The sequence below is a fragment of the Capra hircus genome, chromosome 1 (genome assembly GCF_001704415.2).
Source record: "Capra hircus breed San Clemente chromosome 1, ASM170441v1, whole genome shotgun sequence".
In the NCBI taxonomy this organism is placed as follows: domain Eukaryota; kingdom Metazoa; phylum Chordata; class Mammalia; order Artiodactyla; family Bovidae; genus Capra; species Capra hircus.
The window spans coordinates 66197372-66341550 of NC_030808.1; the positions used below are offsets into that span (position 1 = coordinate 66197372).

General features: G+C 40.8%; 1 protein-coding gene across 7 annotated transcripts; it reads left to right on the forward strand.

Annotated features, from left to right (window-relative positions):
• CD86 (CD86 molecule) lies at positions 2997 to 66682 on the forward strand. Of its 7 annotated transcripts, XM_018045277.1 has the most exons (8): positions 22627 to 22777; positions 38191 to 38240; positions 49290 to 49646; positions 51431 to 51736; positions 54664 to 54810; positions 62544 to 62589; positions 63725 to 63811; positions 64815 to 66682. In XM_018045277.1, exons 1-7 carry the CDS (start codon positions 22761 to 22763, stop codon positions 63780 to 63782), a joined length of 981 nt encoding a protein of 326 aa, XP_017900766.1. In that variant the 5' UTR covers positions 22627 to 22760; the 3' UTR covers positions 63783 to 63811; positions 64815 to 66682. The 7 variants fall into 7 exon arrangements, with proteins under 7 accessions (XP_005675074.1, XP_005675076.1, XP_017900766.1 ...); XM_005675017.2 differs by lacking the exons at positions 22627 to 22777; positions 63725 to 63811 and adding an exon at positions 2997 to 3132; XM_005675019.3 differs by lacking the exons at positions 22627 to 22777; positions 63725 to 63811 and adding an exon at positions 2997 to 3132 and having other exon boundaries at positions 49311 to 49646.

Below are 144179 nucleotides of genomic sequence, written 5' to 3' on the forward strand. Positions count from 1 at the left end.
CGATCCCTGATTTGGGATCCCACATGCCTGGGAGCAACTAAGCCCATGAGCCACAAATATTGAGCCTGTGCTCTTGAGCCTGAAGACACTTGAATGCCTAGAGCCCATGCTCAGTAGCAAGAGAGTCACTGCTATGAGAAGCCTGCACATCACGCCTAGCCAGCAGTCCTGCTCTCCACAACCAGAGAAAAGCCCTCGCAGCAACGAGACCAAGCATGGCCAAAAATAAATGAACAAATTCTCTCTTTGTATTTTGCTTTCCAGAAATTTCATCATATGTCTCAGTATAGGATTCTTTGAGTTCATCTTACTTGGAGTTTGTTGAAATGCTTGAATATTTATATTTAAGTCTTTCATGAAATTTGTGAAGTGTTCTTCCCCTTTCTCCCTCTCTTTTCCTAGACTCCCACAGTGAATATGTTGATTAATGTCAGGGTGTTCCACGGGTAACCTAGCCTCTAATAATTTTCCTTCATCTTTATTTTTTTCTGTTTCTCAATCTTGATAATTTTTTTTTGTCTCATCTTTAAGTTCATTGACTCTTCTACCTACTCAAATTTTGGTTTGACTCCTAGTGAATTTTAAAATACCAGTTATTGTACTTTTCAGCTCTGTAATTTTTTTTTGTTTCTCTTTAGATTTTGTAACTCTTTTACCAACACTTCCATTGTGTTCATACATCATTTTGTTGACTTTCTCTGCATCCTGTTTTAGTTCTTTGAGCATCTTTAAGACAGTTGCTTTAAAGTCTTTGTCTAGTAGGTGTGCCATGAAGTTTCTGTTGATTTATTTTTTTTCTTTTAATACTTTGTATTTCTTTATATACATTGGATATGATTTTTTTTACTGAAAACTGGACATTTGAATCTTAATAATGTACTAACCCTGGAGATCAGATTAGTTACCTTTCACATTGTTTCCTTTTTGTCTCTGTGCTAAGGATCAGACTGAGGTATAAAGTTAAGGTTCTCACAGGTCTTTTGTGAATCTTTGCCTTTCACAATTTCCCCATATATGCAGTTGCTTTTGAATTTCTTAGTCTTTAACATCTGGCTCCAAAAAGGGGAAAAAGAGAAAAATGAAGGAAGAGAAAGGGGACCAGTCCTTTAAATCCTCTGTAGGCCATTTCAGCTAGAGGGAAGTGCAACAAAATGGCTTCTCATCTCTTTTCTGTGCTTGTGTATCAGAAGCAGCCATCAGGGATCAGAACATAAACCCCAGATATTTGGAGTATGGGGCCTTGTTTTTGTCCATTCTGACTCATGCAAGCTATGTGCAAGCAGCTCCAGGAACTGTGCCCAGTTGCCTGCAGTGGAGCTGGGAGTGGCAGATGAGTATCTGCTTCTGTGCCAACAGCTGAAATTTATCGAAATTAACCACAGTTTACAGTCCAAACCTTCCCTTGCAAATTGAGAGCCTGCAATAGACTGCAGAGTTCCAGAATAGTTACATCAGACAAAGTCTGCCTTTGCAATTGTCTCAGTAATGAGAGAGATTCCTGGTGCTTCTTACTCTGCCATCTTCCCCAAATCCTATCACCTGTTACTTTCAAATTTCTATAAAAACACAGGTAATCTATCCCTTATGATTTTTTCTAAACATTCTAATCTTCTAAACTAATTTACACTTATTTTTAGTGTTATCTCCATATGTTTTACTGACTTTAAAGCTCACCTAAGCTTTCTTTCTTTAACCACAGCTTTTCCATTCTTAGACTTTCAATTTTAATTCATTTTTAACTATTCTGGAATACATATTTAAATAATTTATTTGGGAAGGTTATCTTAGTGGTAGTGTTTTATTGCTTCAGTTTTTCTGTTTGGTAATATGTTCCTATTGATCTCACATTTAACAGCCATCTTATCTGGGTAGAGAACACTACCTCAAAATTTTTGTCTATTATTCCGTGGTTTTCTGACATTTAGTATTAATTAAGAGGCCAAACTGGTTTAACTTTCTCTGCATTCATCCCACTTGAATTTCTTTCCTTTTTTTAGTTTTCCTTGTTTTGGGAATTCAAAATGTTCATGGTGATTTCTTGAAATGAAAATCATTTTCTTAAAAATATTTTTGACAGTTTGAACCCTTTGAGTTCCTTAATTGTGTCTTGTGTGTGCTAAGTTGCTTCAAGTTGTGTCCAACTCTTTGTGACCATATGGACTGTAGCCTGGCAGGCTCCACTGTCCATGGGATTCTTCTGGCAAGAATACTAGAGTGAATTGCCATGCCCTCCTCCAGAGAATCTTCCTGACCTAGGGACTGAACCCACTTCTCTTATGTTTCCTGCATTGGCAGGCAGGCTCTTTATCACCAATATCAACTGGGAAGCCCAAATCAGCTATATGAATTTATATATTCCGTCGCTCCTTCCCCTTCCCCCAACCCACCCATCTAGTCATCACAGAGCACATCTTTTAATTTTAGGATACTGCTTTTTTTTCAGATCTCTATTTCAGGATCCTTTCTTTGACCAATTTAATCCTTGGCTATAATAGGAGTGACATAATAAAAGTGGTGGTTTTTGTTTGCCCTCCTTGGTTGTGCAGATCTTACGTGAGAACTTCCCCTTGTCCCTGAAATCCAGTGAAATCTTCTGTCATCTTGGTGGTAGAAATCACAAGGGGAGGCTACCCACTTCCAGTATGCATCCATATTAAATCATACTTTTTATTGTCTTAGCATTATCTATAGGATATTCTTTTATTCCATCTTATAAATGCAAAGGCCTTTTCCCCCCCTCTTGTTAATTATGTTAATTTTTAGGCTTTTTGAGGGAGTTTCAAGAGGGGAGATTTTTAGTCTCATCTTGATGCCATGTTTGGAACTCAAGCCACTGAATTATTATTTTTTAAATACATTTAGACCTAGGTGAAAACACTCAAATGCAAGAAAAGGGTTAAATTTCTTCCACAAGTGTTGGCAAAATCTGTAGAAAAAAAGAGGAACAGCCTTTAATACAGAAAGTTACAGATTATACAGTCATTGAGGAGGAAGGCTTTCACGAGTGTAGGAGGGGCTGCTCCTCCTGCCACTGTAAAGCGGACTAGCACAGACAGACAGACGGACAGACAAGCGCAGCCCATTCCCAGAAGTAACCCCAACAGCAGAAATAGCGAAAATGCGTTTCAAATGGTGAGTGATCATTCTTATTCTTTGAAAGGCAGTTATGAATTAGGTAACCTCAGTGTCAGGCTGAGGTTGAGGATAGTGCTGTTTTCTGTCCTTCCTGCCCAAGAATGCTAATTATGTGTTAAGGGCATATTTATGTGGCAGGAAAACTTGGGAGAAAGCTCCATCTATGCTACGGAAGGTTCGCTAAAGTCTTGAAGGCATTCTTCCCTTCTTGCTCTACCACTCTAAGTTGATCCCATACCTCCAAGGCAGGGGAGATTTTAAAAAATTCCTACCAAAGACATTTGACTACTAATTAAAGATGTGAATTACTGGACATATCAAAATGTTTATTGGTTGTTAGGGGCTTTTTACATAATTTAATTTTTTAGATTTGCTTTTTAAATATTTAAGTGTTGTAGTTATTGATTTCACAAATCAGGAAACTTTAAAATGTCTGTACAGGTATAACAAATATCAGGGAATAAATTCAGTGGACACCAAGTTCAGTTTGGCCTGGGGGTGGGGAATGAGGTAGAAACAGTAGAAGAAAGGCCAAGAAAAAGGAAGAGGAATAAGAAGAGGTGTAAGAAGAAAATACAGAATCCAGATAGTGAGTCACAAACAGGCCATGGGAGATTCTGAGCAGGGCGAAGTAGCAGAAGGAGGTGGAATAATTCAGTTTGCTACCGGGTATTAAATATGCATGATATACTCTAAGTTTACTGTGATTTCACTATATTTTAATCTTTGTAATGACTCTCAGACAGATGATATCATCATTGTGTTTTATAGACGAGAAAACTGTGGCTTAAAGAAGCTAAATAATTAACTAAAGATCACGATGGTCAGAAGGAGTAAAGCTGAGATCTTTCTTTCCGTTTTGCCCTGCACCACAGGGTTTCTCCAAGCCCTGGCAGGCCCCCATAGCAGTGACTTACTGGAAGAAGTCACACATACCCTTCTCTTGGATGGTGGCAGCTGGGGTTACTGGTTATTATTGTTCTTTGAAAATCTACATAACCCTCATCTACCCAGTGCTTACTGGTTTGGTAGATAGCTTTTCTGCTTTTATTTCAGAAGATTAGAATTTAATTCCCAAGTAAAGACTTCTTTTGCCTCCAGTGAAATTATTGCCCATGTAAGAAGTAAGCAATTTCAGAATTTACAGATTGTGTGGAACCGTGGAAGTGATACCCCTTAATTATGCTACAGATGTGTATAGAACCAAAGGCCACTGTGTACGTTGCTGTTGTTAGGATTCTTTTTGTTTCACCGTGCTTAAAAATTGATCATGAGCAGGAAATTTTAAAATATAAATGGCCAATATCGTTTAGTCCCATCTGAATAAAAGAAATGCAAATTAAGAGTGAAATGGCATTTTTCTTTTAGCAAAGTGACAAATATTTTGAAAAGCAAGTGAGAATCCTATGCATTTCTAAGGAGGGAGGAACATTTATACCCTTGTTACTTGTTGATGATAATACAATCTTTCTAGATGACAATCTAGAAATACATACCAAAAGCTCTGAAAATATATGTGCCTATTAACCAAGTAGTTCATCTTTTAGGAATTTATTGTAAGGATTCAAGCATATTTTTCTTGCCATTGTTTCTTATAGGGAAAATCTTAGAAATAAATGTCTAAACATAAGTAGTTGGTTAATTATGGAACATCCATAATGAAATACCATGCAATTATTAAAAACTTCCAGTGTAGAACAATTCTTCATGTGTTTCGCTTACAGAATAATAAAAACAAAAAACCCAGAATGTACACTGCTACTACTTTTATACATAATACCTATATACACACAATGTTAGTCAGAAATACAGACAATTTCTATTTTCTACTTTGTGCTTTTGAATTTGGTTCACATCTGCAGGCAGAAAAATAAAGCTAGAAAAATAAGAAAACATACCAAGAGCCGGCTTCTTTCAGAAAAGCAGCCAGCTGTCCAGTGGTACATAATCACTCATAATTTGTGGAGTTTCATTGTTAGGGCTAGGGTCATTTTTGATTAACTTTTTTGTTTCTTGACTGTCTCTTGACCCCTCAAAAACATACTCTCTCTACCTATAAATCACTAGATCCTGATAAACCTGTTTTCATAAAATATTCTATGTGGAAGAGATCAGAATGCTCATTTCCTTATTTTGCAAATGGATAGTATGGCTCTAGAGAGAGCTGCATGGTAAAAGGAAGAACAGTGCAGGGGTTAATTGGCCACATTTAGGAACCAGAGTGCTGGGTTTCTGTGCTGGACTCTTTCACTTTCTAGGTGTGTGACTTTGGACAAGTTGCTTAACAATCGAAATTTTTTAGTGTTTTACTGTTTAATGGGGATAATTGTGTAAGTGTGAGATTTTAATGAGATGATCCGTGTAAGGTTCTAAGTTGCTTTGAAAAATACTCAGTGATTATTAATACTGTTTATTACTATTACAGTTAGAATTAAGATATAGAAGGGAGGTCATTTGTCCAAGATGATACAGCTACTTGATGTCAATGCTAGGACTAGAACTCAGGAAGATTTTTGTCCAGCATAAGTGTTCAATCTGCTCTGAGCCTCTCAGGGCAACCCTAGGCTGGGCTCCCAGGGGAGCTGACATGAAACAGGCAGAGTCCAGGGACAAGTCCAACCACCTCCAGAGAATGACTCTGATCACAGCAGGAAGTCAAACACTGGAAAGGAGGATGAGGGTAAAGCAGCTGAGACCTGAGTTAGATGCAGAGATGAAGCCAGGAGCAAAGAGCTATTGCAGGAGAGAAAAGATGGCTCAGAGACCCTCCTGAGGCTTTTATAGACCACAAGCTGTGGGCTTCATGGGGAGTCTACATAACTTAAACAAACCCCACCCCCACCCCAAGGTTGGGGTGATCAAACAGACAGAAGGGGTGTGTAGAACTGCAGAAATACTACAAGAAGATGCCTGACAGATAGTTCTCATAGAGGATGAGATGGACCCTGGGAGGAGCCAGAACAAAGACAACCCCCTGCCCCCACCCCCACAAGCCCAGGCATGCCTTGTGATTATCCCAAAATCACAGCCTACATTTGAAGAATCATAAACAAGCAAAAATACCATAACATTTTTTTTTAATTCCACAGGCAGCAGAATGCATAACTGATTTGAGGTAACAAAGAAATCATTTAGGAAATTATTAGACTAATAAGACTATAGGAAACTGATTCAAGGAGAGGTGTTGAGAACATGAGGCCAGGGCAGTTACGGTGGGATCAGGGAGGAGAGGACACATTTGGGAGATATTTACAAACTAGAATTGGCAGAATTTGCTTTTTGAGATATTGAGCTTGAAAGGAGAGATCTGAGTATATAGTGGCATACCCTTCCCAAAATGTGGATGGGTTTGGGCCACGGGGAAAGAGGACAGAATTTGAATTCATTTTTTAACATACTGAATTTGAGATCTCTTGGAGCAGCTAAATGGTGATGTCCAAGCAGAGAAGCAGATATACAGGTGTAAAGTTCAGGAAAGAGGTATGGGCTGCAGAAAACATTAAAGGTCTTCAGCCTCAGTATAGGTTATAGTTGAAATTCTCTTTGTGGGTGAGATTGCTAGGGAGAGGGGATGGTGGAGTAAGAAGAAGCCAAGGATAGAACCTGGAAAACTTCAAGATCGAGGGAGGTATATGAGGATAAAGAGTCCACATTAGACATCAAGGGGGGACTCGAGAGAGAGTGGAACAAGGTAGGAAAAGAAATGGTGTCACTGGATCCCAAAGAGGAGAGAGATAGGAAGAGGACAGCCATACACCTGAAACTAACACAATATTGTAAATCAACTATACTTCAGTTGGGCTTCCCTGGTGGCTCAGAGGTTAAAGCATCTGCCTGGAATGCTGGAGACCGGGGTTCGATCCCTGGGTCAGGAAGATCCCCTGGAGAAGGAAATGGCAACCCACTCCAGTACTCTTGCCTGGAGAATCCCATGGAGGGAGGAACCTGGTAGGCTACAGTCCATGGGTCGCAAAGATTCGGACACGACTGAGCGACTTCACACTTTTATACTTCAGTTAAAAAAAAAAAAAAGAGGAGGACATGGCCACAGAAAGACAAAGTATATTTACTGAATTTCTACATGAGCACCTGAGATACAGAAAAAGTGATTCTAGGGACTAAGGGTTAAGGGTTGATTGTGTCCCCTCAAAATCTGTAGTCTTAAATTGCTTTCCAGAAAAATTATAGCCATTCACAATCCCACAATCAGTAGTATATGAAAGTACCATCCTTCTTAATGGGACCTCAGGATGTAACTGTGTTTAGAGATAGAGTCTCTGTATAGATAATCAAGCTAAAATGAGATTGTTAGGGTGGGCCCTAATCCAAGATGACTGATATGTTTTAAAATAAGAGGAAATTTAGACACAGAAACAAGCATAGAGGGAAGACAATGTAAAGAAACCTGGAGAAGATAGCTGTGTACCAAGAAGAGAGGCCTTGTAACAGATCCCTCCCTTATAACCCTCAGAAGGAATCAGCACTGCTGATAACTTCATTTTGGACTTCCAGCTTCCAAAACTGAGACAATAAATTTCCATTTAAGCCACTCAGTACTTTGTTACCACATTCCTAACAATCTAAACCATTTGGTGGGTGTAAATAATCCTTTGGTGAGAGGGCAGATGAGAAAGAAACCATGAGTAAGTATTTCAGAGAGGTGAGGGAGGAACCAAAAAAAGGATTAGGTCACCTAAGCTAAGAGGAGAAAAATATTCCACAATGTAGAGGGTAGTCACAGTGTTAATTCTGCAGAAAGGTGAAGTAGGAGAATGACTGGGAATATCAGTCCAGAGGTCTGTGGCGACCTTTGCGGAGCACTCAGCTAATAGAGGGGTAGGGCTTAGAGAGCTGAGAAGAGAGACAGCAGATAGACCACTCCCACAAAACACTGAGTGATGAAAGGCGACCTCTTCACTGAACCGAACTCATCTATGCTGCCCGGAAAGAGCCACAAGGAGACACCTTAGAGTCAGCCAAACAGATCTGGTGTCTCCTCTGCTTTTTCCAGCTGTCATTTTACATGTTGGATTTTTGGTACTAACACAGATTACATTCTCTTTTGTTAAGCCCTAAGAAATGTGTTGTTTAAAGCTTTCCAGAGACGAAATCTATGATGAATCTGATGTTGTAAAGGGGATGTTGTAAGCCTGTGGTGAATCTTATGATGTAAAGGAAAAGACAAGCCTGAGTGGAATTTGGGGGCTCATTCATAATGTATGTCAATAAGCAGGAAAAAAGCATAGTAGAATTGGAATAGGGAAGTACTGAAGCATTTCCTTAGAAAGCTATAAATTCAGAATGAGCCTAAAATTTGCTTTCTGTAGCCTCAGGATATTTTTTGCCAAGCAACCCAAATATCACACTTCTTTATTATTGAGGATCAAATTTATCAGGTTTGGCTTTACTAAAGATCTAATAAAAATTTGTTAAATGAGCATTTAGTGAAATAAATAAATTAGTCAGTACCAGACAGGAAATAATCATGGGATAAAACCTGAAATAATAAGTATCCAAAAGGAAAACCTAGATCATCCCCTCCATCTTATGACTATTTTCAACCAGCTAAACAATATAACTATCAGCAAGAACCTGATAGTTTTAAGGCACCATGGAGAGTATAGAACAAAAACCTGACATATAATTTTTATAGTGTAACTGGGAATAGAAAACAAAATTATGAAGTGACAAAAGCAATCCAATGTAGTTAATAATTAAGTGATTTAAAAATATATAAATAACAAAAAATGTTCATTTTTAGTAGAAACTGAAGAAATGCCAATTCAAACATCAATGAGGTATTTTCATTTATCAGATTAAACAGTAAACAAATAATCCAATTAGAAAATGGGCAAAAGATATAAAGACATTTCCCCAAAGAAGATATACAGATGACAAATAAGCACATGAAAAGACATTCAAAATCATTATCCATTATGGGAATGAAAATTAAAACCTCATTGAGATATTACCACACACCTATTAGAATGGATAACGTAAAAAATAATGGTAACACCAAATACTGGCAGGATGTAGAGAAACTAGATCACTCAGATATTGCTACTGGGACTGTAAAATAGTACAGCCCCTATGGAAAGCAGTTTGGCAATTTCTTACAAAACTAAGTATACATTTATCATATACCACAGCGATTGCATTGTTGGGCATTTATCCTGGAGAAATGAAAACCTACGTTCACACAAAAAACAGTACATGAATATTCATACCAGCTTTATTCCTAATAGTCAAAAACTGGGGGGGAAATGTCCTTCCGTGGATGAATGATTAAGCAAACTGAAGCACACATGTGCCATGGAATACTACCCTGCAATAAAAGGAATCAACTACTGATACACAAACTTGAATAACTCTCCAGGGAATAATGCTAAGTGAAAATGCTGATCCCAAAATGCTACCAGGTGATTCCATTTATGTGACATTCTTGAAATAACAGAATCACAGACAGGAGAACAGTTGGTGGTTGCCATGGCTAGGGGTGGTGGGGAAAGGAAGAGGCATGTGTGGCTGCAGAGGGGTAACACCAGGGAGTCTTGTGGTGATGGATCAGTTCAGTATCCTGATAATGGCAATTGTTGCATGAATCTATGTGTGTGAGAAAATGGCAGAGAACTACTACATACACACACATAAGGAATACACGTGAAACCTAAAACTGGTGAAAGCTGAACAGGCTCTGTGGATTAAACCGATGTCAGTCTCCTGATTTTGCCATTGTACTAGCATTATGTAAAACAATACCACTGGGGGAAAGACACAAGGGCCTCCCTGTACTCTTTTGTCCAACCACCTTTGAAGCTTTGTTTCAAAATAAAGAGTTCAAAATGTAATTTTAAAAGACACAAAATACTCATCTTCACTAAGTATTAAGGAAAATGACAGTGAACCACCAATGAGATATTTTCATTTGTCAAATTAACAATTTATGTTTTATTAGGGGGTCAGGGTAAAAATGCTCAGTGAAGAATGGTATTGTCATATACCACTGATGGTGGGATTGTGAAAGGCTATAACTTTTCTGGAATTTAAGACTATATCCAAAGCCTTAAAAAAGCATATAAGGCAAACTTGACCACTGCCTATTTCTCTGTCCTTAGTAATTTTTTTCAGTTCATTCAGTACCTTTATGCTAGACATAGTGCCACACATTAGAAGTATATCAAAGATGAGTATACATGATTTCTGCCCTCAAAGAGTTCGGTGGTGTAAAGGAAACCCCAGGAGCACAAAAGTGGCTGTTTTCCCTTTGTCTTTAGTTCTGTGTCTTGGATAAATGCTTGAGTTTTGAGTCGGTTGGGCTGGTGTCAAATAATAAGTTAATACGTAATTTTGTACTTATTAGCAGTGTCACCTTGGGGAAGCCATCCAGCTTCCTGAACTTTAGCACCTTCATCTGTAAATTAAGGTAAAATTGGTACTTACCAATACTATAAGGGTTATAAGCATTTATAAAGGATGCAAAGTCTTGTGAAAATGAAATATTTGAGGCTTCACATTCTTTTCTTTAAAATTTATTATTTCCGATATTTGAAATGAAGTCTTTAATTTCTTTGGCTCTGCCTTTTCTCACTGAATTCTAGCAAATGAATTCTTACTTATAACTCAGAAGTTGCTATAATAGACCTCTTAATTACAGATGAGAGAAGGCCAGGCTCAAGGCAAGTGAATAAAGTGAAAGCTAAACAACAACAAAAAAGCCACCTAAAATATATAAATGTAAGTTAGGCTTAACAGATGTTCGTAGTTGTAAGAAAATAAAGTTAAAAAAAGAAAAACAAGCTGAAACTCAGTTAGCAGAATTTTCACACATTCAGGCAGAATTATCCCTTTACACACTACTTAGGTATCGATCTGAGGGGCTCATTCAGTTGTGAGGGGCTTTAGGAAAAACATTTGCTTAGCTTAAAGGAACTTTGGGGCAGGTTACTTACTTCTCTAAGTCTCAGTTACTTCATCAGTTAGAAGGTTTAACAGTTTCTGTTTTTAGAGGAAAAGGATGAAGTGAGCTAATGCAGGAATATGAAATGTGTGGCTCAGAACAGGGACAGTGATAGCTGTGATGGCTGGGACAGGGCTAGGAACATACGTAAGCTGTTGTCCCTGGATCCTTACGACAACCGTGTGAGCTGAGTATTATTTTCCCCCATTGAAAACAAAATGAGGAAATTGAGGTTTAGAGAGGTTTAGTAAGTCACTCAACATCACAAAATTAGTAAGGGGCAGAGTAGAGAGACTTACTCAAAAAGTGCCAAACCACACAAAAAAGTACGCTGACACCTGACATTCTAACGATGGTCACATAGCATTATCAGCTAGAAATTACGAAAGATTCAATTCTATATCTCACCAGCATCTTGAGATCACCAGCTGTGTGTCCCTGGGCAAGTGGCCTAACTTTTCTGAAACGGTTTCCTCTTGTAAACTTTGTATGTTTGCTGTGCGGATTAAATGAAGTGATAGATTTGAAATACTTAGCAGAGCACCTAGCTCATAAGCAATCGGCTAACAGATGTTAGCTTTAAGGACATTTATTGGACCTGTTCCTTTGCTAAGCAGCGGGAATGCAAAGGGGAATAAGACATGCCCCCTGCACTTGTGGAGCACAGGACAGGAGAGCCGTATGAACAGTGAGACTGTAGCACAATGAGGAAATTGTTATAATGGAAGAATACATCATGTGATTTTGGAGCAAGGATGAATAGAGATATTGTGAAAAGAGGAGGGAAGGATGGCCAAAAAAAATAAAAAAGGTTTCAACTGTGAACTGTGGAATGATCGAATCTTAAAGGAAAATAAGTATTTTCCAAACAGAGAAGGCAGGAAAGGCATTCTAGACAGAAGGAACAGTTTGTGCAAAGGTGAAGAAGGCAAAGAGTCATGAAAGGGTTTGTGAGGGTCCAAAACTAGAGAACAGTTCGTGTGACTAGAGGGTGAGTTATATGAGCTGATCAATAAAAGCAGAAGAGAAAACTCGGATTCAGGCTGTGAAGGGCCTCATGGGTCTTGCTAAGTAAGAAGTGTGATAACTATCCATGAGGAACAGGGAGTAAGTCTTTAAAGCAAGGACGTTCCATAAATCAGATTGTTCTTGATGAAAGATAATGGTAGGGTAAAGCAGAGGACCCCGACCTCTGGGATCTAATAATGCCTGATGATCTGAGGTGGAGCTAATATAATAATAATAGAAACAGAGCACATAAGAAATGCAATGTGCTTGAATCATCCTGAAACCATCCCCCAACCCTGGTCCGTGGAAAAACTGTCTTCCACAAAATCAGTCCTTGGTGCCAAAAAGGTTGGGACCACTGGAGTAAAGCATAGTGAGAAGGAATCAGCTTGGAGTCTGTTGCAATAGTCCTGATGAGTGGTGACCGAGATCCTAACATGGGCCGCCAATGAATTGGAAGTGGGTGGTGAGGGAGGGGAAGTGAGGGGGTCACCTAAACTTACGTGTGAAATCCAAGTTATGAAAATGGCTTGGTCCTGTCTTACCACAGTCATCCCAAAGGACCAAAACAAAAACACAGAAAACCTCTTTTAAAAATAATCTCTTTTGTTTGTATGCAAATAAGCCATGCACAGTGAAAATGCAACTCAAGTGTGATGACAAATACAATATTTTGTCTTCAATCCACGAGACATGAAGATGAAACTGGTTTATAAGTGCTATCCTTCTTAAAAATTCCAACTCCTCACATTAAAACTGTAGCTAACCAGCGCAAGTCTTATTTGAAATTGTTTTTAGTCTTAAACCAGATGTGTGGGAATCTATTTAGGGCACTTTTCAAAAAAAACTTTACTCACATTGCTGAAGAGTAGGAAGGGCAACATCACGTTTTACTGGAAAATTCCTTTTCGGCACCAACACATCTGTTTGGTGGTGGACCTTTAGAATTTTCCAGATAAAGGTGCATAAAGGGAACTGCAAAAATTACACATCTATGGTTCTGCACTACCAACTTGAAAATTGCAAATCCAAGTTGACAAATGCATATTTTAAAGGTTCGCAGAAGTCTTCTGTGCTTTGCTTTTGGTTACAGAGACGACACAGGGAAGTGAGCCTTTGGGTAATGCAGTGCACCCTCCCTCAACCCTGTTGTGAAATGGAAGCTTTGAAAAATCCAGCGGTTTTTTTTTTTTTTTTTAACAAGCTTAGTCATATTAGCTGTGCTCTGTATGCCCCAGTCTAGTTTATTTTACTTTGTAGTGTACATTTTATTTATACTCGTATATAAATATTTTGCATAAAGAGGTGCTTTCACAGATCTTTGTGCTTCCCTAAAGTTGAAATCTGCTACCATTTGTTAAAATGTGTTAGTTTTGTTATGTTTATATTCTCTCCTCTGCACACATAGGAAAAAATATATGGAAGTAACTCTTCTAGCAACTTTTACATTTTAGAATATTACCTCATTTTATTTCTTCCAACTGAGGTTATAAAGGAAATGACAAATGTCAAATGCTTTGTCATTTCACAAACTGTTGAGAAAGAAACAACAGTTTCTCAGAATGTGTAAGCACCTATTCTTAAGCAAGGGGCCACTTTAAATTCAGAGATCACAATCTTCTGAGTTGATGTTCAATAATGCTAAGACTGAAAGGATATCACTTTGGAATCAGATATTTATTTCATTAGATCCCGAAAAGTGCCATCACCAATACTGGCAGTTTATTGTATCAATCTTTTAACTTGCCACTGTATAGATTTTATTCCTTTTGGAAAGATTTTATGTAGTTTTGTTATTTGTTAACTAATAGGCCATCTTTTGTGTAAGCTATCAGAGGAAGCCCTGAGATTGTAAGATTGTATTATAATAAATCTGAATAGCTAGAGTACAGAATTACTAAATTAGTTAAGGATCACTGAGTCTACCCCTCCTTCAAGTGAGCTCTCTCAATTGGGGCCACCCATGATTAATAGACATGCAGACACTGTAACTACTTAAAATATGAAGTATCTCTCAGATAGCCTATCCTTGAGATGGAGGGCCTGGGGAAATTTTTCCTAATTGTGGCCTACCTAATCTAGTTAGAATCTATTTCATGCTCTTAAGATGGGATCTGATCATTAGGGCATCATATGTAACTGAAGTTGTTTATGTTGAAAATCAGCTGCTGGTGAGTACCCTAACAATACTGGGGCTTCCCAGGTGGCGCTAGTGGTAAAGAAACTGCCTGCCAATGCAGGAGACGTAAGAGACGTGGGTTCAATACCTGGGTCGGGAAGATCCCCTGGAGGAGGGCTTTACAACCCACTTCCAGTATTCCTGCTTGGAGAATCCCAGGGACAGAGGAACCTGGGGGGATATAGTCCATAGTGCCACAAGGAGTTGGACACGACTGAAGCGACTTAGCATGCGTGTGCCTTGACATTATAAACTGTGCAAATCTCCTGCAGGATACAGGAGGGCAGGGACCCTTGGCTTTGGCTCACCTTGGACCCCAGGGCTAGCCCAAGGCCTGCACTCAATCAAGGCTGGTTAAGCATTTGTTGATGAATGAAGGCAAATTAAAAAGTAGGAATTCTAAATCCATCTGTGGATTTTTAAGAATTATTGGGATATGGGAAATGTTAACTGAGATACAAAGATGGGTGGGAACACAGGTGAAGCATAAAATGCACCTATTTGGCTGCCGGTAGAGTCTACAGTCACTGCCAGTCCCCATGGATGCTCTGGCAGCAGCCCTGATGCTCTGCCCAGTCCTTCTAGGAGGTGTGTGTACACACGGCAGGCAGGTGGGAAGGGGTGTTCTCGGTGTTATCTTGCTGCTTCTAATCCTGGTCTCTGTCCTGCAGTCCAGTTCCCAGCTAGTCACTAGGACCTGTCCCCGAGTGAAGGGCCACAGAGACAAACATCGCCATTCCTCACACTGCAGACATCACACTTCTCAGAAACTCCTAATTTCTGGATGTGTTGAAGCCTATCCCCATTCCATTCTGCCCTGTCTCCACCAGACCACGGATCGTTCTCAGATCCTGAATATGGGATGGCTGGTTCCTCATATGCCGGGGTTGTTGTATCCAACTCCATCTTCCTCCCCTTCCTCACTCACCCCAGACCAACAAAGAACAGCCCATCTGAAGCTCACCCCCATCTCTGGTACAACAGAACTTCTTTCTCTAAAATGGATGTATCCTGACACCCTTTTGACAATTTTTTCCCTTAACCTGCTTTTCAGTACATGCTAATGTAATCTTCAATACAAAGAAGCATATTTTGCTGCTGAAGTTAGGGTACGTTTTGTTAAGCCACCACGTGATTTTGAGAGAAAGTGCCCACAAGAATCTTTTGCATTCACTTGATAGAATCTTGCAAATAACCACTGGTGCCCCTTGCCTTTCTGACTTCTTAGACGACATCTAGGCAAAAGTGTATTATGCATCCTAGTTTTGGTGTTCAGAAGTTGATCAAACACAAGTTAAGAAAATAGACACACGGCCTCTTTCTTAGCATGCATGAATGATAGGTATGAATTTGCATCGTGAGAAAGTGAATAAAGGAAGGGCATCTAGAGAGACCAAACAAGCCAGCCTAAGATGGGAGGGGAGCCGTGTTAGAGGGTTAGAGGGTCTCACCTACCTTGTCAACCTACTTGCAGGATATTAATACTGAGGCTGCAGAATTTTGGTTCAGAGAAAAATACCCAGCAATACTTAACTATGTAAAATTTATTTCAATTATAAGTCAAGATTGCATCCCCTCCAAAGAAAAAAAGAAACTTATTTTATTTCTAAGAATGTTCCTCCAGAAACATGGAACTGAAAGCTATTTTTAATTGATCTGGCCCTTAGAAAACAATGGGGGCTTTTCCTTTGATTTACCTAAGGAACTGACATAAAAAATCTACAGTTTCACACCAGAAAGATGGGGAAAAAATGTCAAAATGGAAGGCAGAAATACAAAACTGGAGATTTTCCACTGCAGCATTTTATGTGTGGCATCTGATTACAAGTGTGCAACACGGAGAAGTGAACCTTTGGACTGTGAAATTGATGCTAATTTCTTACCCACTAGTCTAGAAGCCCTCTAAAATGTCACAACATTCATTTGGTTGCTTTACCAGGAATCAATGTATGTGGTTAGTACGTCTGTGTGTTTAATTAATAGATTTTATTTTTTAAATAGTTTTAGATTTACAGAAAAATTAAGCAGATAATACAGAGAATTCCCATATGACCCCTGTTTTGTAGACCATTTCCCCTATTATTATCATCTTGCATTAGTGTGGTATATCTATTACAATTAATGAACCAATATTGATATATTATTATCTAAAGTCCATACCTTAAGTCTCCCCCTTTGTGTTCTATGAATTTTGATGAATTTCTAATAGGGGTTTCCCTGGTAGCTCAGATGGTAAAGAATCTTCCTGCAATGCAGAAGACTTGGGTTCAATGCCAAGGTCAGGAAGTCCCTGGAGAAGGGAATGGCTACCCATTCCAGTATTCTTACCTGGGAAATCCCATGGACAGAGGAGCCTGGCAGACAACATCATGTCCACAAAGAATTGAACATAACTGAGCAACTAATACTTTCTATCATCATTCTTTTCTATACTTTGTCTCGCTCTTGGTGTTGTATGAATTTTGACAAATTTATAATAACCTGTATCTACCACTATAGTATCACACAGAGCAGTTTCTCTGCCCTCAAAATCCCCCGTGTTCCACGTGTTCACCCCTCCTCACGGACACTGGCAACCACTGATCTTCATACTGTCTCTCGTGGTTTCGTGTTTTCTAGGTCATCTAGTCAGAATCATACAGTACAGAGTCTCTTCAAACTGTCTTCTTTCATCAAAAAATACAAATTTAAGGTTCTTCCATGTCTTTTTGTGGCTTGATAGCTCATGCTTTAATCACCGAATAATATCTCACTGTATGGATGTATCACAGTTTGCTTATCCATACACTTTTTAAAGGGCATTTTAGTTGCTTCTGGTTTAGGGGAATAATGAGTAAAGCTGCTGTAAATATTTGTGTGTTGGTTTTTGTGGGGACCTAAGTTTTCAGTTCATCAGGTAAACACCTAGGAGCATGACTGCTGGGTCATATGGGAGGCTTATGTTAAGTTTTATAAGAAACTGTTCCAAAGCACCTTTCATTCCTACCAGCCATGAATGAGAGTTCCTGTTGCCCCACATTCTCATTAGCACTGAGCACTGTCAGTTTGGTCAATTTTAACCATTCTAACAGGTGTGTTGTTAGTAGCTCCTTGTTGTTTTAATCAGCAATTCCCTAAGGATATATGAAACTGAGCATCCTTTCATATGGTTATTTGCCATCAGTATATCCTTGGTGACTTTTGTATGATCTGATCTTTTGCCATTTTTAAACTGAGTTGATTTCTTATATTTGAGGTTTAGGAGTTCTTGGTACACTTTAGATACCAGTTCCTTATCAGATTTGTGTTTTACAAATGCTTTCTTCCAGTCTGTGACTTGTCTTTTCTTTCTCTTGTGGTCAGAGTGTTTATGCCTCAAGTAGGGAGGGTTCCAAAAAGACAATTTTACAACAGCAGTAAGAGGTAAATTTCATAGCAGATGTTTTATGCTCTCTCTCCCAGGTGGGGTTAGGGAACTTGTCTGTGAATCCACCAGAATTTCATTAAAAGTAGACTCAGATGTTGGGATGGCTAACTCTTCTGCATCATTAGAGGTTGTGCAGCAAGGCTGGCAATAAGAATAGGACCCAACCTTGGGCTGCAGCTGTTCTAAATAAAGAACAATTCAGAAACTGTGTTTACAGTTCAATCCTGGGCCCCCATGCTTGGATTACATTACACATAGGGTGTGAAGTTCTGTCCATGAGTCCAAGTGTGTAAGACATCATCACTTTTCTTATTTCTTAATCCCACCTGTGAGCCCCCACTGTGACAGTTAGACAAGTTAGTCAGTCAGTTCAGTCACTCAGTTGTGTCCGACTCTTTGCAACACTATGGACTGTAGCACACCACGCTTCCCTGTCCATCACCAACTCCCAGAGCTTACTCAAACTCATGTCCATTGAGTCGGTGATGGCATCCAACCAGCTCATCCTCTGTCATCCCCTTGTCCCTCCTGCCTTCAATCTTTCCAAGTATTAGGGTGTTTTCAAATGAGTCAGTTCTTTGCATCAGGTGGCCAAAGTATTGGAGTTTCAGCTTCAGCATCAGTCCTTCCAATGAATATTCAGGACTAATTGCCTTCCAGATTGATCATACAGGGGTGCCCTCCCCTGCTTGTGGCCCAGTCAGAATTCAGAAGCTTACCTGGTGCCTAAGGTTGCTATCAGCCTCCTTATTCTCCAGCCCACAGTGGTCTGTGAAGTCTGGCAGCTCTCTGCCCCCACGCCACAGTGGGGAATGAGGTCATTCACTGAGGGTGGGTCTCCTGCATGAACCATCTCCCCTGAGGTTGTTGTGCCCTTGGGAGCAGGGTGTGGGTTGCTTGGATCCCACTATGCGCAGGCCCCCCACACCTCTGCCCTTCTCTCCCTCCCTTCTGCATCTCAAAAGCACTCTCTGTCTCGCCTCTCACCTTCTAGGGCACCTACATTGTCTTTTCCAGGGGCTTTCACAAAAGTCCAAAAGTGTCTTTGACTTTAGGTCTCTTCTGCTTTCTCCTCTGTAAAAAACCTCTGTATCAAGGAAGCCCAGAAAACAAACACTAATTAACATTTCAATAAATTATGCCTCTACAATTATTTGTGGAAACTATTTGGCTAGTATCAGAACCACCACCACCACCACCACCTGGAATGCTTTTAGAGTGCCTCCTGATCCCTGGCCACAGAAGCCATATATATAAAACAACGAATACAACTGGAACTGGAAAATTCAGCTAAGTGGATGTTTCCAAATGCCACAGGTTTCTAGCTTTGCCTCCCAGAGCAGACCCTAACTACATGGTCCCAGAGGAACATCTTTTGAGCAAAGCTGGGCAAGGACATAGGGAAGGAGTCCATTTCCTCCACTCAGCCACTGTCTATAAGCCACTCCCCTCCTGCTGCTTTCCCGGCAGCCATGGCTTCCTCAGACGTAAGAACATCTGGGATGGAGGCAGTAGAGGAAGCAGCCCCACACAGAAGGCAGATTTCTGAGGTTACCAGCAACTTCCTCCTCATTAACGCAAGGAACTGATTTTCATTTTGCTTGACCTCTTCTCAGCATTTGAAACTGCTGACCACCATCACTGTTGAACCCTCTGTATCCTTGGCTCTGATGAGCCTTGGTGAGCCTTCTTATAAGATTTTCAAGTGGCACGGGCTTGGAAGGATGGCTAATTTACAATGGATGAAATATGTGGGATTCAAAGTAATTTTGATTGGCTGAACACTGGCCCCAAATACTGATACACAAGATGGGGCCAGAGGGTGGTGATCTGACTTGACATGTGAAAAAAAAGTCATGGTCAGCCAACCTCCCAGTGGAAAAGTATATAGGCTAATTTGATCTCTGACCCATTTACAAGAGTGATCTTGTCACTGCCTGTTTCATTCTGTGAGCAAAAAGATAGTTGACAAACTCAGGGAGATGGGTGCCAGTGTGAGAGCCACTGAGTTGATTAGGGTGCACGTGTGGGTGTGTGTGCTAAGTCACTTCAGCTCTGTCTAACTCTTTATGATCCTGTGGACTGTAGCCCACCAGGCTCCACTGTCCACGGGATTCTTTAGGCAAGAATACTGGAATGGGTTGCTGTGCCCTCCTCCTGGGGATCTTCCCGACCCAGGGATCCAACCTGCATCTTTCCTGTCTCCTGCATTGGCAGGCAGGTTCTTTACCACTAGTCCCACCTAGGAAGCCCCAGCTGATTATGGTTCTGGAGAACAAATCATACGGGGAACAGCTGATTATATTTAGTTGCAAGAAGAGACTATTAAGGAAATTTATAATATTTGCTTTCAACTATTTGGAGGATTTTATATCTAGATATAGATACATATATTCTGGTAGTTTTAGAAAATATGGCAGGGACAAGTAGATTGTATTTCTGGGAGTGAGGAGTGAAAGGCGGATGACAGGATTATTATAAAGAAGGCTTTTCTCTTAGAACTGTCTCATCAGATAGTGAGTTTTCCAACATTAGTGAAAAAGCAAAGACTGGACCTCCATCTATCAGAGATGATATTAGGGGGATTCCTTGCTTGAATAAGAGACTGGAATGACTCCTGTGGTCCCTTAAACAGCCCTGCATCTCTAGGTCATGGAGTAGGAGAATTCCATGACACTGGATTGTCCTTTATTTCTGCTGCCTGCCTCATCTCCCTGCACTTTTATGTTATAGCTTTGGAGGAGGCTGCTCTAAGCAAAAACTAAAGGAAGCAGATGAAAGAAGGGATATGGAAAACAGAAGGAAACAGTAGTTTTAAAGGAAACTACTACCTTCCACAATCTGTGCGAGGTACTATGTATATGATTATGTCATCCTATCTGACCCTCAATGAGATTAGAAGATATTTAGCATTACTTCTGTGAGGAAACTAAGACTCGCAGAAGTTAAGCCACTTCCCTAAGAACACACAGCTAGTAACTATAGGAGGTGGCATTTGAACACACATATCTTTGATTCTGAAGTCTAGTGTGACTTGTTATTTTTACTTATCCTTTATTTATGGCAAATGATACTGCTCTAAAAATTTTTTAATATTGACATAAGGATTCCTTTTTAAACAAATTTACTTAAAGTAAGTTAAGAGAAAAATATTGTACAAAAAATAGTACAGATTTTGCATGGACATGAAATGAGACTACTAGCCAGAATGACTGAAATTTGGGAAATATTATTCCAAATGTTTTGATAGTAGGACTTTCCAATTTAGTCAGTCTTATATTTTGATTGCTGAGTACAAGGAAGAAAAGAAAAATTGAAAACTACATGGAATATGAATTAATTTGCTGTGCTCTGATAGGTGGGGTAATTTCATGTGTTACAATAAGGAAACCAAATAGACCCTTTCAAATTAAAAACCATACGATTGTAAAATCCAGAGGAAAACCCCAGGTGAGGCCTATTCGAATAAAGGATGAAGTTTCCAAGGTATGCGCATGAAGTGGCTGAGGGGAAGTAACGTGAGTGAGGGCCCAGGACCCACACAGGTTTTGAGAGGTCACAGTGGAAGGTGAAGGGGTTTACAAACCTGTTTAGGGGAAGAATGATCATCCTCCCAGTGACGGAAGGAAGATCTTTGTGGAAAGGTCAAAGTGAGGATTGGAAAGTCCAAAAAGAAGATGGGAAAGCAGTGATGAGGACTAGATAGCAGCAGAGCATGCTATGTCCCAGGTTATTTACATGCAAGACCTCGTTTGTTTTTCACAACAATATAGCAAGGAAGCTATTACTAGTCACAATTCATAGATAAGAAGACTGAGCTGGGAGATATTCTATAATTTGCCCAGGGTCCGGTGGATCAAGCCAAGATTTGACCTTGGACTGACCACCACTTCCAAAATCAGTGCTACTTCCCCTGGACCTCTTCCACCCAGACAACATCAAGCAGTTTTCACTTGGTCACTTTCAATGTCTCCAGCCTCATGGGGCACCACCAGTCTCTAAGAGAAGGGGGAGCCCTGCTCAGAGGCAGGCTGTCTCTCCTCTGGACTCTAATGCTGCAGATGAAGAGGCACATGATTGTCCCCAAATTGAGCAGAGGGTGTTGTAAGGCCTGAGAAGGTCAGAAAAAAGAAGCCATGTGCTGGGCAGGATTATATATGTGAAGCCTGTTTCTGCCTAAGCACTGAGTTTAGAAAGATCCACATGGAATTCGCATACCTTTCATACTTCTTGTTGTGACTCTTCCCCGGACTCAATAGTACCATCCACTAGGACTTCCCTGGCGGTCCAATGGTTAAGACTCTGGGCTCCCAACGCAGGGGGCATGGGTTCGATCCCTGGGTGGGGAACTAAGATCCCACCTGCCACCTGCTGTGGCCAAAACAAAGAGTACCATCCACTTCCAGGAATAGTGGACCAAGGTAATAGCGACATTCTAGGCAAGGACAACTAGGATTAGATTAAGATAATCTGAAAATAGGGGGTGTGTGTGTTCATTGACTGCTAGCAGGATTCACGGAGTGGTACTCAGTGAGTGATTTGGGGCAAGGTGACAGGTGAAGCGCTGGGTGTCTCTGCTCTCTCTGGTTGAGGGTTCTCTCCTGCAGCCCTGCTCAGCCAGACACAGTGTCTGGCATGTGGCTGCCCAGTAAAGCATTTGCTGAACTGAGCTGATTCTTTTTACCTATGGGCCTCTATAATCTGTCAGGGAAGGTGTCTGTCATGTTTGTGGCTGGGCTGTCTTCGGGGGGTTTCCTCAGGGCTTTACAGTCACTAGCTCTCAGGAGTGTGTTTGTAGTCATTCTCATCAGTGGAAATGCCCACCTGCCAGCAGAAGTTATCTGGAACCAGAGAGAACACTGCCCCTCTCTGTGGTGTTATTTCTCTCTAGTCAGTTCCCCTTTCTGCATTTGAGATCTAGCCTCAGCCCTGATATTATTTCTCTCTCTACAAGGAGTGTTAGGAGGTATGGGGCGCTCACAAAGGCTCCTCTTCAGTTATTCTTGATCCGTTGCTTCTGTGTTCCTTGGGAATGCCCCTGGGCTTATGCCTCTGGTCTCTTGGAGCTGCAGTGGATGGGCATCTGTGACAGGTATGTTCTCATGAGGCTCGTGAGCCTGGGGGAGTGTGGTGTGGGGTCAGGCTGCATCTGGGGCAGATGTTCAAAGTTGGGGCTGACAGCCAGCAAGGGAGTGGGTAAGAAGGGGTGAGGGGTATGTGATTAAATCCTTTGACCATCAGGCTCGGTTCCTGGACTGTCTGTGTTGGAGGTGGGACATGACAAAAATGTGTCTCTTCTAGTCGGCTCCCTTTGTCTGCTTTGACGAGCTGAGAGACGTAACAGTCAGGAAATAGAAGGCACCATTTACCAAACAACTGACAGCCACTCCTGGCCTTGCAGTGCTGGGGGCTCCAAGCAGCTATGCTCCAGGAGAAGCTATCCAAGTGTGCTGGCCCTGCCCAAGCCCCTTGTGCCAGTGGAAAGTCCAGAGGACGGGAACCAGACTTACACACTCTGAAACAGCCTCTGCTTTCTTGTTTGGTCTTTCCCTCCTCCTGTCCAGAAACCTTTGCCCATTTCTTCTTCCCATCCAAGGGCCCCATCCCAATATCAGCCCCTCCTGGCACCAGAGACTAATAGCTTATTTGGAAATAAATAGTCCTGGGTCAAAAAGAGCCCAGGCAGTGGTTTATCGTGTTCTGTATACCATGAACTTATTTGCATTTGCAAATAGCCTTAAAATAGTGCCTCCACTAATAGTTATTGAAGGTTCTGGAGAGACAGGTTAAAATAATTTTTGACCAAGGGAACTTCCCACTCCTCAAATTGTAAGAACTGAGGAGTCAACCTGTTCCTCCCAACCTCAGTCTTGGGACTCAGGCTCTGGATTAAAATGTCTATTTAATTATGTGCACAAATTCAGAGCGTGATATTTTCTGTTTGCTGTTATAGATATTACTATTTACATGAGCTATCCTGTATATAATGAAAGCTTTTATAAATCTCTGCTCATTCATGTGCCCTAAATATATTTTTTGAATGCTTACTCTGTCCCAGGTCCTGGGTTTCTAACAAGGAGAAGTAAAGACATGGCCCCTGTTCTCTTGAAGCTTCTAGCCTAACAGGAAAACAGTATTAATTAAATAGTCACACTAAAACTGACTGTGTAGCAACAATGCTCTGAAGAGAAGAAATGGTTTTGTGCTCACTGTTCAAGAACTATGTCTTTGAGCTTGGTATTTTGGTTACTACAATATTCCCAGATAACAGATGTCCCCTCATAATGGAGGTGAGGATTGGATTTCATGGAATTGAGGCTGGAGCGGGGAGTGGAGAGAACATGAAAGGTGAAAAGACAGGCTAAGCTAGATTCCTTAGGAGAAATTCAAGGTTCAAATACCATGTTTTAAAAATCAGATAGAGGTAGGAGGTGAGTTTAGGGGTCTCTGGGCCAGAAGATGGAAGCTATAAGGACATAGAACAAGAATAAGTATATCTGAAACAAATGAGGAGGTGGTGGGGAAATTTCTGGAGTCATTCAGAGTCCAGGCAAGTATGGATACTTCACCTTCCATGGTCAGGCAAGAAGGAAGGATAGGGCCCTAGGCTGAGCACATAACCCTTTATTAGACCCTTGTCTTCATCTCTAATCAATGCAGAGACTTTCTGAGCTTCCCATCATAGTTTACTTAGGCTGGGTTTGGGAGAGAGATGCCATTTTGAATATACATAGACAAAGAAAATTGTATCCAGCACTTTCCATCTCCCAGTCAAGATGGGAGAGGTTCCATTTCCTGTTCTTCTCCTTCCTTTCATGAGTATGATTTCTTTCCAAGTTCCATTTCCTGGAGAAATTAAACTTAACTCTTAATAGCTAAAAACAAAAGACATTTCTCCTTTCCAGCTAGCATTTGCATTTTAATAGGGGCTTTCAAAAATGCCTTTACCCAAGGAATGAGTAATTTGGGAATTCCAAGCACCAGGGTAGGGCTGGCGTGTGGAATGGGGAGAAGGGGATGTCCCTCAGATTGTGCCCTTGAAACACTGGTTTTCTCTTTTTGACCATGATTCTGGTTCTGAGAGAGCAGGAAGGGGCTTCCTTAGGGGGCCAGAATTGGCATGGCTGCCTTTTGGTAAGTTCTGTGGGTCTTATTCATGGCAGGCAGAGCCCTTGACTGGATGTGCACAGACTCAGAGAGAGGAACTTGTGAAAATTTTGCATGGTGCTTACCCATAAGAACTTTTTTGGCAAAAGGGGAAAATGGTTTCCAAAACCATTGATAAATCAAAAAAACAGTATTTCTTGACTCAGAAAGGTCCGATTCTAGATATGACTAGAAAAACTGGGTATCTGTCTTATACATAGACTTGGGGGATGGGAAAGGTTAATTACTATTGCCATCTTACGCTCCTTCTTCTGGGCAAGTGAGGGGAATGGACTCTTAGTTTTAATGCTTTAGTTACGTACAATATTGGGAAATGAAGAAAAGCATCCCCTGCTCCTTATGAACCTACTTAGACCTTTCTTCTTTGTACCTATGCCTCTTTGATGCTACTCCCCTTGTATCTGTATGGAAACACTCTGCTCCCAAATGGGTGAGGAAGATGACAGCTAATGAATGAAAGCAGTGTTAGGTAAGGAAATTCTCCATCAATGAGGACCCAAAGGGATTTGCTCCAAGACGAGACTGGAAACCAAGTCAGACATATGATCCAGCCTCAGCGAGGAGATGTAGCTGGTAGGGGGGAGCTCAAGGAAAGCAGAGGTGAGGATGGGTGATGTGTATCAGTACTAGTCACCTCCCGTGTCCACCGGACACCAGGAAATGTTCACATTTTCATCAAGGTATCACTCAGGCCCATCTCTTTCCTGTCATGCCTGCTTCCGCTAAGTTGGTTCAGCATCTTCATCTCAAGTCTATAAGCTTTTTTAAAAATTTTATTTTTACTTTATTTTACTTTACAATTCTGTATTGGTTTTGCCATACATTGACATGAATCCACCACGGGTGTACATGCGTTCCCAAACATGAATCGCCCTCCCACCTCCCTCCCCATAACATCTCTCTGGGTCATCCCCATGTACCAGCCCCCAGCATGCTGTATCCTGCATCGGACATAGACTGGCGATTCGATTCTTACATGATATTATACATGTTTCAATGCCATTCTCCCAAATCATCTCACCCTCTCCCTCTCCCTCTGAGTCCAAAAGTCCGCTATACACATCTGTGTCTTTTTTGCTGTATAAGCTGTTAATATTGGCTTTCTTGATCGCCCTCATACCAGCCTTCACTGCCTCCTTCAGGCCACTGACAGGCTTATTTTCTTTAAACTTTCATTATATAACTTTTTTGCTCCCACACTATTAATCCCAAACTCTCAATTTTCTATCAAAACAAATATAAATTCCTTATCTGACTTTCTAGGCCATGTTCAGCTATCCTGTTCTTATACATGTATGTGTACCTCAAGAATATGGCTGAAATATGTATCCAGTTACACGCAATCAAACATTTGAAAGTAGTTCACCAGGAGGCAGTAGTTCCCTGAGCCACATTAACTGAATGCCTGGATAGTACTTCTGCAGGAATCTATTTGAAGGGCTGTCCAGGGAAGAATTGTCGGAGGCTTGCAGAGCCTTTCAAGGACAGAGGCAGATGGCCACCACATCAAGTTCTGGACTTTCAATAATTGCTAATATGAAAGGAAGATGGAAATTCTCTGAGAAAGATCCTCTTATGCAATGGCCTAGGCTGACAGCTCTCTGGAGTGGGAGGATCAGACTGAGCAGGCTGGGAGCACGGAGTAGAAGCCTCATCTGCTCTAACTGAACTTGACTTTCTCCAGCAAGCACTAACATTCCTAGCTCACTTTGTTTCTGTCACCAGGGTACAGTTCTGAGACAAAAAACTGACCTACTTTTAAGTACCAGGTTAGATATCACCATCTTTACCCCACCTTCTGGACCATAGGATTACTTGCTGTTCGCTATCTCTTTTGAAACCTTGGACCACTTGTCAACTCAGGTCCTCCACAGACCTGGGATCCTTTAAACATACCATACTTTGTGTGTGTGTGTGTGTGTGTGTGTGTGTGTGTGTGTGTGTGTGTTAAGTTGCTTCAGTCATGTCTGACTCTCTGCAATCCTATGGACTGTAGTCTGCCAGGCTTCTCTGTCCATGAGATTCTCCAGGCAAGAATACTGGAGTGGGTTGCCATGCCCGGGGGAACTTCCCAGCCCAGGGATTGAACCTGAGTCTCTTATGTCTCCTGTGCTGGCAAATGGATTCTTTACCACAAGTGCTACCTGGGAAGACCACCATACTATGTGTGCTGTGCTAAATCACTTCAGTTGTGTCTGACTCTTTGCGACTATATACCGTGCTAAAACTTGGAGGAATGAAATTCGGTGGGGTTAGGGAAAAGTGGTGTGTCCAGATTTTCTCCCTGGAAAGATGGGTGTATCCAGGTTTTCTCCCTTATTTTTCCTCCTTTCTGGGAATGTAATGAGCAGCTTCAAGGAAAGCTTAAGAAAAGTTATACAGTTCAACCACCCCCTCAATTCAAGAATCTCTTTTAAAATGTCTCCTCTGCATTATTACTCTACTTTTGCCTGAGCAGTTCTGGTGATGAGGAGCTCACTATCTCACAAGAAAATCCAGTCCTTGGTTGCAGCACTCTATTCAACGTTCTTCATCACCTGAAGCTGAGATCCGGCTCCCTGCATCTTGCAGTATTGGAACTACTGTCCCTTTAACAGCAGTGCAAGTGTCTTCCTGTGGGAGGGCCCTTAAACATTTGCAGACAGCTTTGGGCACTTGCAGGTTTCTCTGCTTCAAGTTAGTTACCCCCAGGCCTTTCGATTGTTCCTCATTTGACATACTTTCATTATTCCCTGGTGAATCCCTTGATCAACTCTAATTTGCCATGGTCATTCAAGTATAACCGACCTCACTGAATGTGATACCACAAATGATGTGGTCTGATTAGCACAGAGAACAGTGACCACCTTCTACACTAAGAACAGATTAACTTTTGGTTAGCCTTGCCACGCTAACATTTGTATGACTTGTATATTTACTGCAGATAAGCTCTTCTCTATTTTCTACTTATACTACTTCACTTAAGTGTAGATCTTTCTGTGTACCCTGAGATGTAGCATGCTAGTATCAGACTCTCTTTTCAGCTGACCAACTGACCAATAGCTATCTGGCTTATTCTTGTGCACATTTGTATGTACATCTGCACATTTGAAAGCAGAAGTATGACTTCTGTGCTTTCATTCATAGTTTTACTAAACATGTAAAAATGAGAAAGTAAAAAACAGAGAGCCCCACAGTACCCACCTAGTATCAACCTATTAAACAAGAATGATTCCTGATACTCAGTTGTTGAGTGAATGAATCAATCAACACCTTGTTCTCATCCCCCATATTTAATCCATCACTATATCCTGTTGGTTTTAGTCCTAAATTCTGCTTGGACCTATCCATTTCTATCTACTTTTGCCACCACCACCTACAACAAAAAGCCATCTTCCTTCACTTATATGACTACAATAGCCAACTGATTGGTCTGGGGGCCTCTCCCCTGGCTTCTCTACTATCCATCTGCTACACAGTGGCCAGTCATCTTCAAAATGCAACCCTGCTTATGTCACTCCTCTGCTGTTCATGTTGCTCTCAGAATAAAGAACAAAACTTTAACTGACCCATAAGAGAAGCATGGTCTGGCCCTTGCTGGCCTCTTCCGTCTTGTCCTCCACCCCTCTATCCACATCAACCTTCTCTCATGTGCCCTCAGTGCCTTGGCACATGCTGGTCCCATTGCTTAGCGTTTTCCAAGTCACTCCACCAACCTTCACTTACTTAGCACCTATTCAATCTGTTCTGCTTACCTGTTGATGCATCAGAAACTGCCCCCAAACTTCGCAGCTTAGAACAATGAATATTTCACTCTTTCTCATAACACGTGAGTCAGAAGTTTTGGCAGCCTTCTGAGCGATTTTTCTGGTCCTCATGGCATCAACTTGGTCTCTTAGCTGATGAATGGGCTAGTCTAGATGTATACTATCTAAATCAGTAGCCCCTAGCCACATGTACCTACTGATTACTTGAAATGTAGCTCACCTTAAATGAGATGTGTTGTAAATATAAAATATCCATGTGATTCTGAAGATTTAGTACAGGAAAGATAATGTAAAATAGTCATTAATTTTTATATTGATCACATATTGAAATAATATTTTAGACATTAGATTAGATAAAATATCTTATTGAAATTAATTTCACCTATTTCTTTTAAAATGTTTTAATGTGGCTACCAGACATTTTAAAATTACATATTTGGCTTGCATTGTATTTCTACTGGACAGTGCTGATCTAGAGCAAGGGTCAGCATTTTTTTTTCCTATAAAAGGCCAGATAGAAAATATTTTCAGCTTTGCAAGCCATATGATCTCCGTCACAGTTTCTCGACTCTATCACTGCAGTACAAAAAACAGTCAAGGACAATAATTAAAGTAGTGGTTATAGCTGCATTTCAACAAAACTTTATTTGTAAAAATAGGTGGCGGTCTGATTTGGTCTTCAGGCTGCAGTTTGCTGACCTCTGATTTAAAGGATTCTGGATTTTATTCACATGTTTGGTGGTTTGGCAGAAATGGCTGGAAGGCTGGTTTCAGCTGGGACTGTCGACCCAAACACCTACACATGGCATTTCCATGATGGTGGTCTCAGCAGGGGAACATCTTGCATAGTGGCTCTGAGCCCCACATTCCAAGAAAGACAGACGCTGCAAGGCTTCTTTTGACCTGGCCTCAGAAGTCCTAAACATCCCTTCTAGTGCACTCTGTTGGTCAAACAAATCTCTAAGGCCAGCCCAGACTCAAGGGGAGGAAATTAGAGGTCACAAAGGGGTAGGAGGGAGGAGTAGCAAAGAATATGTGTCCATCTTTAATTTATCACATCATTCTTCAAATCTCAGTTTAGACTAGACCTATTGTGGGCCCTCCGAGCACCATGAAGCTCTCCTCTGTAGCACTTGTCATCATCGTAATTTTACATTTATTTGTATGATCATCATCCTGCTCATCTACTAACCTATAAGCAACTATAGGAAGAGGAGTCCTTTCTGGTTTTGCTCATCATTCTACTCCCGCACCTCACACAAGGCCTGGCTCCAAAAATATTTGTTAAATGAATGAACAACCTAGGGTCACAGCCAAGTATCTGTATGAATATGTATTCCCACATTTCTCCACTGCTCTCAAGCATATCACGAGACACCCTGTCAGAAGTTAAAATTCAGATACAGTCAATTCCCAGCAATCTTCTTATTTTGCAGTTCAGAAACTTTGTGAAAAAGGAAATAAGCCTACCCTATTCCTCCAAGGACCTCCAAGGTAATCATAGCTGTTCTAAGGGTAGAGCTTCTGGTTCTGGTGCCCTGAGAAGTGACTGACACAGCGTGTCACCCTGAGGCCAGTAAAGGCCCTGGGCGGCTTGTAAATAAATGTAAAATTACAATGATGACAAGTGCTACAGAGGGGAGCTTCATGGTGCGTGGAGGGCTCCTGGCCTTCACTGTCTTCTCACTCAGCTGGCAGTGCCCATCCAGCATGCTTGCTTGGCCAGCCACAGTACGAGCTGGCAGAAAACAAAGGATTGGGGTCTGAACCTGGGCTGAGACCAACCTAGTCCTCCCTCCATCGAGATTATGGCATCTTTTGCTTTGTTCGGAGAAGGACTCTCATATGTGCTGGGAGGAGATGAATGAGCCCACCTTCCACGCTGGCCTGGAGCTTGAATGATAGCTGTTTGTGGACACTCTGTTTTTCTTTTTAGCTCTGGGTTAGGGATCAAGGCCTGCACATGTTTACAGTCCCTCACAACCTCTAGAACAAGCCTGACATTGAATAAATTCACTACATGTTTGCATGAGACTCTCTCAATGAATAACCTTCATCAGACACCAGAAAACCTATCAGCATTTTTCCTGGTGCCCTGATCACCACTAATATTCTAGACAAAGTAGTGAAATAGGGAACTTTTTTCTGCTGCTCCCCAACTTCTGCCTTGGAATCTTTCTCTCACTTCCTGAGCCATCATATGTATACTCCCCTGTCCCACCCCGTGACCGGCCAACACCACCTCGCCATATCTGCATACTGCCTTTCGCTTGAGCTAGATCCCACATCCTCCTACAGACTTGAGACATAAAAGAACTCTTCTTAATCCCCTTTGTTCTGTTCCAATGCACGTAGTTCCCAGAACTCTTCTAGGTGAGGCTTAGCTGAAACACAGTAACATGCGTCTGGAGGTTAGCCCAGGCCAGCAAACTCATTACCTGTCCGGGGCTGGGGTGGAGAGAAGCATTCTCTGCCTGGGACGTAATAGGTACTCAAGTAATATTTGTGGACTGAATGGCAGCTCGGGACAAAAATGTCCGATACACAGGGACACTGTGGTCCATCCTACATCTAGCCTAGCTTGTGCCCCTGAGTGTCACACTCTGATTCTAGGAGCTGCCATCACACCTGGCCCCAGGGATGTGCTGTTCCCTTGTTACCCTGAGAGTGGGTAGAATTGAAATCTTTTTTCCTTGCTCCTAAAGCACACCTGGGGCTCCCCTGGTGCTCAGTGGTAAAGAATCTGCCTGCCAATACAAGAGATTCAGGTTCAATCCCCAGTTTGGGAAGATGGAGAAGGGAATGACAACCCACTCCAGTATTCTTACCTGGAGAATCCCATAGATAGAGGAGCCTGGCAGGCTACCGTCCAGGCTTTTGTGTCCAGGGTCACAAAAGAGTTGGACATGACTGAGTGACTAAGCAATAACAACAGCACATCTGAAACCAACTGGACTTTTAAAGGAACTATACAAGAGTTAAAAAGAACACAATGAGTGATGGATGGAAACTAAATTTCTGGTGGTGAGCAAACTGTAGTGTATACGGAAATGGAAATATAATGTCGTATGAAGTGGAAATATAATGCTGTAAACATGAAAAAATGTTATAAACCAATGTTATCTCAATAAAATTGAAGAAGAATGCAGGGAAGAAACTCCATTTCTTTACCTACAACATGGGGAAAGAAAATCTCACCTTGCTGTGAGGAATAATATACTTGGTCATTGAGTTGACTCTCACTCACATTCTATGATGGCCAGGTATGTAAAGTGAGAGAAAGTAGCGTCTGGTGGGTGCTTTTCTTTAGTTTTGAAGGTGAACCTCCAGCTAAATAGAACGCTGAAACTTGTTCTAGGTTTTTGACCAGTTCACCCACCTACAGACTTTATTCTGCTCACAACCGACAGAAATATCCTCACAGAGAATCTCCCCTGTAAATTCTTAGGTTCTTTCCTCTCCCAATCCCCTTTCTACTCTCTCCCTCCAAAAGCTAGAGTTTCTACTTCTCAGGCCCTCTGGAGAAAGTCATGACTCGTAGTTGTGGTTCAGAGTTCATTGCATGGGGAGCAGTGACATTTCTGCTCTGCCTCATAGCCAATGACATTGAAGAAAACTGGCCCCTCACACACGCTCCATGGCTAGAGATGAGAGAAATTTTTTATATGTATATTTTTATACATTTATACTGTATAAAAGAGTATCATGACACTCAAGTGTTTTAGCCCTATATTTTAATAGGACCTCTGGTAAACCAGGTATCTACACTGTTTGTCAGGATGGTGTGCAGTCTCTAAGTTAATGTTTAGGGAAGTTTACTAGGAATATCACTGCTGGGGCAGGATTTCGAGGACAAACATGATCTCTCTCCCCCAAAATCCATAAAAGGCTTTGATAGAAGTATGTTAGGCTTAGGCTTATTCTCTATTCTCTGTTAGGCTTATTCTGCATAGTTTGAGAGAATGATACCAGTATCAATGATAGGAAGTTAAGGAGAGGCAGCTTTTCACCCAGGAGAAGACAGAGATTCCAAAAAGAGAAGCAAAAAATAATTTTGATGTTCTTCTCAGACCCAGTGCTCCTCCCCACTGAATGAATTATAGGGACCATCTGTTCAGGATTTCCCAGGACAATACAGATTTCATGTGATTATTTGAATTAAAGGTGATTCATTAAATTTATACCAAAGTATAATTTTGATTGTGTTGTCTGTCTGACACATCACCCAGGGAAGAAAAAAAAAACAACTTTGATTACATTAAGCATAGTGATACTTGGTTTGCAAACAGTGTGAGATTTTTATACTAGGTAGGAGTTCAGACTCACAGGGGTCACAGTCCTCAAAATCTATGATAAATAGGATATTGGTAGTGATTTAGGGTGATGAAGCGCACAAGAATCAAATAGAGAACTCCTTTACCTTATGATCCACCAATCCCACTCCTGGGCATATATCCAAAGAAAACTCTAATTCGGAAAGACACATGTACCCAGTGTTCATAGCAGCACTACTTACAGTAGCCAAGACACAGAAGCAATGTTCAACAGATGAGTAGATAAAGAACATGTAGTATATATATAGTGGAATATTACTCAGCCATAAAAAAGAATGAAATCATTCCATTTGTAGCAGCATGGAATAGACCTAGAGATTATCATACTAAATGAAGTAACTCAGACATGGAAAAGACAAATACATATGCTATTACTTACGTATGGAATCTTTATGATACAAATGAACTTATTTATAAAATGGAAACAGACAGATATAGAAAACAAATTTATGGTTACCAAAGGAAGAAGAGGGGAAGGGATAAATTAGGAGTCTAGGATTAACAGATACAAAACTACTATGTACAAAATCAACAGCAAGGTCCTACTGTAAATCACAGGGAACTATATTCGGTATCTTGTATTAAACTGTGATGGAAAATAACCTGAAAAAGAATATATATATAACTAAATCATTTTGATGAATACCAGAAATTAACACAACATCATATATCAACTACACTTCAATTTTTTAAATAAAGAACTCTTTTTCCAGATTCTACCACTGACTGGTGTCAGCTTTGGCCCAACAGATAGTGCCTGTGTTCTGAAGCTTATTAAAATCCCTGGAAGGAAGGCAGAACAATTGGGAGACAGCGTGAGGTGCACAGATTGGACACCTACTATGTGTTTTGGCAGCTGAATATATTTGCAACTCACTGTCACAAAACACAAATTTTCTAATTGTTCACTGCTGCTGCTGCTAAGCCACTTCAGTCGTGTCCGACTCTGTGCGACCCCATTGACGGCAGCCTACCAGGCTCCCCTGTCCCTGGGATTCTCCAGGCAAGAACACTGGAGTAGGTTGCCATTTCCTTCTCCAATGCATGAAAGTGAAAAGCAAAAGTGAAGTCGCTCAGTCGTGTCTGACTCTTAGCAACCCCATGGACTGCAGCCCACCAGGCTCCTCCGTCCAAGGAATTTTCCAGGCAAGAGTACTGGAGCGGGGTGCCATTGCCTTCTCTGAATTGTTCACTAATTAGCATGAATTTTTTAAATATAAAAGAGCTCCTACAAATCAATAAGAAAAAAGAAAAAAAAGGCCAGTGACCCAAATTAATAATAGGCAAAAGAAATGTACAGATATGGAATAGGAAATATTATCTCTTATACATTTGAAATTATGCTCATACACAAAATAAAAGAAATTCATTTTAAAATTATAGTAAGAAATACATCACACCCTTTAGGATGGGTACTAAAGAAAAGAACTACAGGAAATAACAAGTGTTAGCAAGAATGTGGAGAATTGGAATTCTTGTGCACAGTTAATGAGAATGTAAATGGTATAGCCATGGAGAAACAATATGGCAGTTCCCTCAAAAATTAAAAATAAAATTACCATATGATCCCGTAATTCCACTTTAGAGTATATACCCAAAAGAAATGATAGCAATGTCTTGAAGAGATACTTGTACCCCCATGATCATAACATAATTCACAGCAGCCAAAAAGAGGAAGCAACTCAGATGTCCATCAACAATTGAATAGATAAACAAAATGTTGCATTTACATACAATAGGATATTATTCGGCCTTAAAAAGGAAGGAAATTCTGACACCTGCTACAAAATGCTTGAATCTTGAATCTTACATTACGCTAAGTGAAATAAGCCAGACACAAAACGACAAACATTATTTGAGTCTACTTATATGAGGTGCCTAAAGTAGCCAAATTCATGGAGATAGAAGGTAGAATGATGCTTCTACAGAGGGACAGAGGGAGTGGAGGAGTGTGTGGAGTTAGTGTTTAATGGGTATAGAATTTCAGTTTTGCAAGAAGAAAGGAGTTCTGGGGATGGGTGGTAATGATGGTTGCACAACAAATGTCAATGTGTTTAACATTACTACACACTTTAGAAATGAGTAAGATGGTAAATTTGAAGTTATATGTATTTCATGACAACAAAAGAGGAATTTTTTAAAAATTACAATGAGATGTCATTTTAACCTTCCCTGTTGGTAAAGATCAATATTAAAAAGCAGAGACATTACTTTGCTGACAAAGGTCCATCTAGTCAAAGCTATGGTTTTTCCAGTAGTCATGTATGGATGTGAGGGTTGGACTATAAAGAAAGCTGAGCACCAAAGAATGATGCTTTTGAGCTGTGGTGTTGGAGAAGACTCTTGAGAGTCCCTTGGACTACAAGGAGATCCAACCAGTCAATCCTAAAGAAAATCAGTCCTGAATAGTCATTGGAAGGACTGATGCTGAAGCTGAAACTCCAATACTTTGGTCACCTGATGCTAAGAACTGACTCATTGGAAAAGACCCTGATGCTGGGAAAGATTGAAGGCAGGAGGAGAAGGGGACTACAGAGAATGAGATTGTTGGATGGCATCACCGACCCAATGGACATGAGTTTGAACAAGCTCTGGGAGTTGGTTATGGGCAGGAAAACCTGGTGTGCTGCAGTCCATGGGGTCGCAAAGAGTCAGACAGGACTGAGCAACTGAACTGAACTGATTGGTAAAGATTACAAATTAGAAATCTTTGTTGACAAAATCTATATGAAAATAAGGACATTCATGCTGTGATTTTGTTGGTTGGAGCATAAGCATCTAGTTTTAGGGGAGAACAATTTTTCAATATGTGTGAAGATTAAGATTGAATTTGCTTTTTAACTTTTTGGTCAAGCCATTCTGCTCCTAGGAAGATAGCTTACTCTCACATATATGATTTGGCATATGATCAAGGCTCTTCATTACAGCAGAAGATTGGAAAAACTCAAATGTCTATCGATAGGGGCTGGTAAAGTAAATTATTGCCATCCGATTGAAAACACCAGAATAATATGCAACTGTTAGACTGAGGATACCCAGTATGTGTGGACACAGAAAAACCTTCAAGGGAGTGGTTAGTGTACAGAACTGCATTATAGTGTGCGAACATTTGTGTTTTATAATAAAATGAAAAAAAAATGGGTCTCAGTTTTCATTTCACTTTGTCTCAAATAACTGCAAGTAGAGGCAAGAGACTGCTAACAGGTAATAGTGGTCACTCCACTTATTGCTATGGGAAGAAATCAAACTGCTAGGGGGCAAGGTTGGCAGGGAGTTGCTTTCCACTGTTTATTGCCCTTATATTTCAAATGTAGTACTATGAGCAGGTATGATCTATTAAAATTTTTTTATTAAAAAAAAAGAAGTTACAGTCCAGAAGGAAAGAAACATAACAAATACTTTTGGCCTAAAGTCATACACTGGTGCTATGGGAAAGGAAAGGAAAGTAAGGGTGTCTAGCATAACCCACAGGCATCAAGGATGGCTTCTAGACAAATCACCCACAGGGAAGAAATGTCTGCTATTGGATCAGGAATAGTTGTATACTTTCATCTGAGCATCGGTTTATTTTTATCTCATGGACAGATCCGGAAATTGATTCACCAAATAGATTTTCCTTTTCACTTTATCTGTTAAAAAGTTAACAAGCCAAACTTGTGACCCATACCATACAAAGTGGGCGGATTTCTACAGTAAGCATTTAGCTTTGGCATTGTACTTGACTCCGTTTTGTATTCCTGCATTTGGTTTGCTTTTCCCATTTGTAACGTTGGTCATCTTCCCTACTCTATGCTTCCCTGTAAGCCACTCTACAGCCTTTTTGGTTTAAGTTGGGGTCAGTGGGTGAATGAAGAAAGATGGAGGGCAGGAAATGAAAAGAGAGAGCATGGAGGTTATAGAGCAATACCTATCGTTTTCCTTGGCTCCATCACATAGATTAAGCAAACACTCTAGTACTGGAAAATCCCGTGGACAGAGGAGCCTGGTAGGCTACAGACCATGGGGTCGCAAAGAGTGGGACACAACTGAGCGACTTCCCTTTCACTTTCTAGTACAGGGTTATCCAAGTGGGCTCCTTAAGGAGCCCACTGCAACATTATCACCTGTGAGTTTGTGAGTCATGGATTTCACTCTATCTAGTAATCAGAATCTCTGTGGAAAAGGCCCAGGAATCTGCTTTAACATATCCTCCAGATAATTTTTATGCACATTAATGTTTGAAAACCACAGGGAAACCAAAGAAAAATTGATTTCTAAACATGAAAGTGAAAGTCGCTCAGTCGTATGTGACTCTTTGAGACCCCATGGACTTATACAGTCCATGGAATTCTCCAGGCCAAAATACTAGAATGGGTAAACTTTCCCTCTCCAGGGGATCTTCCTAACCCAGGGATCAAACCCAGGTCTCCTGCATTGCAGGCGATTCTTTACCAGCTGAGCCACCAGGGAAGCCCAAGAACACTGGAGTGGGTAGCCTATCCCTTCGCCAGAGGATCTTCCCGACCCAGGAACTGAACCAAGGTCTCCTGCAGGCAGGCAGATTCTTTACCAACTGAGCTACCAGGGAAGCCGTATATATGTTCTATTTGTCCTACCATACCTATTTATTGGTCAAGATAATAATGCTGCTGTTGCAGTTTTAGTTGCTCAGTTGTGTCTGACTCTTTGCAACCCCATGGACTGTTGCTCACCAGGCTCCTCTTTCACCATGGGATTTCCCAGGCAAGAATACTGGAATGGGTTGCCATTTCTTTCTCAGCTACTGCAGCAAAAAACTCCCAAAATTTCATTAACTTAACACACCAAAATTTTATTTTTTGCTCACATCACAGTCCAATATAGATCACTGTGGGGTGTTAAGAGCTGTTTTATTAATTTGTTCAGCCAATCAGCTTCTTTCACAGTGAGGCTTTACCATCTTCTGGCTGCTTGGACTCCTCATCTGGATCCTCTGCATCAAAGAAGGCAGGGGGTGGAGGCAAGAGAGAGGCTTTAGCGCTGTGGTACCTGGAAGTAACGCCCATCTTTTCTGCTCGCAATTCCACTGGTCAAAACACAGTCACATGGCCTACTTGTGTGGGGGTGGGGGCTGGGAAATAGGGTATGTCTGTAGGGTTAGGAGAAAAAGAAAATGGCTCTGATGAACACACTGTATCATCTTTGCCCCACCCATGGGCCGAAGTGAATTTCAAACACCACTTTGTCACATTTTGGTTTCATTTTCTAATCGAGTTTTATCTTCTCTGTTTTAACTGTAGCACCATGGGACTGCGAAACACTCTCATTGTGATGGCCCTCCTGCTTTCTGGTAAGCACACTTTTGGCTTTATAAAGTCCTAGAATCCTCCTACTGTCTCCCCGTGAACCTGAAATGCAAGCTGGGGCCTGAGACTTGATGGGTTTTACTCACTTTCTATCAGTGTACACAAGACCGCAAGCCAAAAAGACTTTCATGAAGAAGAAGGAAGCATCAGAATTGAGAACAGGTATCAGCTGATGGCGGGTCCAACCTGAGTTGGAGCCCACGCCTTCTGCCATCTTACACCTGTGGTTCTAGATGCACAGAGGAGGGCAGACTGGACTGTCCAGCAGTGCCCAGGGAGCTAGGGGAATGTCCCTATTCTGACATGCCTGAAGCTTAATTCTTTTGCTCCTCTGTTCCCATTGCTGGCATTTTCACACCTTTAGGAAATGACAAACTGGCTTCTAAAAGTCTCCAGCTACTAGCCATCATTGGTTTTCTTCTTCTCAACCTTCCCTCTCCCACCACCTCCCTCCCCCTGTTCTTTCCCTCAGCTTGCACCCATAGAACATAGTTGGCACTGATTACTGGGAGGATCAAGGCACCCAGCCCTGCAACCACCTGGTTAAATGCCCTTCAGCTAATCATATCAGCTGATTTACCATCAAGCTAAAGGGCTAAGCTTCAGGGCTTCTCACCTGCACAGCTCTCTCCAAGCCACTCCAAGACCTCAGGGGGAGCCCTAACAGTGTGGTCATGGGTCTTAGATCTTGGTAAAGTTTTCGTTTGTAAGGTATTTTAACCACAATAAGTTAAGACCACTGTCTCTTTCCACTGTGACTTCTTGACTTGTCTCTCTGTCACATTCTCACTCTGTTGAGCAGTGTTGCAGCAGCCATGGGCATTTTGTTTTGTGTTTGTATTCTTTTTCTTAAGGAGCTCTTCTCTACTCAAAATAAATTTTAGTAGTGTCAGGCCTCAGAAGACTCAGACCCTCCCTGTTTGCTGCTTTCTCTGAGTTTAGTTTCATCAGTAAACTCGGGCTGGCCAAGGTTCTTGCCACCCATCTTGGGACTGGGTGCCCTTCCCCTGACCCATCCCCTGACCCATCCCCTTCCTGCTGTTTGTCTTCCTGACCCATCCCCTTCCTGCTGCTTGTCTTCCCCACCCTCGGCACTGAGAGGGAAGCGTCCCAGTCCTGGGGTGGGGCAGACGGGGGAGGGGTAGCCCACCTGCTGTTTGGCTGCAGCAGAGCACAGACTGCCCCTAACTAACTAGACTGGCCACGAGCTCACCTCCTCCCAGCGGCCACACATAAGGCCCTTGGCCACAGACCTCGTCCCTGCTGTGGTTGACAAAGAGTCTCCCTCAGATCGATGCTGGCTGGGATGGGCTTTTGGGGAAGTGCTTTCTGCTTAGCACCCTGGAGCTTGTTGTGTCTGTGCTATAGACATGTTACCTGATCTACAGATGGGCAACTGATCACTGACTTGGGTCATAATACTAGCTTTCACCTCCCAGGACCAATATGATTTGCTATTTTAACTCTTGGGAAGGTAGAAGTTATGTGTGAGTAGGGGCAGAGAGAAAGGGGTTGAAGCAAAGCTTTGGAGAACATTATCCAGCAAGAACCTCTTCCCATCCCACTTCTAATTTTTTATTTGACAAGCACACAGATGTATTGTTTACAAAAAATTTGTGCCAGGTACTGTTCTAGGTATTTTATAGATATTAACTCATTTAAACATCATCATAACTCTGCTTTAGGTCTTGTTTTGATTCCCTATTTTACAAATGTACAAACTAAAGCCCAGAGAGGTTAAATAATTTGCTTAAGACAACATTGCTAATAAGTGGCAGAGCTTGAATTCAGACCCAGCAGTACAGATGCAGCATCTGTTCACTTCACCTTGACATGATGCTACTTCTCCTAAGTCTTGCTAGGAAACTCTCCATAGTAGTAGGATTTGTCCCTTGGGCACCTAAACAGGTTTGATAAATCATGTAGCTTGTGCCTCAGTCAAGTTCACCATTTTCCCATCAAATACATTCTCCAAGTTCCCTGCAGTCAATACCTTAGCTGTCCCTACAGCTTGGGCCCTGGGCTTTCTCATACAGTGACCAGTCCAGGTCTTATGACTTGGGAGAGAAGAAAGAAAAATGGCCTGAAAACAAATTTTCAGAAAAGTCTGAATTGAGATATCATTCACCCCTTCTCCCCCTAAACTTTCTGACTCTGCCCATGGAAAGTGAAAATAAAACTGAAAAACCTTACCAAAATTGAGTCCAGGTGTCACTTCTGCCCTTGCTTTGTGTTTGAAACTGCTTGGACACTTCCTAACTTCTGAAAAGAGTTATCAATACTGAAATTTAAAAAATAACTCCCCCAAATGGAAGTTATTTAAGCTTTATGGTGATGAGAGTGGTTATGTTTTTGGCAGTACAAATTTGAAGTGGGATAGAAGACAGTGACACTTGATTAGAAGATAACATTGCCAGTGCTTCACACAGGATTAAAAACAGCAACAACAACAAAACAGATTTCATTCTTATGTAAAGAATGAAAAGGAATCCATCTTAATCTCATCTTCCTTCTCAGGGCACATCTCTGCTTGCTGGGTTGGTAAGCAGTGACTGGCTCATAGGCAGGCATCCAAAGGGAGAAAGGGGATGCAATTGACCCAGCAAAAACACAGGGCTGAATAATTCATTTGACAGCAGATATAAAACAATGCAGTGAAATAATTCTGTTTCTCCTTTGCCCCCTAATATGTTTTGTGTCTTCCCCTAATCATGGAAATCAGACAATGTATTTGCTGACTCTGCCCATGAGGCAAAAATTGAATGAGAGTTTGAAACCTAAAAGGGCAAGAAGGCAGCCTTCTTGCAGAATTAGATCATAATGTGTATTTATTAGATTATAATTTGTGTTTGGATTATAATTTGTGTTTATTAGATTATAATTTAACTTCCCTGGTGGCTCAGATGGTAAAACTAAAGATACCTCTAATTGTCCAGCTCTGTTTGCTGCAATCCCAGCACCTCCAGTAATACTTAAATCTGGAGTCAGAATGGTATTTGGGAAATCAATAGTTCACACATCAGGAGGAAGTTTCTTCTTAGTTTGACTTCTGAAGGATGCTCTCTTATTGTCTGGAGGTTCTCTGGGTCCTAAGGCTTCTCATTTCTCTTGAACAATACTTCTGGTTGAACAATTAATATACCAGGAGTAGCTGGGGGTTCTTCCTTCACTTTTAAGAGTTACATAAAATTGGCTCAAACCTTTGTTTTGTATCTGGTGTAAAGGTTTATTGTTTCCCCCGGATTTTTCCAGAGTCTTATATGGGTGGTTGCATGTTTATATGGTTACTTTGACTCCCACTTCCTGTTGGTGTTGATAGTGGTCACTCTAATCACAGAGGTGGATAGATAGTTCAGACCTAATTCCCAAATTCCCAAAGAAGTGTCATGAAGCCTCATGGTTCTCCTTCTGGAGTCACTCCTTTAACATTACGGTACTGTTTCAGGGGTCTTTGAAATACATGTATGCTTCCCAGTAGGGAGTATCTTACTTCTGAAGTAGTGGATCATTTTAATGTTTAGTAGGTTCCAGAGAGAATGGGCTGTCTGACAAGTTAATTTAGTGGAAGATGGTCACTGAATAGGGTAAGTATAGGGTTGATTGGGAGCAGGGGTGGTATTTGTAGGGAACAGAGAGGTTCCAATGGCAAAAAAACTACTTTAGGAAGAGGCAAGAGTTTGAGAGACTGTAGCTTGTTTTTCCTTTGGGAGAAATCTTAATACCATCTCCAAAGTATGCAACTCGGGATTTCAGTCCCCTTGGTATGTTGCGATTCACAGAAACAAAAACACCTGTAGCCCTTCCTTTATAGCCATTGCCAGCCATAGGGCCAAATTCCAGGACCTCAGAATTACAAAAAACTCTTTCAACATCCTCTAACAGTTATTTACCCATTCTTGGTTTCATTTTCACTTTCTTTCATTCCTTCTCCCTGTACTATTTAAAAATCACTTCTCTAGTCCTTACAATAATGTAACAGGCAAGAGAGTAAAAATAGTTACCTATAGTTGTAACCACAATATACATGCAAATCCCTGAATATGTTTTATTCAGTATAGTTTCATACACACTTTCTCAAGTTTCTAAGTTCTTTTCACTTTTATAATTTTTGAAACTGTATTAGTCCAGTTAGTCAAAATGCTGTAATTTGCTTTATTTGTGTGTGTGTTTTATTCATTCAGAAGTAACTGCCCCCGTTGTCTTATTTGATTTATGGTTGCTGACAAGTTTTCATTCTAATTGTCATTGTTTTATAGGTGTTCTTTCTTCATTTTTTTTTTTAAGAATGATTCACTTCTTTGTAAATTTGAAAAAGTATTTGATGTTTTTTGTTTAGCAGCTTCACCACAGTATATCTTGGTGCAGATTTATTGTCATTTATCTTCATTTATTGTCATGGTACTGAGTATGCCTTTCTGATCTAAGGACTTGTGTCTTTCTCAGTTTTGAATAATCACAATCTTTATCTCTTTAGATATTGTTTCTCTACCATTCCTCCCATTCTCTTCTTTTAGGAACTACTAGTACTTCTCTCGGAGAAGGCGATGGCACCCTACTCCACTACTCTTGCCTGGAAAATCCCACGGACGGAGGAGCCTAATGGGTTGCAGTCCATGGGGTCGCTAAGAGTCGGACACAACTGAGCGACTTCACTTTCACTTTTCACTTTCATGCATTGGAGAAGGAAATGGCAACCCACTCCAGTGTTCTTGCCTGGAGAATCCCAGGGACAGGGGAGTCTGGTGGCTGCCGTCTAGGGGGTCGCACAGAGTTGGACATGACTGAAGCGACTTAGCAGCAGCAGCAGCAGCAGCAGCAGTACTTCTCAGACTAATTCCTCTGGACTCTTAACCTGTTTTTCCACATTTTCATTTCTTTCTCTCTCTGTGGAGCAGAGCAGTCAAGGATCAAGTGGATCAGCACAGACATGGCGGTCTTCAGACTGTTGAGGGCACTCTGATCAAAAGGCTCCAGCAGTTTTATGGACCCTGGGGAGAGGTGGAAAGGAAGGATGAGGGGGAAGGGCTCAGAATGGAAATACTGAGTCTGCTGGGGAAAAGTAAGCCTGCAAGGCGAAAATGTCTCCAAACATAAGGCAGCCTCAGCAGAGGCATCTTAAGAAGACCTTTGCCCAAGGCCCCAGATAAAGAAATTGCAAAACAAAGGTGCCTGGGCTACAGATACAAATATGTAAAAGAGCGTGACTGGCTGGTGAAGGGAGCAAATCCTTGACGGCAACTCCATTCCAAGACTGCAATGTCTTCTTGGCTGTGCAAAAAGACTGAAGTGGTGAGGCCTTAAGATAGAGTGTGCCTGGCCTTTTGGAGGAATGACAAGGAAGCCAGTATGGCTGGGGCAGAGTAAGTGAAGGGAAGACGTCTGAAAGGTACCAGGGATCTGCTTACATAAGACTTCATAGGTCACGGGAAGGATTGGGGTATAGTTCTCAGTGTGATGAGAAAGGATTTGGATATAATTTTAAGAATGATGAGAAGTCATCAGAGACTTTTGAACAGGAGTGTTATACTATCTGAGATGTATTTTTAAAGATCAATTGGGCTTAAGGAATCAGATTTGGGAACAAGGGTAGAAGTAGGGAGATAAGTTAGGAGGCAATTGCAATTATCCAATCAAAAAGTAGTGGAGGTTTGACCTAGGTACTATCTGCAGATACAGTGAGAAATATTCTAATTCATAAATATCCCAATGAGGTGGGAGAATTTATGGAGTGGTGGTAGGAGAAAGAATAAAATGAAAAGGTAAGAGGTGGTGGCCACAAGGTGAGATGCTTGCTATTGAGAGTTTTTAGGAGGTGAGGTGATAACAATAAGATCTGAATTCTGGTCCAGGGAGGAGATGGCTGTGGTAGAGAAGACAAGATACTGGAGGAAAAGAGGACAAGAAAGAGAGAGGTTGGGCATTGTGTGCAAGGGGCTGAAATTACCTAGACAAAGGCAATGATGGGGAAGCTAGGTGCTCAGATCTTCAGTGAATAAGGGGGTGCCTAAGACAAGATGGATAACAACAGCTATGAGGGGCAGTGGGTGGTATATCTGAGGGCTTGGACTTGTCAGGAGCTGAGTTTTTTGACATGTAATGGTATGTTTTACATTTTATCTTATATGATATTTCATATATTTTAATAGATCATATCTCATATAATATATAGTATAGTTATATATTTTATAAAATATACAGATATTATATACCTATAATATATATACATAACTGTGTATGTATTTATATCTATAATGGGATCCACAGTGGGCATGAGATCAGAGCAACGCTAGTCTTAACAGAAATATCATCTCAGTCATGAAAACTCCTGGAGAACCATCCCTGCCCTAGTCACTACTTAAGGGGTGATGAGAGGAAACTGACCAGGATGTCAGAGTTTGGGGAAGAACGGAGTTTCAAGAAGGAGAGACAGCCAACAGTGCGGTGTTCAACAGTGTGGTCAGATAAGATAAGGTCTAAAAAGTGTTCTGCATTTAACAATGGGGGGAAGCCGATGACAACACTTGCCAGGGAAGTTTCATCAGTGAGGTGGAGACAGAGGCAGGGGTGGAGACAGCAATCACTGCTTAGTCTTTCAGAATGTTAACTCTAAGAGGAAGAGGAACTACAGGCAGTAGCAGAGGGTACTGCTGAAGTAACTGCTGGGAGGAAGGGAGAGGGTTTACCAAGCAGAGTGAGCAGCCCAGAGGCCAAGTTACGTGAACTAGAGACATGTGATTTGTAATGTCACCAGTCTATTCAATTGAATAATTTTCTCCAGGAGTGTTCAAACATTCAGTCATGAGAACAGATATGTAGATCAAAAGTAGTTTGTTCTCAGAATGAAATCTGCACAAAAGGGCAAGTTTATGGAAGTTGCCTGCAAAGGAATGATTGAAAAAATATACTATAGCTGCACTATCCAATATGATAGCCACTAGCTACATGTGGCTATTTAAATTTAAATTAGCTAAAATTAAGTAAGATGAAAATTAAGTATCTTAGTCATACTAGCTACCTATCAAGAGACTGCTTTTGGAGAGCACTGCATTATAGGGTATAGACTGGATAGAGTTGAAGTCATGAGGAAGTTGAGGAACAGATGAAGGTAATCAAGAGCAAATCTTGGAAGGTGATATCTTGCAGACAGAGATTGGCACATTGAGGTTTAAGATTATAGGGACAGAGCTGTTCTTAGCAATAAGATTTAGGATTATGTCACGGGAAAGGAGTTGCTAAAATACCCTGTGGATGAAGATCTTTCAAGTGGCAAAGATCAAAGAACATTGAGGCATGGTTGCTGGTAAACTTATCCATGCCAAAGCCACCTCTGATATTTGATAGGAACAATTGATTAGAAAGAAAGACCTTGCATCTAATGCCAAAAATCTTCAGTGAGTAAGGAAGTAGTGACAAATGATTAGTAGCTAACAGCAGTGAAAGAAGAGAACACCTCAGAGAGGGAAGAGCGTTACTAAAGGTCCCTGTAAAGTGTCATAAAACAAGCAGTGGCTGGGGGCAAAAGCACAACCTTATGGGAAACATTTGATGAAGAGGTTGAAGACATAAAAGAGTTTATGACAATGGAATGACACTGGTAGAGCTTTGAAGGAAGTTTAGTAAAAGAGGGGAAATTCATGAGTACAGACAAGCATAGTAATATGAGGAAGAGATGACCTAGAATACATAAGATATGCATTTGGGTAGTAGCTGGGGGAAACTGAAGTCCTGGGTGGGGTCAGAGAGCTCACAAGTTTAGAAGACTATAGTTTCTGCGTGCCAGCCAAACACTATCTTGGTGATAATCCTCAGCTGATAAATCCTCAGACTTTATCAGCAATGTCTTCCTGATAGAGGCATTTTTGAAATGTCTCCAGCTGATTTGGGAGACTTCTAGATGGATTCTTGAGTGACCATCTCCTAACATGTGCTAAGTGCTGAGTCACTTGAATCGTTTCTGACTCTTTGCGACTCTGTGGACTGTATCCTGCCAGGCTCCTCTGTCTAGGGGATTTTTCAGGCAAGAAAACTGGAGCGGATTGCCATTTCCTCCTCCAGGGGATCTTCCTGATCCAGGGATCCCTTATGTCTCCAGCACTGGCAGATGGGTTCTTTACCACTAGCATCACCTGGGAAGCCTGTTATAACTAGACCCAGACCATTTCTATGACTCAAGTGCCAGGGAAGAGAGAGAATCTCAATGTTTAACCTTCAGGGGAGCCCAGTGAGTACAGTATCTGGGTGACTTTAAGTTTAGGGTCATAACAGGGGAAGCCTGAAGCCACTTAGAGAGAGCAGACTTTGAGCTAAATCTTCCCTATATCGTCAGAGAAGTGATTCACGTGCATATCTCTGAGTTAAGTCATGGAAGCCAGTGGTTGGTGGGGAACTATGGAGTCTAAGTTGTGAAATACTTTCAGTTCCACTCAAAGGGACTTCAGAGTGATTTCCACTCCAGGGTAAAGAAAGAAGGTTTGGGGAGGGATGTGTGGAAACAGGTTTTTCCTATTGCATCATCACTCTTTTCCACTGGAGACAGAGAGAGAAATACTCTACTGCGGCTTTTCAAACTGGAGGTCTAGCACAAATGCAGACTGACTCAGAAGGTCTGGGGTAGGGCTAGAGATACTGCATTTCTGACAGCCCCTGAGTGACGCTGGTGCCTTTAGAACACAGACCACCCTTTCGGTTGTTAGATGAGAGGGGAGCGGTTGGATGGGTGGAAGAAAAATTCCTTCTTATCTTTGAGAGAGGGAGCCTGGGTCACGGACGCGTCTGTCAGTGGAGACAGCAGGCAGGCAGGAGATGTTACTGTGAGGCTGTGTGGAGATGCAACCCTAAATCAGGAAGACAGAAGAAGCCAAAGGCAAAGTAATTTCCCTGCTAGAGACAGAACTGACTGCTGAGTAATAATATACCGTGTCAGTTAACTGACAGAATTTTCAACCATGTATTTGGTTTCTCTACTAGGTCATCTGCTCTATATCATATGGCAAATCTGTGATAAAACCAGCATGAGTTTTCCCAGAGATAGTTGCTAGAAGCTTTTACAGCAGGTGGCACCCTTAGATCATCATTCAGTTCAGTTCAGTTCAGTCGCTCAGTCGTGTCCGACTCTTTGTGACCCCATGAACCGCACCACGCCAGGCCTCCCTGTCCATCACCAACTCCTGGAGTCCACCCAAACCCATGTTCATTGAGTCAGTGATGCCATCCAACCATCTCATCCTTTGTCGTCCCCTTCTCCTCCTCCCCTCAATCTTTCCCAGCATCAGGGTCTTTTCCAATGAGTCAGCTCTTCGCATCAGGTGGCCAAAGTATTGGAGTTTCAGCCTCAACATCAGTCCTTGCAATTATCATTCAGAGTTTAGCAAAGGAATAGCATTATCCCAGGAGTGCCTGGTAAGGTTACTGAACACAGAAAGTCTTCTTTAAGTCCCCATTTCACTGTCCCAATACCCAGGTAGATTTTCCCACCTCTCTCTAATATGGGAATGCATGCCGCACAGAGACTGTGCTTTATAATTTCAAGGGCTTCCCAGGGTTCTGGTGAGTATAATGCAACGAACAGTGATTCAAACTTCTTCTGACTCTCACTGATGCCTGGAGTCCCTTCCCATAGAGTTCAAGACCACCCCAACCCCTTCCTTGCTTATCCATTCTCACTGGGCTACTCTGCACACACTTCAGTTTTGTCAAGTGCATATCACTAATATTTCTCTTTTAGAAAGAAAAGCCCATTTCTCTTAAGAAGAGAAACCCATTGATCATTCCAATTTAAGTTCTCCTACCACCACCCAAGAACACCTCAAGTAACATCTCTCATCTCCCTCACCAACCTACCTCTCCTTTCCTCCTTAATGTCAGCATCCCTTTACTAAAGTCTGGAATGATGAAGCTTAATTAGAACCATCCTAATTCCCTTCCCAAAGTGGCACCTAACTTCATGTTAACTAAGATACAGCATTTCACCACCTAACCCTGTACTTCGCACTCACCACAACTTAATTTCTTGGCAAGTTTCAAGTAATTCTGTGATCCAGAATAAATTCTACAAAAACCCTATAATCCATTGCATTTAAGGAGTGATGTGGCCCAAATATAAACCCCAATATGCTTTCAGGAATGAAAGCCTTTCTCTGAACTCTCCCAGCACATTCTCTAGGGTTTGAAAAAGTTTCCAAAAGCAAATGCATGCATGCTGAGGAGAGCAAGTTTGTGGTACCTGGGGATTCCCCAATACTCCAAAAGTACATCCTCACCTTCCCAGTTATGATTCATTTCCAGCATTTCATTCATGTACCTAAAATGGTCTTTGACCACCACATCCCAAAACAACCATCATATTTGCCCAGTTCTCTTTCTGATCTCTGAAAGAGCTTAGAGAGGTTACAGAATAGAGGCCTTGGTTGACAATTTGTGTCATTTCCAAACTGTTTTTTCTCCTTGAAAGAGCTGGCTGTGGGAGAAGCAGTCATGAGGGAAGCTCTATAAAGGGAACTATTTGAATTTTAAAGATGTTATTCACTGTGATCCCCAGCTACAAGGCATAATGAAAGGAAGGATATCACATTTGTTACCATGGAATAGGAAAGGGAGGGGGAAACTTTCAGTCATGGTGAAGAAGTATTGGAGCCTATTCTTTCCACAGCTACAGTGGAAAGAATTAATATTCAGATTACAGGAAGGTAACCAATGGGTGAATGAGTTATATAATTCTGCTGGTTTTCCTGTTCTGGCGCTTAAATTCACAGAACCACAGTACTGGAAGAAACCTTAGAATGTTTAGTCCACTCATTCATTAAACAGATAAGAAAACTGCATAGGAGTTGCAGTTTGCACAAAGCTAACCAGTTAGCAGTAAAATGAGGACAAAAACCCCTTCCTTTCTCCACATACCAGTGGGTATGCACTGTTCCAGAGTTTAATATCTACTTCTTCAAGATCATTACTGAGAAGATAGCAACTGGGTATTGTATAAAGAGAAATGGAGTTTCTGGGATTTTTATTTTTCCCTCTTGTTTCTCCTTCCCCAGTTTCCACCGTTCCTTTTTCAGGTGCTGCTTCCTTGAAAAGTCATGCCTTCTTCAACGAGACTGGAGAACTGCCATGCCACTTTCCAAACACCCAAAACCTCAGCCTGGACGAACTGGTGATATTTTGGCAGGATCAGAATAAGTTGGTTCTCTATGAGCTATTCAAAGGCCAAGAGAAGCCCAATAATGTTCATCCCAAGTATATAGGCCGCACAAGCTTTGACCAGGACAGTTGGACCTTGAGACTCCACAACGTTCAAATCAAAGACACAGGCTCGTATCAATGTTTCATCCATCATAGAAGGTCCCAAGGACTGGTTTCCATCCACCAGATGAGTTCTGACCTGATAGTGCTGGGTATGTAGTCAATGGTGTGTTCAGATCCCAGGCCTTCTCAGATGAGACTGCAATAGGCGGGGAAGGGGGTACCTCGAGAGAGAGGCAGAGGACAGCCTGTTCTGGGAAGCCCACCTGAGGGGAATGCAGGGCTTGGGAGTAGGAAACTAAAGATCCTTCGTACTTTTTATGGTTTACTTCTGAAGGATCTGTAAGAATCTGCTTTAGGGACCAGCTAGAGCTAACTAAGCCAAGGAAATGCAGCTAAGTGAAAACCATGGGTGATCTGGACATTATTAAGTTTATATGAACCATATAGGTCTCTAATCTCTTTTACATTCGTTTTTCCTTTTAGCCCAAGATTTCTCACCCACTAAATCTTTGCCTGGAACTCTTTGCAAGGGTGACAGCTGGCTAATTGGGGATTTCCCTTCAGTCTCCTGGAGGTTGCTTACAACTTGCTTGTTGCCTAATCATGAGCCCAGAAGACAGGAGGGAAATAATCCAAGGCACACAATCCAAAAGCTGACAAACCAGCTCCCCTATTTTTCCAGGCCTTGAAAAAACCTAAATGTCACTACAGAATTTTTAAAATTAAAATACAGTAAAATTAATCATTTTTATCTTGGCGTACAGTTCTATTAATTTGAACTTAGGTACAGATATATGTAACCAGCAATACAAAGAAAGTGAAAGTGTTAGTCGTTCAGTCGTGTTCGACTCTCTGTGACCCCTTGGACTCTTCTGTCCACGGGATTCTCTGGACAAGAATACTGGAGTGGGTTGCCATTTCCTTCTCCGGAGGATCTCCTGACCCAGGGATCTAATCTGGGTCTCCTGCATTGCGGGCAGATTCTTTATCATCTGAGCCACCAGGGGTCAGTAACCAGCAATATAAACAGGATACAAATCATTTTCAGCACCCTAAAAAAAAATGTCCCCATGCTATGCTCTTCTAATCATATGCTCTCTATACCCATCACCCCTGTTTTGCATCCTATGGACTTATCTTTTGTGGCTATCACATAAATGAAGTCATACAGTATGTAATCTTTTAAGACCAGCTTCTTTTATTTAACATAATGCCTTTGAGAGTCATCCAAGTTGTCACATGTATCAAAAGTCTGTTCCTTGTTACTGTGAATAGTAACATTTTTGTTTATCCATTCAACCCATAGAAAGACATTGGGTTGTTTTCATTTGGGGGCTATTATGAATAGAACGGCTATAAACATTCATGTACAAGTTTTTGTGTAATTCTCTATCTGGATAGATACCCAGGTGCAGAATTACTAGATCCAGAATAACTATTGTTAATGAGGTTTAAAGTAGGCAACACCTTGGCAATCTACCTTCTATTGCCACATCACATACAAGCAGAATGCCTAAGTAGTAGGTTGATAGAGCAAAACTTGTAAAGATAGCACACAAATCACTGAAATTGTAGAAACAATACACTCAACTATGAGTAGTATGTAGAACCTGCACAGTACCTAGTGATTAGAGAAGGAGAGTAAGGGATTTGGCTGGCAGAAGGGGCTAGCCCTCCTGTGGCTCAGAGAGCACCTCCTTGACTGGGGTAAGCAGGAAGCATGGTGGCCCCAAACTCCAGTTCTGAAAATAAATGTGGCATCATTACGTGGCTCTCACCATGGGCCAAAGCCCGCAATTTACACACCCTAAGGCTGCCAAGCATACTCCCAATGAGTTCCCAGGGTACCTAGTTATCTGCTATTCCATTCCAGATACATCAAATTTAAACTGATTTCTTTCTTTCTTTTTTTGTATCTCTATTCTGCTTTCAGCTAACTTCAGTCAACCAGAAATAAGACTAATTGCTAACCAAACCGAAAAGTCTAACATCATCAATTTGACCTGCTCATCTACACAAGGTTACCCAGAACCTCAGAAGATGTATGTGAGGCTAAACACTAAAAATTCAACTAGCAACTATGATGCTGTCATGAAGAAATCTCAAAATAATATCACAGAACTGTACAACGTTTCTATCAGCGTGTCTTTTCCCATCCCACCTGAAACAAATGTGACAATCTTCTGTGTCCTGCAACTTGAGCCAACGGAGATAATTTTATCCCCACCTTACAATATAGGTAAGCTTGCTTCCCCAGACTGTTCTGTTTATCAGGTATAATACACAGATGGGTAAGGCAGACCATCCAATGTCCCCTGCTTGCCAGGAAGCCTCCAACTGGGCCATTTTAGGATACTGTAAGGAAGGACCTAGATAGACAGCTCCTGTTTCATCTGTTAAAAGGTCCAGGAGGCTATGAACCTATGGTACACTTGAGGACGCAAATTCTTAGCCCTGACACTGGCCTGGTGTTTTGGGCTGCCTTTTGATAGAAGACTTTGAAGTTTAGGTCAGAAAATGCAGCATTTCTCCAGGCTAGAATTCTCTCATTCATTAAAACACATACATGTGCATACATACATGTTATGAATACAGGACCACTCTAGACATTGTTGGTGGCAGAGGAGAAAACCAAAAAGTATAAAACATACTCTCTGCTCTCAGGGACCTTCTCATAGAACCAGAACCCCATGATATACACACATGGTAAACTGGATTTAAAAAGACTGAATTGAAATCTAAATTATATCCTATAGAAATATACAACTAAATCTAAAAACAAGAGTGACTGACAATAAGATTTACAGGCATTCAAAGATAGGCAAGTTCCTTGAGGGTCATTGAAGGCTTCCTAAAGGAAATGGGATATTATATTACCATAACAGAAACAACTGGGCTGAATAAGTGTGGTAAAGAGATGACAGGTACTTGTGGTGGCTTCTGAAAATTCTGAAACACCATCCAGACTTGGGTGGTTAGAGGGCCACAATCAATTAATAGTACCTGCCATGGGCACAGGTAATGGTGGCCATCAATACACATGTCTCAAGGAAACACTCAGAAGCAGAAATGCTTGTGGCATGTTGATGGCGTAGTATGGGACCAGTCCCACTGGAGGAAAGGGCTGAAACTCAGCCGTGCCCACTAATAGGAGCCTGCTATCTTAAATTCCTGGCTTTGCCCTGGAATACGGCCCCATTTGAGGCTCCACTTCTGAGGAGCGGTAACTGAAAAATTCTTCTGAAATAAAGGCAGTCTGCACCCACACTGCCTTCAACACTGCTTATTCCAATCCCAACCCCTCCCCCCACCCATCTGCCTTCTGCTTGCCCTGGCCCCCTCCTCCAGCTCTGGCCCCTTGGTTTGCCCCCTCCTAAGCATCCCTCCGGTTCCTTGCTCCATCCTTTGGCTTTGACAGCTCCCCTGTCCTGGAGCTCATTGTTTAAATATAACTTGGCCTCAAGATGCATTCTATTTTTAGATATATATTTAATTTGGGTGGCGCTTGGTCTTTGTCGATGCACACGGGGGCTATTCTTCCTTGCAGTGCAGGGGCTCTGGGCACATGGGCTTCAGCTGTGGCATGCAGCCCCTAGAGTGGGGACTCAGTAGTTATGGCACATGGGCTTAGTTGCTCCAAGGCATGTGGAATCTTCCTGGACCAGGAATCAAACCCATGTTCCTTGCATTGGCAGGTGGACTCTTAACCACTGTACCCCCTGGAGCCCACCCCTACCAGCCAGCTTAGCTGTACCAGTAGGCCAGTCCTCTCTCCTGATGCTGATTTCCTTCTGATCACCTCTGACTCTTAACAGTTAAGTAAATGGCATGGTCACCCTGCCTGTCCTGGTTGCTTCTACTGTAGCCTCTCTTGGGCTGATAGAAGCCTCTCCCACACTGTCCTGAGATTTAGCAACTTCTTGGAGCTGCCACCAATCACCAAAGATGAAACACCCTGTGGCTCTCTGCCATGACTCCCACAGGTACAGGGTCCTTCTACCACTACAGCCTCATCAGGGCTCACCTTTCTGCTGCTTCTCAACCGCTACCAAAACGTTCCTCACTGCCACAATCTTCAGAAATGTTTCAGCTCCAGCTGCCTCAGGAAGATGGGGCTTGCCTCTCTGGGTCCCTATTCTCTGGCTAGATCAGAGATAGGTTAGGCCCACATCAGGGAACATTTTTGGGGTATCCAAAGGTGGCAGCCTCCATGACAACAAGTGTTACCCTCCTTTACTGGGATGCCAGACAGGCTAAAGTGAGGCTAAACTGGGACAGACTCAGAGAGTATTGAATGTGACCTGCAGTGCCAACAACTCCTTTTCTTAAGGTCCCAGGAACACGATATAGGTCCACAAACTGCCCCTAAGCTAATGGGAGGTCAACTGGTCCTAGTCTTCTATTATTTGAGATTAACTACCAGACCTGTTCTCATAAATGTCTATAAAATGGGCCACTAAGCTCTATTTCTCCTTCCCAAAGCCTATTTTACTAACTTCTTGGAACTTTAGGCATCCATGAGCAAGGAAGTAAGTCCTGATTTCTCAGGAGCTGATTCTGACCCTGATTCCTCAGGGCATTAAGAAATATCAAAGGTTTACCAGTAGGTGGGACATGTTGAAAGCCATGCTGAGAAAGTCCACTGTCACATCAGGGGGAAAAACAAATAAATGTGGAGACTGGAGGTCTGTGAGGAGGCTGTTATGTTTGTCAGGGTGAGAAGTGTCTGGAGCCTGATACTCAGATGATATTGGACAGAGGACTTATTCTAAGGGAAAATTCAGGACCATGGAGGGGGTTGAGGAAGCAGGATGCTGCCCAGCTGACTGTATCTTCAGAGCCTCCGTGCACATACATTGCCCAGATTCCACAACCAAGGGCCAAGTTGACCCTCTTCTAGATCAGAGTCATTGTCATCCCAGCCTCTGGGAAGGGAAGGCAAGACAGCTAGTCCAGGCAATGGATCAGAGTCACTGGCTTGGTTCTCAGTCAGCTGCTGAGGCCCTGAGACTAGGATTCTCTATCACCCGAATCATGTGAGTTTCAGGCTCATCTGGCAGTAGAGCCCTGAGGAGATGCTGGCATGTAAAGAAAGAGAAGAGCAGTAATTATAAAACTTTCATAATCAACCTTCCTGGCTGATTGCAAACTTGGGTTCATTTTTAGATGCAAAGTCACCTGTGCCAAGCCCCCCTGTCCCAGACCACATCCTCTGGATTGCGGCTCTACTTGTAGTGTTCATTGTGTGTGGGACGGTGTTTGTAATACTAAGGAAAAGGAAGACGAAGCAGCCTGGCCCCTCTAATGAATGTGGTGAGTCAGTGCTTGTCCTCTCTGCAGATTGCCACTTTGCAGCTGTTTCCCGATCAGCTGCCTTCTGGAGCTCCCTGGCTGAGCCCAGGCTGGCAAAGAGTCAGCAAGTGTTTGGAGGAAAAGATTCTCCCAGGGTCTGGAGCCCATATAGATGGGAGTAAGAGCTGGTAAGGTGGCTCTGGGTTTCCAGGAAAGGCAACGTTTCTAATCTAAGGTTTACAAATGTACTCCTCATTTCCAGACAAAGCTAATTATTCCTTGGTTTACCTACTTCATGAGGTCACTGTGAGAATTCAACAAAGTAAAAGGGTGAAAACACTCCTAAACATTCATGATTACGGACCTTATGGTGTTCAAGCAAGGATGTTTGGTAGGAGAAGGAAAGGATTAGATGACCATAAGATTTTCCTTCTTATCTATTAAAAGTCTTGGTTTCCTGAGAAGTAAGTTAGATGAATTATGCCCTGCTGATTTTAAAATATAATATTAATTCTTAATGATTACCAAGTACGATATATCCATTACCACATACACTGAACATAAAATTGCCTAAAATTCCACTAATAAGAAAAAAATGATTATGCAGAATTTTAGTGTGTATCTTCCAGATTTTTCTGTATATTAATCTGTTATTTTTCCACAAATGGAATAGTATTATGAAGACTGTTTTTCACAGTTTGGATAATGTAACATACTGTTTTCAAACTGCTTTATACTAAATGTAGGAAGAAAATTTTTAGTGCCACTAAGTATTATTCTGTAGCATCATTCAAAATGGCCCCAACATACTCCATTATGTGGATACACCTTAATTGATTTAACTGAGTCCTTTCTGTTGGACATTTGGGTTGCTCCTATAGGTTTTCTATTGTAAACAGCACTGCATTGAGTAGCCTCCTCATTGATTTCTGTTGTAAAAATGTCCTATGTTTAATGTGGGCAAAGTGGTCCCTGCCTTTATAAGAATTCCATGCCTGTTTGTGATTAGGGCTGGTTTGGATGATGTTGTAACATAAAGTTGGACTTTATCTCACTAACTGCCTCCAGTAAAAGTTTGGTTGTGCTAATAATTAAGGTAAGACCTCCTCACTCATTTATGGTAAAAAGCACAAGATAAGTAATGCTTCTGGTCAGCATCTTAAGATTGCAGGTACAGATTTTAAGAAAATAAAGAGATGACATTAGTAGTCATTCATTTCATCCTGTTGTATTCCAAAAACAGTGAATTTGGAAGTGATAATCCAATTTTAATACATTGACACAAAGCATATGGCAGAGCCATTCAAACTGCTAAAGCACAGAGTGTACTGAGAGATTTCTGTGATATAAAAGTGTAAAATTCACAGCACAGGGTCAGATTACAGATGTATCATGTTTGCCCAGGCTTTGACTTTTCAAAGCGAGAGTTTTTAACTTCTATTTCTCTCTCAATCTCATTGCCATTTAGATTTAGGTAAATGTGCACATGCAACCTTCTGCTTGGAAACAAGCTGGTTCCTAAATTTGCTTTTGCAATGGAATGATTAGCTTATGCAGGCTTCCCAGGTGGCTCAGTTGTAAAAATCCACCTGCCAGTGCAGAAGATGCAGGAGACATGAGTTCGATCCCTGGGTCGGGAAGGTTTCCTGCCAGAGGAAATGTCTGAGAAAAGTCCCACAGACAGAGGAGCCTGGCCAGCTACAGTCCATAGGATCACAGAGAGTTGGTCATGATTTAGTGACTGAGAACCCACACACAATGAGCTTACAAATGAAACAAAGCAAAGGGAGGAGGAAAGGCAAGTAAAAATGTTTCTTCACCTAATAAGCAGTCAGAAAAATTCAGGAGACTAGATAAAGAAGTTAAAGGGGACGTGTCTGTACATATGAGAGTGTTGGGAGGATGTTCAAGAAGCTATCTGTTGCATTTGAGGTGGTCAGATTGAGATATGAGTGTTAAAGGGCAGAAAACCACAAGAGAGAGCATAGTGCATACACAAGCCTCTCAAGAATATGACAGAGAATACTGGTAGGAAACATCGTTTGGTCAGATAGTCACATGTGCCAGCAAATTTGGTCAAAGAGAAGAGCCTTGATATTGCTGGAGAATGGAGAGGTACTAAGGAACCGGGCCACATAGATATGAGATGTCTGTAAAAGCGGGTTCTATAACTTTAGCAATGTCTGCACTTGCTTGTGGATACCCTTGGCGTTGGCTGTATGATAGGCAGAATAATGCCACCAACAAGATCTCCATCTCATATACCCCAGAACCTATAATAAGTTATCTTACATGGAAAAAGAGATTTTTCATATATGATTAGTATACTGACTTCAAAATGATGGGATTATCCTGGCTTATCCAGGTAGACCCAATCTAATCATGTGAATCAGAGAAACTTTCCCATCTGGATTAGAAAGATAAAATGGAAGGAGAGAGCCAAAGCTTGAGACAAGCTCAACCCACAATTGCTGCTCTTGAAGACAGAGGAAGGGGCCCTGAGCCAAGAAATGTGGATGGCCTCTAGAAACTGGAAATGGTCCTCAGCTGGCCGTGAAAGCAAGCAAGGAAATGGGAATCTCAGTCCACAAGGGACAAGATTCTGCCAGTAAGAATGGAAACAGTCATGACTTATCCACAGAGAAACAAGCTTAGCTGATGAGTAGAAATTTCTCCAACAATGCAGCTTCCTCCTAATCCAATATTCCTTTGCTCAGAGTACACAGCTCTCCAACTAACTAACTTGGTGTCAAAAGTCCTTTCCAGTGTTTGTTTGGTAATTCCAGTTTTTCTCTTCCTTGGCCATACATATTTACCCTTTTTAGGTTGTTAAATGAATAAGAGGGAAAGACCATGGTTGTTCTAGCTGGTTTCTTATCCCTCTTCTCTATTTTGGTTTTGTCAAATAGGGCAGTGAAGGCATGAGAAATTGCAACCTTAAATTACTGTCTTTTCCCAATCAGAAGTTACCCTGTCAGCTTACCTATTGGGGAGAAAGACTAAAATAGCTCCTTCTAAAGTTTTACTTCCTCATTTGTGTCTTGTGTGACTAAAATTTGTATTATAATAGTGCTTAGCAACCTCCAGTTTTTATAACTTGCCCCCCTTTACCAAATCTGGGACAGCCTCAGCTCTTTCAAGAATGATTTCTTAAAGGACAAATGTATTTTCCAAAATAAATAATTTTAAACCACCATTTAAACAGAAACTTTCACAGAACTTAAAAAATGAAACCAGGAGAACTCATCATATCTATCCTTCAAAATGCTAAATTTGTAATCAAATCCAAAAGTTTAGAATCCGTCTTCTTATTGCTGCTTTCATTTTAAAACAAGCCTTTTTAAAAATGGTGGTGATTTTGTCATGAGTATGAAAGGATAATATAATTATTTGTGTTAGTGTACAGATATCCTGAAGTACTATATTCAGCTATAAACACTGTTATTTTTAAGAGAACTTTGACAAAAATAGAACCTAACTAGATTTATAAAGTATCTGGAATATCAGTCAAATAAGAAATAACTGAAATAACTGTGAATGCTCAGCCAGGACAAAAAGCCTTGAGGAGTACACAGGTGCTGCCTTTAAATATCAAAAAACTGCCATAGGGTACAAGATCATACTTAACTGAGACTCTAAAGGACATCTTAATGACAAAGGTTATAAGAAGGTAGAAGGAAATAGCTTCTTTTTCTTAAAATAAAGAGCTCTTTTAAAATTATATAGAAGACACAGACTTCTCTCTCCTCCCATGAAGGATTAACTGCTACAGAAATTGCCCTCCTGCAGTAAACTAGAATCAGACAAAATACATGTGACAACTGTTTTCAGACATTGGACAACAGGCTACAGAAAACTGTATTCCCTAAGAGAAGGGAAAAGATGAGGTGAGCCCTGTGATTGTCCACAACTTACTGGCTGGAGTCAGTTTCTAGGCTGCTCTGAAGGCAGGGGGAGCCCTAATACCAAGCAAAACTAGAAAAAGACATGACAAGACTAGGAAACCACACATGGCCCTTGTGAACATAGATGCCAAAATGCTCAACAAAATCAGCACAGGAAATTTAGCAATGCATGAAAATATTAGACAACATGATTAAGTGGGATTTATTCTAATAATATAAGGTAAGTTCAACACCCAAATAACAAGCAATAAAATTCAACATATTGAAAAACTACAAAGAGAAATCATGGGATACCTACCAAATATGTGTCGATAGATACAGAAAAAGCATTTGGGAAAATTAATACACATTCATAATTTTTAAAAAGAAAGATAAACTCCCATACAAGTAGGAATGCTCTTGAATTGAAATTAAAGGACATCTACCAAAATCTTTTGTTAGCATTATATTTAATGATAAGAGACTGCTTCCACCTAAGATTAGGAATAAGGCAAGTGTGTCACTCTCCCTGCTTTTGTTCAACATTGTGCTGAAGTCCTAGCCATGCTACAACTCTAGGGAAAGAAGCAAAAGGCATACACATTGCAAAGAAAGAGGTAAAATGGGCTTTTTTTTGGCAGGTAAGATGAGTATGTTTATAGAAAAGCCTAAGGAATCCATTAAAAGCTATTAGAACTGATTGAGTGTAGCTAAGTCACAGGATACAAGGTCAATACACGAAACCAATTGTTTTTCTATATACTAACAACAAACAATTGTATATTGAAATTTTTAATACCAATTAAGGTAGTATCAAATAATATTAAAGGCTTTGGAATTAATTTTTTTTAAAAAGTACTAGATACCTATATATATAGATATAGATATAGATAGATAGATAGATAGATAGATAGATAGATAGATAGATAGATAGATATGCTGCTGCTAAGTCGCTTCAGTCGTGTCCGACTCTGCGTGACCCCATAGACGGCAGCCCACCAGGCTCCCCCGTCCCTGGGACTCTCCAGGCAAGAACACTGGAGTGGGTTGCCCTTTCCTTCTCCAATGCGTGAAAGTGAAAAGTGAAAGTGAAGTTGCTCAGTCGTGCCCGACTCTAGCGACCCCATGGACTGCAGCCCACCAGGCTTCTCCGTCCATGGGATTTTCCAGGCAAAAGTACTGGAGTGGGGTGCCATTGCCTTCTCCATATATATATATATATATATATATATAGTGAAAACTAAAAAACATTACTGCTGACAGAAATTAAAGTAGATCTAAATAAATGGAGAATTATGCAATGTTCATGGTTTACAAGACTAGCTATTAAGATACCAATTCTCTCAAATTGGTATTTGGTTTCAATGCAATATCAAAATCCTGGCAGGCTCTTTTGTAGAAATTAAAAAGCTTATTCTAAAAGTTATATGGAAATGCAAAGGATCTACAATTGCCAAAATAATTATGAAACATGAGAACAAAGCTGGAAGACTTATACTACCTAAGTTCAAGATTTATTTTACACCTATAGGAGTCAAGATGGTGTGACATTGATGAAAGGACAGACAAATCAACCAATGGAACAAAATAGAAAGTCAAAACATAAACTCACATGATTTTGTCAACTGATTTTGACAAAAGCGCCAAGTTAATTCCATGCTGAAAGGATAGTTTTTTCAACAATGGTATTGGGTCAGTTACACCCAAAAAATATCTCGAAGTGGATCATAAACCTAAAATAAGAGCCACAATTAAAAGACTTTTGAAAGAAAACATAGAAGAAGAATTATGTGAGCTTACGTTAGGTAAATCTTAGGACACAGTAAGCACAAATTGTATTATAAAAAGATAAGATTGATAAACTGAACTTCATCAAAATTAAAAATTTCACCCTTTGACTCTATTCAGAAAATGAAAAGTCAAGTCACAGACTATGACAAAATGCTTGCAAAACATACATATAATAAAGAACTTATAGTCGGAATATATAATTGTGTGATACTATTCAATAAGATAATCCATATAACTAAATTCACAAAGCAAAAGATTTGAATAAATACTTCACATAAAAAGAAATACAAGTGGCCAATAAGCAACAGTCACACAGTCATAATGTCATTAGTCACTGAGGAAACACAAATTCAAACCATAATGAGCTACCACCATATACCCACTAACATGGCTAAAATTAAAAAGACTGATAAATATCAGGTGTTGGAGAGGATATGAAGCAAATGAAATTCTCATGTTCTTCTATACAACCCAGCAATCCTAGGTAGTTATCTATGAGAAATAAAGACATATGTCTACACAGACACACACACACACACACACACACACACGTGTCCATAGTAGCTTTTTTCATAATACTGAAAAACTAGCATCCTGAATTTTTACAGTTGGTGAATGGATAAACAAATGGTAGCATATACATACAAGGAAATATCTCTGAGCTATAGAAAGGAATGTTACTACTGGTAACATGAAACAGCATGAATAAATTTCAAAAGTATTATGCTATGTGAAAGATACTTGGCACAAAAAGACTATACATTATATGATTGTACTTATATGAAATCCTAGAATAAAGCAAAACTATTGTGGCATTAAGCAGATCAGTGGTTGGAGGGGATGGGTGGGAGAAAGAAATTGATTGAAAAGGGCTAGAGGGCACTCTTTGGGCTTATATAAATGTTCTCTAGTTTGGTTATAGTGGTAGTTACATGACTGCATATATTTGTTAGACTCAGTAAAATCTGTATGGAAAATGATTGGATTTTACTGTGTATTTTATCTCAATTAAGCTGATTATTTTCAAACATACGCACATAAACAGAATCACTAAAGATAAGAAGTGTTCAAAACCATCAGGATTGTTGAAAGGACTGCTGTGATCTCTAAATTCTTCCATGGACCCCTGGGTTAACAACTCCTGCTGTAAGGCTCTCAGTGGGATAATAGCACCATCACAGCTGTCAATGCAGAGAAATTTTCTCTCTAAGTTGCATCAGTAGTAAGGCCATGCCAGTAGTAACTCAGGCTTTGGGAGGTCTAGCTCACTAGAGATTTCCCACTTGATCCTGTCCATGCAACATTGTGTATTATTTAGTAGCACCAGTTGGATAACCCAGTAAGGTGTCAGCATATTCAATATTTCCTTTTCCTCCTCCTTCCAAACCTTACTTTCAGAAAAGGACTGGAAACTTTTCTTCCCCATCGTTAAATGTTTGCTAAAACTATATGTGATACACCTCTCAGTAGCATTTTTATTTTAGTAAAGAATAGAGCTATCAGTTCAGTTCAGTCGCTCAGTTGTGTCCGACTCTTTGCAACCCCATGAATCGCAGCGCGCCAGGCCTCCCTGTTCATCACCCTCTCCAGACTCACGTCCATCGAGTCTGTGATGCCATCCAGCCATCTCATCCTCGGTCGTCCCCTTCTCCTCCTGCCCCCAATCCCTCCCAGCATCAGAGTCTTTTCCAATGAGTCAGCTCTTCTCATGAGGTGGCCAAAGTACTAGAGTTTCAGCTTCAGCATCATTCCTTCCAAAGAAATCCCAGGGTTGATCTCCTTCAGAATGGACTGGTTGGATCTCCTTACAGTCCAAGGGACTCTCAAGAGTCTTCTGCAAAGTAAAACCTATTCCCAATGTTAGAACTTAAGGCATATGAGCAAAAGAAGGCATTTACTTTCGGGATGAGAGAAGCTCCTTCTCAGTCCCCATGAAATTTCATCGAGGAAGCGTCTATTCCACATACATGGCAGCAACAATTTCTCTCCGGGTCCTAGGACTTAGGAGCCTCTTCAAACTTTCCTTCTTTTAGTATCTGTGGGAAATACGTTTTCTGAAGTTGTTTTTGTCTTTTTCAGAAATCATCAAAGTGGAGGGGAAAGAGAGTGAACAGACTGAGAAAAGGTGAGTTCTGACCCTATGACATTGTTGAAAGAGGTACAATCCCCAGAGGGTCTATAATTTAACTAGGCTTGGTATGAGGCATGCTGGGACCTCAGCTTATAAGGAGAGGAAAAGGAAAGTGAGACTAGTTTGAACTTAGAGAAAAACATCCTGGCTATAACTGGATGGCAGTGTGCCCTGTGTACAATGCCCAAGGGGCATGGCAAGCTCAGTCGTGCTCAAGGAAAAAAATAATACCAAAAGGGTCTGATGTGATGAGCATAGAATGCATCTTATTCACCATGGCAACCCCAGTACCTAGCACAATGCCTGGACCAGTGGGTGTCCTACATTTGTGGAATGAATAAATACATAAGTGAGAAGTGATAATAGGTACCCTTTAGCCTCAATGTCTTTGCATCTGCTGTGCCCTCTACTTGGAATGTTCTTTGCCACTTCTTCACCTCATTCTTCAGATCTTGGCTGAAGCTGCACTTTCTTAAAAACCCTTCCCAAACTAGATTATGTCATCTTGTTATAGTATCTTATGAATCCCTGTGCTTTTTCTTTATAACACCAGGTTATACTTATATATTGGTATAATTATAAAACTAAACTCTATAAACTTAACCAAATTAAACTCTACAGAGGGCAGGGAATATATCAGTGAAGGTCATCACTGTGCTGCCAGAACCTAGCAGACTGTCTGTCATATAGTAGGTAATCAATAATTTTTTTAAACTGTGAAATTGAAACAGCAAATATACTTGAATCTATAGAAAGTAGCTTTTTAATAATACTAACAGTTCTCAGTAGTTGTAATTTTCATGGTGAATATTCATTGAAAGATGATGGGACTTATTTATAGAATTTACAATCTAATGGTTTGATGAGTATATAGCATGTTGAAAGTTTTGTGGAAAAATAAACATTGTTCATCAGAGTTTTAGTCTCTCTCACGTTTGCTTTCAGCTGAGCAACAATTTTAAGTTTGTTTGATTTGTATTTATTTTTCACTTATTTAGCTTTCTTTCTAGATATTTTACCTAATCAAATCCAAATAAGAATAGCACTTAAGTAACCCTAAATATGGCACAGGGAGAAATGTGTATATCCTTTTCTTTACATTATCTTTTGTTCACATATGACGGGGGAGCCTGGTGGGCTGCCGTCTATGGGGTCGCACAGAGTCGGACACGACTGAAGCGACTTAGCAGCAGAGGGCTACGGAATGCAGAATTTGGTGAGGTGCTTTTTTTTCTTTTTTAAGGGGTTCAAGTTTTCAGGGTTTTTTAATGCAATCTTTTTAAACTAAAAAAAAAAAAGTTAGTTTGTTTTCGTTTAAATAAACCATTTCTCCCACCTCCCTACCCCAACCCCACCTCTAGCAACCATCAGTCTGTTCTCTGTATCTGAGAGCTTGATTTTTAAATTATTTTTTTAATTTTTAAATTCCAACATGTAAGTGAAGTAATACAGTATTTGTCTTTCTCTGTTTGATTTATTTCACTTAGCATGATACCCTCAAGGGCCATCCGTGTTTGCCACAAATAGCAAGATTTCATTCCTTTTTTGTGGCTGAGTAATAGCCTACTCTGTATGTGTGTGTGTGTGTGTGTGTGACAATTTCTTTATCCATCATCAGTGAACACTTAGGTTGTTTCCATATCTTGGTTATTAAAATAGATATTTGTTGAAAGAATGGATGGATGCATGAAAGAATACACAAAGATTCCTGGCAATCCACCTTTTCACAAAATGAGGCAGTCAGATTGTACCTCCATCCACCATGAGAAACTGGGCTCTCAAGAATATTGAGGCACTAGTCACACAGTCATGAGGTTAAAGCAACCCTAAGTCAAAAAGAGACACAGTCATGACGCCAGGGTACGTTGCTCCCGGTGTGCCCTGCACTCACCTGGATATACCAGCTACTGTGGGTCTCGGAATCCTGGATGGAGCCCAGGTGCTGTGCTGCCTTGTCAAAGCCAGTTCAGAAAAGGTCTGGAAGAGCCTACAGAGGGAAGGCACCAGGGAATCAGCGAAGGGCAGTGGCAGACCCAGACAAAAATCAGAGAGAGTAAACAGGAAGCGTGGATGGCGCATCTCTCCAACAGTTTGTTTTTCTCCTCATTGCTATTGCAATGCCATTGCTCATTCCTATGTTCTGTTCCACCACTGAAAGCTAGAAAAACAAAGCGGCTCCACTGTGAAATCTCACCGAATTCTTTTCTCTATTTTTCCAGGGTAGAACTCCAAAAACCTGGAAGATCTGATGAAGTCCACTGTGATGTCAACATTTCAAAGACAACCTCAGACAACAAAAGTGCTACAGATTTTTAATTAAAGAGTAAATGCCATATAACTGTTTTTATATGCTTTCCTTTTCAAGTTTTGACTGACCTTTTCTTGTCTTTCTAAACCTTCCCAGAAGGCAAGAAAATATTACTATTAATACTAGCGAGGGCTTCAGAATTCCCTCCAAGTAAAATAGCCTCCTACCATGCCAGCTCTGTTCTCGGTGCCAGGAGTAGATTTCAACTGTTTCTTTTCATTTCAGAACACACTTAAGGGTCAAGCCCATCTAACTGATTCCTGGCTCAGGAATCATGTGTGAGATTAACAACTCTTGTTCCAGATTTGGTCTCTTTTCTTAATTTTATAAATTAGGTTTTACATAGAACTCCCAATTCCTGGAATTGTGGCTTTTATCTACTCTGAATCTCAGATACTAACCCTCATTCCATCTTGTATACCTGTGACTGAACAACTACCTTTTCAGTCTGGGTAGGAGTTATGTATTTTATGGCCTTATAATGTTTTGAAGTATAGAGAAATATGTACTATAATAATGTAATTACTGAGGAAAGTCCACACTCTGCTAAAGAGTTCTGGTCCCTCTGTGAGGGTCAGTAAGGAAAGTGATGGTCCAGTGTGCTGACAACAATGAGCAGACCAACTCAAAATCTGGGAAATTAGAGAGACAGAGAAGGAACCAGTTCTGTAGCCATTACCATCAGGGCTGAGGCTAATATTAAGGAGGATCCACCTGCCCAAGAAGCTACTGCTGAGCCTTAGCAAAGACTGTGGGATAAAGCAGAAGAATGCTGTGGATAATAAACTCTGCTTCTCTTCTTGGGGAAAAAAAAATGAGACAGTGGCCTAGGGCCACTGTGAGAGAGCCAGTAGAGAGATCACAGTACTCAAAACAGGAAAAAAATTGAAAGCTCTTGACCAATAGAAGTGCACGTGAATGTTCAGTGTGTGTAGTCCTTCAACAAGCCCTGGAAAGAGCAGATGGACAGTCTAACCAAATGGACTTCAGGCCGACAGCAGTTTCCTTGGAGGTTGGGAGGGGTTTTGATGATAGCCAGGTGGCTGTAATGTTTCACCTGACTGGAAGCAGAGCTGGGAAGGGAGAGCTATCATCTTAATAATGGGGTGATGCAAGGAGGCCTAGGTCTCTTTCAGTAAATGACTGAGAGTGAAGGAGCTGCAAGAGAATTAAGAGGACCAAGATGCACATTGCCCAGAGGCGGACGAAGCCCATAGATGTCCTAAGGAGATACCGGTTGTCCCAGAGCAGGGCTCTGGGGACTGTCTAGGGGACTGTCTATGTGTCTGTCAGCTCTCAACAACAGGGAAACTGGGCACAGGAGAGGAATATACTAGCCCAGTAGAAATGAGTTAGGAGACCCTGGCTCTAAGATAGCATCACTAACGGATGGAGAAGCCTCAGTCTAACCCTAAAGAGAACTTTGGGAGGCCCACGCTACAGAAAAGTAGTTCTTCTTCTACATTTTGTTGTTGTTGTTCAGTTGCTCAGTCGTGGTGTGTTTATTCTACATGAAGGACCCTGAAGGGTTGTAGACAGCTATGCTAGCCATGCTTGCACCTGTAATAGTCCCAGTTGTGTGCTCTGCCCTGCCCTTACCTTCATTAGGCTCTAAGCATCTTCATTAGACTAACATAAGGTGTGTTTTATTTTAACTTTTTAGTTTATATTGGAAGATAGCTGGTTATGTTGTGGTTTTGCGTGTACAGTAAAGTAGTTTAGTTACACATACACATGTATCTGTTCTCAATAAGTTTCTATTAAAATGATGTGTGCTCACTTGCTTCAGTCATGTCTGACTCTTGGCGACCCTATGGACTGTAGCCCTCTAGACTCCTCTGTCCTTGAGATTCCCCAGGCAAGAATACTGGAATGGGTTGCCATGCCCTCCTCCAGAGAATCTTCCTGACCCAGGGATCGAACCCCTGTCTCAGACATCTCCTGCATTGGCAGGTGTGTTCTTTACCCCCAGCACCACCTGGGAAGCCCATTAAAATGATGTAAAAGTCTAAATTTTGTACTTTAGCAATACTTACAGTCTGATATCACTCCCTCTATCCTCCTAAGGTATGTCTTTGCTCTTGATAGTGCTAAGATAGCCCAGTCTCCAGTCACCTAACTAAAAGCCCCGACTCACTCCAAACACTTTCCTCTTCCCTTTCCCTTAACCATTGGATAAGTAAGGGTGTCTTACATGATTCTGTGTTTATCTAGGTACTGAGACATAAGGGATGTTTTTTCTCAGGGTAACCGGGAAATCTGAAGTTAAGGAAGGGATACTTGCCTTTCAGTTTGCAATGTTTTATATGATGTAATGTGTGATTGTATGTACATTAAACAAGAGCTTAGTGTAAAAATGTATTCCTGTATGCAAGACAGCAAAAAAGACACAGATGTGTATAACGGACTTTTGGACTCAGAGGGAGAGGGAGAGGGTGGGATGATTTGGGAGAATGGCATTCTAACATGTATACTATCATGTAAGAATCGAATCGCCAGTCTATGTCTGACGCAGCATACAGCATGCTTGGGGCTGGTGCATGGGGATGACCCAGAGAGATGTTATGGGGAGGGAGGTGGGAGGGGGCTTCATGTTTGGGAACGCATGTAAGAATTAAAGATTTTAAAATTAAAAAAAAAAGAAAAAAATGTATTTCTTGAAAATACTTTGATTATAAAATAAATGCATATAACTGTATTGTATATTTGAAAGTTTCTGAGAGTACATCTTTAAAGTTCTCATCACAAGAAGAAAATTTTGTAACTATGTGTGGTGATGAATGTTAAATTATTGAGATGATCTCTTAATAAATACCACGTCAAATTGTTATGTTGTATACCTAAAACTAATACAGTGTTATATGACAATTATATTCCAATTAAAAATAAATACATGGCATATGAGAAGAGCCAGGGAAACTGTGGAAAAAAGAAAGTTGTCCAGGCTGTATGAGGGCATGGATGTGTCTAATTTCTTCACCAGTGAATCTCAGGCACCTAAGATAGTACCTCAAAATTATTTGTATAAGGACTGAACAGAACATTAGCATACCCTCTGGTGAAAACATCTCCTCTTGTATATTAAATTCTCTAGGCCTTCTGTGTTCCAAGTCTGGGAGCAAGAACCCCAAGTAAGGTGAAAAGTGATCATGAGTCGTGATAACATTACTAGCTAATTCTAGTTTATTCTGTACCAGGCACTCTTACAGACCTTTAAACTCACTATCCCATTTAATCCTCGCAACAACCCTGTGATGAAGGTACTGGGCTCTTTTGCCCATTTTGCTGATGAGGAAACATAGGCACGGAGAGGTCAAAATGTTTTACCCAAGGTCATTAACTTAGCAAGTGACAGAGCTGGGGAAAATTTTGTGGCTCGTGGCCCCTCGGCCCTTTTATTTCCCAGCCTTGTGTTTCCTGGCCAGGGGACAGGCAGCATTTTGGTTGATTGCCAGTTGAATGTCCGTGCTGCATCTTACACTACACTACTTCAGCCTTCCAAAGGTGGTGCCTCCAGAAGACCCATCACTGAATTTTCCAGGAGCCGTCCCATCATCTCGTAAGTCCAGAATCTGCAGGTGATGAGGCACATGACAGGACAAGTGCATGGTCAGAGAAAACAGAAGCTGCTGTTGTGACTCTAATTCCTCTCCCACCATCCCTGTCACTTATTATTCTTTTGCAATCCACCCTCCTCTGCCTTTCTGAAGCCAGTTTCGTCTACTCAGTGTCCTCACATTTGTGAACCCAGACTAGAAAGCAAGGAGTCATCTCTGACCACTGCCCTCTGACCTTTCTCTTGGCACCCACTGCCCACTCCCACCCACCTGCCACATCAGGTCATCACCAGGCCAGGCAAAGATTCCTCCAGCTTTAGCATCCACCCCCTCTTTTCTCATTCAGGCTCTTATTTCCTCATCCTGAGAACATGACTATCACCAACAAAATAACCCCAGTCTATTGTCTCTTACCCTACATTTTGTCCAAACATCAAAAGGAACAAGGCAATAAGCAGGAAGGTCTCCCTCACATTCCTTTTCCTTCGCCACATGAAGACAGCACTGATTTCCAGCTTATTATGCATTTTCCACTGACACACTATGCTCATATATGTGTATGTGTCAATGTTTAGCATGAGTATACATACACATATGTAATATGTATATACATACATACTTATACTTACAAATAAATACTAAATGAATGACCTTCAGTAAATCATTTTGACATCTCTGTGCCTATTTTTCCTCATCAGCAAAATGGGCATAATAGTAGGAGGGTTTCACTGGGAAACCATCTTTAGGTCTTCCCTGTTGGGCTGGTGGTTTTCCAATATCTTGCCTGAAAGGTGGAAGTCTCTCTGTCAGAATTTTGGGAGAAAAGTGAGAGAAGAGGAGGATGTGTGCACATGTGACTGTGGGTGCGCTAGTGGTGGGATATCTGCAATCTTTATTCACTCTATGTAAATTTACTTTGTCCATATGTTTTCAGTATGGTAACACCATTCTCACACGTGTGAGATGTCTCTTTTTCAGACACCTTTTGCTTTTCCATCTCCAGCTAACAAGACTTCAGATTTCTGCCAGGGCGGGAGAGGAAAGTTGCCCAGTAGTGCAGAGTGGGAAAAGAGAGCTCAGCTTCTCACATAACCTTTACCCAGTCTTCCTTGTTTGGGCCCTCACCCTCATCCTCAATTGGTTCCTAGTCTTGCTATTTTCTGAGGCTTTTGATAACCCTAGGATATAAATAGGGTTGTTTCTTGGTTTCTACACTGACAGGAAAGATTTGGCTATCCTTCCTTGCTAAGTTAGTTACCAGGCATCCATCTATTTTTCAGATTCCAAACTGTTGTCTCCTTTCATATTCTTGGACTTGAAATTAAAAACAGGGACTTCCCTGGTGGTCCAAAGGTTAAGAATCCACCTGCTAATGCAAGGGACATGGGTTTGATCCCTGGTCTGGGAAGATCCCACATGCCACCGGGCAGCTAAACCTGTGCTCCACGACTATGGAACCTGTGCTCTAGCGCCCAGGAGCCCCAGCTACTGAGCCTACACTCTAGAGCCGGTGCTCTGCAACAAGAGAAGCCACCACAACGAGATGCCCACTCGCCATCTCTACAGTAGCCCTGGCTCACTACAACTAGAGAAAGCCCATGCACTGCAACAAAGATGCAGCGCAGTCAAAGCAAATAAGTGTCAATTTTTTTAAAAGAAATTTAAAATAAATTTTCTTTAGTTTTAGCGGAATTTCAGGAGGTAACAGAATTAGATGTGTGTTTTTAATCTACCCTCGTACTTGGAACTCCATTATTCAAACTTTTCAAGGACTTTACCATTGACTGCCTTTGGCCTAAAATCCAAAGTCATCAACAACGTGACTCTAAACTAATTCTTTACCAATTTTATTTTTCCCCTCTTCTCATATTGGAATATCCATGATGCCGCCATATTTAGCTACTAATAGTTTCCAAAATATAGCTTGTATTATATTGGTTGTTTTCACCTGTGCTATTCTGTGTCTTTGGAATATTTTTCCACATCTCCCTCTGCTTATTAGACTCTTGGTCTAACAAGAGCTCGGCTCAAATACCACTACTTCTGTTGGGCCACATACCTTACCACTACCCAGGCTGCACACAATTAACACAATATCTTGTGATCCAAGAATATCCATTCCAGCAACAATTCATTCCTGTCCCAACACTTCCTTTCCCCACCAAGGACAACTCTAGCCACTAGCTGGTATATTGAGCGGCTCCAGATTTCCCAAGGGGAACTTAAAGCCACTAAATAAGCAAGTGTTCTTTCGCATAGCCCTACTCCTAAACTTCTTGATCTGGGCAGATTCATGCTCTATCTGCCAAATTCTCCTCAAACATCCTAGCTTTCAGCCACCTAATCACCTCCTGTTCTTGCCATACAACTTAAATGGATGATCAGCTCCACCTCCCAAGTTAGAACTTTAGTTTCCCACTCTAAGAATAACTTGGATTCACTCCCTTAAAAGAGCTGCCTCAGGCCACCCAGGATAATCATCCCCCCACCATCTCAGCCTTCAGAACCCCTTATTTCAGAGCATTCACACTGAACCAGCTCTTCCCAGCCACCAGGAAGCAGGATTACAGACTACATACTGGACTCTACACAGGAAGTAGTGGTACCTACTCTGTATCTACCCCTCAATTTTAGTAGAGATCCTTATTAACTAAAGTAAAACCTCTAATTTCATGAAACCATATAATTTAAGAGCTTAAAAGAAATCAGATAGTCCTTGGCCCTCATGAGAGATGGAGGCTGTGTACCACAGGAATTGGGAAGCAGGATCTGGAGAGATGGGAAAGTGAAGATTCATTCAGAGATGGGAGGGGTGGTGGCAAGATTAAATTAGGCTAGAAAAGGAAAATATATCTGTTTATAGCAACATCTCTAAAGTTTGCTACATTTTAAGTTTGCCAGCATGTAATGAAATGCTTCTAATTATGTAGGCAGTTATCTATCTGTTCCTTATAACTTTCTGAAGAAAATATTTTTCTGCTAAAAATACAGTACATTAACAAGCATGAAGGATAAAAGGCATGACAATGAAGGAAACAAAAGAGATCAGAATCAGTAGTTTTCACATCTAATGAAGAAGCATATAAGATTTTGTACTTTTCACATTATTTCTTATTAATCTACACTTTAGATAGTGATAAGTAAATTTTCCTTAGTGGACAAGGACAATACATCTCAGTATGTATAGTGTCCCGAAGTAGAGTCTCAATCAGAATCACAGAGTTGGGGAAACCATAGGTGCTATGTCTTGGATCAAGGCTCTCTATTAACGGTGCTTTCAGAGAAAACTAGTACCCAGTCTCCTCATCCGGCATCAGTTATGTTCTTTCCCCATTCATATACATTAATACACAAGATCAACGCAGTATTTTTTATAAACGAGTATAACTAGACAAAGATTAGAGTGCTCAGTACCTTATGAGTGTTTTTAGCATGAAAAGATGCCTTTTAAAAATATACATGAACTGATTTCAGAAAGTAGCTCTCCACCCTGGCAGTCATGCCAGCTTCATACTACATGTGGCAAAGAGGCTTCTCTTCCCATGATCTGATTGTGAATCATTGTTTTTGAGATTAAATGCTGTGAACCCATGGATTCGCTAAATATATAAAGAATCACTAAATAGTCCTAACAGTCTATTAGAAATGGAAGAAACATAGAAAGCATCAAGTAGAGCCCTTCCAATTTATATGGCAAGTGAGGGCAGAGGAGGATTCCTCTTTAAGTTCAAAAAGAGCTATGACCAGAAGTCAGGTTCCCAGCTTCAGTCAAGGGTACTTTCCACCTTACTGTGCCTTTCTGCACTTCCTGTTAGCGAGACCATCTGGGAAATGGATATTGACAGCATATGATGCACTAAGAACGTGGACTTTGGGTCAAGTAGGCCTCACACTGCTGTTAGTCGGCATGTGACCTTAGGCAAATTACTTAATCCTTCTGATTCTAGATTTTCTTATGTGTAATATAAGGTTAATAACACCTTCCTACCTACCTCATAGAATCAAGGGCAATCCAAAAGATACAAGGATTATACAGTTAAAGAAGGGAAAGAAGAGGAAGGGGAGGGAAGGAAAGGAAAGGGAAGGAGCCTCAGCAAACCAGCAACGGGGTGTCTTGTTACGGCAAGGTGGAGCTGATGGTGGGGAGGGAGTGTTAGTAGTGGGAGAAATGGGAACAGGAAGCCATCATGAAGTAATAAGGGTGGGTGTGGGTTCTTTCATATCACACTCAGCCCAGAAGTCCCTTTGCACCCTGATAAAAGCCAGAAATGTTCCTACAACACCTCCCACATCAGCCTCACTTGAAGAAGTCCCTCTCTCAGCATCTCAACACAGGACTGAGATGATTCATGCAATCATGTTATGCACGAGGGACTCAATCCTTACCGTCTGAGGCCAAACACATCTTTCTAACACACCCTTTATATTTCCTTTAGTCAAGATTATTTCCAGACATGCAACAATATCTACTTCTCTGTCATGGTGGCAGAGGTCTGTCCCTACTAAATATAACATAAAGTTCTAAGCAGTTGGGCTGAGAGGGAAAGCAGGATCTCTCAAGGGTCAAGGGCTCCCTGTTAAAATTTTGGAGGACTCAGTCTTAAAGGGTAGTTATGCAGAGGATGGTTTGTTGGGGGAGAGGTGTGCAGGGAAAAAAAAAAAAACAAAAAACGGGAAACTGAACAATTAGCTAAGGAGATGAACTAGGAGAAGCCTCCTAACATTTCCAGACTAGATTCCAGTGCTCATGCTCATCAGACTAAAGGCAAGATCAAGTAGACTCGATCACAGAAGCAGATGCAAATACAGGAAAATTAAAACTTAAGTGAGCTGCTTTAGGAGAGATGGACAACAGGAGTTCTCTGCAGTAAATCATAATGGGAGGAAAGAAATCCTAACATCGGATATTAGGAAAGCTACATGATTCAGGCACAGCCAGTAGATTGAAAACAGATTAATCAATCACAGTCTTCGATTTAGTTACCAAGGTGAAAAAACCCTTTTTTCTGTATCATCGACCCAGTGTGGGGTTAGGGCAGAGGTTAACCTCACACATGACAGACCAGAGACACAGAGCAGGAAGCCAGGGCTCTGCACTCCCGGAACACAGGGTACCAAAAAATTAAAACTCTTTCTAAAATTCATATTTGCAAACCAGAGCATATACCTGAAGCTTATTATTAGAACAGGTCAGGGTGTGGTTGCTGTGCTGACTGGTAACAGAAACTAGCTACATGCTGTTTCCACCAGTTCACCTGCCACTGTTTAACTGCGCACATCACGTATTTACCCTCAGGCTTCACAGCCTCTGCAAGAACAGTTGAGCTGTGTCCGCTTGATGGGAAAACATCAAGCCCATTCCATTAAAAAAAAATAAAAAGGCCAAATCAAACAATTAAATCAGTCCTTTCGTACTTTTTTCCCTCTAGATTTTAATTTATTTGTTGAACTGTCTTGGAGTCACAGTCTCAGAGTATTACTTGAGACCCTCTTTATCAATTTAAAAAGAAAAAGAAGGAATGCTTTTTTAACATTAAAAATAAATCCTGTTCCTGTGTCCTAACCAGCCATGCATATTAACATGTGTGAATGTCCTAGAGGTTTAAAGCTTCAGCTGGAAAAATTATATATATACTATAGCAAGACTTAAAGAAACAAGATGCCAGATCAATGAGAATTTTAAGAATTTAGATTCTCCCTGAGTAATTGCTTATATTAAGAACTTAATAGAAATGGTTTGTTGGCAGCAGGAAATATAGGTAAGAAAGGAAGAAAATCTTCTATCAGGGTGTTTAGCATTGGAAACCATCGTCAAATCTTCTCAACCCTATGTAAGGAGTCGACGCCGCCTCCTTGCCATTGTCAGCATCATCATCCTCATAGTTATTTATTTTTAAAATTTTCTCTTAATTGACACAGCTGAACTATTAATATAGTGTTGTGTTAACTACTGCTAAACAGCAAAGCGACTCAGTTATACATGCTGCTGCTGCTGCTGCTGGTAAGTCATATCAGTTGTGTCCGACTCTGCGACCCCACAGATGGTAGCCCACCACGCTCCTCTGTCCCTGGGATTCTCCAGGCAAGAACACTGGAGTGGGTTGCCATTTCTTCTCCACAGTTATACATATATACATTTTTTTCATATTCTTTTCCATTATGGCTTATCACAGGATATTGAATATAGTTTCCTGTGCTATACAGTAAGAATTTGTTGTTCATCATAGCTGTTTATTGAGCACACTATATGCCAGGCACTGTTAAAAAAAAAAAAAAAAGCTTACATTGGGAAGAGGAAGAAAAGCTGCATCATCTTGTAGAAGTTAAAGAACTCATTTTAAGAAGAGAAAGGAGAACCAAAAGGAATGTGTAGTGATACGTGATAGTATGAGAATTTAAAGAAAAAAAAAATATGAGCTGCAGAAGAGTGAGCAAGTATGTTACAGTAGTGGGGTGACTTGGGGAGGTGCTGTCCAAACCCAAATTGTCCTATGCTAAGACTTGCATATAAGTGATCAAGAGAAAAGACTTGGAGGGGAAAGAACTGGTGATACTAGGAAATAATTCATGCTTAAGAAAGAGAGAATCCAGACACAGATGTTTGATTCAAGAATCATGGAACTATTGCCAAGAGAGGTAAGTAGATTTGGGGGAAACCAGAGTATCTGTCCCTGAGCTTATTGTCTGATTCATGTTTAACCTGATAATGGAGCCAGTCCTAAGGAACAGATGTAGGAGATAGAGCCTGGTGATAACATGCAGGCCCTGTTCCCGCCACACCTGAAACAAATCTACTCTTGGACCTCTCCAGTTATGTTTCTCTGTCTCTCTCCCTCTCTGCTTCTCCTGCTGCTGCTGCTGCTGCTGAGTCACTTCAGTCGTGTCCGACTCTGTGCGACCCCATAGACGGCAGCCCACCAGGCTCCCCTGTCCCTGGGATTCTCCGGGCAAGAACACTGGAGTGGGTTGCCATTTCCTTCTCCAATGCGTGAAAGTGAAAAGTGAAAGTGAAGTCGCTCAGTCGTGTCCAACTCTTAGCGACCTCATGGACTGCAGCCTACCAGGCTCCTCCCTCCAAGGGATTTTCCAGGCGAGAGTACTGGAGTGAGTCACCAGTGCCTTCTCCACTCCTCTTCTCCTATCCCTTCTTTATTCCTCAGGTTGGCTTTATTCCTTAGGTCAGACTTTATGTTCTATAAAATAAAAAATATTCCTAATTGAAACATCATAAAACAGAAAAACCTTGGTTCACCTGAGTCCAGCACAATCAATATTTTTAGGCCAGTCTCTGGCCCCCTAGCTTCATTTTTGGCCCAGATTTCTCGGTATGTTGGTTTCTTCTCCTATTATGGGCAGATTCCTTCAGCGCAGCTGAGAAGTACGGCCACAAACAACTCTAACTTATGCTGTCTAGAGCATCTTTTCTGTTAGCTCCAGCAGAAATATTCTTGAGAGGAAGCTGGTTGGGGTTGTTTGGGTCCCACATTCATCTCTAAAATAGTAACCATGGCCAGGGATTTTTGACCTTATGAAGCAGGTCCAAGTATTATTCTCCTTTCCTCCCTCCCCAAAATGCTAGGGGAATGGGGTCAACCCAAACTTAAATACATGGAATTGGGGAAAGGAAGGGTACTGGATGTTGGTGCTTTGCCCAGTCCCCCTTTATCTGTGCTGACCCTCCAGATGCTGTGAATGTCAACTGACAACAAGCCATAGATGCCCTCTCTAAGATTTGCCCTTGGCCAAGTAGGAACCTCCTCCCCTAATTCTCTTTATTTAAAGTTGGGCTGTGTTCATTGTGAGTTTGGGGAGTTAATTTTGATTTGTTTAAAATATTACATTGGGGGAAGTTGGAGGGAGGTTCAAGGGGCAGAGGATATATGTAAATACGAAGCTGATTTACTTTGTTGTGCACCAGAAACTAACACAATATTGTAAAGCAATTATATGCCAATAAAAAAGATATCGCATTAAAATATAATTCATCTTGACTACTGAAATCTTGGTACCCCTCTAACCTTGCTTTGCTCACCTCATCCTAGTCCTGCCCTGGCTAAGAAGCCACACGCCAGCCCTCTGTCATCCCCTCTGGAAGCAGACCTAGCCAGTTATTAACTCATATAGGGATACAAAAGGTCAGCCCTCTTGCCTCAAGATAGAGCTAACTCTGCAGTAGAACTTTGCTCTAGAGCTCCGCATGGAGTCAGATGCTATAGCTAGTCTCCAGCTAAGACCACATTTCCTGCTGATTTTCATTTCTGCCCTGTTCCTGCCTTCTTCACACTCTCTTTTACTGAGAGCATTCATGGAAAGTTACTTGGATAAGATTCCCTGTCTTCAGGGAATTCTACCAAAGATAGTTGATACCAGGAAGGTCCTAGGATGTAGTGTGCTTGCGATCTAAGTCACTAAGTCTTGTCCGACTCTCTGCGACCCCACAAACTGTCGCCTGCCAGACTCCTCTGTCCACTGGATACTCCAGGCAAGAATACTGGAGTAGGTGGCCATGCCCTCCTCCAGGGGATCCTCCACAACCCAGGGATCAAACCTGTGTGACTTACGTCTCCTGCGTTGGCAGGAATCTTTACCACTAGCACCATCTGGTAAGCCACTAAGGGTAAGATTTTTGTAGTTGGATTACTCACCAGCTGGATAAAAATTAGGAATAGATTTTGAGATTGCCTGAATGCTGGTGGTAGTAGATCACTAAGACTTACCTGTAGTGAGCTATAAAGGGATACAGGTGCAAGGGGATGTAGTAACTGGCGCAATGTCCTAGCATTAAAGTCACCTGGCAATCTCTTAAAAATTCCTAACGAAGATCACACCTAAGACTGACCACATTGCAATTTCTTGGGGTAGAACACAGACACCAGTATTTTTAGAAGCTCCCAGAAAATTCTAATGTGCTGAAAAATTCAGGTACTACTGTGTCAGGCTATTGAGGGGTATGGGAGCAACAGTTACTATAAGGAAAGGGCAGTGGAATCAGATGGTTGTTGGTAATCACTATTGATTCTTTGCAGAGAGAATATCACAGGCTCAGCTGTATTAATCAACAACTTCAAGCAGTGAAAGGGTCAGAGTATTTCCTCGACAGCATGTAAAAAGACCCTCATATCCTGCAGCTGGAGGGGAGGCACAGCTTAAGATCAGCCTGAGGATTTAATGAGAGATTTCAATTGTCTGAAACCTCAGGGCCTACCTAAGAAGTGACCAACTCTCTCTGGTTGGAAGAGAGAACTTCCGTTGCTGAAAGGATATAAAGAAACCTCAAATGAGGCAATAGAGTCGCCAGATAATGTGCAAGATGTGCAGTTAAATTTGAGTTTCAGATAAACAATGAGCAATTTTTTTAGTATCCTAATCTCTTGTATCCTGTGTTTTTTTTTTTTCCTTTTTTTTGCTAAATCTGGCAATCATACCTTCAAGGCAATCCTTATCCTCTCCAGAAACTGTTCCTACCTCTGTCTGGCCACCAGACACATAGTTCAGATCAAGACTCTGCAAAATCTGACTGAAGGAATACCAGGCTTGCTAGAATATAGAAAATATTCCAAAAGAGCTGTCAAATCTGGCTAGTATGTATTGCAGGAACTGGGAGTGGATCCTGGGGGTGCTGGATCAAGGAAGGCAGAATAAAAATCTAAATCAGGGATTTAACATCTGGCTATTACAGGATCCTGAGTGACAATTTTAATACACCAGTGGGATGGCACTCGAAGATTAGGAAAAAACGTGACATGTACTTAGCAAATGAAGTAGATATGCAAAATGTGGAGGAAAGTCTCAAAGGGCTTTGGGAAGCTGGAATGCTAGAATGAGCCAGCTTAGAAACCTGACAACCTATCACTGTGTTTCTCAGCAAGGCTTGGAAGACAGCTTCCTTAACCAAGGTGATAAGAAACATGCTGGTGAGAGGGGGACACACATCAAAAAGCTAATCATATCTACTTTCCACCGGCCAGGACTGACAGCAGAAGATACTGTTACAGCAGTGGGCTTCACAGAATCAATGGGGAAGAACAGTCCTGGAATACCAGAGACCAAGGGCAGCGCTTAAACATCAGAAGTAAAATGAAGTGAAAGTCACTCAGTCATGTCCAATTCTTTGAGACCCCATAGACTATATAGTCCATGGAATTCTCCAGGCCAGAATACTGGAGTGGGTAGCTGTTCCCTTCTCCAGGAGGTCTTCCCAACCCAGGGATCAAACCCAGGTCTCCTGCATTGCAGGTAGATTCTTTACCAGTTAAGCCATCAGGGAAGCCCAAGAATACTGGAGTGGGTAGCCTAAACCTTCTCCAGTTGATCTTCCCGACCCAGGAATCGAACCAGGGTCTCCGACACTGCAGGCTGATTCTTTACCAGCTGAGCTGCCAAGAATGACATTTACCTCCTAAATGTCAGAGGTAACAGTCATAGTTAACGTAATGGGCAGCAAGTCTGGAACAGCAGCCAGGGGTTGTCTCAGAGATCCCTAGAGATGGCTCACAGAACACAGTATTCCCAGGGGCAAGGAGATTGCATGCCCCATGAAGTCACCCTGTATAAAAATTTATACACTGGAACAACATGCCGCACTAAAAGGCATACACACTATAAATCTCAGAAATACACTATTGTGTCAAAGAAATTAGTCACCTATAAAAAAGCCATACAGTCTAATTCTATTTATATAAAATTTAGAGTCCTGGACAAATTAAAGCATATTGGTTAGGGTGCAAGCATAGACTGTAACATCACAAATCAAAAAAGAAAAGGTTTATCACAAAGGTAGGATAAAAATTACCTTTGGGGGGAATGGTGGGCTTTTGATCCCAGTTTTCATCACATTCATTTTTGACCCCTTTTGATCCCAGACAATTATTGATCTGCTTTTTTTATATTATAGATTAGTTCATAGGTAGCAGGTTGATTTTCAAGACTTTTATGTAAATAAAATCGTACACTGTGTATCCCTTGGTTATTGGATTCTTTCACTCAGCATGATTTTGAGTGAAAATCAAAATTTATTCTTTTAAAAAATATTTTAAATATTTTATTTTTATTGACATATAGTTGATTTACAATATTGTGTTCATTTTAGGTGTACAGCAAAGTGATTCAGTTATATACATTTTTCAGATTGTTTTCCATTAGAGGTTATTACAAGATACTGAATATAGTCCCCTGTGCTACACAGTAAACCCTTGTTGCTTGCCTATTTTTGTTTCCCATGTCTATAAGTCTTTATATTTTAAATATAGATAAAATTTTATTAAATTTTAGGTTCCACATATGTGATATCATCTATTTGTTTTCCCTGACTTACTTCAGTTAGTATGATATTATCTAGGTCCATCCATGTTGCAGCAAATGGCAATATTTCATTCTTTTCTATGGCTAATATTCCATTGTATATATATTCCATTGTATATATACATATATTGGAGTATATATATGTATCATATTTTCTTAAACCAGTTTTCTGTTGATAGGCATTTGGGCTATTTCCATGCCTTGGCTATTGTAAATAGTGCTGTAGATGGTGCTACTATGAGCACTGGGGTGTGTGTGTCTTTCTGAATTACAGTCTTCATCTTTTCTGGGCATATGCCCAGGAGTGGGCTTCCTGGATCGTATGGTAGCTCTACTTTTCGTTTTTTAAGGAACCTTCACAATTTTCCTTAGTGGTGGCACCCATTTGCATACCCACCAACAGAGGAGGGTTCCCTTTTCTCTACACCCTCTCCAGCATTTATTGTTTATAGGCTTTTTTATTGTAGATATTCTGTCAGGTGTGAGGCAATACCTCACATTCAAAAAAAATGAAAATGGTGATTTTCATCTGCACTTCTCTAATAATTAGCAATGTTGAGCATCTTATCATGTGCCTGTTGGCCATCTGTATGTCTTGTTGGATAGATGCACATTTATATCTTCTGCCCATTTTTTGATTGGGTGAAGTTTTTTTATATTGAATTATATGAGCTGTTTGTGTACTTTGGATATTAACCCTTTGTCAGTCACATTGTTTGCAACTATTTTCTCCCATTCTGTATATTATCTTTTCATTTTTCTTTTCTGATCTACTTAAGGCTATAAATTTCCCTTTAAAATCTGTCTTAATTGTATCCCCTAAATATGCTATGAAGCATTTTCATTATTATTCAGTTCAAAATATTTTCTAAATTCCATTGTTATTTCTTATATGACACATGGGTTATTTATAAATGTCTTTCTTATCTAAACATTTAGGGATTTTTTAGTTTTTTTGTTTCTTTTTGCTTTCACTAATTTTAGCTTCATTATATTGTGGTCAGAGAACATGATCTGCATAATTTCCAGCCTTTGGTTTTATTGTGACTCCTTTATGGCTTAGTATGTGGTCAAACTTTTTCATGTGTTCTGTTTGGGCTTAAAAAGGAAGTACTTTCTTCAGTTGTAGGGTACAGTGTACTATACAAGTTCATTATGTAAAAATCTCTCAGTCATGGTGGTTAAATCATTTAAATCCGTCCTGAATTTTGGGGGAAATTATTGTTCTATCAGTTACTAAGAGAAACAAAATCTCCCACTATCATTGTGCATTTTTCTATTTCTCCTTATAATTCTGTCAGTTTTTTCTTTGTATATTTAGAGGCTGTATAGTTAGGAATATTATAAATTTTAAATTGTAGTATCTTTCTATGAATTAAACCCTTTATTATTATTATGGACTGATACTTGTTACATGCAATAATTCTTTTTGCCTTTAAATCTTCTTTGTGTGATGTTAACTAACATACCATCTTTTCTGGATTGGTATCTGTATACTGCATCTTTTTCTGTCCTTTAACCTCTCAGTGTCTTTATATTTTAGATGTGTCTAAACATTTATTTTTAGTTTATAAATTCAGTTTATCAATTATTATTGTCTTTATTGTAATTATTGATACATTTCGGTTTATATCACTTTATCATTTTATTCTGGGATTTCTATTTTTCTCACCTTTTCTGCCAGGGAAGTCTCATCCTTATTTCTTCTTATATTGGAGACCTTCCCTGTTGGCTCATTTTCTGACTATCTGAAGTACATTCTGCTTCAGAATTTTTTTCTATCTAAAAACCATTTTATTGAGATATAATTGACATACAAACTGCATGCATGTATGCGTGCTAAGCCACTTCAGTCATGTCCAACTCTGTGCTACCCTGTGGGCTGTGACCTGCCAGGCTCCTCTGTCCATGGGATTCTCCAGACAAGAGTACTGGAGTGGGTTCCCATGCCCTCCTCCAGGGGATCTTCCTGACTCAGAGATCAAACCCACATCTCTTACATCTATTTTCATTGGCGGGCGGGTTCTTTACCACTTGCTAGTGGTAAAGAAGGGAAGCCCAACTGACATACAAGGTGCTATACATATTTAATGTATACAACTTAATGAGTTTAGAGATAAGTACACTCCAGTCAAGGGATTTCCCTGGTGGTACAGTGGTTAAGAGTCCACACTTCCCATGCCAGGTTTACTCTCTGGTGGGAAAACTAAGATCCTGTATGCCTTGCAGTGCAGTCAAAAAATAATTAATTAACTTAAAAATAAGTTTAAAAAAGTACTTTCCAGTCAAACCATCACTACAAACATTAGAATTTCTTTAATGATGTCTGCTGTTGAAAAACTCTCTGTTATTGTTTGTTTACCCTTATTCTTGACAGATATAAAATTCTATTTTGGCAATTATTTTCTTTTTCACTGAAGATACTACTTCACTGTCTTCTAGCTTTTCTTGTTAAGTTGAGAAGTCAACTGACAAGCTGCCACTTTCTTGAAAGCAGATTGTATTAATATTTTTCGCCTTCTGGCTTCTTTTACGATCTTCTCAGTCTTTGTCTTTCTGATGTTTCATTTTGATGTGCCTAGGTATAGATTTCTTTTTATTTATATTGCTTAGCTTCTTAAGTTGGTATATTGCTGTCTCTTTATTTCCAGTGAGCTGTCAATTATCTTTTCATATGTTACTTCTCCAAATTTCTCCTTCTTCTCCTACAACTCTGATTAATTGAGTTAGACCTTCCCACACTATCCTCCTTGTCTCTTTTCATCTGTATTCCCCCAGTTGTTTTGCCTTTAGACATTGTTTTCTGTCCTATCTTATAATTCACTGACTGTATCTTTACCTGTATCTAATCTTCTATCAAACATTTCAACATTACATCTACTATGAGATATAATCCCAGGTCCTTCTCGGGATGGGATGGCTGCCAGGCATTCATTCATGTATTCAATTAATACTTACTGAGTACTTTCCTTGTGCCTGGCACAGTGCTAGGCCTTGGATATACAGTGGTAAATAAAGCACACAAGACCCCCGTTTTCATGGAGCTCACAGTCTAGTGGAAAAAGCATACATGAAACAAGTAAGTAAATAAGCACCCTCGTTTCATATTGTAGCGAATATGATGCAAGAGAAAAACAAGCTGCTGTGAGAGAGAATGAGTGTTGGAGCTTCCTCCGCACCTGGCTTACCTCCACAACAGCTGTCATCATGACTGTCTGATCCCTGTAGCTGTTACTTTGCCTGACACCATTCCTCCTGAACAGAGACAGACTCTAGTTTGACTCTGCTTCCCTCTCTCTTGGCTGCCCTGCTGACTTAGCATGGCCTGGGTCACTCTTTCTCTGAGAAACAATGTTCTGAGAAAACTGAGCCAATAAACAGGTGGCAGAAAAATAAAAACTCCTAGCGTAAGGGATTTGGAGCAGGTAGGGGTGGAAAAATCACTCTGGAGTTGTCAGATGAACCCGATCCAGATAAATGCTTAGATGAGCACACAGATAGTGAAGTCAATAAGAGTACATTTTGAGCACTGTGTGAAGCAGTGGCATGTGAATGCCTCCTATACTTTGAGAAAGGCCTTCACAAAAATAAGAGAGATCTTGTCACGAAACCAAACCTAAATATATGTGGACTGTGACAAAGAAAAAAAATAGGACATGCAGTCAGTGAATCCACATTTTCTCTGCCACCATCATCTGGGAAACAAGCCATTATATCCTCAGGGTTTTAGGATCTTGCTGTTTAGTGGCTAAGTCGTGTCTTTGTGACCCCATGGACTACAGCACACCAGGTCACCCTGTCCTCCACCATCTCCTGGAGTCCACCCAAGTTCAGGATCTTACAAGTCCTAAAATGACAGGAAAGTGCCTTCCAGTGTCTTTCTTGAACTCAGGGCCTAGCATTTCTGATCGAATCTCTGCTCCACCAGCCGCATTGTCTTGGGCAGGCTGTTTAACCATACACTCCTCAGCTTTCTCATGCATAAAATGTGAATAAGCGGCCTCCTTTGGTATTGCCCCCCCCCCAGTTTTATTAAGAATTCTAGGGTTTTTAAATATTTAATACATGGTAAGCACTATCAGTTCAGTTGCGCAATAGTGTCCAACTCTTTGCAACCCCCTGGACTGTAGCACGCCAGGCTTCCCTGTCCTTTACCAACTCCCAGAGCTTGCTCAAATTTACGTCCATCACATCGGTGATACCATCCAACCATGTCATCCTCTGTCATCCCCTTCTTCTCCTGCCTTCCCTCTTTCCCAGCATCAGGGTCTTTTCTAATGAATCAGTTCTTAGCATCAGGTGACCAAAGTATTGGAGTTTCAGCCTCAGCATCAGTCCTTCCATTGAATATTCAGGACTGATTTCCTTTAGGATTGACTGGTTGCATCTCCTTGCAGTCCAAGGGACTCTCAAGAGTCTCCTCCAACACCACAGCTCAAAAGCATCAATTCTTTGGTGTTCAGCCTTCTTTATGGTCCAACTCTCACATCCATGCATGACTACTAGAAAAACCATAGTAAGTATTATACTTTTAAAATTTTTAATTTTTTCAGCACCCAGATCAGTGCTGAGCACACATTAGGTACCCAATATATGTGTTATTGATTGATTAGCTGTGCTTTTATTACTGAGGCCTCTCTCAAATAGTAAGGCTGCATCTCTGAGATAAATGGTTATGTGGTCCTTATGACTTCACAGAGGCTTTCAGAGGCCTGGTGATAAGTCTACAAAGAGTGACCCAGGAGCATCCGAGGCCAGTCAAGTCCAGCTAAGGCCCCCAGCAATGGAAAAGAAAAGGTTTGCTGGACTTACTTATCTTCCACCTTCCTAAACAGACCTTGTCACAGAACCAGAAAGCAATATGTATATTATTTGTTTAAATGAATAAATTAAAAGCACTGGGTTCATGGGAAACAGATGGGGAAACAGTGGAAACAGTCTCAGACTTTAATTTTGGGGGCTCCGAAATCACTCCAGATGGTGATTGCAGCCATGAAATTAAAAGATGCTTACTCTTTGGAAGGAAAGTTATGACCAACCTAGACAGCACATTAAAAAGCAGAGACATTACTTTGCCAACAAATGTCTGTCTAGTCAAGGCTATGGTTTTTCCAGTGGTCAAGTATGGATGTGATAGTTGGACTGTGAAGAAAGCTGAGGGCTGAAGAATTGATGCTTTTGAACTATGGTGTTGGAGAAGACTCTTGAGAGTCCCTTGGACTGCAAGGAGATCCAACCAGTTCATCCTAAAGGAGATCAGTCCTGGGTGTTCATTGGAAGGACTGATGCTGAGGCTGAAACTCCAATACTTTGGCCACCTCATGCGAAGAGTTGTCTCATTGGAAAAGACTCTGATGCTGGGAGGGATTGGAGGCAGGAGAAGAAGGGGACAACAGAGGATAAGATGGCTGATGGCATCACCGACTTGATGGACATGATTTTGGGTAAGCTCCGGGAGTTGATGATGGACAGGGAGGCCTGATGTACTGTGATTCATGGGGTCGCAGAGAGTTAGACACAACTGAGCGACTGAACTGAACTGAAGCGAACTGAACTGAATGTTTATGCACATTCTTAGTCAGTCATGGAATTCTCCAGGCCAGAACACTGGATGGGCAGCTATTCCCTTCTCCACTATCTTCCCGACCCAGGGATTGAACCCAGGTCTACCACATTGCAGGCAGATTCTTTACCAGTGAGCCACCGGTAAAGCCCTAGTCAATCTTAGCTAAAAGGAAAGCTCAAGCTGGCCAGAGGCTTTGTAACCAGCTGCTCAACACCTAAAGTAATATGGTGCTAGTTGGACACTGACCCAGTCTCAGGGCCCACATCTGGAGCTTTCTTTCCTAACCAGAGCTCTATTTCATGCCCTGGTGGTCTTCCATCAACTCACATGTTTTAACTTTCCCAGTGGAACAGCAGGAACTATCTTCTCTATCCTGCCACCTGCTTCATCATGAAAGTGAAAGTGAAAGTGAAGTAGTGTCTGACTCTTTGCGACCCCCATGGACTGTAGCCTACCAGGCTCCTCTGTCCATGAAATTTTCCAGGCAACAGTACTGGAATGGATTCCCCATGCCAAATTCAAACTGTCAGAGGATGGAGTGGGGACCCACCTGCAAGGCCACCGCCTCTGACTGCTTCCCTGAGTGTTTAATGGAAGCTTCAGCTCTGCAGGGAACTCTGCTCAGGGGGGAGCCCAGGAGGCTTCCTCTGAACTGCACTTGGTCCCAAACCAGTCTGTAACATGGAGTAAGAATGGATTCTCTCGGGGCGGGGGGGGGAAGAAAGGATTCTCAAGGAAGAGAGAAACAGTCTGCGCAACTCCCTACATGAAAGGGTAAGAGTCATCCTAGATATTCTTTCTGTTTTAATGAGACATGACTATTGACTTATTTTATAATTGTATTTATTTTTGGTTGTCCTAGGTCTTCATTGCTGAGTGGGCTCTTCTCGAGTTGTGGTGAGTGGGGCTACTCTCTAGCGGCGATGTGAAGTGTTCTCTTCGCAGTGGCCTCTTCTGTTGCGGAGCACCAGCTTTAGGGCACACGGGCTTCAGTAGTTGCAGCTCCAGGGCTCCAGAGCACAGCCTCAGTAGTTGTGGCACACAAGCTTAGTTACTCTGTGGTATGTGGGATCTTCTCAGATCAGGGATTGAACCCATGTCTCCTACATCGGCTGATTCTTTACCACTGAGCCACCGTCCTAGATATTCTGATTGAAATTTTGATGGACCCAATCAACAGATCATCTGAAATTCAAGAAGATTTTCTTCTACCACAAAGAAAAATAAGACCAGAATTTTTCTTCTCAAAGGAGCCTGAACTACTATTTAGAATGGAAGCTTGATATTTATCATGGTTTTCTTAGTTATCAGCCGACAATAATTTCTAAAATCGAGAATTGAGATAGAATTAAACACTCAGATATGAGCTTGGTACATCACAGTTAAGGTCAATATTAAAAAAGTAAAATGATTAATTTTGGGTTCACAGCTGTGGGATAATACAGGAAAAAAAGTTTATTTCCTGAAAGCTGAAGACTAGGCTCTCTCTCTCTAATCCTGGACCATATTATCCTGATAAATAAGGAAGCTGTGCTTATTAGCAGGAGTTTAATAAGATTGCAGACCCTTTAAATATCCTGAAGACACCACTGCTTACCTCTCCAGCAGCACATTGTGGGGAGCCACTCAAGGTCGTTTCCTGCCCCATCCTTGACTACTGGCAGCCTGTGGACATGACTGACCAGGGCACGGAGTCACATGAGTCATCTTTCTCCCAGTGCATGTATATGAGGACAGCACCATTTCACAGGAAAGTACAATTTTGTTTTATTTTGCCTAATGTGGTTCTGAGACAGCCCAAGCTGTCCCTATTCTGAGGTTAGAGAATTTGATTTCCTCTCTTGCCTGTGGAAATAGGTTTAGCATATAAAACTATTTAATAATGACTATTAACACTAACTAACTAAAAGGCCAACCCTGGGCCACCAGAGACAGCAGCAAGGATCCTTGTCGCTGAACCTAGCCTCAGTCTCAGAATACAGAGCTCTCGGCAGACCATCAACCACAGGAGGCATGTATGATTAAAACCACCGTATATTTCCTCAATTCAAAGATGCATATTTTTTTCAATAAGAGAAGAAAGCACATTACTATTTTAATAGTCGGCACCAAGCTTTCCTTGTGGCTCAGCTGGTAAAGAGTCCACCTGCAATGCAGAAGACCTGGGTTCGATCCCTGGGTTGGGAAGATCCCTTGAAGAAGGGAAAGGGTACCCACTCCAGTATTTGGGCCTGGAGAATTCCATGGACTGTATAGTCCATGGGGTCACAAAGGGTCGGACACAACTGAGCGAATTTCACTTTCACTTTCCAGAATTCCACTGAGGGGAGAGCACAACCCATTTCTTGCAATGGTATTATACATTCATGTTGATGATCTTTCCAGTGCTGTTTTCAAATTGCCCTCTGTTATCCCTAACTCCTCAGTCAGAGCCTATTATAGACAACCACCTTGTATTCTGAAGCCTTAGGGAATACAGAAAGAATGGTTGTACCTGGGTAGAATGAAGCAGGAGGAGTTAGGACCACAGCAAAAGATGCTGAAACACAGGGTGTGAAAGTGGTCAGTTGCATTCAACTCTTTGCAACACCCTGGATTGTAGCTTGCCAGGCTCCTCTGTCCACGGAATTTTCCAGGCAAGAGCACTGGAACAGGTTGCCATTTCCTCTCAGGGTATCTTCCCAACCTAGAGACCCAACCTGCATGTCCTGGGTCTCCTATATTTGCAGGTGGATTCTTCATCTCTGAGCCACCTGAAAGGTAAAAGCCAGGAAACAGTAGAGAGCCTGGCTGCAGCATGGACTAACTCAGAGAGAGGCAGACACAAGGGAAACTCGGCAGTTGAGGAGGCAGGGAAAGGAAAACAGGTAGATGAGGCTAGAAGGCCTGAGGCTGTTCTATGGAAAGGGGCTTTCCAAGCGACAGGCAGGTAGGTACTTATTTAACACTATTGGGATGAGAGGTCATGAAAATTTTGTACCTTGAATTTTCTGTAAAATATAATCTCAGAAGCACTTTCTATGTTAATCATAAATTATCTTCATGAATATAATTTTCAGTGGTGTCATAATATTCTATTGAGCAAATTTTCCATGGATTACTTTACATTTTCCTGTTTTAGACTTAAATAAATTCAAATTTTTACCTATTAAGTATGATGATGCTATGACTATCTTTAAGTAAAAAACTTTTTCGTAGTTACAATAATTTCCTCATGACAAATTGCCTGTGATAGAATTTACCAGTTCAGATGACATGAAATTTTTAAACTTTTGCTAATATTGGTAAAGTCTTTTCTATTTCTATCAGTACTAAGGGGAATCCTAATTTCTCTACACAAAAGAAGCTCTCTATTAACTTCCACTTATTCTCTGGAGTGAGATGTTTTTAAGACTGGTATTCTCAGCAGCACAACTGTTAAGTCAAAAGATATGCATATTTGAACTTTCAGTAGATAATGCCAAATTACCTTCCAAATAGGCTATACTACTCAAACTCCCATTAACTGTTAAGAAAAATACTCATTCCTCCACATTTCTGCAGACATGGGTATTACAAAATTTACAGCTATTTTGGTCAATCAGATGTTCAAAGATATCTTATTATTTTTCTAACTTACATTTCTACAACTGCTAGAAAGGCTGTCTTTTCATATTATTAGCCATTTGCTTTTTTCATCTGTGAATTGCCTGTCTATATACCTTGCCCATTATTCTATTAGATTGTTCATAGTTCACGTATTGGTTGTAGAAATCCTCTAAATATTACAAAAATAGATTGCCTATTAAATGTGTTATAATTATTTCCTTCCCTTTTTAATGCTTTTTATTATACAGAAAATTTTAATTTGTATGTAGTCAGTTCCCTCTGTATTTCCCTCTTGAAACCTGTGTTCTTTTTTTTAATCTACCTTAGAAAGGCCTTACCCATCCAAGATTACAAAAATCTTCTCAGAAGTTCTATTCTAATATTTTTTCTATTTAGCTAATTTATATGAAATTTAGTTTTGTATACTTGTAAAGTATGATTTCATTTTATTTTTCAAAGAAACATTAGCAGTTGTCCATTTATCACAAAATAAATTCATAGACTTCTTGGATTTACTTTTTTTGGTTTTTTTTTTTGGGGAGGGTAGGAGGGGAGTGTCTGGCTGTGCAAGCTTGCAGGACTTTATTCCCCTGACCAGGGTCTGAACCTGGGTCTCTGGGCCCTGGCAGTGAAAGTACCAAGTCCTAACCACTGGACCACCAGGAAATTCCTTTGAATCTAGTTTTATACTCTCAGATTACTACATTATTGCTTCCACTTTGGGCTATTATGGTAATACTGCTATGAATATCTGGGTACAAGTTTTTGGTGGAGGTATGTTTTCAGTTCTCTTGGGTATAGTTATAGGCATATATATTTATACGTATATGTATTTGAAATTACTGGGTGATCTGATAAATCTATTTATAACACTTTGAGGAACTGTTGAACTGTTTTCCAAAATGATTACACCACTTTACATTCGCACCGGTCATTTATGGGAATCCTAATTTCTTCAACTCTTCATCAATATTTACTATCATTCATTTTAAAACATAGCCATCTTAGTGAGAATGAAGTTGTATTTCATTGTGGTTTTGATTTTCATTTCCCAAATGACTGATGATACTAAGCATCTTTTCATGTGTTCATTTACTCCTATGTTTTCTTTTAAGAACTCTATGGTTTTGGCTCTTATATTTAGGTCTATGATCTATTTTCTTTTTTTTTTTTTCTTTTAAATCTTTAATTCTTACATGCATTCCCAAACATGAACCCCCCTCCCACCTCCCTCCCCACAACATCTCTCTGGGTCATCCCCATGCACCAGCCCCAAGCAAGCTGCACCCTACGTCAGACATGGACTGGCGATTCAATTCTTACATGACAGTATACATGTTAGAATTCCCATTCTCCCAAATCATCCCACCCTCTCCCTCTCCCTCTGAGTCCAAAAGTCCGGTATACACATCTGTGTCTTTTTTCCTGTCTTGCATACAGGGTCGTCATTGCCATCTTCCTAAATTCCATATATATGTGTTAGTATACTGTATTGGTGTTTTTCTTTCTGGCTTACTTCACTCTGTATAATTGGCTCCAGTTTCATCCATCTCATCAGAACTGATTCAAATGAATTCTTTTTAACAGCTGAGTAATACTCCATTGTGTATATGTACCACAGCTTTCTTATCCATTCATCTGCTGATGGACATCTAGGTTGTTTCCATGTCCTGGCTATTATAAACAGTGCTGCGATGAACATTGGGGTACATGTGTCTCTTTCAATTCTGGTTTCCTCGGTGTGTATGCCCAGCAAGTGGGATTGCTGGGTCATAAGGTAGTTCTATTTGCAATTTTTTAAGGAATCTCCACACTGTTCTCCATAGTGGCTGTACTAGTTTGCATTCCCACCAACAGTGTAGGAGGGTTCCCTTTTCTCCACACCCTCTCCAGCATTTATTGCTTGTAGATTTTTGGATCGTAGCCATTCTGACTGGTGTGAAGTGGTACCTCATTGTGGTTTTGATTTGCATTTCTCTAATAATGAGTGATGTTGAGCATCTTTTCATGTGTTTGTTAGCCATCCGTATGTCTTCTTTGGAGAAATGTCTATTTAGTTCTTTGGCCCATTTTTTGATTGGGTCGTTTATTTTTCTGGAATTGAGCTGCAGAAGTTGCTTGTATATTTTTGAGATTAGTTGTTTGTCAGTTGTTTCATTTGCTATTATTTTCTCCCATTCAGAAGGCTGTCTTTTCACCTTGCTTATATTTTCCTTTGTTGTACAGAAGCTTTTAATTTTAATTAGATCCCATTTGTTTATTTTTGCTTTTATTTCCAGAATTCTGGGAGGTGGATCATAGAGGATCCTGCTGTGATTTATGTCTGAGAGTGTTTTGCCTATGTTCACCGCTACTATTCAACATAGTTCTGGAAGTTTTGGCCACAGCAATCAGAGCAGAAAAAGAAATAAAAGGAATCCAAATTGGAAAAGAAGAAGTAAAACTCTCACTGTTTGCAGATGACATGATCCTCTACATGGAAAACCCTAAAGACTCCACTAGAAAATTACTAGAGCTAATCAATGAATATAGTAAAGTTGCAGGATATAAAATCAACACACAGAAATCCCTTGCATTCCTATACACGAATAATGAGAAAGTAGAAAAAGAAATTAAGGAAACAATTCCATTCACCATTGCAACGAAAAGAATAAAATACTTAGGAATATATCTACCTAAAGAAACTAAAGACCTATATATAGAAAACTATAAAACACTGATGAAAGAAATCAAAGAGGACACTAATAGATGGAGAAATATACCATGTTCATGGATCAGAAGAATCAATATAGTGAAAATGAGTATACTACCCAAAGCAATTTACAAATTCAATGCAATCCCTGTCAAGCTACCAGCCACATTTTTCACAGAACTAGAACAAATAATTTCAAGATTTGTATGGAAATACAAAAAACCTCGAATAGCCAAAGCAATCTTGAGAAAGAAGAATGGAACTGGAGGAATCAACTTGCCTGACTTCAGGCTCTACTACAAAGCCACAGTCATCAAGACAGTATGGTACTGGCACAAAGACAGACATATAGATCAATGGAACAAAATAGAAAGCCCAGAGATAAATCCACACACATATGGACACCTTATCTTTGACAAAGGAGGCAAGAATATACAATGGAGTAAAGACAATCTCTTTAACAAGTGGTGCTGGGAAAACTGGTCAACCACTTGTAAAAGAATAAAACTAGATCACTTTCTAACACCGTACACAAAAATAAACTCAAAATGGATTAAAGATCTAAATGTAAGATCAGAAACTATAAAACTCCTAGAGGTCTATGATCTATTTTCAAGAGTTGGTGATGTACAGGGAGGCCTGGCGTGCTGCGATTCATGGGGTCACAAAGAGTCGGACACGACTGAGCAAACTGAACTGAACTGATATTCTATTTTAAGTTAACCTTTGTATATATTCTTTGAAGTAAGGATCTACCTTCATTCTTTTGCATGTGGTCATCCTGTTTTCTCAGCATCATTTGTTTACAAGACTATTCCCCAAGGAATGGTTTGGCACCTTTTTGAAAATTCAGCTCAGTTCAGTTCAGTCACTCAGTTGTGTCCAACTCTTTGCAACCCCATGAATCGCAGCACGCCAGGCCTCCCTGTCCATCACCAACTCCCAGAGCTTACCCAAACTCATGTCCAGCAAGTCCGTGATGCCATCCAGCCATCTCATCCTCTGTTGTCCCCTTCTCCTCCTGCCCCCAATCTCTCCCAGCATCAGGGTATTTTCAAATGAGTCAGCTCTTCACATCAGGTGGCCAAGTATTGTAGTTTCAGCTTCAGCATCAGTCCTTCCAATGAACACCCAGGACTGATCTCCTTTAGAATGGATGGGTTGGATCTCCTTGCAGTCCAAGGGACTCTCAAGAGTTTTCACCAACACCACAGTTCAAAAGCATCAATTCTTTGGTGCTCAGCTTTCTTCACAGTCCAAATCTCACATCCATACATGACCACTGGAAAAACCATAGCCTTGACTAGACGGACCTTTGCTGACAAAGTAATGTCTCTGCTTTTTAATGTGCTGTCTAGGTTGGTCATAACTTTCCTTCCAAGGAGTAAGCGTCTTTTAATTTCATGGCTGCAATCACCATCTGCAGTGATTTTGGAGCCCAAAAAAATAAAATCTGACACTATTTCCACAGTTTCCCCATCTATTTCCCATGAAGTGATGGGACCAGATGCCATGATCTTTGTTTTCTGAATGTTGAGCTTTAAGCCAACTTTTTCACTTTCCTCTTTCACTTTCATCAAGAGGCTTTTTAGTTCCTCTTCACTTTCTGCCATATGGGTGGTGTCATCTGCATATCTGAGGTTATTGATATTTCTCCCGGCAATCTTGATTCCAGCTTGTGCTTCTTCCAGCCCAGCATTTCTCATGATGTACTCTGCATAGAAGTTAAATAAGCAGGGTGACAATGTACAGCCTTGACGTACTCCTGTTCCTATTTGGAACCAGTCTGTTGTTCCATGTCCAGTTCTAACTGTTGCTTCCTGACGTGCATATAGGTTTCTCAAGAGGCAGGTCAGGTGGTCTGATATTCCCATCTCTTTCAGAATTTTCCACAGTTTATTGTGATCCACACAGTCAAAGTCTTTGGCATAGTCAATAACAGTTCACCATAAATTCATAGATTTATTCCTGGACTCTCCATCTTATTCCATTGATCTAAATGTCTATCTTACATCAGTACCACATAATCTTGATTATTGTAGCTTTATAGCTGCTTTCAAATCAAGAAATGTGAGTGTTTTGTTCTTCTTTTGCAAGATTGTTTTGACAATTCTCAGTGCCTTGCAAATCCATATGAATTTTAGAATCAAGATATAAATTTCTACCAAAAAGCCATTTGAGATTCTAATAGGAATCACACTGAATCTGCAGACCAATATAGGGATTGTTATCTTCATAATATAGCTCCTCTGACTCATGAACATGATATGTCTATATATTTAGGTTTTCTTAAATTTCTCACCACCCTTATGGCAGAAAGCGAAGAGGAACTAAAGTGCCTCTTGATGAAGGTGAAAGAGGAGAGTGAAAAAGCTGGCTTAAAACTCAAAACATTCAAAAAGCAAAGATCATGGCATCCAGTCCCATCACTTCATAACAAATAGATGGAGAAACAATGGAAACAGTGACAGACTATTTTCTTGGGGTCCCAAAATCACTGCAGATTGTGGCTGCAGCTGTGAAATTAAAAGATGCTTGCTCTTTGGAAGAGAAGTTACAACAAACCTAAACAGCATATTAAAAAGCAGAGACATTACTTTGCTGACAAAAATTCATGTAGTCAAAGGTATGGTTTTTCCTGTAGTCATTCATATATGGATGTGAGAGTTGGACCATAAAGAAAGCTGAGCACTGAAGAATTGATGCTTTGAGCTGTGGTGTTTGAGAAGACTCTTGAGAGTCCCTTGAACTGCAACGAGATCAAACCAATCAGTCCTAAAGGAAATCAGTTCTGAATATTCATTGGAAGGATTGATGCTGAGGCTGAAGCTCCAATACTTTGGCCACCTGATGCAAACAGCCAACTTGTTGAAAAAGACCCTGATGCTGGGAAATATTAAAGACAGGAAGAGAAGGGGATGACAGAGGACAAGATGGTTGTATAGCATCACCGACTCAATGGACATGAGTTTGAGCAAGCTCTGGGAGATTGTGAATGACAAGGAAACCTGGCATGCTGCAGTCCATGGGGCCACAAAGCGCTGGACATGACTTAGCAACTGAATACATGTTGTCACAAATGCAGAATTTCCTTCTTTTTAAAGGTTGAATAATATTTCTTTTTTGTTTTTTTATTTTACAATATTGTATTGGTTTTGCCTCACATCTGGATAAGAAAGCTGTGGTACATATACACAATGGAGTATTACTCAGCCATTAAAAGGAATACATTTGAATCAGTTCTAATGAGGTGGATGAAACTAGAGCTGATTATACAGAGTGAAGTAAGCCAGAAAGGTTGAATAATGTTTCTTTTATATATTTAATATATCATTTAAATTAGATAGAAGAAAAGCATTCCAAATAAAAATATGCTTATAGCCTCTCATATATATCTGTTGATATGTAATTATCTTTACTGGCATTCTTTTATTTCTTTATATGGATTTGAGTTGATGTCTAGTGCGCTTTCATTTGAACCTAAAGTACAACACTTAATATTTCTTGTTTCTCACTTTTATCTGGGAATGTCTTTTTTCTCCTTTGGTCTCAAAGTACAGTTTTGTTGACTATAGAATTCTTTTTTGACATTTTTCTTTCTTTTGGTGCTTAAACATACCATCCCTATGCCTTATATCATGTGGGGCCTGAAGGCCTCCATAGTTTCTGAAAATTCTATCAGCAGGTGACCTTAATGAGGACCTCTTGTATTTGATGAGTTACCTTTCTCTAATTATTTTCTCTTTGTCTTTGCCTTTTGACAGTATGATTGTTGTCAAGGCAGTCAGCATGGGTGGGAAAAAGAATTTTGAGACACAGTATATCTTAGAAGAAAAAGAATTTATTAAGAAGAAAGGGCTTAGATAGTGAGAGCTGCTGCAAAGACAGCAGGCCAGCTTCCTGACAGACCAGGAGGAGCCAACAGGAGGCTATTAAAACAGCAGGCTACTCAAGGGAAAGCCAACAGTTGGCTTATGGCCAATATTTATAGTCTCAAGACAAAGAAAATTCCTAGGGGAAGGGTGGTGTTAAGTCATTGGTCAGTGGTCTTTTGGTGCCCACTTTGCCTAATATGGAGATGGGAGCTGGCTGGTTAGTGACAGGATGGCTCATAACAAACAGGGTGGCTCACAACAAACAGGATGGCTTCTGGCAATGGTTGTCATGGAACGTGGCTAATTCTGGAGTCATTGCCCTATGATCTCAGTATAGGGCTCCACAACTATTATGGCTAGATAATAGTTTATCTGAATTTTTCTACTTTGATTCATTGAGCTTGTTGAATGCGCAGATTAATGTGTTTTTAAACCAGATCTGAGATTTTTTCCACTATTACGTCTTCAAGCATCCTTCATGTCCTTTCTGTCTCTGCACTCCTCCTGACACTCCTTTATGTGTATATTGATATTCCTGATGTTATTCCACAGGTCCATGAGGCTCTGTTTATTTCTTCTTTAGTCTTTTTCTCTCTGAAAATAAATAATTTCAATTAATCTCTCAGTTTGCTGATTCTTTCTTCTGCCAGTTTAAATATGCTGTTGAGTCTATCCACTAACAATTTTAATTCAACTATTTCACTTTTAAGTGACAGAATTTCTATTTGTTTCTTTTAACAATTTATTTCCTTATTGATATTCTCTATTTGAGAAGACACAACTCAAATTTCATTCAGACATAGGTTCCTTTAGTTCTCTTAATAAGTATAAAATAGCTAATTTTTAAAAAATCTTTCTCTAAGAAGTCCAATGTCTTGGCTTCCTCAGGGACAATTTCCATTGACCGCTTTTTTTTGTTCGTTTGTATGGACCTTACTTTCCTGTTTTCTTTGTATATCTTATATATTTTTTGTTGTTGTTGAGAATTGAACATTTAAAAAGACGTAGTGTGTAAATTATGGAAATCAAATCCTGCTCCTTGCAAAGTTTGTTGTTGCTGATACGTATTGTTTGTTTGCTAACATTCCTGGACTGTAAAGTGTATTCTTTGTGGTGTGCAGCCACTGAAATCTCTGCTCAGTTAGTTTAGTGTCAGTTTATGACTGGACAGGGATTTTCTTAATTGGCTCTCAGTCTTTGCTGAAGGACTTTGAGTGTTGGGGCATGCCTTCAATGCTCCCACAGGCAGTTTACAACTCTGTTTTAGCCTTTGCTTCCTGTTTGTACAGAGTCTCAAGCCCAGAAATGAGAAGTTAAAGCCTTCACAGATCTTTCCTGAGCATATGCATAGCTCTGCACATAGATGCAACCCTGTAGATTCCAAATAATATGTCGCAACTTTTTAAAGTTCCCTATGGAGAAGGCAATGGCACCCCACTCCAGTACTCTTGCCTGGAGAATTGCATGGACGGAGGAACCTGATGGGTGGGCTACAGTCCATGGGGTCGCTAAGAGTCAGACACGATTGAATGACTTCACTTTCACTTTCACTTTTCACTTTCATGCATTGGAGAAGGAAATGGCAGCCCACTCCAATATTCTTGCCTGGAGAATCCCAGGGATGGTGGAGCCTGGTGGGTTGCTGTGTCTGGGGTCGCACAGAGTCGGACATGATTAAAGTGACTTAGCAGCAGCAGCATGACATCTTATTCCTCATCTTTTTAAAAGTTTTTCAGCTTCTTCTTAGCCTTGGCTGGTAATACCACATCAGGCAGCTATAATGTTAATTACTGCTGATTGTTTTCAACAAATGTCCAGAAGTCAGAACTAGGGATGAGCTCAGAGTGAGGTTAAAAAAATAAAGTAAAAAAGAAATCCCTGAGAATGGAGCTTTTAAACAAGTTACTATCCATGTAAAATGGTGATTATTCTCTAGAAATACGGCTTTGGGGAGTTCCAAACTCTTTTTGTTCACTCAGTAGCTTCTAGGTTACTGATTTTCACAGCTACTGTAATTGCATGACTCTTCACTCGCAAGGCTGCGTAAGGCACAGGTGAGGAGAGGGAGACAGGATCAAGGCAAGGCAAAATGCCACAAGATTTGCCATTCCAATTAAGGTTCAGAAAGTGTTCTTAAATAAACACTCCTCTGAGTGTTATTCAACAGTAGTGAATTTCCAGAATCCTGGAAAACCTGGCCTCCTCCATTTTTGCCAGTGTTCCAATTGCTTTTATGGAAGAGGTTTTCAGAAGCTCTTACTCTGTCATTCTAGAAGTCAAGAGCTTGATTGTGATCATTTATGTTTTCCTACTAAGTTTTGTATTTTATCTATATTGTCAACTATATTGATATAATGATTTTCCTTTAAACCACTGTAGCTATGTGTTCTTTTTTGTTTCTAACGAGTTTGTGATTTTTTTTTTTTTTGGTCTTTTTTTGATTGACCACATTTATCTATTTTATTGGTTTTCTCCAGAAAAAAATAGTATCTGATTTAATTGAAGCACTGGATTCCTTTTTGTATGTTTGTATTTTGTTCATTTCCATTTTTAACATCTATTAATTCCTGTCTTCTACATTGTTAGAGAATTGACTGTCCTTTTATGGACTTAAATGTTTAGCTACTTTATGTTTAGCTTTTATTTTCTTCCCAAGAAGAAAATTTAAGATTATACACTTTTGTCTGAATAATGCTTTGGCTAAATTCAACAGGTTTTTGTATGTTCTACTTATTGCCAAATAATCTATAATGTCAATTTTTGTTTCTTCTTTAACCTAAGTTTTATTTAGAATAATTTTTGTTAATGTCCAACTGTAGACGCTACTATATGAGACACTGTGCTGTGCTATGCTTAGTCCCTCAGTCATGTCCGACTCTTTGCAACCCCACGGACTGTAGCCCACCAGGCTCCTCTGTCCACAGGGATTCTCCAGGCAAGAATACTGAAGTGGGTTGCCACGCCCTCCTCCAGATACAAGACACTACTACATATAAAATAGAAAACCAACAAAGACCTACTATATAGCACAGAGAACTATACCCAATTTTTTAACAACCTATAAGGGAAAAGAATCGGAAAAAATATACATATATTATATATGTATAACTGAATCACTTTGCTGTAACCCTGAAACTAGCACAACCCTGTAAATCAACTATACTTCAAATAAAAGGATTAAAAATATCCAACTGTAGAGAATTTAAATATCTGTGTATTTCATTATTTTATCATACACAAGAAATGTGGCTTTTATGAGGTCTACTTTGGAGAATGTTGAGTTTTTTTTGTGATTTCAGTTCAGTTCTGTTCAGTTCAGTCGCTCAGTCGTGTCCCGACACTTTGCGACCCCATGAATCGCAGCACGCCAGGCCTCCATGTCCATCACCAACTCCTGGAGTTCATTCAGACCCACATCCATCGAGTCAGTGATGCCATCCAGCCATCTCATCCTCTGTCGTCCTCTTTTCCTCCTGCCCTCAATCCCTCCCAGAATCAGAGTCTTTTGTGATTTAATACATGGTTAACTTAAAAAATATGTTCTAGAAATGACTAAAAGGAATTAATATTCTCTATTGATTGGAGAAGGCAATGGCACCCCACTCCAGTACTCTTGCCTGGAAAATCCCATGAATGGAGAAGTCTGATAGGCTGCAGTCCATGGGGTCGCTGAGGGTCGGACACGACTGAATGACTTCACTTTGACTTTTCACTTTCGTGCATTGGAGAAGGAAATGGCAACCCACTCCAGTGTTCTTGCCTGGAGAATCCCAGGGACGGGGAAGCCTGGTGGGCTGCCGTCTATGGGGTCACACAGAGTCAGGCATGACTGAAGCGACTTAGCAGCAGCAGAGAATTTAAATGTCTGTGTATTTCATTATTTTATCATACTTAAGAAATGTGGCTTTTATGAGGTCTACTTTGGAGAATGTTGAGATTGTTTTTGTGATTTCAGTTCAGTTCAGTTCAGTTCAGTCGCTCAGTCTTGTCCGACACTTTCCGACCCCATGAATCGCAGCACGCCAGGCCTCCATGTCCATCACCAACTCCCGAGTTCACTCAGACCCACGTCCATTGAGTCAGTGATGCCATCCAGCCATCTCATCCTCTGTTGTCCCCTTTTCCTCCTGCCCTCAATCCCTCCCAGCATCAGAGTCTTTCGTGATTTAATACATGGTTAACTTAAAAAATATGTTCTAGAAATGACTAAAAGGAATTAATATTCTCTATTGATTGGGGAAGGCAATGGTACCCTATTCCAGTACTCTTGCCTGGAAAATCCCATGGACAAGGGAGCCTGGTAGGCTGAGTCCATGGAGTCGCTAAGAGTTGGACACGACTCAGCAACTTCACTTTGACTTTTCACTTTCATGCGTTGGAGAAAGAAATGGCAACGAACTCCAGTATTCTTGCCTAGAGAATCCCAGGGATCGGGGAGCCTGGTGGGCTGCTGTCTATGGGGTCGCACAGAGTCGGACATGACTGAAGCGACTTAGCAGCCGCAGCAGCAGCATTGACTACAAAGTTTTATGCATACAGAGAATTGAGAAGAGTTCCTTATGCTATATACAGTAGGTCCTTATTATTAGCTATCTATTTCATATATAGTTCAAACTAGACTTTAAATCATTCATTTATTTGAATGAGGAAGGCTGCTACAGAAAAGCAGAAGCAAAAAAAGTCCAATATCAGTCAGAAACTTTTGAGTTGCACGTGCTTGGGTTTCAAAGTTCTAAATCATGATGAATTAGCTACCCAATGTCATAAAATAAACTTGCAAGAATTCCTGATGTTACAATAGCTGAGAATTCCTGACGTTACAATAGCTAGCTTTTACTACCTCAGACTAGATTAGTATTCCTCAGGCTAGGATCAGGAGACTGGAAAGGAATTAAGGAAGTTGGAGACTGATGTGTCTCCTTGAGAAACTGACCAGTTTCCTTACCCCTCTCCACTCTGGGCTAATTCTCTTTGGTTAGAGGACACACTAAAAACTCCAGACAGAATTGAAGAATCTAAGATCCGAAAGGACCTGCGTGTTGCTTCCTGGGTGAACCTTGAAGAAGTGGCAAAAACTCAAAGTTCTTTAGCATGAAATATGGAATGGAAACTGTAGAGTAGAGATGGTTGCATTCACTGACCAGGTAAATGTTTCACACAATAGAAGCTTCCAAAATTTTTCCAAGAGGGACATGGAAGTAACCAAGAGAGACTCAGATCTGAAAAGGCCTTGAAATGAGGATAAAAATACTGCCTCGCTAATCTGCATGGACTAATGATTGGAGAACAATCAGGAAAAAGCATTTCAGCAGATGCTAGAACAGACAGAAAATGATGCCCCACTACCCCAGCATTAAGTATGTCCCCTGAAACACAAATTTAACTCCAAGAATTCGTAAGGTAGTGGAAATGGAACATGGAAAATCTGAACTAACCGACATTAGCCTGAACTGAATAAGATTACATTCCTGCTATCCAGAAGCATGAACACTTGAAACAAAAATTAAGTTCACTTACAAAAAAACTTTGTTTTGATTTTAATTTTTATACCTAAGGTTGTAATAAACACCCACAAGATCTATTTCAAAATTAACTTGATAGATGCATAAAGAATTGAAAATTGCCCTGTCTACTTTTAAACTTTCTACAAAATGTAAAAATTTTTCCATTTGATGCTTTTAGCTTTTAATTCAGCCTTTTCTGTTACTAATATTCTTTTTGTAAGCATTTAGCAGATGTGTATATATATATATTTTAATATTTAGTGTTTTTCTTCTTTTTTTTAAACTTTTTACTTTGTATTAGGGTATAGCCAATTAACAATGTTGCAATAGTTCAGGTGAACAGGGAAGGGACTCAGCCATATATATACATGTATCCATTCTCCCCCAAACTCCCCTCCCATCCAGGGTGACACATAACATTGAGCAAAGTTCCATGTGGTATACAGTAGGTCCTTGTTGGTTATCCACTTTAAATATAGCAGTGTGAATATGACCATCACAAACCCTGTAACTGGCCCTTCCCCACCACTACCATGGCAACCTTAAGTTCATTTTCCAAGTCTATGAGTCTCTTTATCAGATATATTTTTATTCTTTATCGATAATTTTAAATCTTCTTGTGTTATTTTATTTTTGGTGTGTCTTTTGAAACAACATATATTGCTGGATTCTTTTAAAACTATACTTGCAGTTTTCTGCCTTTTAATAATTTATTATGATTAGTGATGTGTTGAATCTTTTCCAGTCATGTTCTTCTATGTTCTCCATTTACTATGATTCTTCTTGGGTCTTGTTTTTCTATTTCCTGCTTTTTGTTTCTTGATCAAGTTTTCTTTGTTCACTTTTTTTCCTCTAATGGTTTTTTAAAAGTTATCTGCTAGCTCTCTTTTGATGCCACCATAAAGTTGGATGAAGAAAACTTGCAAATTGCTTCTTTGGCTCAGTTCTATTTCTCTCCAGTACCTGGGAGCTCCTCCAATTCCTCCCCCTTCTCCTCCAAGCTGGAAAAGGAGGAAACTTGAGAGAAAAGACAAAAGCAAAGGTGGAATCAGAGGGAGGAAAGAGAAGCAGAGGTCAGGAGAGAGTGTATATTCTCTTCAGCACATCTACCACTGGCCTAACTGATCCCTATATTATTACAGGTGACGTCAAGACTAGTACCTGGAGTTAGGAAGGTGAAGGAATGTTCTTACGGGTAGCTAGAGAAGAGTGATGGTCAACAGCTTGGGTCCAGACACAGCTGTCTGAAATTGCAAATTATACCTCTTTGAAGAGAAGAGTCTGTCTGTACTAGGAATTTTGCCAGTTCCACTAAACAAAAGGCTTCATTGTGTGGGGTTTTTTCCTAATTCTCTGATACTTGCATGAGTGTGGTCTCTTTTTCCCAATGAGATTAAAACTCTTTATGAAAAAGGGATTGAATAGCTAGTTCAAAAATAATTTATAACAAAGCTGTCAGTGCTGAATCATGAGAAACTGTGGCAAAAAGTTGGGTTAGGACAATAGAACCTGGTAAATTTGAAAAGTTTAGCAATTCTAATATTCCTAAAGGATCGTGGCTCAAGAAAGACGCTCTGCTGGGACTGGAGCAAAGAGAGGAAAACTAAATTTCCTCCAAGAGAATGCCTAAGTAGTTGTTTACTGGTGCAGAAAAGCCAAAACTATTCTAGATCTGTTTGCTTCTATCTTCTCAATTAATCAAAATGGACTTCCAATAGAAAAGGGAAGAATTAACATTGAAAGGAAAGGTCTGAGGTAGATAGAAAGATAATAAAGATACCAAACCCCTATGAACAGGTTGACTCCTTAAATTCCAAAAAACCTCATTCTCATGAAGTAGAAAAATTAAAGGTATAATCCAAAAGTCCTTGTATACAACACTGAGAAATCGTAAAGAATAGATAAAGAAGGCAAATAATCTCCTTATTTTCAAATAATGGGCAACAAATGGATTCTGGACACAAAGACAAACACGGTAGGGTGCTGAATTCAAGCAAAAAAATTTTTTTAATTAAACTTCTTCTTTTTAGTATTTAGAATGAAGAGTCATGGAATTCACCAATACAAGTTGAACTAAATGAATGTTATTTCTGTTTTTACAGAATAACTAGGAGTATAACAAGAAGGATGGTATTAGATTCCTGTTGGCAAGTTTCTCATGATAGTAATGTCACTTGTATGGTAAAATAAGAGCTAGATAATAGGGTCAGAAATTCTGCAACTGATTGAGCAAGTATATACTAGATATCTACAGAGAGTTGGTAAAGAGAGAGGTATTCACCCAAAGCTGTAAATAAGTAAAGAGCTGCAGGGCCTGGTCTTTAACACTGTCTAGGTTTGGAGATTTTAAGCTACTAAAATAATATAAAGGAGGACCTGTTTATCAAATTTTCTAGATATGTAAGAGTTTAGTAATATGATTGATGATAGGATCAAGACTCAAAATGATCTCAATGAACTGGAATGCTAGGCTAAAGTTTAATGGGAGCAGATGCAGGTTTTGCGGGGCCTGAAGACTATAGAATTTGGAGGGGCTTCTTTAATTTAAAAAATTGTGAATGCAGAAACATAAAGAAATAAAATAAAAAGTGAATATTTACTAGCATGATAAAGAAATCACCCCAGCCTTGGAGCTAATTTTTTTTTATCCAACTCCCAACTTCTCCCTACATTCACAGGGGTCATACAAATAGAAGACCGTAAAGCTTAAACTTTTTTAGCTGCAGTGTATAAGCACTTCTGGCAATAGTTCTTCATATGTATTAAAATAATTGAGTTTTATTTCAAAAATACAGGCTGGGGGATACTGTTTGAACATGATTTTACTATGCATCAATATTGTGACAGCAAATAAAAATGATCCAGCTCAGGCAAGTAATAGTCTAAATTTACCATATATATAGATCAGATCAATTCATGGAGCCCAGACTAAAAACGAATATTGGCAAACCAGAGCATGCACTAAGGGGAGAAGAGAATATAATGAGAGAGTCTTTAAAAGCTGCGTCATGAGAAACTGCTGAAAGAACGGAAGCACTTGGCTTTGGGAAGGGACCGGTGCTGGGTATAGATGATGACCCATCATAAACAAGAGGAAGGAAACTAATTCTGTATTGTTCTGGAGGAAAGAAGTATGAGTTGTAAGAGGATTTCAGCTCAATATAAGTTGATCCAAATCAATAAACACATATGAAGTCTATTATGTGTTAGGAACTGTTAAGGTACTGGGCAAAAAGAAGTGATCAAAATGGACAAAATTATCTATCCTCACATAATTTATGTTTTTAGAGAAATAAACAATAATATAAATACACAGTATATCAGGTGATGAGGTGATGTATCCTAAGAAGTTAAATATAACAAGTTATCAGCAACAAACAATTAATAATACAATTTTAAAAGGATGTCAAATACAATTGCAACAAAAAGTATCGAATACCTAGGAATAATCTAGCAAAATATGTGCATGACTTATACACAAAATACTGTAATTATTTATGAGAAAAAGTAAAGAAAACACAGTGGAAGAAAAAGTGTTTGTGGATTAGAAATCTAAATATTTTAACAATGTCAGTTATCTCCAACATTGTCCTAGAGATTTAATGGAATCCCAGTGAAAAATCAGTGTGTGTGTGTGTGTGTGTGTGTGGTGTGTGTGTGTGTGTTGACAAGCTGATTCTAAAAATGCATATGGAAATACATAGGTCCAAGTGTAGCCAAGATGATCTTAAAGAAGAATAAAGTTAGAAAACATACTGTATCAGATTTCATTTATTTGACTTACTAAAAAGCCATGAGGTCAGGGGCAGCAGCTGGGAGAAGCTACCCCAGGCCAGAGGCCAGGGGCAGCGGCCAGGAGGAGCTCCCCACACCTGAGGTGAGGGGTGGCAGCCAAGAGGAACAACCCCACATCCAAGGAGCGGTGACTGCACCGGAGCAGGAGGGCTGAGAGGAGCTGCTCCACGTTCAAGGTCAGGAGGGGTGGCTGTGAGGAGTTACTCCTCCTCCAAGGTAAGGAGCAGAGGCTGCGCTTTGCTGGAGCAGCCTTGAAGAGATACCCCACGTCCAGGGTAAGAGAAACCCAAGTAAGACAGCAGGTATTGTGAGAGGGCATCAGAGGGCAGACACACTGAAACCATACTCACAGAAAACTAGTCAATCTGATCACATGGACCACAGCCTTGTCTAACTCAATGAAACTAAGCCATGCCATGTGGGGCCACCCAAGACGGATGGGTCACGGTGGAGACAGCTGACAGAATGTGGTCCACTGGAGAAGGGAATGGCAAACCACTTCAGTATTCTTGCCTTGAGAATCCCAAGAACAGTATGGAAAGGCAAAATGATAGGATACTGAAAGAGGTACTCCCTGGGTTGGTAGGTGCCCAATATGCTACTGGAGATCAGTGGAGAAATAACTGTAGAAAGAATAAAGGGATGGAGCCAAAGCAAAAACAATACCCAGTTGTGGATCGGACTAGTGATAGAAGCAAGGTCCGATGCTGTAAAGATCAATACTGCATAGGAACCTGGAATGTTAGGTCCATGAATCAAGGCAAATTGGAAGTGGTCAAACAGGAGGTGGCAAGAGTGAACATCGACATTCTAGGAATCAGCGAACTAAAATGGACTGGAATGGGTGAATTGAACTCAGATGACCATTATATCTACTACTGTGGGCAGGAATCCCTTAGAAGAAATGGAGTAGCCATCATGGTCAACAAAAGATCCAAAATGCAGTACTTGGATGCAATCTCAAAAACGACAGAATGATCTCTGTTCATTTCCAAGGCAAACCATTCAATATCACAGTAATCCAAGCCTATGCCCCAAACAGTAATGCTGAAGAAGCTGAGCTGAACAGTTCTATGAAGACCTGAGTTGACTAATTGGAAAAGACTCTGATGCTGGGAGGGATTGGGGGCAGGAGAAGAAGGGGACGACAGAGGATGAGATGGCTGGATGGCATCACTGACCTGATGGACGTGAGTCTGAGTGAACTCCGGGAGTGGTGATGGACAGGGAGGCCTGGCATCCTGTGATTCATGGGGTCGCAAAGAGTCAGACATGACTGAGCAACTGAACTGAACTGAACTCATGAAGACCTACAAGACTTTTTAGAACTAACACCCAAAAAAGATGTCCTTTTCATTATAGGGGATGGGAATACAAAACTAGGAAGTCAAGAAATACCTGGAGTAACAGGCAAATTTGGCCTTGGAATACAGAATGAAGCAGGGCAAAGGCTAATAGAGTTTTGCCAAGAGAACGCACTGGTCATAGCAAACACCTTCCGCCAACAACACAAGAGAAGACTCTACACATGGACATCACTAGATGGTCAACATCAAAATCAGATTGATTATATTCTTTGCAGCCAAAGATGGAGAAGGTCTATACAGGCAGCAAAAACAAGACCGAGAGCTAACTGTGGCTCAGATCATGAGCTCCTTATTGCCAAATTCAGACTTAAACTGAGGAAAGTGGGGAAAACCACTAGATCATTCAGGTATGACCTAAATCAAATCCCTTATGATTATGCAGTGGACGTGAGAAATAGGTTTAAGGGCCTATATCTGATAGATAGAGTGCCTGATGAACTATGGATGGTGGTTCATGACACTGTACAGGAGACAAGGATCAAGACCATCCCCATGGAAAAGAAATGCAAAAAAGTAAAATGGCTGTCTGGGGAGGCCTTACAAATAGCTGTGAAAAGAAGAGAAGCGAAAAGCAAAGGGGAAAAGAATAGATATAAGCATCTGAATGCAGAGTTCCAAAGAACAGCAAGAAGAGATAAGAAAGCCTTCCTCAGTGATCAATGCAAAGAAATAGAGGAAAAGAACAGAATGGGAAAGACTAGAGATCTCTTCAAGAAAACTAGAGATACCAAGGGAACATTTCATGCAAAGATGGGCTTGATAAAGGACAGAAATGGTATGGACCCAACAGAAGCAGAAGATATTAAGAAGAGGTGACAAGAATACACAGAAGAACTATACAAAAAAAGATCTTCACAACCAAAATAATCATGATGGTGTGATCACTCACCTAGAGCCAGACATGCTGGAATGTGAAGTCAAGTGGGCCTTAGAAAGCATCACTATGAACAAAGCTAGTGGAGGTGATGGGATTCCAGTTGAGCTGTTTCAAATCCTGAAAGATGATGCTGTGAAAGTGCTGCACTCAACATGCCAGCAAATTTGGAAAACTCAGCCGTGGTCACAGGACTGGAAAAGGTCAGTTTTCATTCCAATCCCAAAGAAAGGCAATGCCAAAGAATGCTCAAACTACCGCACAATTGCACTCATCTCACATGCTAGTAAAATAATGCTCAAAATTATCCAGACAGACTTCAGCAATACGTGAACCATGAACTTCCTGATGTTCAAGCTGGTTTTAGAAAAGGCTGAGGAACCAGAGATCAAATTGCCAACATCTGCTGGATCATGGAAAAAGCAAGAGAGTTCCAGAAAAACATCTCTTCCTGCTTGATTGATTATGCCAAAGCCTTTGACTGTGTGGATCACAATAAACTGTGGAAAATCCTGAAAGAGATGGGAATACCAGACCACCTGACCTGCCTCTTGAGAAACCTCTATGCAGGTCAGGAAGCAACAGTTAGAACTGGACATGGAATAACAGACTGGTTCCAAAGAGGAAGAGGAGTTCGTCAAGGCTGTATATTGTCACCCTGCTTATTTAACTTATATGCAGAGTACCTCATGAGAAACACTGGGCTGGAAGAAGCACAAGCTGGAATCAAGATTGCCGGGAGAAATATCAATAACCTCAGATATGCAGATGACACCACCCTTAGGGCAGAAAGTGAAGAGGAACTCAAAAGCCTCTTGATGAAAGTGAAAGAGGAGAGTGAAAAAGTTGGTTTAAAGCTCAACATTCAGAAAACGAAGATCATGGCATCCAGTCCCATCACTTCATGGGAAATAGATAGAGAAACAGTGGAAACAGTGTCAGATTTTATTTTGGGGGCTCCAGAATCACCGCAGATGGTGATTGCAGCCATGGAATTAAAAGACGCTTACTCTTTGGAAGGAAAGTTATGACCAACCTAGATAGCATATTAAAAAGCAGAGACATTTCTTTGTCAACAAAGGTCTATCTAGTCAAGGATATGGTTTTTCCAGTGGTCATGTATGGATGTGAGAATTGGACTGTGAAGAAAGCTGAGTGCCGAAGAACTGATGCTTTTGAACTGGAGTGTTGGAGAAGACTCTTGAGAGTCCCTTGGACTGCAAGGAGATCCAACCAGTCCATTCTAAAGGAGATCAGTCCTGGGTGTTTTTTTGGAAGGAATGATGCTAAAGCTGAAACTCCAGTACTTTGGCCACTTCATGCGAAAAGTTGACTCATTGGAAAAGACCCTGATGCTGGGAGGGATTGGGGGCAGGAGGAGAAGGGGACGACAGAGGATGAGATGGCTGGATGGCATCACCGACTCAATGGACGTGAGTTTGAGTGAACTCCAGAGTTGGTGATGGACAGGGAGGCCTGGCGTGTTGCAATTCATGAGGTCTCAAAGAGTTGGACACGACTGAGCGACTGAACTGAATAAAGCCATGATAAATAAGACAGTGTGGTGTTTTGGCAAAAGAATAGATAAATAGGCTGGTCAGACACAATCTGGAGTGAAAAGGCAAACCGCAGAATTGAAAAAGATATTTTTCATGTCAATAATTGACAAAAAGCCTAGAATATAAGCCTAGAATATCAGAAAAAATAAATATACATAAGGAAAAAGACATAATTTTTAAAAGGGGGAAGAGAGATATAGACACCTCACTAAAGAGAATATCTAAATAGTCAGTAGACATATGAAATGTACAACTTCTGTGGTTATCAGGGAAATGCAAATTCAAACTACAAAGAGACATCAGTTTATATACAAAAGAGTAATTTTTTTCAAAAAGATTATACCAAGTGTTAGTAAGGAGATAAGTAGGAATTCTCATTTACTACTGGTGGAAATATAAATTGGTGTGACCACTCTGGAAAATTCTTTGGCAATATTTTCTAGTACTAAACATATGCAAATCTTTTAACCAAGTAATTCTATTCCTATGTATTGCCCAACAGAAGAGATATAAACAAGAATTTCATATGTATATTTACAGCTGATTCGTATTGTTTTATAGCAGAAACCAACACATTATAAAGCAACTGTTACTGTTCAGATGCTAAGTCATGTCTGACTCTTTGTGACCCCATGGACTGTAGCACACTAGTTTTCCCTGTACTTTACTATCTCCTAGAGTTTGCTCAAAGTCATGTCCATTGAGTTGGTGATGCTATCTGACCATCTCATCCTCCTTTGCCCCCTTCTCCTCCTGCCCTCAATCTTTCCCAACGTCAGGGTCTTTTTCAATGAGTTGGCTCTTCAATTCAAGTGGCCAAAGTATTGGAGCTTCAGCTTCAGCATCAGTCCTTCCAGCGAATATTCAGGGTTGATTTCCTTTAGGGTTGACTGGACTGATCTCATTGCAGTTCAAAGGACTCTCAAGAGTCTTCTCCAACACCACAATTCAAAAGCATCAATTCTTTGGCTCTCAAACTTCTTTATGGTCCAACTCTCACATCCGTATGTGACTACTGGAAAAAACCATAGCTTTGACTAGATGGACCTTTGTTAGCAAAATGATGTCTCTGCTTTTTAGTACACTGTCTAGGTTTGTCATACCTTGGAAAGCAATTATCCTCCAATTAAAAATAAAAAACAATGCGCCCAACACTATCCAAGGTAACTTCAGAGGAAAATTCACTTGTACATCAAAAATAGCATTCCTTTGGATTATTTATATCAATTCAGTTACATAAATATTTCCAAATGTAGCAACAGCAATGGTTTAGAGATGTCAAATGAAAGAGAAATTATCACTGGCTGGAAATCTTTTTATTGTAAAACTCTTCTTGTACTTGTACATTAAACATTTCTATTGATATTTTTAAAAAATAATTTCATGGCAGCATTAATAGCTCAAAATTGAGAGCAATCCAAATGCCCATCAATAGTAAAATGAATCAATAAATTGTGACATGTTCACACAATGGAATAGTACACAGCAATAAAAAAGCACAGTATGGTTGAAGCTCACAAATTGTTGAGTGAAAGAAGCTAGACATAAATGAGTATTTACAGGATGACCCCAATAGTATAAATATAAATAATATATGGTGTTAAAGGTCAGGCTAGTGGTTACTTTCTGGGGGGTTTAGAGAATGGAAAAGGGTATGAGCACTGGTCAAATTGTACATATTTCTAACCATATGTTACACTTTAATGAAATTAGTTAATTAAAACAAAAATGAACAAAAGAGATAGGACCCACTCAAGTTTTTAGAGCATCCTGAGAGGGATTAGGATACTAAGAGAATTTGGGCTACCAGTGAGACTGTGAGAAAACCCAGCAGTAATGAAACAGGAGACTGGGAACTGAGGAGGAAAGACAGCCAACATGAAATTCACAGTAGCTGAATTCCTTAAGTGTTTTTAAAGAATAGAGTATTTAATATTCATTTTTAAGTTGTTTTTTGTGCTATGATTTGCTCTAACCTCTCTATGACCCCAAATTTACTGCTCTCAAACCATGAGTAAAGTTTATAACATCTTTTAAAAAAAGTAAAACAGGATAAAAAATAGTGATGAAGAGAGATGGAAGAGAGGCTCTGCTATTAAAGGATAAGAATCCCAAAGGAAGGCATCTCTGCAAAGGTAACGCTTAGAGAGAAAAGAAGTGAGAGAGAAGAGTGTTTCCAGCTGAGAAAATGCTGAGACTTCAAGGCAGGATGTGCTGGGCACATTCAAAAACTAGTAAAGGAACCAGTGTGTGTGGAGCCAGGAAAGACTGTAGGGGGTGATGTCAAAGAAACAGCCAGGAGCCAGATAATGCTGGTTTTCATGGGGCATGGATTTTACTAGGCTTTACTCTGAATGAGACAGGAAGCCATTGCACACAAAGTTTTGAGCAGAGAAATGACATATCCTGTTTTAAATCTATCAGTCCAGTTACCATGTGAAGAACAGAGATCTCGGCAAGGGTGGATGCTGAACCAGTTAGAAGGTTTTCTAAGGACAAGATAATGCTGGCTTAGAGGAACTGGTAGTGATGGAGGTGGAGAAAATAAGATGACTCTGGATGTATTCGGAGTCAGCAGACTTGCAGACGGACTGGACGTGGAACGTGAGAGAAAGAAAGGCATCACTAATGCCTCAGGAAAGAACTTCCCAGCCAAAGAGCTGACCACTGGTCGAGCTTTCCTTTGATGCAGTTATCCGAGTGGAAGCCATTATTCCTTCATGGGGACTTCTGAAAATTCTTCTTTCTCCAGCTTACCTCCCAAAGAATCTTCTAAGAGGATCTTTGCCCTTTGAGGTGATAGACCCAGGTGACCTCTAAGATAGGTAATGTGCAAAATATTCTAGAACTCTAGGGCGGTTGGAACATGGTCTGCAAACTATAAATTTTAGGCTAAATGGCTGCAAAGCAAATTTCCTATACCAAAGTAATTTGTAAACTGCTATTGACCTTTTTCACTTCCCATGTATTTTTAAAAAAACTTTTTTATTTTGTATTGGGGTATAGCTGATTAACAGAGAATGTGATAGTTTCAGGTGAACAGTGAATGGACTCATCTATACTATATATATGGGTATCCATTCTCCCCCAAACACTTGCTAATCTGTTCTAACAAAGAGAGAGCCTGCCTTAGGATCAACACTTTTGCCAGGCATCAGTTCTGAAGCAGAAATTAACATCATTCTTTCTTCTTTCTGATGCTGCTACTTTCTAATTGGTGTATGTTTTTCACTTACAGAGTGATGTAGTTTCCAATTTAGGTGAAATTACTTGGCTAAGAAAACTGGGTAATTTGAAAGGAAGATATTAAGGAGCTAAATGGACCAGTAACATTTAGATATGGTAAAAAGGGCAGAACGTAGAGGTGGTACATAAGTGCCTGACATTTGGGAAATAATGCCTTATACTCTGTTATAGGATGCAAGGTGTGATGAGGCAGGTTTCAGTTCAAAGCAAATGAGAACTTTCTGACAATCAGAGCTGTCTAGGAAGATTCAAAAGGGCTGCCTTAAGGGTGTTAACCACATCCCCCTCACTGTGCGGGTTGAAGCAGAGGTTAGGTGACTGTTTGTTATGAATAATACTGTGGGAAGTCAAACACCAAATAGGCTAGAAGCTGCCAACCAGAGAATATGAGATTTTTAAAATCAGAGCTTCCCAGAGATCTGGCCACTGAAGAGACTGGATTTTGGAGTAAGTTACATTAACTCCCTTCGAGTACAAATCCCAAAGAGCACCATAGAATGATACCTCTTTCTTAACATCTATCAGTCAGTTCAGTTGCTCAGCCGTGTCCAACTCATTGCAACCCCATGGACTGCAGCACACCAGGCTTCCCTGTCCATCACCAACTCCCAGAGCTTGCTCAAACTCATGTCCATTGAGTTGGTGATGCCATCCAACCATCTCATCCTCTGTCATCCTCTGCCTTCATCTCCTCCTGCTTTCAATCTTCCCCAGCATCAGGGTCTTTTCCAATGAGTCAGTTCTTTGCCTCAGGTGACCAAGGTATCGGAGTTTCAGTTTCAGCATCAGCCCTTCCAATGAATATCCAGGACTGATTTCCTTTAGGATTGACTGGTTGGATCTCCTTGCAGTCCAAGAGACTCTCAAGAGTCTTCTCCAATACCGCAGTTCAAAAGCACCAATTCTTTTGCACTCAGCTTTCTTTATAGTCCAACTTTCATATGACTACCATACATGACTACTGGAAAAAACCATAGCTTTGACAAGACAGACCTTTGTCAGCAAAGCCTTAACATCTATAGGTTCAACAGAACTGAAGACAGCATAACTTTTTTCACCATGTGATCCACTGTTATTTAACATCACTGTCTATGTACCACTCAAAAGCATTGCCTATACCTCTGATGGGAGGTGTACAGACGGGGACCTACTGGCAAAGCACCTGGACAGTGTTCACCCTGATCAGGTCACAGTTCTGGCACTTCCTAGCTGCCCAATCCTAAACACCTTAACCAGTTTCTTCGTCTTTAAAGTGGAAGTAACTCTAGCTCTTCAGAGAGATTTTCTTAAGGATATTTGAACGTTTTGCTCTGGTTGTAAGTTGATGACTGAAGAGTATGAATTCAGGCTAAGATTGCAGTGTCATTCGGCTTGGGGCTGAATTAATTCATCCTTTGGGCACTGACCAGACTGTGCTGGTAGTCAGCTAAAATGTCTAAGATATTTTGATGCAGACTGCTGCTGAGCCAGATCCCCCATTGTGAACTTGTACAGCTGGAGATTTGGGCCTGAGGCAGGACTTGGCATTTATTCTTATTAACTAGATTCTGCCTTTCACTTTAACCTGATGCTTCCACATTTGTTCAACTCCTTCTCTTACCCTACATTTGAACGGAAGGAGGTCAAACCAACAGAAATGAGCTAGGATGACGATGTATTTGTGACTCTAGACGTGAGTGTCTGTCCCTTTGGAGCAGGAAAAAGAACACTTTTTGCCGAGTATCAGGTTATTTTCTCCAATACCTCATTTAATGCTCCAAGAATCCCTTAAGGTAAGTGTTAACCCCAGTCTACTGAAAAAAAAAAATCTGCATTTTTCTTTACTTGACATTTTTAAGCATGGTAACTATGCAATTTTTTACTCTTTCAGCTTAATGTTATTTTGTAAACACTTTATCACATTGCTTCATATCTTCCTTTATTTTTTTGGCTTTATAAGTAAATAAATACTCCCTCCTTGTTCTAAAAACATTTTGAGGCACTCCTGCCTTGATGTTTATCATTTTAACGACTATATTATAGCTCATTAAGTTACCCCAAAATATGAAAATATTTTATTTTACCAATTTCCTATTGTTGACAGGTTGGCTTTGTTTCTTTGCTTTTGTGGTTTTTTAAAAATTATGACATTCTGTAAAAAAACATCCTGCTATGAACATCTACACATAAGTATCTTTTGTTCTGGAAATTTCCCCAAGGATGGAATTAATGCATCCTCTGCATCAAAGAGGATAACAACTCTGATGGCTCTTTATAGTGACAAGCAAATTGCTCACGTAAAACAGTATGTGTTATCTGAGGATAAGAGGAAATAACTGGCTTTCTACAAAAGAAATTAATTTTCCACTTACTCATAAAGTATTCGCGCCCCTGATAGGTGGCAGGTGCCATGCCAGGGAATGGGGACAGGAATGAGCAGGGGCGGCCGGTCGCGGTCTCCTAGCAGCTCACAGTCAGGTCAGAGGAAATTACACCCGACAGGTGTCTGCCTCTGCCTAGGGAGGACCGAAGTGCCCTTTTGCGCAAGAGAGTGGAAGGAGGGAGCTGCCTGCAAACACCGAGCAGTTTCTGCAGCTTAGAACCGAGTCCTGCAGAATGAGTAAGAATTTTGGTACGCGATTTGTATTTATTTTACCTTGACTCTCCGGCCTTTCATCGGAAAAAAAAAAAAAAAAGTTCCCCACTCCAGTACAGAGAAGGTTGGCAGAGTCGTAAGCCCCCAACCTCTTAAACTTCTTTGCATCTCCAAGGAGGAGGGAAGACGGGATTCTTTCCGCCTGGGGAGCTGGGTCTGGGGTCCAAGAACCCCAAGGTAGCACCGGAAGGAACAGCAGAGGAGGCGAGCGCGTGGCCCGCCGCCGGGAGAACCAGACCCGACGCGCGGTCTCGGCCCCGGGGTCCAGGGGACTCAGCTCAGCACGACTGGGAAGCCGGTGAGGGAACTGGGGCTGCCGGGTGGAGGGTTAGCGAGCAGCCCGCCAGAGAAGTGGAGCGGAGCTGGGCTCTGCAGTTGGGGACCCCGAGGGGGCGGGCGCCAGAGGGGCGGAGCTCCGAGGCAGAGGCCGCGGCGGCGGTCCAGAGGGTCTGCGGGGGCTGCTTCGGCTGGACCCGAGGACTGGCGCCTCTCCGAGCCAGTGACCTTGACATCGCGAGTGGGCCCCGCGCGCCGTCTTGAGCGCGCCTCGTGGAGACCCACGGCCGACCGGCCGGCGCTGCCCGGGGTGAGGGAGCCCGGGCCGGGACGCCAGGTAGGACCACCAGCCGCGAGGAGGGCGGGCAGAAAGGGCCCGGGTGGGGAGACGGAATGGAGGATCTGGGGGTCGCGGGCAGGGGGCTAAGCGAAGGGCGCAAGCTGGACCAGCTCAGCCCTGGGGACGCTGCGCGCAGGGCACGGGGGACGTCAGGGTCCAGCTTACAGGACCGAAGGCTTGCCGCTCCTCAGAAGCGGCAGTGGGTCACCCTCTTAGATACACGGGAGGGCATGCGCACCAAAACGCGGCTTGTGCGGTGCCGTCTTCTGCCTCCTCCTTGTTTCCGCCTGTGACCATGGTCAGAAAGTATTCCCTGTCCGTGTGTCAACAGGGAGCAGGCAGTTTTCTGGAGTATATGCATATGGAAGGCTACTGTGTCAGAATCCATCCTCATGGGCCATGAGTCCCCTCTCAGGATACTTGGCCCAAGCTTCCAGCTGCCTTGGGGACCTAGCCTCACTGACACCAAACTAAGGTGTCAGTCCCAAGGCCTTTTCACCATATACCATATTTCTTAGGAAGAAAAAAGAAGTACCAGTTTGATGGTCTTTTACTATTTATTTTTTAAAATTATAGTTTCAATACATGGTTTATAAAAAATATACAACTGCAAGAGATATTCCTATACTAGCATTTGTGTCTACTTATACCCCCTTGTTTTTTAACCCATATCTTTTTCTACCCTACTTCTTCCGTCCCCTCCTGTTGATTCTTTATCCCACCTCCTGCCTAAAAATGTATCCAAAGAAAATGACGTCACCGCCACCGCCCGCATCCCTTAATCTCTAGGGTTCCTTGCTGGCCCCACCCCTGATCTCTTTAAACGTCTTTCACCAGAGTAGCCCTTGGGGTAGTGAGTCCACTGCCAAGAGGACATTTCTTTTACTTGCCTTAACTCTCCCAGAGATTCGAAGAAAGGAGCTTTGGGGAAGGGTCCCTGAAGAATTTTATACTACCAGTTATTTTCCTTAAACTGGACTTTCCAAACGCAATTTAAGTAGTCTGGTACTGATGAAAATTTATGAAGGAAATTTCCTGAAATGCTCTAGACTTCCAAAAGTTAACACTTCACTAGTTCCTGTTCCTGAAAGCAGAGCTTTGCCAATCACAACTCTCACTACCTCTGTTGCCTCCATCCAGGACCAGCAAAGAAACAGGCATAGGATTTTTCATCAGTAGGAACCTAATAGGGTGGATTTTTATATATGTGAAGGGGCTCAAGACATAGCTTTGTGGTAGTCAAGAGGAAAGGGGAAGGGATAGAAGAAGGAATTAGAAGGGGCTAGGGGATTAGAAGGGGGGAGCAGATCAAGACCCAGAAGAGGAGAATTCTGGAGGCAGGACCCTGTCATTTAGGAAGGACCCCCAGATGATGTGACTGGGAGACCACTCAGTCAGCTTGCCGACAACCAGCACAAGCAACTACTTTCCAAGGCTTTTTCTATGCAAGAACAAAACATTCAGAAGTGGAAAAAAAAAAAATCAACAAATCAAGCAGCTTTTGTCTTTGTGATAAAATAGAAGCAGTTTAAATTATTTTTACTGAATTAATGGGTTTTGTTTTTTAGGAGTTGTGTAGACTGTTTAAAATAACCTAATAGCTACTCCCGTCAGGAAGTTTTCCTTTGCTGTGTTCATTTTTTCATGTTGCATGACCTTGACCCCACACAGTTCAGGAAGTTCAGGTTGGATAGAAACTGCCACTTTTAAGAACCTTTTTGAAGGGGAGGATTGGGAGAGAAGATTAGAAAATAAGGACTGAGCCTTGTGGTAAGGTGGGGGAATAATGAAGAGGAATGGTTTGAGTACCACCTGGAGACTGGTAAGGAATCAGGTACAGTTCTTAGAACAAGGCAATAAATAAATAAGAGGTGAAGGAATCCATTCATCATTCATTTATGCATTCAAAATGTTTGCAGAGTGCCTGGCTATGTACCAGTCACTGAGGGAAAGATGATAAATGAAACCAGGCAAGGTCTCTGATCTCCTGGGGTTAATAGATGCTTCAGGGAGGCAACCAATAGTAAGATAACTGAGTATTGAATATATGTAATTACAAACTAAGATAAGCTTTGTCAAGGAAAGAAATAAAGGTCTTTGAGGGTGTATATAGACTACCCTAGAGATCAGGGAAGGCTTTCTCAAGAAAGTTGCCCTTGAGCTGAGATTCGGGAGCAAGTGAAAATGTTGGAGGTGTAGGTGGCTTTGAGGCAGGATCAGAATCAGTTAGGAATTCCATTTGGTTGCCAGTAATCAAGAAGGCATTTTGTTATTTTGGTCTTCTGATGCAAACAGCCGACTCATTGGAAAAGTCCCCGATGCTGGGAAAGATTGGGGGCAGAAGGAGAAAAGGGCGTCAGAGGATGAGATGGCTGGATGGCATCACCGATGCAATGGACATAAACTTGGGCAAACTTGGTGAGATGGTGAGGGACAGGGAGGCCTGGGCAGCTAGGAGATCACAAAGAGTCAGATACAACTGGTCGACTGAACAGCAGTAACAATCATGAAGGCAGATGTAGTGTTTGCAATACTGCATATGTACAGATGTAGAGTTGACATTTTTGGAATTTGGGAGAGATGCTTTGTTATCATAGCATCGTTTGTACTGCCCTGAGTTGGTCATGGTTTTCCATTGCTGATGGTCTTACTTTTAAATTTAATGTTTAGATTCGTTTTAGTCTGTCAGTTTATTTTATTGTGCACAATAAAATGTATGCATTGTGCTTCAAATGTGAGTCATCACACTGCTGAGGTAGATATGTGCATAACTCGCATACCAAATTTGGCTTGTGTGGTGGTAGCTCATTATTGTCACTGAATACTTTCCCAGGTGCAAACAGGTGTGGCAGGTCAGCTACAGTGTCTTCTCTCCACGCCTATCCACTGCTTTGATTTTAGTTGCCCTAAAGCTGTATGTATCTCTTCAAGTTTCATATACAGTTGTTAGGTAAAGGAAAAAATTACTAATTGCATTGATGCAATAAAGTAAAATTAATATAAACCTCACAAAATGTAATGGCATGGTGAGCTTTGACCAGGTATCATATTTCATGTGCAAACAAATATTTTTATTCATTCAACAACATTTATAGTGAACCTTCAATGTGCCTAGCACTCTGTGAGATACTGTGGGTAAGATGGATTAGTAAGATGATGAGACTTCATAGAAGTCTAAGAGCAGAGGGCATACTCATCTGTGCAAGGGTGGGAAAGTACTGTGGTTGCTGTAATGGAAGCATAAGTAGAGAACGGTGATGCACAAGGGAAAGGAGTGGTCATTTCTGCCAGAAAAGGTTCATGGAGGAGTTAATACTTGAGCTGAATCTTGAAAGATGAGACATTCCAAAAGATAGACAAAGGGACGAGGGCATTCTAGAAGAGGAATTCATGTGCCAAAACAAACAGGCATGAAACGGAGTGTCAAGGTCCAGGACGTGCAACTGGCTCGAAGAGCTAAGGCATGAAGAACAAAGAGGGGCTCATTAAGAGATGAGGCCGGAGTGGCAGACATGCCAGGTCACAGAACCTGCATGCCATCACACTGATAGCATTGTGGTTAAAGTATGTGCTCTGAGGTCAGACAGTCCCAGGTATGCATCATGGTTCTGCCACTTGCCAGCCGTGGGGTAGTCACTTAGTAATAAATAAATAATAATTACAACTCCGGGAGTTGGTGATGGACAGGGAGGCCTGGCGTGCTGCGATTCATGGGGTCACAAAGAGTCGGACACGACTGAGCAACTGAACTGAACTGAACTGAACTGAATGGTAATGAAGTTGTATCTCTCTCATAAGGTTGTTGCAGGAACTGAGGTTAAGTCATGGAGTACCTGGCACAGATTATGCACCCACTTGTTGCTGGCTGTTATTTTTTATCCTAGGGCGCTAAGAGTCAGATACGACTGAGTGACTTCACTTTCACTTTTCACTTTCATGCATTGGAGAAGGACATGGCAACCCACTCCAGTGTTCTTGCCTGGAGAATCTCAGGGACAGAGGAGCCTGGTGGGCTTCCGTCTACAGGCTCACACAGAGTTGGACACGACTGAAGCGACTTAGCAGCAGCAGCAGCAAGGGAGCCACTGGAGGGTTTTACATAGAGAAGTGACTTAGGGAGCAGTTTTATTTAGAGCACAGTTATTCTGGCTGCATGTGGATGCTGGGTGAAAGGGGGTTAAGTTTGGAGCAGAGCAGTCATTTAAAGCTGGAGAAGGAAATGGCAACCCACTGCAGTATTCTCGCCTGGAGAATTCCCATGGACAGAGGAGCCTGGCAGGCTACAGTCCACAGGGTCGCAAGAGTCGGACACAGCTTAGCAACTAAACCAATCATTTAAAGAGATTATAGCTATTCAGATGATAGTGATGATGGCCTGAACCATGAAGAAAAGGAGATAAGTGCTTGAGACAACTGCAAGGTAGATGCCACAGAACTCAATTACTTACTAGTCGTGAGCAGTGGGATTCTGGTCTGTCATCCTTTGGTACTGTCATTCAGGTGTTCCTAGGATAAACAAAAGGAAGCCAGGTATCAAGCAGGACTGCGAATCAGATATTTAGTTTATATGCTGAGAGCTTAATGATTGGCACCCCCCAAAAGCGGTCTTTTTGATTTAAGAGACCTTTTGACACCTTCTATCTCATAACTTTGAAGGATCAGGAAGGTCTAGTCCATCCATAACGAATTTCACTTATTCATTCTCCCTGTCTCTTTCCTTTTCTCTCTCTCTCTTTCTCTCATTTCTGGGAGGCCTTTAGTTCCAGGTGGATGAACATTAGACTTCATTCATTTGCCATAGTCATAAAGTGGCACATATAAAGGCTGCTTGTGTTTGATACTTTTGGTGCAACTCTTGCCTGACTCTAGCATGACTGAGTTTTTCCTTCTCTTTTCTCAAGTGTCTGAGCGCAATCCAATAACCTCTGGCTGAGGCATGTTTATTAAAGCCAGTGAGAATTAGAGGATTTAAGTGGTCCCTATTGGCTTCCCTATTGGCTCAGACTGTAAAGAATCCACCTGCAATGCAGGAGACCTAGATTCGATCCCTGAGTTGGGAAGATCCCCTGGAGAAGGGAATGACAACCCACTCCAGTATTCTTGCCTGGAGAGTTCTATGGACAGAGGAGCTGGGTGGGCTACAGCCCATGGGGTTGCAAAGAGTCTGAGTGACTAACACATACACACAGAAACACACACACACACACACACACACACACTTTATAATACAGTGTAGTTTGGGTAGCCACATCATCCATTCATAAGACTGAAAATAATCCAGATGTATATGATAGTGTTTACTGAAAAGTTGCTAGGGGCTTTATGCCTGTTCCCTCCAAATGTGGATCCTGGGGAATGCTGATTGAATTCTTTTCTTTTGGATTCAGCTGCTTGAACAACTGTCTGATTACTCGAAGACAGAGAGATGAACCGACTTTAAATTAGGCAGGGCCAAGGAATAAGGTTAGAAAGTGAAGAGGAACTAAAAAGCCTCTTGATGAAAGTGAAAGAGGAAAGTGAAAAAGTTGGCTTAAAGCTCAACATTCAGAAAACTAAGATCATGGCATCTGGCCCCATCACTTCATGGGAAATAAATGGTGAAACAGTGGAAACAGTATCAGACTTTATTTTGGGGGGGCTCCAAAATCACTGCAGATGGTGACTGCAGCCATGAAATTAAAAGATGCTTATTCCTTGGAAGGAAAGTTATAACCAACCTAGATAGCAAATTCAAAAGCAGAGACATTACTGTGCCAACAAAGGTCCATCTAGTCAAGGCTATGGTTTTTCCAGTGGTCATATATGGATGTGAGAATTGGACTGTGAAGAAAGCTGAGCACTGAAGAATTGATGCTTTTGAACTGTGGTGCTGGAGAAGACTCTTGAGAGTCCCTTGGACTGCAAGGAGATCCAACAAGTCCATCCTAAAGGAGACCAGTCCTGAATGTTCATTGGAAGGACTGACGCTGAAGCTGAAACTCCAGTACTTTAGCCACCTCATGCGAAGAGTTGACTCACTGGAAAAGACCCTGATGCTGGGAGGGATTGGGGGCAGGAAGAGAAGGGGATGACAGAGGATGAGATGGCTGGATGGCATCACCTACTTGATGCACATGAGTTTGCATGGAGTTGGTAATGGACAGGGAGGCCTGGCGTCCTGCGATTCATGGGGTCACAAAGATTAGGACACGACTGAGCGACTGAACTGAACTGAAGGAATAAGGTGCTTCCCTGATAGCTCAGCTGGTAAAGAATCTGCCTGCAATGCAAGGAGACCCCAGTTTGATTCCTGGGTTGGGAAGATCCCCTGGAGAAGGGAACAGCTACCCACTCAGGTATTCTGGCCTGGAGAATTCCATGGACTATCCCATGGGGTCACAAAGAGTCGGACAGAGCCAAATGACTTTCACTTTCAAGGAGTAAGGTGGCAAAATATGAAATGAAGGGGGAAAAAGGTCTGCCTCTGCCATGGATGGTCTAGAATTTGGTTAAAAGTGGACTTCCCGTCTCTGTGACCTTGGGCAATATAGCCAAGCTCTGTGAACCTCAGCTTTTACTGGTGGATATCCCAGGTGGCATAGTGGTAAAGAATCTGCCTGCCAATGCAGGAGACACAAGAGATGCAGGTTTGATCCCTGAACTGGGGAGATTGCCTGAAATAGCAAATGACAACCCATTCCAGGATTCTTGCCTGGAAAATTCCATGGACAAAAGAGCCAGGTGGACTAGCCATGGGGTCGCAAAAGAGATGGATACAACTTAGCTACTAAATATTAATAACAACAACAAATCCCTTTAATAACTGTAAAACTGAGGTAATATTTCCTTGTGGACTAGATATGAAAAGTGGTTAATACAGTGCTTGGCATTTGGTAGCTGCTTACCTGGCCTGTATCCTTTGTCACAGCTCATCTCTGGGGCTTACATGGAAAAAGTAAGACGAATGAGGATTTCTTAGTTTAAGTAACCTGAATTAATTGACTTTTATGTATTTCTTATCTATGACTGATTCACACTTACACCACTCCTCCTCCCCGGGAACTGGTTGGAAACCTGTTTTCCTCCACCTTCAGGGAATGCTTATCAGTGATGGGGGCAAAGGTAATATGAGACCTGCTGAGAGGAAGCTAATTTTAGATACTCTTCTTTCAACAAATCTTTCAATACACACAAGCAAAATTACTATCAAATAGCAAAATGGAGTTACTTGACTTCTTTCATCCATGTTTTTGTTGCTGGAGTTCCTGACATGCATGTTTCTTATTTAAATTGTTTTTCATGTAGAAAAAAAGAAGCAAGCTCAAAGAGACTCTAATCGTTCCCCCTAATAATGGTGAGCTGCTTGTACTGAGGGGGAGAAAAGTTTTGTTTTTCTCCTTATAATAGAGACTGATGGTTGAAAGAATGATCATTTCTAAAGTCTTTCTAAATATTCTATAATTTGACATAGTTTAGTTCAACAAGCTTCAGTTGAGTTCCAGTTGCGTGTCAGACATTGAGTTGGCACCGTTCACTCAGAGAGGCCGGATGTGTTACCCAGATCTCCAGTCTGGTAGCCTTTGTGGAAGATGGTGCCCAGGGAGAGGAGGCGGTGCCAGCTGATCTGAGAGAGCTGGTGAGAGGGGAACACACAAGCCGAGGTTCTCCAGCACAGCTTCAGACCACAAGTCTGTCAGATCATGAGCACCTTCAGGCTCAGGATCCCAGTCTGCTCATCCCTACACCCACAGCCTCTGCCCACAGGGACCCTTCTGTCAAGTGTTTCTCAGTTGAGAGACCAGGAGAAGAAGGTAGTGAGGAAGCCAGGTGTCCTTCTCTTTCTACACACTTAAAAATGAAAATATCTCAACTAAAGTTTGGCCCTGTGCAATTGTCAGCCAATTTTCACCCTTGTCTTTGGAGAGGCAGTGCAGTACATTGGTTAAAAGTCTGGGCTCTATCGTTAGATTGCCTGAGTTATCTCCCAGTTCGACACCTTACTGACTGTGTGACTTTAGACAGGTTGTTCAACCTCTTTAAGTCCCAGTTTCCTTATCTATAAACTGGGGTTATTAATATTGTCTACCTCGTTGATTATTAAAGCTCTTAACTGAGCTAATACACATTGTTCAAGGTCATCAAGCACAGACAACATGTCTTATTTAACATTGAAACCCAGAAAACATTATGAACTAGAAAAATGAACATCAATAATAGCTTGTAATATGACAAAATTATCATAATCATGATAGAAAAAAAAAAAAAAAATCAATATAAAATAAAACTAAATAATGACCCAGAAACATAAATGTATAACCATAAGTGCTATTTATACATTTTATGAATTTTATTTCCTTTCTTTATTTTTTGTTTCTCTCAGTTTCATGTTTAGTGAACCAAAGATCCAACTGAAAAAAAAAAGAAAATGAACACACATGGCTTGTTTAGATTTCTGAAAAAAAAAAATGAACTTCTTACTACTGTTGCTGTGTTTCAGTTGCTACGTCATGTCCAACCCTTTGCGACCCCCATGAACTGCAGCACTCCAGGTTCCCCTGTCCTCCACCATCTCCCGGAGTTTGCTCAAATTCATGTCCATTGAGACAGTGATGTTATCTAACCATCTAACCCTCTGCCGCCCCTTCTTACTGTAAATATACTCAAAAGAGTAACAGGTTTGGAAAGTTTCTATTTTGGGAGGTGGGGAGGAAAGCAGAGGATATTTTACAAGAATTAGGAAGTTCTTTCAAAGTGAAAAAGTAACAGAATCATAAAGGAAAGTTTTGTTAGATTTTATTACATAAACATTTAAAACACTTATATATAGAAAGTCATAATTAAAAGGAATAGAAACTAAAAACTATTGCAGCAAGTATGCCAGATGGTTAAAAGTTTCCATATTGAAAGAGCTCATAGAATTTAAAACCATGGATTCAAAAAAGTGAGCAAAGGATAGTAAGAGTTTTCAAATGAGGAAAAGCACATAGCAGGTGAACATATATAAATATTTTAACTTTACTTAATAAAAGAAGTAAGAATTATTTTAAAGTGATATACCAATTTGTTGATCAAGAATACCAAGACTGAGGACTCCCCTGGGGGTCCAGTGGTTAAGACTCTGTGCTTCCAGTGCAGGAGGCGCAGGCTCCATCCCTTGCCAGGGAACTAATATCCCACATACTGCATGGTGCAGCCAAAACAAATTAATAATAATACTAAGACTGTAAAGATAATGCTGGTGCAGTGAGGAAATGGCTATTCTTATAACATATTGTCTGTAAAATAACTCCCTTTAAATTGTTGATCATGGTTGACCAAGGATTTCAGTTTCTGAATTTCTATCCTAAAGAAATGATTGGAAATATGGTGAAAAATTTATACCCAGAGGTGTTCTTCACAGTGTTTATTAATGAAAGTGAAACACTAGAAAAAACTTGTGTGTCCAATAATAATGTAGAGGTTAAATAAATTATGGTGGGGGTGAAGCAGCACAGACTAGCAGCTAGAAGCGTGGATTTAGAGCCTCATGACCTAGGTTCAAATCCTGACTCTGCCAGTTATTAGCCCTTTAGGCTTAGATACCTCTCCACGTCTCACTTTGCTCATCTATACACTGGGAATGACAAGAGTACCCACCACAAAAGGGTTGTTTTGTGACTTGAATGAATCATTATATGTTTAAATTCTCAAATCTTCAAAACTCTAAAAACATAAAGGTTTTTTAGAATTTAATTATCATGATTAAATAACATAAACTACCATAACTTTATTCCACTTACTGTGGCTGTTTTCTACTACTATAATTAAGATTGAGTGTTAATTCTTTTCTATACTGTTACTTTCCTTATAGAATCTCTAGGATTCTTTTTATAAATTAATAACCCTCATGCACAAGTGACAAGATTAGTTTTGAGGACAAAACTAACTGAAGTCAGGTATATCTACTTTGAGCTAACCTCTTCTTTCCAAAGTTTCTTTGGAAATAATATATTATATTGTGAAAGCTGGACTGTAAAGAAGGCAGAGTGACAAAAGAATTGATACCTTCAAACTGTGGTGCTGGAGAAGACTCCTGAAAGTCCCTTTGACAGAAAGGAGATCAAACCAGTCAATCTTAAGAGAAATCAACCCTAAATACCGGTTTGAAGGGCTGATGCTGAAGCTGAAGCTCCAGTATTTTGGTCATCTGATTTGAACAGCCGACTCATTAGAAAAGTCCCTGATGCTGGGAAAGATTGAGGACAGAAGAAGAAGAGGGCGTCAGTGGATCAGATGCCTGGATGGCATCACTGATACAATGGACATGAACTTGGACAAACTTCGGGAGATGGTGAAGGACAGGGAGGCCTGGCATGCTGCAGTCCATGGGGCCACAAAGAGCTGGACACAACTGGGTGACTGAACAGCAAAAACAATATTATTAACATGCAGATTATTGAGCTCCACCCTTAGAAGTTCTGAGTTAGTAAGTCTGGGGAGAAGACAAATGTCCACCCTTTACAGCTCCCAAAGTGATGCTGGTGATGCTGATCCATGGACCACATATTAAGTAGTCCTGCTGTAATCCATGCCTTAATTTTTAACACCCCTTATGCTTCATCTTTTTAATGTGAACATTTTCATTTCTGGAAATCTTCAGCTTGCTTTTTAGATTTTCATTCTCCTGTCCCTTTATTTCTATGCTGTGTTGTTATGTCCAGGAGTAGTAATATAATAAACTAATCTATCACTTTCTAAACACTTTTCAGGTGCCAGTAATGGTATTAGTACTCTATTCATATTATTTTTTCATTCCGCAACAACCCTGAAAGGAGGACATTATTATCTTGACTTTAGAAGTGAGAAAACTGAGGTGCTAGGACTCCCAGTGAGTGAGAGGAACAAGTTACTTTCCATTTTACTGTCCTACCTCTTTCATACAGTGGCACACGTCACCAAGTCTCCCATGACATGCTTTCTCAGTCCTGCCCCAGCTGCTTAGTTCCCCAGTATAGAACACCCCTCTTCTCATCACCATCCAGATCCCATCCAGGCCTTCTACACCAGGAAGCTTTCCTAGCTTTGTCCTGCCACAGCTCACACCCCTCTACATCTTTTATTCTTATCTGGCCATTTAGCCTATATGTTTGCATTTTCATACCAAGGGATTTTTGTCTAACTGGACTTGGAACTCCTTAAAGGAAGGGCCCGTCTCTTACATCTCTGGGTCCCCCTTGGAACAGCTGTGATGGGGACTGATTGCCTGCCTTACCCCCACTTCCTGCTCTCCTCCTTTCCTATCCTCCCAGTCTCCTCCTGTCCCTGCCTGCTGCTGCTGCTGCTGCTGCTGCTGCTGCGTCGCTTCAGTCATGTCCGACTCTGTGTGATCCCATAGACAGCAGCCCACCTCTGTCCCTGGGATTCTCCAGGCAAGAACACTGGAATGGGTTGCCATTTTCTTCTCTGGGTCCCTGCCTAATTTGGTAAAATCAAGCCACATCAGTGAGAAGGTGGAAAATAAGTGAGGTTGAACCCTTCTTAATGCCCATCCCTGCAGTGCAGTTGTGGGTGGTTTCCTAATGTCCACAGTGCCATGAGAAGGCACTTTTCCATGGGGCTCTGCACTGGGCAGCCAAGTACCTGCAGTGCCCTTTAGCCCTTGGATCTTCTTGGGGGTTTCTAGACATCTTCCTCTCCTTTCATAGTTCTTCAAATCTCACGTCCTTTGTTTTACTTCCCAATTTCACTGTGCATCCTTGTCTTCATTCAAGTGTCTGTCAAGAGATGTCACCTGCCCACTCCTAACTTGTACATCTTTGGGGCCACTTCCCCCTTAGCAAGACCTCCTGGGGCCAGTACAGTGAGACACATTCATCTGGTCTGTATACTTTGGTTCTTTTTTGCCCTCCGCTCCCTTCCCCCTTCTCTTCCTCCTCTTTCCTTCCTTTGCTTTCTCCCTCCCTCTTTCTTCTGAGGTCATTATTCCTGATATTGTATGGGTGGCATTATAAAGTGACTCTGATAGCTTACACGTCTCAGGTCCTTTTGTAATTTCCCCCAGATTTGTAAAGGGTCTGCTGAGCAGCTGGGCCTCGTAGCAAAGGGTGAGATTTCTGTGATGCTTTCATTTCCTCCCTGTCCATTAGTATGAAAGTGCTGGGTGTGTCTGCCTCATGGAGCTGCATGGCTAAACTGACACCTGCATTAGTCCATGATTTTAGATTCAGTTAGGTTTCTCATTCAGAAGGCTTTTTGTGACCCTGGTTATGAGCCAGCTCTGGGGTGATCCTGACACCATCCTTCAGTGTCTCCTGGGACCTCCATTCCTTCACCTTGGAGCCTCATTCCATATTCTTGGAAGATTTCCGAGTGAAACCCTAGGATAAAAGTCATTCTGAGGACTGCCCTTTGCTATTTCCTCAGGGTTTACAATGTTATTGGTCGTGGTACTAAGCATTTTTATATTGAATATATTGTTTTGTTTAAGCCTGTCAGAAACTTTAGTTAGGTTTTATCACAATACAGTGGGGAAACTGAGGTTTAGGAGGTTAAGTGACTTGCCTGAGGTCTCATGGCCAGCAAGTGGAACAGCCTAGATTCAAAAGCTCATAGTCAAAGTTTAGTTTCTGGGAACTTTCTTCCATCCTTCAGAAAATATGACTTTGCCAAAAGCTCTCATATACATGGTTCTAACAGTATCAATGGGTACACCCTTTCTGGAGGGCAATTTGGCAATGCATATTAAAAGTTTTAAAAATGTTCTTACACTTTAACAACTTCTATGCCTGAAGTTATGCTAAGGAAATGATCATTAGTACATGTAAAGATTTAACCCTAAGGAAGCTCTGCTGTGCTGTACTTCAGTTGTGTTTGACTCTTTGCAACCCCATGGACTGTAGCCTGCCGGGGTCCTCTGTCCATGGAATTTTCCAGGCTAGAATACTGGAGTGGGCTGCCATTTCCTACTTTCAGGGAATCTTCCTGATCTAGGGATCAAACTGGCTTTTCCTGAGTCTCCTGCATTGGCCACTGAGCTGCCCGGGGTATCAAAGAAGTTCAGGGCAGCGATTTTCATAATATGAAAAATTTGAAACAGCCTCCATGTCCAACAGAAAGGAATTGGCTAAATTAAGTATCATACATAGAGACAGTGAAATACCAAGCAGTCGTTATAAATTATTTGAAAAAAAAGAACATTTGGTGGCATAGAAATGTGTTCATTATGTAATAAATAACACACTATAGGATTTCAGATATGTAGTATATATAAAAACTATGAAGAGTTTGTGAGATTAAAGGGATAGAATTAAGACTGATTTTTTATTTTCTTGTATCTTTTTTTTATATGTAATAATTACTTTTTAAATTGACATTGAGGTTTTTAAATTTTGTATTTATTTGTTTATTTTTTAATTAGGAAAATGGCTGCTCGTTGTTTGAACGTGTGGTCTTTGTTCATATTTACCAGTGCTCCCACTTTATATTTACAATTTTCTCCACAAACAAGCATTTTTCCAGACACCGAATTCTATCTTCTCGGTTGTTGTTGTTGTTGTTTTAGGGGTTTTTTGGGAGGTGGGAGGGGGGTTGACTAGTGCAGTGTTCGTTCACTTTTTCTCACTGGCCCGTTGCGCTATGGTGTTCTGACCAAGTCGCTTCCAAACCGCCTGTGCTGTTGACTCACTGCTCTCCTGCACTCATCTCGCTGCCTCCGCTTCCATCAGGCCTCAAGGCGTCTTTGCAAAGAGCCCTCACTCTTGCCTCAGCTTTTCTTCCTTCTCTCACCACTCTCACCATCTGTCTGCTGCTTCCTTCACCAGACCCTTTGCATTTCCCTTTTCTGTTTCAACAGGGCCCACCTGTCTGTCTCTCAACTATTCATATTCTCCATTTAGCTGGTAATCCTTGGTCTGATCATTTCAGCTTCTGTTTTGGGGCTTCCGGAAGCGTTGTTTCACGTAATTTAAAAGCAATCCCCCACAAAAGGAATTCAGTTCTTTTATGAAAAAAACAAACAAATCAGTTTTACCACACACTCTTCTGAGAGGGGTGTGGAGTTTTCTGACATGTGCCTTTTTCTCTAGGACCTAAGTTGTAGATGGAACATTTTAAACTCAGAAAAACAAAATAGTAAACAAAATACTAATTAGCATTTCCTCTATAAAATATATATATATATTATCCCTGACTACCCCAAAAAATAGTTTGTGACACATCATTTCCACTTCTGAGAATAAATCCTAAGAGATCTCTGTCATGTGTTAAAAAGAAGTATGTAAAACTAGGTTGATTGAAATGTTGTTTGTAAAAGTAAAAAATAAGAAATATCTTAAATGCCCAGCTGTACATCATTAGCTATGTACATTTTGATTCATATATTCCATAAGCTACTATAAAGACATTTAATATGATTATTCTGTATTTATGGCAATAAATAAATGAGGTTGCAGACTGGAATACATGAGGATCCCATTTCTGTAAAATTATGCATCTATGTCTGTATAGAGTCACCAAAGGGAAGTTTCTTGATAATGGACTTTATGGGTAATTTTAATTTTCATTTTCTTCTCTATATTTTTTTATATTGCTTGCCAGTTTTACAGTTAGCAAATTTTGTTTTTAAACAAAAAGTCTTAAGTTTTTTGTTAGTAAATTATATAACTAACTTCAGTTTTTTATTTCACTTACTAATGTTTACTATGAAAGCATCAAACATCCTTTGCTTGGCTTCTTATTATGAAATTTGTTATTCATACTAGAGATAATTTACATGATAGTTTCAGTCAGTTCAGTTCAATTCAGTTGCTCAGTCGTGTCCGACTCTTTGCGACCCCATGAATCATAGCACGCCAGGCCTCCCTGTCCATCACCAACTCCCAGAGTTTACCCAAACTCATGTCCACCGAGTCAGTGATGCCATCCAGCCATCTCATCCTCTGTCGTCCCCTTCTCCTCCTGCCCCCAATCCCACCCAGCATCAGGGCCTTTCCAATAAGTCAAATCTTTGGCATGAGGTGGCCAAAGTATTGGAGTTTCAGCTTCAGCATCAGTCCTTCCAATGAACACCCAGGACTGATCTCCTTTAGGATGAACTGGTTGGACCTCCTTGCAGTCCAAGGGACTCTCAAGAGTCTTCTCCAACACCACAGTTCAAAAGCATCAATTCTTCAGCCCTCAGCTTTCTTCACAGTCCAACTCTCACATCCATACATGACCACTGGAAAAACCACAGCCTTGACCACACAGACCTTTGTTGACAAAGTAATGTCTCTGCTTTTGAATATGCTGTCTAGGTTGGTCATAACTTTCCTTCCAAGGAGTAAGCGTCTTTTAATTTCATGGCTGCAGTCACCATCTGCAGTGATTTTGGAGCCCCAAAAAATAAAGTTTGATACTGTTTCCACTGTTTCCCCATCTATTTCCCATAAAGTAATGGGACCAGATGTCATGATCTTCGTTTGCTGAATGTTGAGCTTTAAGCCAACTTTTTCACTCTCCTCTTTCACTATCATCACGAGGCTTTTTAGTTCCTCTTCACTTTCTGCCATAAGGGTGGTGTCTTCTGCATATCTGAGGTTATTGGTATTTCTCCCGGCAATCTTGATGCCAGCTTGTGCTTCTTCCAGCCCAGTGTTTCTCATGATATACTCTGCATAGAAGTTAAATAAACAGGGTGACAATACACAGCCTTGACATACTGCTTATGCTATTTGGAACCAGCCTGTTGTTCCATGCCCAGTTCTAACTGTTGCTTCCTGACCTGCATAGAGGTTTCTCAAGAGGCAGGTCAGGTGGTCTGGTATTCCCATCTCTTTCAGAATTTTCCACAGTTTATTGTGATCCACACAGTCAAAGGCTTTGGCATAGTCAATCAAGCAGAAAGAGATGTTTTTCTGGAACTCTCTTGCTTTTTCCATGGTCCAGCAGATGGTGGCAATTTGATCTCTGGAACCTCTGCCTTTTCTAAAACCAGCTTGAACATCTGAAGGTTCACAGTTCACATATTGCTGAAGGCTGGCTTGGAGAATTTTGAGCATTACTTTACTAGCATGTGAGATGAGTGCAATTGTGTGGTAGTTTGAGCATTCTTTGGCATTGCCTTTCTTTGGGACTGGAGTGAAAACTGACCTTTTCCAGTCCTGTGACCACGGCTGAGTTTTCCAAATTTGCTGGCATATTGAGTGCAGCACTTTCACAGCATTATCTTTCAGGATTTGAAATAGCTCCACTGGAATTCCATCACCTCCACTAGCTTTGTTCGTAGTGATGCTTTTAAGGCCCACTTGACTTCACATTCCAGGATGTCTGGCTCTAGGTGAGTGATAACACCATCATGATTATCTGGGTTGTGAAGATCTTTTTTGTACAGTTCTTCTGTGTGTGTTCTTGCCACCTCTTCTTAATATCTTCTGCTTCAGTTAGGTCCATACATTTCTGTCCTTTATTGAGCCCATCTTTGCATGAAATGTTCCCTTGGTATCTCTAATCTTCTTGAAGCGATCTCTAGTCTTTCCCATTCTGTTGTTTTCCTCTATTTCTTTGCATTGATCGCTGAGGAAGGCTTTCTTATCTCTCCTTGCTATTCTTTGGAACTCTGCATTCAGATGCTTATATCGTTCCTTTTCTCCTTTGCTTTTCACTTCTCTTCCTTTCACAGCTATTTGTAAGGCCTCCCCAGACAGCCATTTTGCTTTTTTGCAATTCTTTTCCATGGGGATGGTCCTGATCCCTGTCTCCTGTATAATGTCACGAACCTCATTCCATAGTTCATCAGGCACTCTATCTATCAGATCTAGTCCCTTAAATCTATTTCTCACTTTCACTGTATAATCATAAGGGATTTGATTTAGGTCATACCTGAATGGTCTAGTGGTTTTCTCTTTCTTTAGTTTAAGTCTGAATTTGGCAATAAGGAGTTCATGATCTGAGCCACAATCAGCTCCCGGTCTTGTTTTTGCTGCGGCGGCTGCGATGGACCACGCAGCTGAGAGGAGCAACCGCACGTCCAAGGTGTGGCAGCTGCACGGGTGCAGGAGAGCCGAGAGGAGCTACTTCACGTTCAAGGTCAGGAGGGACAACCTCGCCAAGGTAAGGAGCAGCAGCTGTGCTTTGCTGGAGCAACTGTGAAGAGATATCCCAAGTCCAAGGTAAGAGAAACCCAAGTAAGATGGTAGGTGTTGTGAGAGGGCATCAGAGGACAGACACACTGAAACCATAATCACAGAAAACTAGTTCATCTGATCACATGGAACACAGCCTTGTCTAACTCAATGAAACTAAGACATGCCTGTGGGGCCACCCAAGATGGACGGGTCATGGTGGAGAAGTCTGACAGAATGTGGTCCACTGAAGAAGGGAATGGCAAACCACTTCAGTATTCTTGCCTTGAGAACCCTATGAACAGTATGAAAAGGCAAAATGATAGGATACTGAAAGAGGAACTCCCCAGGTCGGTAGGTGCCCAATATGCTACTGGAGATCAGTGGAGAAATAACTCCAGAAAGAATAAAGGGATGGAGCCAAAGCAAAAACAATACCCAGTTGTGGATGTGACTGGTGATAGAAGCAAGGTCCGACGCTGTAAAGAGCAATACTGTATAGGAACCTGGAATGTTAGGTCCATGAATCAAGGCAAATTGGAAGTGGTCAAACAGGAGATGGCAAGAGTGAACATCGACATTCTAGGAATCAGCGAACTAAAATGGACTGGAATGGGTGAATTGAACTCAGATGACCATTATATCTACTACTGTGGGCAGGAATCCCTTAGAAGAAATGGAGTAGCCATCATGGTGAACAAAAGAGTCTGAAATGCAGTACTTGGATGCAGTCTCAAAAACAACAAAATGATCTCTGTTCGTTTCCAAGGCAAACCATTCAATATCATGGTAATCCAAGCCTATGCCCCAACCAGTAATGCTGAAGAAGCTGAAGTTGAATGGTTCTATGAAGACCTACAAGACCTTTTAGAACTAACACCCAAAAAAGATGTCCTTTTCATTATAAGGGACTGGAATGCAAAAGTAGGAAGTCAAGAAACACCTGGAGTACCAGGCAAATTTGGCCTTGGAGTACAGAATGAAGCAGGGCAAAGGCTAATAGAGTTTTGCCAAGAGAACATGCTAGTCATAGCAAACACCATGTTCCAACAACACAAGAGAAGACTCCACACACGGACATCACCAGATGGTCAACACCGAAATCAGATTGATTATATTCTTTGCAGCCAAAGATGGAGAAGCTCTATACAGGCAGCAAAAACATGATAGTTTAAAAAACAATAATGGAATGGATTCCTGATTATTTAAAATCCAGCTTAAGAAAATTATTTTTGGGGGGCCCATATGTGCCTCTAATGAAGTCCTACTCATTTTTCCACTCCCAAATTTGTATTTCACATTCCCTTACCTTATAGTTTTATGGGATACACATGTTCAGTTGTTCATTATGCTACAACTTAGTGTTATTGTAATGAACCTTGGTTCATATGCAATCAGTAAATAAATATTTAATAAACAAATAGTAAATATTTACATTGCAATAAATAAGGAAATTGTGTCAATATACACAGATGTCACATTGTTTATATAATATTTTACCCACATATAAACGTTCTGTATCACCAAGAATCAGCAACTGACCACAGAGTGTATTAACACAGCTGGATGCAGCGTGCCCTGAATCTCTGCTCACCAGGTTCATCCACGCCAAGTTCTCTTCTTGGCTAACTTTGCCATCATATCTTGTATGGAAAGTGCTTGTTACACACGCCCTGATCTTCAGGCATTTTGTCCTGAGGCAGTTTTCTCAACCTTTTTAAACCTTCTCGTAAAAAGCTGCCTTTCTCTTCTCTCATATTTGCAGCATGCACGTATGCTAAGTCACTTCACTTATGTCCTGACTCTTTTTTGACCCCATGGACTGTAGCCCACCAGACTCCTCTGTGCATGGGATTCTCCAGGCAAGAATACTGGAGTGAGTAGCCATTTCCTCCTCCCAGGGATACTCCCAGGGATCGAACCTGAATCTCTTATATCTCCTGCATTGTCAGGAGAGTTCTTTACCACTAGTGCCACCTGGGAAGCCCAGAATTTGCAGTAGTATTTTTTAATTAAGAATATAATGTGTGTTGTGATTATGTTAATGTTTTTATTAGGATTTCTATTGGTTTTATTAATATTCTATATACAACATGATGTAGAATTTTTTTTTCTGTTTTTTTCCATACGAAAACAGTCCATAATCTCTGGTTTACTGTTAATGCTGGTTTTTTAGGATGAGAGATTTGTGTTTTAAAAAATACATATTTTATCTTTTATGAGAAACACCTGTGTTTCCCTGAACAATCCCTAAATTGTTTAATTTGCATTGTTTTGAACTTTGTACAAATGGAGTCATGCTCTTTGCATTCTTCCTCAGTGTACATGTTATTTATTTATTTTTTTTACTTTTACTTTACAATATTGTCTTGATTTTGCCATACATCAACATGAATCTGCCATGGGTGTACATGTGTTCCCAATCCTGAACCCCCCTCCCACCTTCCTCCCCATACCATCCCTCTGGGTCATCCCAGTCACCAGCCCCAAGCATCCTGTATCCTGCATCGAACCTGGATTGGCAATTTGTTTCTTATATGATATTATACATGTTTCACTGCCATTCTCCCAAATCATCCCCCTCTCTCACAGAGTCCAAAAAACTGTTCTATACATCTGTGTCTCTTGCTGTCTCATACACAGGGTTATCGTTACCATCTTTCTAAATTCCATATATATGCGTTAGTATACTGTATTGGTGTTTTTCTTTCTGACTTACTTCACTCTGTATAATCGGCTCCAGTTTCATCCACCTCATTAGAACTGATTCAAATGTATTCTTTTTAAGGGCTGAGTAATACTCCATTGTGTATATATACCACAGCTTTCTTATCCATTCATCTGCTGATGGACATCTAGGTTGCTTCCATGTCCTGGCTATTATAAACAGTGCTGCGATGAACATTGGGGTACACATGTCTTTCAATTCTGGCTTCCTCGGTGTGTATGCCCAGAAGTGGGATTGCTGGGTCATATGGCAATTCTATTTCCATTTTTTTTAAGGAATCTCCACACTGTTCTCCATAGTGGCTGTACCAGTTTGCATTCCCACCAACAGTGTAAGAGGGTTGCCTTTTCTCCACACCCTCTCCAGCATTTATTGCTTCTAAACTTTTGAATTGCAGCCATTCTGACTGGCGTGAAATGGTACCTCATTGTGGTTTTGATTTGCATTTCTCTGATAATGAGTGATGTTGAGCATCTTCTCATGTGTTTGTTAGCCATCCGTATGTCTTCTTTGGAGAAATGTCTATTTAGTTCTTTGCCCCGTTTTTTGATTGAGTCATTTATTTTTCTGGAATTGAGCTGCATAAGTTGCTTGTATATTTTTGAGATTAGTTGTTTGTCAGTTGCTTCATTTGCTATTATTTTCTCCCATTCTGAAGGCTGTCTTTTCACCTTGCTTATAGTTTCCTTTGTTGTGCAGAAGCTTTTAATTTTAATTAGATCCCATTTGTTTATTTTTGCTTTTATTTCCAGTATTCTAGGAGGTGGATCATAGAGGATCCTGCTGTGAAAATATGTCAAAGAGTGTTTTGCCTATGTTCTCCTCTAGGAGTTTTATAGTTTCTGGTCTTACGTTTAGATCTTTAATCCATTTTGAGTTTATTTTTGTGTATGGTATTAGAAAGTGTTCTAGTTTCATTCTTTTACAAGTGGTTGACCAGTTTTCCCAGCACCACTTGTTAAAGAGATTGTCTTTTCTCCATTCTATATTCTTGCCTCCTTTGTCAAAGATAAGGTGTCCATAGGTGCATGGGTTTATCTCTGGGCTTTCTATTTGGTTCCATTGATCTATATTTCTGTCTTTGTGCCAGTACCATACTGTCTTGATGACTGTGGCTTTGTAGTAGAGCCTGAAGTCAGGCAGGTTGATTCCTTCAGTTCCATTCTTCTTTCTCAAGATTGCTTTGGGTATTCAAGGTTTTTTGTATTTCCATACAAATTGTGAAATTATTTGTTCTAGCTCTGTGAAAAATACCATTGGTAGCTTGATAGGGATTGCATTGAATCTATACATTGCTTTTGGTAGTATACTCATTTTCACTATATTGATTCTTCTGATCCATGAACATGGTATATTTCTCCATTTTTATTTCTTTCACCAGTGTTTTATAGTTTTCTATATATAGGTCTTTAGTTTCTTTAGGTCGATATATTCCTAAGTGTTTTATTCTTTTCTTTGCAATGGTGAATGGGATTGTTTCCTTAATTTCTCTATTTTCTCGTTATTAGTGTATAGGAATGCAAGGGATTTCTGTGTGTTGATTTTATATCCTGCAACTTTACTATATTCACTGATTGGCTCTAGTAATTTTCTGGTGGAGTCTTTAGGGTTTTTTATGTAGAGGATCATGTCATCTGCAAAGTGAGAGTTTTACTTCTTCTTTTCCAATTTGGATTCCTTTTATTTCTTTTTCTGCTCTGATTGCTGTGGCCAAAACTTCCAAAACTATGTTGAATAGTAGTGGTGAGAGTGGGCACCCTTGTCTTTTTCCTGACTTTAGGGGAAATGCTTTCAATTTTTCACCACTGAGGATAATGTTTGCTGTGGGTTTGTCATATATACTTTTATTATGTTGAGGTATGTTCCTTCTATTCCTGCTTTCTGGAGAGTTTTTGTCATAAATGGATGTTGAATTTTGTCAAAGGCATTCTCTGCATTTATTGAGATAATCATGTGGCTTTTATTTTTCAATTTGTTAATGTGGTGTATTACATTGATTGATTTGCGGATATTGAAGAATCCTTGCATCCCTGGGATAAAGCCCACTTGGTCATGGTGTATGATCTTTTTAATGTGTTGTTGGATTCTGATTGCTAGAATTTTGTTAAGGATTTTTGCATCTATGTTCATCAGTGATATTGGCCTGTAGTTTTATTTTTGTGTGGCATTTTTTTCAGATTTTAATATTAGGTGATGGTGGCCTCATAGAATGAGTTTGGAAGTTTACCTTCCTTTGCAATTTTCTGGAAGAGTTTGAGTAGGATAGGTGTTAGCTCTTCTCTAAATTTTTGGTAGAATTCAGCTGTGAAGCCATCTGAACCTGGGCTTTTGTTTGCTGGAAGATTTCTGATTACAGTTTCAATTTCCGTGCTTGTGATGGGTCTGTTAAGATTTTCTATTTCTTCCTGGTTCAGTTTTGGAAAGTTGTACTTTTCTAAGAATTTGTCCATTTCTTCCAGTTGTTCATTTTATTGGCATATAATTGCTGATAGTAGTCTCTTATGATCCTTTGTATTTCTGTGTTGTCTGTTGTGATCTCTCCATTTTCATTTCTAATTTTATTGATTTGATTTTTCTCCCTTTGTTTCTTGATGAGTCTGGCCAATGATTTGTCAATTTTATTTATCCTTTCAAAGAACAGCTTTTGGCTTTGTTGATTTTTGCTATGGTCTCCTTTGTTTCTTTTGCATTTATTTCTGCCCTAATTTTTAAGATTTCTTTCCTTCTACTAACCCTGGGGTTCTTCATTTCTTCCTTTTCTAATTGGTTTAGGTGTAGAGTTAGGTTATTTATTTGACTTTTTTCTTGTTTCTTGAGGTAGGCCTGTATTGCTATCAACTTTCCCCTTAGCACTGCTTTTACAATGTCCCACAGGTTTTGGGTTGTTGTGTTTTCATTTTAATTCGTTTCTATGCATGTTTTGATTTCTTCCATGATTTGTTGGTTATTCAGCAGTGTATTGTTCTGCCTCCATATGTTGGAATTTTTAATAGTTTTTCTCCTGTAATTGAGATCTAATCTTATTGCATTGTGGTCAGAAAAGATGCTTGGAATGATTTCAATTTTTTGAACTTACCAAGGCTAGATTTATGGCCCAGGATGTGATCTATCCTGGAGAAGGTTCTGTGTGCACTTGAGAAAAAGGTGAAATTCATTGTTTTGGGGTGAAATGTCCTATAGATACCAATTAGGTCTAACTGGTCTATTTTTCAGTGTACATTTAAAAAAAATATTTTATTTGTGAGAGTAATACATGTTAATGGCAATAGCTATGGTTCATTCATTTTCACTGCTGTATGGAATTTTAGTGTTCATGTGTACTAAAATTTATATATCCTACTGTCAACCAGCAACTAATATTTGTAGTTTCCTGCTGTTGTTTTTTTTTTAAGTCATTATAAACATTTTTGTACATGACTCCTTGACATATTGTGCAAAAATCTCTAGTGTATTTTACCTAAGTGTAGAAGTGCTGGGCTTAAGGTATGCACATTTTCATGTTTACTAGATAATGTGAAATGAATTTGCAAAGTGATTTTACCAATTCAGACTTCCACCATTAGTGTATGAGACTTCTCATTTATTCACATCATTGCCAACAGTTGAGTTGCTGCCAAATTGTTGTGATTTTAATTTGATTATAAATATGTATATGTTTCTTTCCTTGTCGACTGAGTTTTTCCTCTATGAAATGTCTGTTGATGTCTTTTGCCCATTGTTTTCCTATTGGGAGGTTTCTATTTTTCTTACAATAGGAATGTTGTATATTCTGGATACCACTTTTTTTCAGTTACATTGCTGCAACTATCCTCTGACTACTTGCAGCTTAACTTTTCACTTTATAGGACTTTTATATGAATGGTAGTTCTTAGTTTAATATGGCTGAATTTATCATTTTTCTTTTGTTGTTTGTGCTTTTTTTACTTGTTTAAGAAATCTTTCTATATTTAAGGTTATAAAGACATTCTATATTTTATCCTAAATTAAAAATTTTTTGTCTATCACATTTAAATCTTCAAGCCGTTTGCAATTGATTTTTGTGTATAATCTGAGTACGTATCCAGGTGATTTTTTTCCCACATGGTTAACCAGTTGTCCCAATACTCTTATTGCATAGTCTGCCCTTTCTCCTACTAGTACAAATGCTGCCAGTTATTCATGTATCATCCATGTATGCATGAATCTGCTTTTGGGCTCTCTTTCTGTAATATTTGTCTTCTCTGCCATTATCAATTGTCTCAATTATTCCAGCATAATATTGTTTTGGCAACTGGTAGGGTGAGTCTTCCTTCTATATCCTTCTTCGGGAGTATTGACTGTTCTCAGCCCATTGCTCATCTGTATAATTTTCAGAAGTTTGTCAAGTTGCGCACATGCAACACACATACCTACTATCAAGTACACACATGCACACATATACCTGTTGAGATTTTTATTAGAATTGAAATGAGTTTATAGACGTATTTGGGTGGGAAGAATTGACATCATAACAATATTGATATCATAACATACCCATGAACACAAAAGAGATCTCCCTTTATTTAAATTTTCTTCAAAGTTTTTCAGTAATGTTTGAAATTTTCCATGAAGTTCTTGTACATCTATAATTCATTCTATTTTTGAGAAACTTACTTTTTTCTATTATAAATAATATCTGCTTATAAAGTATATATTTCTGTTACTGATGATTAATAGAAATGCAATTGACTTTTTTGTATTATAGTATGTCTAGTAACTTTGTTAATTTCTCTTAGTAATTCCAATTATTTGAACACAGATCTAAGATTATCATGTTGTCTAAATTATCATGTTAATGATAATTTTATTTTTTTTCTAAACCTTACACTTATATCTTTTCACTAAGTTACTAAACTGTCTAAAACTTCTGGGAAAATGTTAAATGTTAATGTATTGTTCCTGATTTTAAAGGGAAGGCTTTTAACATTTTATCATTACATGCTGTGTTCAGCACCTCTAGCACCAAGTTTCTGTGTATTTTGGAGTCTACTTTTCTCGTACTTGATTGGAAAGAACTCAACTCAAAGTTAACCTCGGACAAAGAGGCAGGATTGCTTGCCTTAGTCTAGATTACTTAGGCTAACATAGTGGAGAAAGAGGATCCTCTGTGTGGGCCATCCTTCAGTCACTAGAGTTTGACATTGGGGTTGAGTGGCAAAGCCCAGCTAATATTCTCTGCACATATGTTTTCCTCTGAAACCTTGAGGGAAAGATTTGAGTAGTTGTGAGTCCCCAGCCAAAGCCATGTCATAATGCAATGCATAGGTACCAGCATCACACATTGTTGGGTCCCACTCAAGAGTTTATAACTCAAACACTGTCCTAATACTCTCTCTCTCTTTCGGAGAAGGTAATGGCACCCCGCTCCAGTACTCTTGCATGGAAAATCCCATGGATGGAGGAGCCTGGTAGGCTGCAGTCCATGGGGTCACTAGGAGTCGGACACCACTGAGTGACTTCACATTCATTTTTCACTTTTCACTTTCATGCATTGGAGAAGGAAATGGCAACCCACTCCAATGTTCTTGCCTGGATAATCCCAGGGATGGGGGAGCCTGGTGGGCTGCCGTCTATGGGATCACATAGAGTCAGACACGACTGAAGTGACTTAGCAGTAGCAGTAGCAATACTCTCTTTAAAACATCCTAACAGTGGGCAGAACAGAGACAAGGCAACAAAATTATTAAAGTGCCTGAGAAGGGAGGAGGAAAACTCCAAAGAGCGACAGCAGCTAACCATGAGTATCATCCCTGGAGGATGACAGTCAGCTACTTCAAACATGGGAGAATGGAAACAGAGGGAAATGCAGGTGATTCGAGACAATGAACAATATAAGGTATTCACAGAAAAGTATGACGGGAGCCATGAGTAAACAGACACATCAGGTGGGGCTGATCATTCAGTTTGCATCCCACAGAGAACACTGAGGGGAAGGAGAACAGACCCATGTAGCTTTGGGAAGGAGAAGTGGCAGCATGGCCATTTAAACCACAGTTCCTTGTGAAGGTCTGTTCCACACAGTGATGGGTCTCTGCCAGGTAAGACAGTAAGTGCTGTATAAACCAGAAACCCAAGCTCCAAGAAGTGACAGGCTTAATGCAAGTTTCCTATGAAGCAGATAAACTGGATTTAGTCTTAAAGTAGAAAAGAAAGGGGGAAGTATTATAAGCAAACAAGGCTCAAAGTCACCTTCCTCACTTCAGGAGCTGCAACTCCAGAAGTCAGAGGCTTTGACTTGGGCTCAGGCCTGCAAGGTGGCAGGGGTGGGACAGGGAGAGTCACTGGAGGAGGAGGAGGTTGGGGCTTTGCCATGCTGGAGGGAAGGCAATACCAGAAATGCCAAAGAGCCAAAGAGTTACTCTGCACATAGGACTGGAATCATATGATGCTTTCGAATTGGGGTTTTTACTCATCAACAGTGTGAATAAGCAACTGATAAAAATAAAGGGTGTGAGTTCTTTTCTCCCCTTCCATACCTGCTGCAACCACCTCCCAGTCAAGGGGTAGCTGGCTCTCTGGGGTGTCACATCTTAAAGCTGCCTCTAGCTTTGATAGTGTACAACATATCAGAGCTGGAAAGATCTGCAGAGGTGATCTTCACTGTCCAGCAGGGCCCAGACAGCAGGAGTGATTTGCCAAAGGTCAACCAGAGTAACTGAATTCGTTCATTTACTTTATTTCACAAACTTGTCATTAGGACTGCTTGATCCAATTTATTGACATACAAAAACATAAAAATCAGTATCCCCATATTTACTGTATAAAATCTGAAAAACTTGTCTTAGATTTATATAGTATCTTGCCTCTGGGTAAACTCAAGTAGCTTCATAGGTGTAAGTGCATAGAAACCGTGGAGAATTATATTCCTAGGAAGGGTTTGGGTGTTTTTGTTGTTGTTGTTTTGTCTTCAGCTTTTTTTAATGATGAAGCTTCATTGTAATAATAAAGCTTGGCTTCTCAGACTGATACATCTGATCCCACCAGCTCACTGGAGCCCAGATCTCAGAGTAAATGACATTGTGCTCAATATTTCAAGAGAAACGGAAATAGTACCATGTGTCAAAGGGAACATCTCACAGCTTGTATATTTTTAAGGCATTAAGGGAAAAATGCAAGCATTAAAAAAGCAATCCAAAAACTTTTAAACTAAATGTTTTTCAGCTATTCAAAAGTAAAAGTGAAAGTGAAGTCGCTCAGTCATGTCTGACTCTTTGCGACCCCATAGACTGTAACCTACCAGGTTCCTCCGTCCATGGGATTTTCCAGGTAAGAGTACTGGAGTGGGTTGCCATTTCCTTCTCCAGAGGATCTTCCTGACTCAGGATCGAACCTGGGTCTCCCACACTATAGGCAGATGCTTTACCATCTGAGCCACCAGAGAAATCCATTCAAAAGCTATACCTTAAAAAAAATTTAAATCACTCTCCTTCAATGTTATTTGCATTGTCAAAGTAAATGTTATGATTTCTAAACTAAGAATATTAAACCTACTTTTGCAAAGGACGACTTCTGTCACCCCCACTAACAACAATATAACTCATTGCTTTAACTTGCAATAGGTTAAACCCTTTGAAACCACTGATGCTTCTCAGAGACCCAGAGCCCGCTGGCCGCCAATTGACAAGCGCACAGAAAGGCTGTGCTGCCCCGTGGACAGCATCACTGTTGGGGCTCATGAGAGGTTCAAACTGGGAGCTCCTGGGAAGGTTTTCTTTGTTTTATTTTGTTTTTGTTTGATGGCACTAGGTCTTCCATTGCTTTGCAAGGGCTTTCTCTAGTCGCAGTGAGCGGGGGCTACTCTTCATTGCAGTGGGTGGGCTTCTCATTGCAGTGGCTTCTCTTGCTGTGGAGCACAGGCTCTAGGGTGTGTGGCCTTCAGTAATTGCAGCTCCTGGGCTCAGTAGTTATGGCACATGGGCTTAATTGCTCAGAGGCTTGTGGAATCTTCCCAGACCAGAGAGCCAACCCATGTCCTATGTATTGTCAGGTGGATTCTTAACCACTGGACCATGAAGGAAGTCCCTAGGAAGAGTTTTAATCTGAATTGCCTGCAAACAATTTTTAAGCAAGTTGCCTAACACTGTCTGTGATTCACTGAATCTTGTGAGACTAGAGGTAAAAGAACTTCCAGTTTCAAAAGAGAAAAATGCTCAGTATAAATTTGAGATGGTTCTTAGAGTTGCAAGTTCTTCTAGTTGGACATGCAACTAATGTCCACACTCAGTCCTGTGCCAATGACCTCTGTTTCCCTCTCACCTGATCATCTAGCCTCTTTCTGACTTTTTCACCTTCACTTTGGGAGGTATTATTTCCATTGTTGAATAGTCCTTCTTGTTGTAATGAGAGACTTTACTTCTGTTGGAAACCTAGTGCATTGCTATACAATTCTGATGGTTAGAATATTCTTCCTTACATCACACCAATATCTGTCTCCCTGGAATTTTTGCCTGTCTGTCCAGCCCTATTCCCCATACTCATCTAGAAAAAAAGTCTAAGACTTCTCTTAGCACCCTGAAGATCCCAATCATGGTCCAAGTGAGAATTGTTTTCTCCAGGCAAATTCTCAGCATTCCCACAGTTGTTTCCTCCCCATGGTTTCCAAGCTTGCATTGTCCTGCTTGCCTTCTCTGAACATAAGCCAGCTTGTCTGGGTCCCCTTCTCTAACAGTGAAGTACATATACTTGGACACCATACCGCATATGAAGTCTAGGCCAAGATGAGGCTGATAAGGTTCTTGGTTCCCTTGGTCCTTGCTAATGATCCATTACTTTAGCAATCACCTGACCCTGAGGCTCATATATTGTCTTTATGAGGCATTATAGACTCTTGGTTTTTTTGTTTTTGTTTTTGTTTTTTTTCCTATTTATGTACTTCTACTAAACCAGTGTCCAAAACACCTATCTGGGACTTCCCTGGTGATCCGCTGGATATGACTTCACCTTCCAGTGAAGGAAGTGAGGGTTCAATCCCAAGTCAGGGAGCAAGACCCCACATGCCTCGAGGTCAAAGAACCAAAACCTAAAATAGAAGCAATATTGTAACAAATTCAATAATGACTTTTTTAAAAATACTTGAAAAAAATCGCCTGTCTGAGCTACTGAAATCATTTATTAGCTATCTGCCATTTTGACGACCTCAGCAAGAATAGGTCAAGGATACTCCAGGATGACTTGCTCAGGGTGGCACCTGACTATTTCACTATGGTTTCTAAGAGGCACAAGCCTCCACTTGAAGATGCCTTTCTCATTTCTCCCATGTGGTTGCTGCTCTCAACCAGATTCTGCCTGTTGTCCCGGA

Bases quoted from the DNA above. Each gene is read 5' to 3' on its own strand.
- CD86 (XM_018045106.1), top strand. The intron at 51,737-54,663 runs GTAAGCTTGCTT...GTTCATTTTTAG, and splicing joins ATCCCCACCTTACAATATAG to ATGCAAAGTCACCTGTGCCA. The intron at 62,590-64,814 runs GTGAGTTCTGAC...CTATTTTTCCAG, and splicing joins AGTGAACAGACTGAGAAAAG to GGTAGAACTCCAAAAACCTG.